Genomic DNA, 144,179 nt, shown 5'->3' with positions numbered 1-144,179 from the left:
TTCCTGGTACAGAAGTCTAATCTTGCGTCCTTCTCCTGTACAGTCTCTACTCCAAGGACAGAGTGGACTACTAATTTATCAACTACTAGGAATGTGCATGTTATTGCTGCATTTCCTATATTCAATTTTAGCATCGTCTGCATATTCATAGGTTGGGATCTCGTGCCAAACGCTCCTAGTATTTTGCAGTGTTGTGCAGGAAAAGTCGGTAATTGGGTCTTCTTCATTAATTTAGTAAATAGTTTCAGAGATACTGCATTTACAGATGTGATCGTATCCAAAACTATTGTCACTGGAATGCCATCTGTTATAACTTTAATTGCAGACATGGGTCGTGGTAAGCATTCTTCTGTACATTTGGTTGTGTTGGCACAAAGCTCCCCTTCTATTAACTTTCCCTCATTATATCTCATCATACGAACTTCCTACCCACAGCCCTTATGCCCTTCCTTGGCTGCTCCTCCAAAGCGCGATTCGGTCTGAATTATTTTTCCGAGTGCGACTGATTTGCATGAATCACACTCTTTCACTCTTTACAATAACTGGTGTCTGTTGTCTCCCGTCATTCATTGGCACAGAAGACTGCCTCTGTTACTGTTTTGCCAATTCGTAGTATTCGGATTTACATCATATCCTGGATTGTATCTTCTATCACGTCTATTATGTCTGTTTTTACCATAACGGAAATTATTTCCATTGCCGTTACGCTGGTTACGATGTTGGTCATAATTATCGAAATGCTGTGGGGCGTGACTCGCATTTGTTTTTTGAATCAGCTGATTCCCCTCATGGCTGCCATAGGCATTATTCGTCTGCAAGTGCAAGATGTGTCTATCTGCTCTTGCCTTAATATTTTCTTGGATCAAGTTAATGGAGTCCAAGACTGACATAAATTTTTCTAGATTGTCCTCTGATGCGTGTACTAATTTTTATCGCGTCTCATACAGAAGTTTCGCCTTCAAAATCCGCAAAATATCCTTATGCGTTATAGGCTCATTCCAGTATCTGGCTTTGTTTAAATACTTCTCAGAGTATCGCCATAGATTTCCAAATTTTGCACAGAAGTGTAATGGGATAAATACTTTTCTCCGTAATCGTTCTGGCACGCCACAGGACCAACACTCAGCGAGAAACACCTTCTCAAATTCCTCTAAGTTTCGCATGTATCCATCATATACGTGGCCCATAACGAGCTATTACCTTGGATATAATCTGAAACGTAGCTAATCTTTTGCGCTTCTGCCCGTACCCTTGGTAATGCTCTACGAAATCCTCGTATGAATACGACCAGGTTATTGATTTTCGGTCAGGTGAGAACGGCTGAAATTGCCGATGCTTCAACAATTCTTCTTCTATTAGTATTGCTGCATACATATTATTAGCTTGTGGCACTGCATGCATTCCGTTGCAATTTACTTTTCCCATAGGCGAAGCATGTCTGTTACCAAAACATGATTCGTGGCTTGAGGCCTGCGTTCGCTCTGCTTCAAATATCTCGTTTCTAGTCTTTTACTGCCGCTCGAATCTGTTCCACATCTTTAGAAATATTTTCGACAGAATGGACTATTTCGTCGTTCCATTGTGTGAAATTCGCTCCTAATTGTTCTTTTTCCTCCTTAATTTCTTCCTTAATATTCTCTGAAATTGGTAAGCTTGAGAGGTGGCATGCCTTTACGATGCACACAGTGACTTGCCCCCCTCTCATGTTTATATCTTACTCTGAGTAATTCGATTTGGGGAAGGATAGCCGAGTATCGTCATTACAAGGCTAGTATTGAGAAGTCAGAAGATATGAATATTTTCCTCTCTAATTGCTTGCGGTGAAAAGTTGCTATTCCTTCACACGTGGAATTCCCACGCAGCATCTCTTGTCACCTGGGTGGTGCAGTGACAGGCGGGTTCTGTTGATCTTGAAAGGGTTATGCTGACAGCTGTGAGGGAATCTAGTGGATGCTGTCCAGACGCCGACATTGTCGTAAGAGCGGGGGCGACACGCCCACAGGGGCCTGAAGGAGGGGCTGGGGTTCGAGATTCCGTTACTTCGCAGAAACTTAGTGAAAACACTTTCTGACGGGCTACCAGCGAGGCGTGGGAATGATTTGTGTTCCCAGGCAGTCTTGGTGGGCAAGTTCCCGCGTTTTCTGCAAAATCATAACTGTGATTGGCTTACCCAGGGGATAGCTCCTTGACGTACCAAAATTGGCGCAAAGTATTTCCATTGGTGGAATAGTAGTGCTTCGGCAATAGAATGAAATTTTCCCCCGGTTTTCGAGTTGATGATTGGGACGTTTAACTGTGGCCACTGTGGTGGGGGCAGTAATGTTCTGCGTTAGAGTTGTACGGATGCTCTTGGTAGAGTCGGCTTTTGCCTTTCAGTCAGAGTAGGTTACAAGACTGAGCTCTCGGTGCTCTGGACAGCCTGCCTTCCGTTGGCTGTCTAATATACTTTCATTTAATTGTAACTGTTTGACGAAGTTGCTGAAGTTTCGACTTCAACGTAACTTTCTGTGTACAGTTGGCAATTGAGCGTTCTGCATACAAGCGAGCTATGTTGTCCATCTTGAGCAGTTTTGGCTAAAGTTGACTCTATCGGAGTTACTGTGTGACTTCGCTTGTTAAAATCAATTACTGTACCATCAGTGATTGTGTGGCGAGCCTTCTTCGTCTCCCTCAGAGGCGCATTTGTGTTGCTAAGAAGTCTTTAGTCTGGAACAACCAGACCAGGATAATTTGTTTCGGGCTATACTCGTGACATTATCATCACCACGACGGGACGTCGAAGCAACCAGCCATCGCCTCCGGTACGCCAGATCGTGTCCTTGCAGTTAAGAAGATAGCTTGGTAATTTTTGTCCACAGCACATGCAGATTAGGGAAGTTTGCTATGTGATAATCCGAGCTCAGCAGAGCGCACCTGTTCTCGTCTTTTCTAACGTGGCTCTGTCTGCTGAGTTCTCACTACTGTAGCAGCAGTTAATGTTGGGTTGTCTGGGTGTTTCTCTTAAGATTTGTGTTGCTAGGAATTGGCTCCACATACCACTTAATCATAAATGTCACAAGCTACTTTGTGGACAACTTCACCTTCACAGCATTTATTTGAGTATCCAATTTGTAAATGTTTCATGTGTTTTGTTTATTATTTTGAGTTTAGTCGTAATAAATCAAATTGTTATTTTGGACAGAACTTTCATTCTGTAGATCGGTAGAGCAACCATTTCATTTCTGACTACGTTAATGAAACTTTCCTTTATCAAATTAATTTATATAAAATTAAATTATTGCAGGTGCCAAACTCTTTTCTACTCCACTTGCAGGGTCGATTACAGTCAGTTCGCATTTCTTCTTAATCCATGTGCAACAGCAAAAGTCGGAGTTAGAAAAGGAGGGGCTTAGAGCATCATTTGCATATGAAGATTCTAGAAGAATTTAGTGTTACATACACTGCTACCTCCGGCACCTCGCAAGCTGTCAATAAGCAAATCGCTTACCGCTTCTTTTATGTTTTCATCTATACATTGCGTCAACTGCTGTTCTTTAGCTGGATGCCCTATCATCTAGTATAGCTGAGAAATCTTGTTGGTGCTTTCTGAAATTTGCTTGCATTAACTGATCACACCCAGAAGCTATGCTAGACACAGTTTCTGTTAATTCTCCTACGGAAATTTCTACTTCCTCCTGCTTCGATCTAATGGTTTGCATTTCTTGGCTAATCTCTTGAATTTCTGGAGGAAACTGCTTTTGCGTATTTCGCAGTTCCGTTACCTCATTTGAGATTTATTGTTGCTGGATAACTGTTGCCTGAATTGCAGCTCACACGTCAATTTGTTTTCGGCACATATCTGCTTGCTTCAGTGATACAGTTTGTAACACCGCTGACATACCAGTTTGCTTTTGCGATAGTGTTTGTACCACCAGTGCGTTGACATATCAGCTTGTTTCTGTGACATGTCACCTTGTTTCTGTGACATGTCCTGCACCACTACTGCCGTATCCATTTGCTTTTGTAATATTGTCGCTACCGAGACAGACATGTCTCAGCTGATCCAAAACTAAAGTTAAAGGGTTTGTCTTCTGTTGAGACGAAGGTGCAATCTCCTCTGCACTAGGAATTTCACAGATTTCCTGCACCTCAGAAACTTTATCTTTGTTGTTGTTGTTGTGGTCTTCAGTCCTGAGACTGGTTTGATGCAGCTCTCCATGCTACTCTATCCTGTGCAAGCTTCTTCATCTCCCAGTACCTACTGCAACCTACATCCTTCTGAATCTGCTTAGTGTATTCATCTCTTGGTCTCCCCCTACGATTTTTACCCTCCACGCTGCCCTCCAATGCTAAATTTGTGATCCCTTGATGCCTCAGGACATGTCCTACCAACCGATCCCTTCTTCTAGTCAAGTTGTGCCACAAACCTCTCTTCTCCCCAATCCTATTCAGTACCTCCTCATTAGTTACGTGATCTACCCACCTTATCTTCAGCATTCTTCTGTAGCACCACATTTCGAAAGCTTCTATTCTCTTCTTGTCCAAACTATTTATCATCCATGTTTCACTTCCATACATGGCTACACTCCATACAAATACTTTCAGAAACAACTTCCTGACACTTAAATCTATACTAGATGTTAACAAATTTCTCTTCTTCAGAAACGATTTCCTTGCCATTGCCAGTCTACATTTTATATCCTCTCTACTTCGACCATCATCAGTTATTTTGCTCCCCAAATAGCAAAACTCCTTTACTACTTTAAGTGTCTCATTTCCTAATCTAATTCCCTCAGCATCACCCGACTTAATTAGACTACATTCCATTATCCTCGTTTTGCTTTTGTTGATGTTCATCTTATATCCTCCTTTCAAGACACTGTCCATTCCATTCAACTGCTCTTCCAAGTCCTTTGCTGTCTCTGACAGAATTACAATGTCATCGGCGAACCTCAAAGTTTTTATTTCTTCACCATGAATTCTTTATCTTTATCTTATCTTTATCTTATCTTATCTTTATCTTATCTTTATCTTATCTTTATCTTATCTTATCTTATCTTTATCTTATCTTTATCTTTATGCATTTTAATTTGTGATTGAGTCAAGGCTATAACCCAGTTAGGAATCAAAAAATCTATTTGCAGTTATGCACCTAATTATACTACACATAAAAAATTCTCCTGAAAAGAATGCACAGAATAATTGTCTATGACTACTTCTGAATAAAATACAGAAATGAACTGAAAATATAACTCTATTCTACAATGTACAAGTTGCGAATATTCAGATCACAGACCCAGAATGAGACAAGAATGTTGATCATTGTGTGTGCTTGCCTTATACAGTTTAGAGTGATGTGAAGTTCTGCAGTGGGTATTGGAACTGCTCAGTTCACACGACCAGACTCCACCAATATTAAGTATTGTACATGAAACACACACACACAATATATGGATTACCATATAATAGTGAAATACAATATATTCAACAATTGCTAATTGTTTGACTTTCTGTACCTGGACGCCAATTTAGTATATTACTATTAATCATTAGTTGATGAACATTATTTTTTATTTATTTGTTATTGTTAATAAATATTCTTTATGTGTGCTTTTATTTTAATTATTGATTTAGTTGGTTCAGCTTACTTCCTTATTTCCGTTTATCTTACTTTCCTGGAAACCTGGAAAACATAAATAATTTGTTTTAAATGCCACGGGAGAGCAAGAGGTGTATTGCCCAGTGGCTATCTTGTGGAAATTCCTCGTCATTATCTGCTCCACCCTGAAATCTCTAAAACCTTTAGTCACTACGCAGACCGTTAGGCACAACTATGTGCTGTGTTGTTTGACAAGTCTGTACAGTAGGTCCAGGAATTCAGCAAGTTAAAGTTTATTAATTCGGAGATAATCTCTCGACGAATTATGATTGTGGAAAATGCAGGTTCGCACTATTGTTGCAAACTTTACCTCTGAGCGATCTACATCTAGTGATATCTGTACTGTGATAATTATTTAATTTCGGTATGGATATATGCACACCTTCAGTACTTGATGTTAGTTATTGGATTTTTATTTTGTGCAAAAGACTATTTGAACATTTACTATATACCATAATGGCGTCCTACAACAACACAATCTCTCTCTTCCTCTCATATGTCTAATCCCTCCATTTCCTTCACAAATATTCCACAAAACAAATCTTTGGTTTGGCAAGACACACGGATGTGTTTGTAACACAGAACGTCCGATTCTCGCAATTGGTATATGCCATTCACTACAATATCAATTTGTCACATGCAAATTACATTTTTGCATACATTGATACACCATAACTTACATTTATTTTTCTGACAACACTGAATATTTTTCTAACATCATTTAAAATTTTTCTAACATCACTCTCCTTCATTATTTAACATCATTCTCATTTACTTTGTAACTGTGCCCTGAATTTGAGCTGTCTTTTTCTCTCTTCTTTACATTTATGCAGTGCATATTGTATTTTTGATTCACTTAATGTATAGATACACTTACCAATATCATTTTCTGACCAATCATGTAATGATGAAAATAAAGAATCATTTGGTTTCCAGGCTCTCTATTTTCTGCAGTAGCTTTCAGGAAATTGTCATCCAAACCTTGGATTCCTGGTTTTAATTATTTGATTGTGTCGATAACTGGTTGATCTTTTTTATATTTGTCATATTCTGTTCTTGGTTTTTTTCCCAAACTTGAATTATTCTTTCAAACTTCAACTTTCTTTGTATTTCGTTTAGTTTTTTAACAACCTCTGTGTCATTCTTTTCAAAGATTTAATACAGATAAAAAACATTAAAATTAGTCTTAAATGTCTAATGTTCTTGTTTAACATTTATGTTATGTTTAACCATCTTGTTCAAAGTTTATCAAATGTTTATGTTATTTCTGAATTTGCCTTCATTTGATTTTCCAGAGCTTCCGGCATTTGCTACATTTTTTTACCATCAAACTTCTTTAAATCACCTCCGATGAACTCACAGAAAGTATGATTTAAGTTGTGTCATCTTGCCTGAAAATATTTAAAAAATTAAGATTACCTTGGAGTAATTATTTTCATATTTTTCAATAAATTTGAACTAAGTAAAAACAATCTGTTGCTTTATGTCTACCTCTAGTGAAGTACTCTTTGACTATACCTTGATTCTAAAGAATGAAGTCGTCAATGACAACTGAATTATTTTGACAGTCATCTAATGAAATAATTTCCTCATTATTTCCAGTAAAAGTAGCAATTTTTTGTTATACTTATCTTCAGTTTCTTTTTCATACATTTTCATAAATTCCGAGTATTCTGGTTGATCTCAGCTCTTAGAATAAATGTACAAATGATCAATTTTATTCCAATTCAACCATCCAGATGGTAGAATGTAATTGTCAATCATTAAAGTCGTTTTTCCACAACCGCTTGGTCCCTACGATTGCACATTGAATGGAACTTTGAAAAAGTTTACCATGCTTGTATTTAGATTTCTTCTCAGGAATTATAATTTTCGGTTCCAAATCAGGTTTCATTTAATTAAATAAAATTGTATTACTGCAAATGGACTGAGGACAACAACAACAACAACCATACTGCAAATGGGTCGTCTATTTCAGTTGAGTGATAAATCATCTGTCCCTCCCCCCCCCCCCACCCCCACCCAAAAAAAGATTAACTGTACCTATATGAGAAAGTTAGAATATTGTGGCATTTGTTGGCTTTTATTCAAATTTTTTAACTGTGAATATTATGTTGAAAAATAATAAATTGTACTGTGACAGAATCAATTGAAATTCCTGTTGGTAAGTTTAGTTTAAAAAATTAGAAAACTTTATACACACAAGAAAGTGAAATATCCGCAATAAAGCAGACAAAATTTTAAACAGAGTAACTGTTGACAGCAATGTAAATTTATAGGAGGATATTAAGCATAGTAGTGGACAAATTTTAGGTTTTAATGATCAAGTTATTGAATCCAATAAAAAGACCATTGGTAATGATGTTCCTAAAATTATTCCATTTTAATTAATTAATATAATTTTTAATCTAGCTGATGGAATGTTTGTAAAACATATCATTTTCATCAAGAAACTATTTTTAAATTCAGTGTATCAATAATTTATGAACCAAATTTATCCGTAAATATTCCTTTTTTTGATCCTATTCAAGATTTAGAAATTACTATAACTGATGAATTTACAGTTTGATTTTAATGGTGCTTGTGTAACAGTTGTTTCAGAAACGTCTTAGTCCTTAGTTGCAGATTAAAGTCAGCTATTTGCTGATGTAAAAGTCTGTGATACCTGAAAGTAGGCTTGGGCTAGCTGAACAGAATAATGTGGAAGGTGGACCCCTCACATTTATCACCAGTTTTGTGCAACACACTTTATTACTTAATGACAACATTAATGTTGCAATTTACAAACTTATTAAAAGAATCAAAAATCTGATCAAAAGTTGAACAGGATCAAATGTTTAAAAAAATCTTTAACAATTATGCCATTAAAAGCACAGAGTTCCCAAAACAAGAAAAGCCACATCAACTAGGTGTGGGAGCAAGCTGGTTCAGTAAACAATTCTTTCAACACAATGAATTGCAATAAGAGCTGTTAAATGTACTAACAAGTTGCAAGCCTAACTGATCATTACACAGTTGGACAACATTCATCCAGATATCAGGTTGCTCACAAAATACGCCTCTGGTTGTAGTTGCTGTAAGGCCACTTAGCAATTCATAACCCTTAATAAAAATCCTGTGAACAGTACAACAGTATCTCAAACAGATCAACTGGAAAGGTATAAATTTTAAACAGAAATGTCCATCCATGTATTGCAACCAAACATTAACAACAACAACGCTTAGTAAATACAGGGTGGTCCATTGATCGTGACCAGGCCAAATATCTCACGAAATAAGCGTCCAACGAAAAAACTGCAAAGAACAAAACTTGTCTAACTTGAAGTGGGAAACCAGATGGCGCTATGGTTGGCCTGCTAGATGGCGCTGCCATAGGACAAACCGATATCAACTGCGTTTTTTAAATAAGTACCCCCATTTTTATTACATATTCGTGTAGTATGTAACGAAATATGAATGTTTTAGTTGGACCACTTTTTTCGCATTTTGATAGATGGCGCTGTAATATCCGTTTGACCTATGGCAGCGGCATCTAGCGGGCCAACCATAGCGCCATCTGGTTTCCCCCTTCAAGCTAGACGAGTTTCGTTCTTTGTAGTTTTTAGGTTTGATGCTTATTTCGTGAGATATTTGGCCCAGTCACTATCAATGGACCACCCTGTATACAATTGCCCTGATTTCAAGATGAGTTAATGGTTCAAATGGCTCTGAGCACTATCGGAGGTCATCAGTCGCCTAGAACTACTTAAACCTAACTAACCTAAGAACATCACACACATCCATGCCCGAGGCAGGATTCCAACCTGTGACCTTAGCGGTCGCTCGGCTCCAGACTGTAGCGCCTAGAACCGCACGGCCACTCCGGCCCGTGCAGAAACTTCGACACAATCCGTAGTAAGTATACTATTGCCCAAAATTGAAAGTAAGCTGAGAGCTATAGCAGATGGCTATCACAGCCCACAAGGAATGAGCAGACAAATTTCGCAGAAAATTTAGTATCTAATGACTGTGAGTCAAGGCAAGGGTCGACAGTTTATCTTTATAAGTAATATAGGATCTCAAAACTGCCTTCGGGTGAGAGCTGTTTTGTAACTGCTATCTGTATGAAACCTCACGGCTGACTGAGATAAAACTCAATGGTCGCAGCTCAAGCCCCTCAGCCAACTGCCTCACCAAACCCTGCCAAACCAGTAACATACTTCGACCATAGACCTTAGCTCGCGACACACGATCGACTCGACATTGGCAACCTAAGAAATTAGTGGCGCCAGTGGAATGCCGTACCGCCAACATTAGAGCCGCCACGGCTCAGATTTCTTTTGCTGACTCTTAATAAAAAATTTTCCTTAATAAACCATGAACAAAATCGAGAGTTACCAGTTTCACTCATTCCCTGTGAATGAGAAAAGTAAAATAATTTAAATGTACCCAGCACAAATGCAGAAATTAATATAAATATTGATGATGAACGGTACACCAAAACCATGCACATTTATACATGGGCTTCAGTAGAACTGGAGTTGATGTACAGATTATCCAACATACGATAGAAAATCCAATAAAAAATTAATCGATAATTACGTGGCACAACTGTTTAATTTTATAACCGTAAAGAAATGAAATTGTATTTTACTGAAAATCCTTTTATTTATTCACCACCTCTGTTAAATTTGACTTCGTTTGTTACTGGTAAGTATGGAAGGCTCTATTTTTAGTAATGAGAAAATAAAGAGTAAGAAAAATGAAGTACTTTATCCACTTGGATACTTGGCGGTTTTTTTTTAGATTGTAAGAAAATTACGTGGGAAGGTGATCTGACTGTAATTTTTACTTGGAGGTCAAGTACTGAACATGCTATTTTACGATGGCCTCATTTCAACCAAGCTAATGTTGAAATAAAAGAAACACTTCCAAAAGAATGTAAAATGGTTGTACAATCTATGGAGATTCATGTACCACTTGTTAAATATGAACCGAATTGAGAACAACGAGAAAATGTACTGAAAAATCCAATTATCCTAATGTCTGTAAATGAACTTCAACCTGTAAAGTTGCAGGATTAAGTTGTCACAAGACTTTTGAGTTGAATATTAAAAATTTCTATAAGCCTACAGAATCTGATATGTCTTATTTCATATTTGTTACATTTCAGACAAAATGTAAAAATACTCTGTTACATGAATCTTCATTATTCGAACACGTTAAGTTACAGAATTTATACCTGAAAATTTGAAGATACGAAATGTGGAATATTAATCCTCCAAATAATTTTCTGAAAGCTTACAGTGCATTTCTCGATTTTAGACGAGTTACACTATTTAAAGCAGGCACTGTCGTAACTCCATATAATTTAATAACTATCAATGTGATCAACATGACTCGTAGAAAAAATATTGTTACAAGTAGGAAATAACTATGGAACTTTGTGCAAGTTTAACTGATAAAATTCCGAATGAGACACTTGCGTATATAGTACTGTATGGTAAAAAGAATTTGACATATGACGCACAGCACAGAATTTTAACTGAGAATTTTTAATAGTTTATGACATAATTATGAATTTTTAAAATCGGTTGAAAAATAAACAAAAATCGATCTCTCAAAACTGCCTTCAGGCGAGAGCTGTTGTGTAACTCCTATCTGTATGAAACCTCGCGGCTGACTCACTGAGATAAAACTCAATGGTCGCAGATGGAGCAGTCTGCTCGTTATCAAACTGCAGCTTCTTATTCTAATCTTAGTCTCTCACGCGAATATGAACCTACCTCTCACTCATGTGTCATTTCTTTACTGAATAACAGATGGCTCTGATGTAAGTTCTACTGACTTTAATATGTGAACATACTTCATTTCAAACGTAACTAACAATAATATCTGCTTTGTCATTGATATTTTCATGTTGTTTAGGATTCGTCTCATCAAATAAATGTAATATTGTGAAGAAAACAATTTAATTTATTTCAAGTGTAAATTAAACAAGTGAAAATGAGTAAATTAGAGTCAACTTTGTTTCTCGAACACCAACTTTATATACAAACTGTCGACCTTCACTTTCTGTCAAACTGTGCATCAGTACGTCGATTAAAGGACTGTGTCCATAGTTCTGATGAAGTCTTTAAGTATGTTAAATGTGGGAAGAGGTAGCCATTTGACATAGCATTTTCTACCCTCACCTGTGTACTTAAAACGTATCGAAAAAAATGAAGCAGTTCAGTTAATTCTGAAGTTTGTCTTCGTGAAGTGTCGTGTAAATAGAGTCAGAGACCCGAGTGTTCGACCAAAACGTTTTACTGTTTTTGTTTTTTAAATCTTACATCTGATAAAGAAGAAAGAATTAGGAAAATTTTCGGTAAGGAATAGGACATATAAAAACCGTTTTCATTTATTTTCTTACGTTTACCTTTTTCGTAGAAGAGATAATTTTTATAGTAAGTGAATGTAGTGAGAAAAATATTCATTCCTCTTAATTTTCTATGTATCTTATTATAAAATATACGCTTTTAATGAAAATTAATGGGTTAGATTTGAAAATTGGACGACAGTAGAATCATTCAGCAGGTCCCGAGTAAATTTTTTCAAGAAAATGAGTGAGTGAGTGAAACGAACAAATGAGCTTTCTTTAAAAATTATGCTAGAAGCTGCTGATGATTCTACTCACATTTACTCTCCTCTTGAACAACTTCCAGTCGGAAGTTTTGTCTGCAAATTCTTTGCAGTTGCGTTTTTAGTAACCAGTTTCTGTTCTATTTCGTTTCTACTTGCCGTTCCGTCTTAATTCAAATCATTGTTGAATTCCTATAGATTTTTGACATTATTCTACACTTTTTAATTTTATCACATCATATTTTTCAGTTTGAGTATGTAATTTTTATGTAAGCATAGGCTTCCACAGCCGTTGTCGCAGTCATAAATTCTTCTGGGTATGTAACCACTCATGAAATTGTATAAAACTATTCGACGTTTCGGGCAATACGGCGTCCCTCAGGGTGTTTTGCTATCTTCTGATGAGAAAAGGTTTGGTTCTTATCTACTGGTGGAAGAGGCTATTACCGTAATGTTACTAGGTATTGAGAATGACGAAAACTAATGTTAGACGTCCTTTATTGCTGTTTGTGTTATTTCTTTTCGCAGGTGGAAACAGATGTTCTTGGTTGCTGTTTGCCAGCCGCTTTGGGCGAGCGGTTCTAGGCGCTTCAGTCTAGAGTCGCGCTACTGCTTCGGTCTCAGGTTCGAATCCTGCTTTGGGCATGGATGTGTGTGATGTCCTTAGGTTTAAGTAGTTCTAAGTTCTAGGGGACTGATGACCTCAGATGTTAAGTCCCATAGTGCTTCGCGCCATTTGAACCATTTTTGGTTGCGGTTTGCGTAATTGCTTGCCACTGGTAGAAACAGGCGAATGGGAAAACTGGCGGCGGTTGTGACGGAGCGCTGTTTACTTTCTGCCCCGTGCCGGGTGAGGCGTGCCAGTAGAACTCTGTGTACCTGTAGCCGCTATGGTGTGTCTCGCATCTGTGTGTGTTGTGTTACTAGACTGGCAATATCGTATACACTATTACTGATGTCGCTGAAGCCGCGGTTTAGAACTTCAATTTGGCGGCGAGCGCAAAGGATGTATAAACAGCTGTTTACGTACGGATAAAACAGTCGTAACGAATGGGAATAAACAGATACGACTACGTTACTTTTAAAGTTTTGACACAATGGTCAATGCATGCGTCGTGTTTGACTGTAATTTTTCGTACAACAGACGGAGGATACAAGATTCAAAAATGGTTCAAATGGCTCTGAGCACCATGGGACTTAACATCTAAGGTCGTCAGTACCCTAGAACTTAGAACGACTTACACCTAACTAACCTAAGGACATCACACACATCCATGCCTGAGGCAGGATTCGAACCTGCGACCGTAGCGGTCGCGCAGATCCAGACTGAAGAGCCTAGAACCGCTTGGTCACAGCGGCCGGCGAGGATACATGGAAAAGAACAAAACTTAACTAGAAACATCTAACGTATTTTTGATTTTGTACTTCTAACATTCTGCGTGGTGTCTGTTTGTTCTAAGTCGTGTCTCCCTACCACTTTCGCGCAACGACGCTCTGAGTGTGTTTTTTAGGGAATTGACTGGTTTGAACCTGGGACCTGTTGCTGGTAAGGAGACGCCAGACCACACATGAAATGTAGAGTTCAGAACAGTTCAGTGAGACTAGCGATGATATAATCAAATACTTAATGATTTCAGCGTCACGATTTATTCGGAGCTATGTGACATACTGCCGGATTTGCTTATCATGTCAGGGTTTTCATGGAAGGTGTTGGATTTGCCTGACACCTTACATACTGTATGGAAGCCTAAATAATTACATTACAGTTTGTCACATCCGAAATACCGGCAGTATTTAAATAGTTTGTGTATATTTAAGGGGTTTAATGAGTAGTATTAACAGACGTTATGATCAACTTTGGATTTTCTTCAAATAGTATGCTCGTTATGAAAGTGCTTCCGCAAGTAAAACGTGCTACTTATCGTTGATAAGAAGCGTCTTTATTCATTTGGGTTTTCTTACGCAAACTATAGTCTGCTTTAAGTGTGTATATATGTTACTTGATACTCTTCTCATAACACGACTCTACACTGTATGTCTTAACTCAACTCATACGCAAATATTTGATCAACTGCAGAAATTCTTTAAATCGCTTCGTAAAGCTTAAAAGGCTATTTCGTTTCAGAAAATCGTGTTAGTACCACACACAAACTTCTTGACGCCGCCATCTTACCTCACCAAACAGGCTTCAGTATAAGCTTCGTCTTTGCCAGTGTAGTAATGTATGTCTGTGATTGTTTCGCGTGAGCCGTGGCAGCCAAGACGCCGGAAGTCTGTACCTGTCCACTCTACTCATGTTGGCGGGTGCCTCGACTATTTCTTTCGCCTCTCCAGTGTTCCTCCTGAAGGTAAGACGCTGTTCCGCTAGTACGCGGGCTCCTCGGAATTCTATCTATTTATCTCATTTACCCTGTTTCCTGCCACCTCTGACTCGGTTGTCTTACTCGGATATATCTCTGTTGTTCTAATTTCCTTGTGCTGATCGCTCGCGCGTATCGCCTACTTACGCGAGTCCACATTCACGCCCGATTCCGTAAACTCACAGCAGCATGTAGCTTGTCAACTGCACCTTTCGTTAAGCCAAGAACATCTTCTGTTCTGTTGCTGCTTCGAAACATCGGATTGATACCTGCCCGGCAGAGAATTTTGTCAACAAGTTTAGTGACTACTTGAACATATACTAGTAGGTCGACGTTTTACGCTTACTCCTACACTTCCCTACTTCGTTCATCCTTCGCCATAGTTTTATCTATCGTCATCATGCCATAACCATTGGCTCCAAAAATGGACCTTTTGTCTTGTAGTTCAGCCTTCAGATGTCCCTCATCGCTAATCCTGTGGGCCCTCTTGGTTAAAACGTGCAAGCCGGCCTGTGTGGCCGAGCGGTTCTAGGCGCTACAGTCTGGAACCGCGTGACCGCTACGGTCGCAGGTTCGAATCCTGCCTCGGGCATGGATGTGTGTGATGTCCTTAGTTAGGTTTAAGTAGTTCTTAGTTCTAGGGGACTGACGACCTCAGATATTAACTCCTATAGTGCTCAGAGCCATTTGGACCATTTTTAAAATGTGCAGGGCGGATTTCTTCTGTATGGGGCGACAATGAGAGATGGCATGTAGGTTTCTATTCGTGCTGGTGGTTTTCTATATACTTTGTGGCCAAGTTTATCATCAGGCTTTCGGTAAACTTCCACGTCTATCTCCATAGAAAATTGGATTTCGCTGTGCTGATGATTGAAGTGTTAGTGGAAGTTCTCTAGCTCTGCAGTCCTACGCAACAAGATAACGAAGGTGCCATGCAAATGTCGGAGCCAGCATTCAGGGCGTAATGATGCAGACTGGAGTGCTGGTTCTTCAAGTGCTTCCATGAGGATACCTGCTACAATAGGCAAGAGAGGGGAAGCCATAGCTAAGCCCCTGCCTGTTCACAGAATTCCCCTTTCCACCCGAAATAAGTCGTAGAATATCCAGATTGACAATTCTGTCAAATACCAAGAAAATTTTTATTGATCTAAGTTTTAGTTTATCCTTCACTTTATAGCGGAGTGTTCCTGTTTTGAAACTTACTGCGTGCCACACTAGATCTTAAAACTGGAACCTTGTCTTCAATGCTCTTTACCGGCTAAGCTTCGCCGATCAACTTTTTTCCTTCTCTTCTCTTGTAGGTCTTTCTGCTTATCTCTCTCCTTCCACGCTTCCACTATACGAGAGCTACTCTGGCTTGTTAGAAGTGTGTGATGCCATGTTCTCCAGGGGGCTTTAAATTGTTATCGTCACATCAGATTTATGTTCGAGCTTAACAGGCTATCAATGATATTCCTGTATTACGAGTAAGTAATCAATTTTGACTATAACTTGATTCGTGAGTTAATATGTGTTGCAAAGGCAGACGAGAGTTACCAAATAAACGGCAGCGATATCCCAGTATACAAGTATTGTCCATAATTTTTGACAGTCGTCATTACTACTAATTCTGAAGTTATTCATTTTCGCCAAGATGGGGCTTTTCGTTCTATGGGAGTCTTTGTGTTACGTTTGGAAGGTCCTTCGCTCCTGGGTACGCCAGAGAGGTGCCAGAAAGTACATCTGGTCGTTAAAAGAAGCCAGTGAGTGGCAGTTTAACATGACAAAGCAGCCTGCCCACATTTGAGCTGATGAGCACAGATAGGTTGGCAGTGAAAAGTAGCACCTGAAACTAGGCCTGTCACGTCATGACGACAAACGCTTCATATGCAAGAACGGAGCCGGGATCCTTCCGTTCTCACACTATTCGCTCGAGACTGATTCCGGGTGTGAATGATTGTACACCATGTCAGCGTACTATTCGCTGTATTTACGCGTGCAAATTTTTAAAAAGTATTGTGCACTCGTTCTCTCTCTCTCTCTCTCTCTCTCTCTCTCTCTCTCTCTCTCTCTCTGTGTGTGTGTGTGTGTGTGTGTGTGTGTGTGTATGTGTTTGTTGTTGTTTCTTCTTCGCCGGCCGGAGTGGCCGAGCGGTTCTAGGCGCTACAGTCTGGAACTGCGCGACCGCTACGGTCGCAGGTTCGAATCCTGCCTCGGGCATGGATGTGTGTGATGTCCTTAGGTTAGTTAGGTTTAAGTAGTTCTAAGTTCTAGGGGACTGATGACCACAGATGTTAAGTCCCATAGTGCTCAGAGCCATTTGAACCATTTTTCTTCTTCACCTGACACTGCCAGTCCATCAAGCTTCCCTTGTACTGTGTATATAGAACACAATTAAAAATGAAAATGATTAAAAGTATAAATATTGTACATGGTTAAATGGGAAACATATTCTTTACGAGAAAGGAAATGTATATAGAAATAAATGTAGAATGATCTGTGTGGATTGAACCCGTGATCTAGAGGTAGCGTCTTTGATTAGTTATCAGCGTCATTGGTGATGGGTTCGATCCCAGCCACTGTTTACATTTCGAATAAAAATCGTGAGTAGTGGCGGCCGAAGACTTCTAGCATAAGAAACCACCCTCGCTCTGACAACGGCCTTGTCAGAGAGGACGGAGACGTGAACAGAGGGCCAGGCCACTATTTTGCACTTCGTCTGGGAAACTGCCTCTAAAAAGCCGGAGGAATCAGCAATGACCAACGGCGTGGGGATGAAGACAATGAGAACCACTGCATAAAGACACATAATGTCCATCCACTGGATATGGGGCCTGTAATTGAAAAAGTGTCATGATGATCTCTTCATAGGTAAAAGATACCGGACTAGTCTCCCTTTCTGCCGAAGTGAAGGTGATCGTGTGAAAGAGGGGATATAAGCAAAGACGGGATAACATTCTGCGAAACGAGGCGTGGAATGTCAGAAGTCTGAACGTAATGGGAAACCTAGAAAATCTGAAAAGGGAAATGCAACGTCACAGTCTAGGCATAGTGGATTGTCAGTGAAGTGAAATAAAAAAAAAAAGAGGCTACATTGCAGTAACCTGTTGTCCGTATTTGGTTGCGCGATGTTTCTGTATCTTTAAATTTACAACTAATATTTGATTATATTGTGTACCCCGGTAGCTGAGTGGTCAGCGTGACAGAATGTTAATCGTAAGGGCCTGGGTTCAATTCCCGGCTGGGTCGGAGATTTTCTCCGCTCAGGGACTGGGTGTTGTGTTGTCCCAATCATCATCATTTCAAGTCACCGACGTGGCGTCAAATTGAAAGACTTGCACCCGGCGAACGGTCTACCCGATGGGAAGCCCTAGTCACACATTTACATTTGATTATATTGCGTTGATCCTTGGCGACGTCGTCCGTGACTGATCGTTCAAGAACATGAATCAGCAGCCCCATCGCCGTAGCGGTTACGCAGTACCAACCGCGGGTGGATTTCTTCATCCAGGTTCCCAGGCCTATAATTTGGTTAATTATTTAGGTTCCAAATACTTCTTTAAATTATTAGTTTTATGTTCAAGACGCTGCTCAGGCGTTTCGCTGGGAAAATTCGCATGCTACATTACATCTTTTTGTACCTTATTATATCAACGAAGGCATGTTACAGACTGTTCGTTGTAACAATACAGGGTGATTAAAAAAGAATACCACAACTTTAGGAATTTAAAACTCTGCAACGACAAAAGGCAGAGCTAAGCACTATTGTCGGCGAATTAAGAGAGCTATAAAGTTTCATTTAGTTGTACATTTGTTCGCTTGAGGCGCTGTTGACTAGTCGTCAGCGTCAGTTGATGCTAAGATGGCGACCGCTCAACAGAAAGCTTTTTGTGTTATTGAGTACGGCAGAAGTGAATCGACGACAGTTGTTCAGCGTGCATTTCGAACGAAGTAAGGTGTTAAACCTCCTGATCGGTGGTGTATTAAACGTTTGGTATAAACAGTTTACAGAGAATGGGTGTTTGTGCAAAGGGAAAAGCTCTGGACGGCCGAGAACGAGTGATAAAAATGTAGCACGCATCCAGCAAGCATTTGTTCGCAGCCCAGGAAAATCGACTCGCAAAGCTAGCAGAGAGCTGCAAATTCCACAATCAACTGTATGGAGAGTCCTACGAAAAAGGTTAGTTATGAAACCTTATCGTCTGAAATTGGTTCAAGCACTGTCTGCAGCTGATAAGATTAAAAGCCGCCAGGCAGCCCGTGACAGAGCACTTCATCACTGGCCTCCAAGAAGCCCTGATCTTACCCCCTGCGATTTTTTCTTATGGGGGTATGTTAAGGATATGGTGTTTCGGCCACCTCTCCCAGCCACCATTGATGATTTGAAACGAGAAATAACAGCAGCTATCCAAACTGTTACGCCTGATATGCTACAGAGAGTGTGGAACGAGTTGGAGTATCGGGTTGATATTGCTCGAGTGTCTGGAGGGGGCCATATTGAACATCTCTGAACTTGTTTTTGAGTGAAAAAAAACCTTTTTAAATACTCTTTGTAATGATGTATAACAGAAGGTTATATTATGTTTCTTTCATTAAATACACATTTTTAAAGTTGTGGTATTCTATTTGAATCACCCTGTATTTCAGATCACTTGCAACAGGATACAGTGTATGTACGCGTGTTTATTCGAAAATTGATTGACTTTTTGTGGACTCAAACGAAAAATCACAAAAATATATTATTTCAGTGACGTCCCAGCTGCACAATATAAAAATTTTTGATAGTCGATGCAAAAAAAAAAAAAAATGCTATTTCAGCACATACGGAATGGCAAACTGTTGGTACCAGCCACGAAAAATCTCCGCGTGATGGGATTGGTGGCACAACCAAGCGACTGGGTACTCACGCAAGCCTATAAAGGCTATCAACAAATCAAACACTGACGCCGAAAGATCATTTCTACTTTTACGACCAGTACCAATTACAACTTATGTTCCAAAACAAGGAAGCGAAGAAAATAAAAGTTTCAAGAATTAAGATGGTGAGAAATCAGCATGTTTGCCGGTATGAGAGAAAATCGTCAATTTATACCACTTCTACATCTACATGTATACTCCGCAAGCCACCCAACGGTGTGTGGCGGAGGGCACCTTACGTGCCACTGCCATCACCTCCCTTTCATGTTCCAGTCGCGTATGGTTCGCGGGAAGAACGAATGCCGGAAAGCCTCCGTGCGTGCTCGAATCTCTCTAATTTTACATTCGTGATCTCCTCGGGAGGTATAAGTAGGGGGAAGCAATATATTCGATACCTCATCCACAAACGCACCCTCTCGAAACCTGGACAGCAAGCTACACCGCGATGCAGAGCGCCTCTCTTGCAGAGTCTGCCACTTGAGTTTGCTAAACATCTCCGTAACGCTATCACAGTTACCAAATAACCCTGTGACGAAACGTGCCGCTCTTCTTTGGATCTTCTCTATCTCCTCTGTCAACCCGACCTGGTACGGATCCCACACTGATGAGCAATATTCAAGTATAGGTCGAACGAGTGTTTTGTAAGCCACCTCCATTGTTGATGGACTACATTTTCTAAGGACTCTCCCAATGAATCTCAACCTGGTACCCGCCTTACCAACAATTAATTTTGTATGATCATTCCACTTCAAATCGTTCCGCACGCATACTCCCAGATATTTTACGGAAGTAACTGCTACCAGTGTTTATTCCGCTATCATATAATCTTTCTATGTATTCGCAATACATTACATTTGTATATGTTAAGGGTCAGTTGCCATTCCCTGCACCGAGTGCCTATCCGCTGCAGATCTTCCTGCATTTCGCTGCAATTTTCTAATGCTGCAACTTCTCTGTATACTACAGCATCACCCGCGAAAAGCCGCATGGAACTTCCGACACTATCTACTAGGTCTACTAGGTCTGTTTGTATCAGCAAAGTTTTCAATGGTACAACAACTTTTGTCGTTGAAGTTTCTAGCGCAGCCATGCTAAATCTGAAATTGATGGAGTTGTTACCTGGTCCTTAAGTCGCCTGTATGTATGATAAATAATAGTCAATTGGCAACATTAGTCACATATCAACGGGACAAAATGATACTCTGATAAAATTTATGTATCGTCAACGCCCGGCTCATTCACTTTATTGGTCCGAAAGACAGGATACTTCTTGGGTACCGGAACACCACCTCATCTCCTCCCACCGTTTTCCTTCTATACCATCATCTGGCCGACATTTCAAGAAAATGAACTGAAGAAAGTGACTCAAATATTTCGAAAAAAATTTAACTGCTATGTTGAGAAGTTTAAAATCAAAATTTATTTTACTTTTTGCTTGCCACGTATGTGAGATAATCCTACAGATTTGGAAAACGGCTTTCTAAGCAGACAGGTACCACCACAATGTTTTGAAATGTATATTAGGAAATAAAATTACAGGCTTTGAAACCTGGTTGAAGAAACCCGCTCATGGCTGATATTGCTTCACCACTATGGCGATGAGGTTGTGGTTCATGTCCCTGAACGGGTAGTGACAATATCACCATGGACTAACACAATATAGTGCGACACTACTTATCAGTTTAAAAATAGATACCACATGTAATCAAACACGGACAGCAGGTTGCTGCAATGTAGTCTGTTGCAGTGGTACTTTCCCTCAAATTTGTCCGTCATTTTCAGATACTGTTACCATACATTAGAAAATCAAAAATGATTTTCTGGATATCTGAAAACATGCTCTTTCCAACTACGATTAGTTTAAAATCAGTTATGGAAAACCAATTTTCTAAAAGCAAATTGAATGTGATCTATTTTTGTAATTTTTGTGGAAATCAGGATTGAACTGATTTTATGGAAATTTGGAAAGCAGTACGTGAATTATATTTTGTACTAGGAAACCTTACATTACTAAGTTGTGTGCAAAGTGTCATGTTTATCATGTCTTTAATCAACGAGATATAAGAAACCAAAGTTAAAAATTTATTCGCGATGCGATTTTTCCGGCTGCTTTGCCTCAGTTTATGTAGCTTTCTTAGTCAATGTTGGAAATGAAACCACTATTCTGTGGGGGCTGAAAATATTGTTTCGAATGAGACTGGTCTTGCAGATCTAATATAAAACGGTATTTGTAAAAGAAGTGTCACATATACCCTGTTTTCACTGTCTCACAAAAATCATCTACGTCTACAACTACATCTGTATCTAAAGAGATACTGTAAAGATCACACTTGAGTGCTTGGTAGAGGGTTCATCGAACCACTTTCAGAGTAATTGTAAGTTATTCCAATCTCGAACACCTGTACCTTACCGTGCGAGCTCTGATTTCCCTTATGTTATAACACTACTGGCCATTAAAATTGCTACACCAAGAAGAAATGCAGATGATAAACGGGTATTCATTGGACAAATATATTATACTAGAACTGACATGTGATTACATTTTCACGCAATTTGGGTGCATAGATCCTGAGAAATCAGTACCCAGAACAACCACCTCTGGCCGTGATAGGCTACAATCCGACCTTTAACAAAGTCGGAAACGTGATGGTACGCATTCTCCTCCTTACACGAGGCATCACAACAACGTTTCACCAGGCAACGCCTGTCAGCTGCTGTTTGTGTAAGAGAAATCGATTGGAAACTTCCCTCGTGTTAGCACGTTGTAGGTGTCACCACCGGCGCCAACCTTGTGTGAATGCTCTGAAAAGCTAATCATTTGCATATCACAGCATCTTCCTGTCGGTTAAATTTCGCGTCTGTAGCACGTCATTTTCGTAGTGTAGCAGTTTTAGTGGCCAGTAGTGTATTACGATCGTTTCTCCCTAAGTTGGTCGGCGTTAACAAAATATTTTCGGATTCGGAGGGGGAAGTTGGTGATTTAAATTTCGTGAGAAGAGTCTGCCGTAACGAAAAGAGTTTTTTTTTTTAATGATGTCCACCCCAAGTCTTGTATCATGTCAGTGACACTCTCTCCCTATTTCACGATAATACAAAACGTGTCGCTCTTCTTTGAACTTTCTCTATGTAATCCGTTAATCCAGTCTCGTAAGGATCCCAGATCGCATAGCAGTACTCCAAAAGAGAACGTACAAGCATAGTGGAGGGAGTCTCTTTAGTTGATCTGTTACATTTTCTAAGAGTTCTGCCAATAAAAAGGAGTCTTTGGTTTGCCTTCCTCACATTTTCTATACGTTCTTTCCTGTTTAAGTTATTCATAATTGCAATTCCTTATTTAGTTAAATTTACGGTCTTTAGATTTGACTGATTTTTCGTGTAGCCACAATTTAACGGTTTCCTTTTTTGCACTACGTGGATGAGCTCACACTTTTTATGTTTTCGGCGAATGTGTAGATTTCTGGAAAATACACACATGAAAAAAAGTTTTATATCACCTCGGTTCGCGATGTCGTTATCCTGAAGGAAGTCATTCACAAGATGTGGACGATGGGGGCGCGAGCTGTCGTCCATGAAGACGAATGCCTCGCCAATATGCTGCCGAAATGGCTCCACTGTCGGTCGGAGGATAGCACTCACTTTTAGTGCAGTCGTTACGGCGCCTTCCATGACCGCCAGCGGCGTACGTCAGCCCCACATAATGCCACCCCAAAACAGCAGGGAACCTCCACCTTGCTGTACTCGCTGGACAGTTTGTCTAAGGCGTACAGCATGACCGGGTTGCCTGGTTGAAGGCATATGGGACACACATCGGTGAAGAGAACGTGATGCCAATCCTGAGTGATCTATTCGGCATGCTGTTGGGCCCGTCTGTACCGGCCTGCATGGTGTCATGGTTGCAAAGATGAACCTCGCCATGGACGTCGGGGGTGAAGTTGCGCATTATGCAGCCTATTGCGCACAGTTTGAGTCGTAACACGACGACCTGTGGCTGCACGAAAAGCATTATTCAACATGGTGGCGTTGCTGTCAGGGTTCCTTCGAGCCATAATCCGTAGGTAGCGGTCATCCACTGCAGTAGTAGCCATTGAGTAGTTTGAGCGAGGCATGTTATCGACAGTTTCTGTGTCTCTGTATCTCCTCCATGCCCGAACAACATCGCTTTGGTTCACTCCGAGACGCCTGGACACTTCCCTTGTTGAGAGTCCTTCCTAGCACAAAGTAACAATGCGGACGCGATCGAACAGCGGTATTGACCGTCTAGGCATGGTTGAACTGCAGACAAAACGAACCGTGTACCTCCTTCCTTGACTGGAACTGATGGGCTGTCGGACCCCCTCCGTCTAATAGACGCTGCTCATGCATGGTTGTTTACATCTTTGGGCGGTTTTAGTGACATCTCTCAATAGTCAATGGGACTGTGTCTGTGATACAATATCCATAGTCAACGTCTATCTTCAGGAGTTCTGAGAAGCAGGGTGATCCAAAACTTTTTTTTGATGTGTGTAGCAGGTGAATGAAATTTTGTATTCCACATCCTTTTGCTACGAAGCTATTGCGCATTAAATTTCATGTAACCAATGCGTTTACTCAACGAGATATAAGTATCCAAAAATAACGTTTTCTTTGGGCCGCGATTTTTGCGCCAAAATTCGATTGAAATTATCTGGCATTGGTAGCCCGCGTTGGATAATCAAATACAATTTGTTTTCCGCTTCAGACCATGGTCTTTCTAATGAGCGCAGATTGGAGAGTTTTATAGAATATAGGTTTTTGCAAAGTCAAGTAGAAAATACTGAATTCATTACTTTTTTACAAATCTTCAAATCTGCACTTAATTTAATCAGTATTGGAAAGAGGGGCATAAATGAAACTTAATATTTGAGAGCCTTGTTTCGTTAGGTTACTACTTGCCAAGATTCTCTTTCGTCGTACCTTTAGTTCCTGAAATATAAAAAGCCGAACTTCGATGTATTTTCTGGAAACTTACCCGACGGTTTCCTAGCTGAATATCGCTGTTAAAAATCTTCTCATTATTATTATTAATGGAACGCATAAATCTTTACAAGATAGCTAAATTTCATTTCTTTTAACATAATTTTGTCCGAGATATAATAGCTCAAAGTAGCCGGATATTTACGGTCACTTTGCGTCACGTCACGAGTGGAATAAAATAAATGACTGTATCTCAGCCAGTATTGTTTCGACGAACGTAAAACCTTGCCAACGTTCATTGGGGACATGTGCGAATGTTCACATAAAATTTTAACGAATACTGAAGTGGCTGAGCAAGGAGGCCATGGTGAGATGACGTGGAATGACTGCTTTGCTAACAGCACGACATTGCCTTCAGCGCCTCTCCTTGTCTCGTGACCATATCGATTGGACCCTAGACGACTGGAAAACCATGATGTGGTCAGATGAGTCCCGATTTCGGTCGATAAGAAGTGATAGTAGGTTTCGAGTCTGGCGCAGAACTGACGAGGCAATGGATCAAGTTGTCAACAAGGCACTATTAAAGCTGGTGGTTGCTCCATAATGGTGTGGTTTGTGTTTACGTTGAATAGACTGGATTCTATGGTCCAACTCAACCGATCATTGACTGGAAATAGTTATGTTCAGCTACTTGGAGACCATTTGCGGCCATTCATGGAGTTCATCTTCCGAACGATGATGTCATGTCACTTGGCCACAGTTGTTCGCGATTGATTTGAAGAATATTCAGGACAGTTTGCATGAATGACGTCGTCACCCATATCGTCCGACACGAATCCCATGAACCTTTATGGAACATAATCTAGAGGTCAGTTTGTTGACAAAATCCTGCACTGGCAACACTTTTGCAGCTGTGGATAGTTACAGAGGCAGCTTGGCTAAATATTTCCACAGGGGACTCCCAACGACTTGAGTCCATGTGACGACGAGTTGCTGCATTACGCTGGGCAAAAAACATACAACATAATATTGGGAGGTATTCCATGACTTTTCTCACTTCAATGTAGGTGCGAGGAAGGTAATTCTGAAGTAACCTCGGGTAACAAAAGAAATACTGCAACTGATCGACGAAATTAGGAAGAACGAATATGTCCAGGAAAAGGCAGAAATACAGCAATATAATTCACATAGGAATTAAATAAATAGGAAGTGAAGGGAAGCCAAGGTCACATGGCTGCAGGAAAAACACGAAGAAAACGAAAAAGAAGTGACCTTCCGAAGGACTGACGCAGCATATAGAAAAGTCAAAGCCACCTTCGGTGAAATTAAAAGAAAGGTTGGTAACATTCAGAGTGCAATGGGAATTCCACTGTTAAATACAGAGGAAGAGCAGAATACGTGGAAGCAGTACACTGAAGGATTCTGTGAGGTGGTGGACTAGTCTGAGGACTTGATACAAGAATAAACTGGGTTCCAGTACTAGAAATTGAATTTAAAAGAGCTCTGGAAGACTTGTGATCAAATCAAGCAGAAGTAATTGATAACATTCCATCGGAATTTCTAAAATCACAGGGAAAAATGACAAAAAGGATTATTCACGTTGATGTATATAATCGTGTGAGTGGAGATGTACCATAAGACTTTCGGAAAAATGTCTCCACATTGTGCCGAAGATATCAAGTTCCGATAGGTGAGTAAACTGCCACACAATCACTTTTGCACTTATCTCCTGTTTTAGAATGTTGACGGAGTTCAGTGTATCCACTGAACAATTTTGTATGATTGATATAACACTGCCTTTGAAAATGACATGAAAGAATACCGAAACCCATAAGGTGATTTTGGGAATTATAGAAAACTGTGATCAAGACGTTCGAAAGTTATTAAATTGCATCCAAATGGTCAGTTTATCTCACAACGTTGTCATGCAAATTGCAGCTATCGCACAATCAGCTTAACATCTCATGCGTAGAATAATGTACGAAGAGTGGAAAAGAAAATTAAGGTTTTTTTATATGATTATTTGTTGACATTAGGAAAGGTAAAAGCCCCAGAGAGGCATATCTTATTTTGTGGTCGATAACGGAAGAAAGATAGAAGTAAAACCAAGATATAGGAAAAGACGAGGGTATACAATACGTACAAGAACCAAGAGGGAACAGTAAGGTTGGAATACCAAGAACTAAGTGAGCCTAGTGTTCTATCTATAGATCGCAGAAGCAACGACGGAAATTAAAGGAAGGTTCAAGAGTAGGATTAAAGTTCAAGGGAAAGGAGTCAATGATAAGATTCGTTGACGAGATTGATATCTTCTGTGGATTTGAAGACGAATTACAGGTTCTGTTGATTGGAATGAACAGTGCATGATTATAGGATATGGATTGAGGGTAAAGTGGAAAAAGGCAAGAGTGATGAGAAGTAGCAGAAATGAGAACAGCGAGAAGCGTAACATCAAATAGGTGGTCACTATGTAGACGAAGTTGAGGAATTCTGCTACTTTGGAAGCAAAATAACCCATGAAGAAAGCAAGCAGGACAGGAAAAGCACACTCCCACAGCCAAAGAGGGTGTTCCTGGCGAAGAGAAGTCTACTAGTGTCAAACTTATGCCTTAATTTGGAGAAGAAATTTCTGAGAATGTACGTTTGGAGCACAGCAGTACATAGTAGTGGATCATGGACTTTGGGAAAAGCAGAACAGAAGAGAATCAAAGCGTTCGAGGTGTGGAGCTACAGGAATTTCGTTCTCTCTGTTTCCTTCTAACTCCGCACATGTTCAGCCAAGATGCTGAGAACTAGAAACTGTTACATTGAATCTCAGGGCTCGAACTGCGAGGAATTTTTTTATCTCTGGTAGATTATTTTAGCCGAGTGAATCCATGGAATTTCTTCGTGACAAGTTAATTCATCTGAATAACACTAGAGACGTAGGAATTTGAAAATGACTGACAAGATGAGGGTGTTCGCCGCAGGATAGGCGGAGAACGTAACATATGGAAAACACTGTAAAGTAGAAGGGGTAGGATGACACGTCATTTGCTAAGGTATCAGGAATTAACCCCCTTCATCCTAGAGGGAACTGTAGAGTGTGAAAGCAGTAGGGAAAGGCAGAGACTGGAATACATCCAGCAGATAACAGAGAAAATAGGGCGAAAGTACGACTCTGAAGTGAGCAAGGAGGTGCAGGAGAGGAGTTAATGGCGCATCAAGATTGATGACTGAAAAAAAGTGGACCCCTCTGCAAAGTTGGCTATTTCCTTCATTTTCTTCGAAATCCAATGTTTAAAATCACCCCCCCCCCCCCCTCCCTCCGCAAGGCTGTATCTCACTGGGACCTAAGTTTCCGTGGCTGGTACAACAAGTCTCTCCACCAAATGGTCGTATTTAGGTGGCACCTCGAGATAGTTTAACAGAGTGCCCCGGGCACCAGAAGGCCAATGTAAGATTGACGGTTAGTCGAAGAAATAATGATCTTTTTGCTCTCTAGTTGCTAGAATCAGATCATCCGGAATTCCGAAGGGAACTTTAAATTAAGATTGAATCCGGTCCAACAAGGCTAGACGCAGCCGCTAAGATATTCTGCCACATATTACTACCATGTACTTCCCTCACCCTTAATTAGAAGTTTTATTTCTTCATTTTGTATGGTTTTTCTTCATTAACTGCCCGATAATATCTATTATCGAGGAATTTGTTTCACCCATTTCCGTGTATTATTTACCTTTTTCAATATTGTGTTCATTACTAATATATTTGTAGGTCTTTAGTCAAAATATACATATTTCAGTCTGTAGTAGACTCTTACTGAAACAGAGTTGTGCTACTCAAAAATGGTTCAAATGGCTCTGAGCACTATGGGACTTAACTACTGAGGTCATCAGTCCCCTAGAACTTAGAACTACTTAAACCTAACTAACCTAAGGACATCACACACATCCATGCCCGAGGCAGGATTCGAACCTGCGACCGTAGCGGTCGCGCGGTTCCAAACTGACGCGCTTAGAACCGCACGGCCACACCGGCCGGCAGTTGTGCTACTCCCTTCCGCCCTTAATATTTCATCACGCCTGATCTCTTCCATTGTGACTGAGAAGGTAAGGTCGAATCACATGTGTACTAACAGATGAGTTCGTTGCTTTAGGTAGGGTCAGGGCAGGGAGCAGTGTAGCGTGTACTTCTGTCCAAGCCACGCAGCCGGGAAACTTGTTTCACTTTTTTTCCACAGAAGCAAGCGTTACCCGTGACAGTGCAGAAATTCTGCCAGTGCGTTAATCGACGTAAGCTCAGTTATCAGTGTAGGAGTTCACCGTTCGAGATAAGGCTACGATTGGTGAGACTTGCGTGAGCTCCGCGCTGCTCCGCCAGTAGTCCAGCATGGCGACGGCAGGGGGCGGCGCGGAGGACACCCAGCGGCTGCTGACCGGTCCGCCACTGACTGAGGCGGAGGTGGCGGGGGCGGAGGTGCCCCTGGCGGCTTACCTCGTCCAGAAGCTGACCGCCCACGGGGACCGCCTTCTGCAGGTCTGTGCATGGGTGCACATGTGTATCCGGTATTTATAATGCATGTGTTACAGCAGACTGTTAGGTTTTTGGACAACATGGTTGTGGAGATGAAGCAGCGATTAGTATGATTAATCAATTATTCAAAAACAGTCTTAATCGCATTTATTACTATTATACCGACAACCGGTTTCAACTCTACGTAGGGGTCATCTTATGGGCGTTTACACCATTGGTCGACTGCTGGTGGTGTCACTCATGTCTATATAGTTTCCTGCCGTAATATAGACAGGAGTGACACCACCAGCAGTCGACCAATGGTGTAAACGCCCATAAGATGACCCCTACGTAGGGTTGAAACCGGTTGGCGGTATAATAATAATAAATGCGATTAAGACTGTTTTTGAATAATAGACTGCTAGGTGCTGTCCGAAATGTTCAGGACCATCCCAACCCCTTCTGTGGGATATGCAGTTAGTCGCTACGACCCTGAACCTGACAAGCAGTCTGCTTAGGAAGAAACGGGTTGACAGTCCAGCCTGTAAGTCCTTGAAATCGTACAAGGTGACTGCTGCGTTCATTCCTGCAAAAGTCGACTTTCTCAACGCCTGGTGCGGCTAAGCTTGTGCTCTGTCACTAACGACGTGGCGAAGTTGTAACGTACATTCCCCCCCCCCCCCCCCCCCCACACCAATTTATCTTTTCTTAACCTATTTCGTCACCGACGGGCCTTTCTTCGCCGCAGTTGTATGAACCTGAACAAAAGTAATTTTTAATCCAATTTAATTTCCTTCTTTGAGACTCACATGATAATACTGAGTTCGAAGTCAATTGAAACAAGTGTACACATTATACTTTGTTTCCCGTGATACAGGGGTTTAACCAACACCTGCAAGGCCACAGCTTCAAGCCACGGCCTCAATCAGCCATTGGTCCTCTGTGTTTCCTTCTAACTCCGCACATGTTCAGACAAGATGCTGAGAATTAGAAAATGTTATATTGAATCTCAGGGCTCGAACTGCGATGAATTTTTTTATCTCTGGGAGATTATTTTAGCCGAGTGTATTCATGGAATTTATTTGTGACAAGTTAATTCATCTGAATAACACTAGAGACGTAGAAAGCCACTGTGCATACCTGTTGGGGTTTAAGTATCCTGTAGCATAGCAAAAGGTATAAGGGCGAATGTCTAGATCGTTTCCCAAAATAACGTGAGGATATTTTACTACTATACCCACGTCCAATTCGCTATTGAGCTCCATACATTCTGAGTTCCTCACAGATGAGACACGAAACCAAAAGCTTACTTCTTTTCATTCGTCATAACAAAGAATTATTTATTATTATTTTGTAAGTTACAAATAATTAAAGCTTATGTACAAACACTTCCATGATGTCTTCAAAACGCGGAAACAGTGATATTTCGTTTGCCCATTTTTACATACCCTTTGTAAAGAAAACACGCTTATTCAGACCTCTAACTTAATTTATTAATGCATACTTTAAAGCAATAAAAAAACGACTCACCACAGTGGAATTTTCCGAATCAGACAGAAATCGAAGGATGTGATGTAAATGTAAGATAAACAAATTATTTCAGTTATATAAGCCAATCAAATTATTTCAGTTTAAGAAAAATTGTATTATTTATTCTTAAAGAAAGAGCTTCAAAAATTCAGCAAGTCAGTAACGGGTTGGTCCACCTCTGGCCCTCCTGCAACCAGTTATTCGGCTTGGTATTGGTTGACAGGGTCGTTGGACGTCCTCCTGAGGGGTACCGTGCCAAACCCTGTCCAACTGGTGCGTTATACCCGAACTGGTTGGAGGGTCCTGACCATAATGCTACAAACTTTGTCACTTGGGGAGGCATCCGACGACCTTGGAACATCCTGGCAGATTAAAACTGTGTGCCAGACCGAGACTCGAACTCGGTACCTTTGCCTTTCATAGGCAAGTGCTGTACCGACTGAGCTACCCACGCACGACTGACGACCCGTCCTCACAGCTTCAATTCTGCTAATACCTCGCCTCCTACCTTCCAAATTTCACAGAAGCTTTTCTGAGAAGCCTGTAGAACTAGCACACTTGGAAGTTAGGAGACGACGTACTGGTAGAATTGAAGGTGTGAGGATGGGGCAGGAGTCGTGCTTGGGTAGCCCAGTCGGTAGAAGCAAAGGTCCCTGTTGGCCAAGGTAGCGTTTGGCAAGCACGTAGACAAGGAAACTCTTGCCATGTGTGGGCGGGCATTATCTAGCTGAAATGTAAACTCAAGGTGGCTAGCCATGGAGGCCTACAAAACGATGCGCAGAATTTCGTCGACTTGACGCTGTGCTGTAAGTGTACTGCGAATGACAACCATAGTTGTCCGGCTATGAAAACAAATGGCACCCCAGACCGTCGCTCTCAGTTGTCGAGCCTTATGGTGGGAGACAATCAGATTAGTATCATGCCACTGTCTGGGGGTTCTCCAGACACGTTTCGGCTGAACCCTCATTGACTGGTGGATAATTGTCTTCAGTGATTAACCCCGATGGCCAGGGAAGACGTGTCTGGAGACGCTCCAGACAACAGTGGGATACCAAACAGATTGTCGCCCGCCATAAGCCCGACGACCAGGACTGATGGTCTGGGGTACCTTTACAGCATAACGGTACGTCGACGACATTGCCCTTCGTGGCAAGCCATCCTGGACTTACATCTCAGCAAAATAATGCCCACCCGCACATGTCACAAGTTTCTACTGCTTGTCTTCGTGGATACCTTCCTTGCCCAGAAAGGTCGCCGGATGTCTCGCCAATTGGCGAATTATGGTCGGGGCCCTCCAACCAGCTCGGGATAAGGACAGAATTTGGCACGGTATCCCTCAAGGAGGACGTCCAACAACTCTGTCAATCAACGCCAAGGCGATTAACTGCTTGCATCAAGGCCAAGGTGGCTCAGATTGTGATTTATTTCTCTTGACTAAATCTTCCAATTTTTCTGAAATTGTAATGATTTGTTTGTTTATAAATGTACACCGTATCCACCGAGTTTGGTCCCATTCCGATAACTCTGTGGTGCGTCGCTTTTTGGTCTTAGAGTGTGTCGATGTTTAAGGCACGATGACAAAAAATCAGCAAAGGATATAGAAACTAAAATATTTATGTTCACTACGGCACTGAAACTAAAAAAAATTGTGGACATTACTTACGTGCTTTTCTGCAAGTCATCATAATGTAAATTCATAGGATTGGAAATCCGCGGCCACACCCGTCAGTAGTTTTTAAACGCAATATTTAGCCGTTAAAACTGTATTACTGTAGCAGCTCTTTTACGTAAGATTTACATATGCGGGAACCTATGTTTTTATTCGTAAATATCTTTTCATTTCATAAACTTTTTATATCTTTCTAATAGCAAGACTGATTTGCTTTCTCAGTCTTGAGACTTCCTAATAGCAGACTTGCCTTCAGTTCAACATCTTATGACCTTCTCTTTCTGATTTGTCGGCAATGAGACATTTGGAGGGGGAATCAAAGATCACGGAGAAGAAATGAAAATTTGAAGTTTGCCAGAGGCATGTTAATTCAGAGACGGGAAGGAACCTGAGAGATCAGTTGAACGAAATAATACTATCTTGAAACATGTTATGAGATGAATGCCAACAAAAGTAAAACAGAGACAATGGAACATAGTCGAACTGAATCGGTGGATACTGAAGGAATTAGATTAGGAAAAGAGCACATGACTTTTGATATTTGGACAGTAAAATAAGTGAGCATAATCGTTACAGAGAGGATAACATTAAAATGGTTTCTGTAAAAGAGAAATATTAACATGGAAGTAGGAGTGCAATACCGTCTCAGGACCAAATATGCACACCGGCCGTTTGACGAACTATATCAAGAGGAAACCATGCTCCGTTCCTAAGTCACACCCCTTTCTTTCCCTCTGATAAGTGACATCCCTTGACCAATCAGAAAACTTTTAAGGGAACATTGTATGTCCTATGCCGCCAATGTTAAATTATCGAATTTTGTGACCCATTATCTAGGAAACTTTTTAAGACACCAACTTACAGTTTTCCATAATTATTGAATGCACCTTTCTATGTACACTGAACTAGAATTATTACTGAAATTGTATTGTGGGGCATGTTTTTTTTTTTTTTTTTCAAACACTCAATTTTTGACAGAATGTTGTAAATAACTGAACATAAAATCAAAACAACTCAGGATATTTTAATTATTCTAGTTCCATATGTGTTGAATCTCACACGTAGCATGCTGTGAAAATTTCATGTCTCTACCATCAGCCCTTTTTTAGAAAACTGGTCATTTACTGCAAAAAATGTAGTTCTGAGATACTAAGGTTTAAAACTTTTATATTACAAATTCTTATACAGACTTCCATTTCTGAGTCTTTTATGCGCTAGAATTGCTCTGGCCCATAGTCTGTGTCTTCTTCAGTGTCACAGCAGCCCAGTGCTTGCCTCCTCCTTTTCTTTCTTGCTTCTTTTGTCATTTGCTGAACGGCTAACCCTGCTTCACGTACACGAAGCTCATCCAGTTCCCGCAGTCCTTTAGCTGTGTTCTGTCCAAATCATACCCCTAACTTCTCCAGAACCTTAAGTCTTTCTTATTTCCCACCATTAAAAGTTATTACAGCATCAGACACTGCTGACTAAAGTCATAAGGACAACAAATACATTTTTAGGCACACAGCATCACACAACATTACTGAAGGACTCATTCACATTCTGGGTCTTCCCATGTAAATACTTCTTTAGTAGCTCGGGACCTGTCAAGTCTCTGTAAATAGGTTCGATTGCCTCCATTACTGCCAAAGGAAAAGAATGTTTATGTGTAAATTCATGCAGGGTGCCAGAAAATTCAGGTTGCCTATATTTACACCAAGTGTTTGGTGGAGGTGGACACAAAGCATGACATGGCTTTTCAGAAGAAAATGAAGGTCTCACATATCTGTTACCCGCAAGTTTGCGTTTCTTGAAGTTACTTTTACACTTAGTCATTTTATTTACGTATAAAAAGCAATAGAAGTTAGCTTACTACAAAAATAGCCCGTAATCACACCACTTTCAACGAAAACTAGTATCAGAAAAAAGGACTGATTTGTTTATTCGTAATGCCAACTTCTGAGACGTAGCAGTAGGCAGAAAACAAAGTAATCCACAGCCTTATAGACTGTGTAATTCCCAAGATACGAATGCTGATCTGTGGCACTATATGCATAGCCGCGAAATTTGACAGTCACACGTCAACATCCAAAATATTATTTGAAGGTCTCACAATTGTCTGATTTTAATGTATTATATACCAAAATGTACAGGAAATTTGTATTCCTGTAATGTGTCATAAAGCACAGATGGTGCGAAACTGTTTCAATTCGATGACACCATGGTGAAATATCGTAAACGACATACGCTAATGGTAGAATTCTCTTTATAAACCATTAGCTACTAGTAAAACATTTATCTGCCAAAACCTGAATTCTCGAAATCAAAGCATCTTGCCCAAATTGTGCACGTTTGAGTAGATATTTTGAGCCCGTGTACTATCGTCTGAGTTCGAGTGGAGACTCATTAGCTTCGACAAGAAGAACATTCGTATTGCTCACCGAAACAGCACCTGATCGCTTTGTACTGTCATCTGTCAAGCGTTAGTAGGGAAGAATCAACGGTCAAAACATAGCAGAAGCAGCTGTAGTCCATATATTCCAGGATTAGTGTACGATATAGAATCACACACTGAGGTGACGAAAGTCATGGGATATCTGTTAATATCGTGTGGGATCTTCTTTTGCCCAGTGCAGTATAGCAAGTAAACGTGGCGTGGACTCAACTAGTTGTTGGAAGTCCCCTGCAGAAATTTTGAGCCATGCTGCCTCTGTATCGGTCCATAATCGTGAAAGTGTTGCCGGTGCAGTGTTTTGTACATGAACTGACGTGACCACTAACACTTCAATCATCAGCACAGCGAAATCCAATTTTCTATGGAGATAGACGTGGAAGTTTACCGAAAACTTGATGATAAACTTGGCCACAAAGTATACAGAAAACCACCAGCACGAACAGAAACCTACATGCCATCTCTCATTGTCGCCCCATTCAGAAGAAATCCGCCCTGCACATTTTAACCAAGAGGGCCCACAGGATTAGCGATGAGGGACATCTGAAGGCCGGAAGTGGATGTTCTGAGTACTGATTTCTCAGGATCTATGCACCCAAATTGCGTGAAAGTGTAATGACATGTCAGTTCTAGTATAATACACTCCTGGAAATGGAAAAAAGAACACATTGACACCGGTGTGTCAGACCCACCATACTTGCTCCGGACACTGCGAGAGGGCTGTACAAGCAATGATCACACGCATGGCACAGTGGACACACCAGGAACCGCGGTGTTGGCCGTCGAACGGCGCTAGCTGTGCAGCATTTGTGCACCGCCGCCGTCAGTGTCAGCCAGTTTGCCGTGGCATACGGAGCTCCATAGCAGTCTTTAACACTGGTAGCATGCCGCGACAGCGTGGACGTGAACCGTATGTGCAGCTGACGGACTTTGAGCGAGGGCGTATAGTGGGCATGCAGGAGGACGGGTGGACGTACAGCCGAATTGCTCAACACGTGGGGCGTGAGGTCTCCACAGTACATCGATGTTGTCGCCAGTGGTCGGCGGAAGGTGCACGTGCCCGTCGACCTGGGACCGGACCGCAGCGACGCACGGATGTACGCCAAGACCGTAGGATCCTACGCAGTGCCGTAGGGGACCGCACCGCCACTTCCCGGCAAATTAGGGACACTGTTGCTCCTGGGGTATCGGCGAGGACCATTCGCAACCGTCTCCATGAAGTTGGGCTACGGTCCCGCACACCGTTAGGCCGTCTTCCGCTCACGCCCCAACATCGTGCAGCCCGCCTCCAGTGGTGTCGCGACAGGCGTGAATGGAGGGACGAATGGAGACGTGTCGTCTTCAGCGATGAGAGTCGCTTCTGCCTTGGTGCCAATAATGGTCGTATGCGTGTTTGGCGCCGTGCAGGTGAGCGCCACAATCAGGACTGCATACGACCGAGGCACACAGGGCCAACACCCGGCATCATGGTGTGGGGAGCGATCTCCTACACTGGCCGTACACCACTGGTGATCGTCGAGGGGACACTGAATAGTGCACGGTACATCCAAACCGTCATCGAACCCATCGTTCTACCATTCCTAGACCGGCAAGGGAACTTGCTGTTCCAACAGGACAATGCACGTCCGCATGTATCCCGTGCCACCCAACGTGCTCTAGAAGGTGTAAGTCAACTACCCTGGCCAGCAAGATCTCCGGATCTGTCCCCCATTGAGCATGTTTGGGACTGGATGAAGCGTCGTCTCACGCGGTCTGCACGTCCAGCACGAACGCTGGTCCAGCTGAGGCGCCAGGTGGAAATGGCATGGCAAGCCGTTCCACAGGACTACATCCAGCATCTCTACGATCGTCTCCATGGGAGAATAGCAGCCTGCATTGCTGCGAAAGGTGGATATACACTGTACTAGTGCCGACATTGTGCATGCTCTGTTGCCTGTGTCTATGTGCCTGTGGTTCTGTCAGTGTGATCATGTGATGTATCTGACCCCAGGAATGTGTCAATAAAGTTTCCCCTTCCTGGGACAATGAATTCACGGTGTTCTTATTTCAATTTCCAGGAGTGTATATTTGTCCAATGAATACCCGTTCATCATCTGCATTTCTTCTTGGTGTAGCAATTTTAATGGCCAGTAGTGTATTATTGTCTAGGCTAGAGGCGGTGTTGAACGCATTAGCGTGGCTTCTTCTATGTATAACTAAATTTGTTGTCCAGTGTGGTTGTTTATGAAGGATGTAACAATTGTAAGAGAGAGGCAGCGCTAGAGACATCTATACTGTGAGGCAGTCCCGCGTTGACACACCTCTTATCAGCATACCGAGCACCAGAGTATTACGTCTATTGCTTAGACATCTGTTTTTTACTTGAACAAAATCTTGTTATATCTTCCAAAATCGTTATTGTTATTATCGCCATTATTATTACTGTTATTATTATTATTATTGTTATTATTACTGGCAGCAGCAGCAGCAGTACTAGTAGATGTACTGCCATTATTAACTATATTAGTTCAAAGTCAGTACTATACACTCACATTGTCACTATACACACTCAAATAATTTTAATATTATTTTTCGTATTAAAACTATCATTTTTTGGGTACCTATGATGTAAAAAAGGTACTATATGTGTGAAGCCCTGGTACGATGTAAGAGAAGGCCTGATGTCGCTAATCAGATCCGGTTAAATGAATAAGTGAATTAAATAATTTTGAGAATGAAAACATGGTCCACATAGGCTGTATTCTTTTTATTATCTGTACAATCGTCCGGTTTCAACCTTGCGTCATTTTCAGACATCTGTGTTAAGCTTCCAGCTTACATTATAAAACCCAAGGATGAAAATGGACAATCGCACAGATAATACTCGTAAAAAGAATACAGCTTACTTGGACCCCTTTTAATTCTCAAAAAAATATTTTAAAAATAAATAAATAAATAGTTTCAGTAGGAATCCTATTCACTTGGATATCTGATTGCACATTTCAAGTTACTTTGCTAGCAGTGATACATAGTGGTTTCTGCAGCACGTCTGTAGATGGTGGTATGGAGAGCTCGGTCTCTTACATGACACCGTCCTACTTGGTTTCTTCTGCCATATGGTAGAGGTGTATTTCGTACAGGCTACTGAAGCATCCCTGCCGAATCTGAATAACAGTCACGAAGAGCAGTATTTATGGTCTGTGAGTCGTCTGCGGTATCATTCGTGGTAAGAGAAGTAGTCTATCAAAATGTTCGTTTGCATTAGGCAACTGCAACGGTAACAGAGACACTTGAAACAATACGAAGCATCGCACCCGTCTGCTAAACGTGAACAACTCTAGATTGCGTGGGGCGCACCGAGCTGTGTGCGCCCTGCTGTTGGTTGGTGACTGGGTGATACAGCTGATGAGACTGTGTGTGTGTGTTGTTGTGGTGCAGGTGGTGGTGGGCCAGGAGTCGCGGGCAGACTGGGTGCTGCGGCAAGCGGCGGCGGAGCTGTCGGCTCTGCAGAGGGCGGTCCCCAGCCTGCGGGAGGGAGACACCGTGGCCGTCTGCGTCGGCAGGTCGGCGCTCTTCGCCCCAGCCCTGCTGGCCACGCTCTGCTCGGGAGCCGTCTGCGCCGTCGTCAACGCGGCACTGCCTCACGGTATGGATCTCTCTAGCGCTGCCTCTCTCTTACCATTGTAACACCCTTCATAAACAACCACACTGGACAACAAATTTAGTTATACACAGAAGAAGCCATGCTAATGCGTTCAACACCGCCTCTAGCCTAGACAATAATACACTACTGGCCATTAAAATTGCTACACCAAGAAGAAATGCAGATGTTGAACGGGTATTCATTGGACAAATATATTATACTAGAACTGACATGTCATTAAACTTTCACGCAATTTGGGTGCATAGATCCTGAGATATTAGTACTCAGAACATCCGCTTCCGGCCGTAATAACGACATTGATACGCCTGGGCATTGAGTCAAACAGAGCTTGGATGGCGTGTACAGGTACAGCTGCCCATGCAACTTCAACACGATACCACAGTTCATCAAGAGTAGTGACTGGCGTATTGTGACGAGCCAGTTGCTCGGCCACCGTTGACCAGACGTTTCCGATTGGTGAGAGATCTGGAGAAAGTGCTTGCCAGGGCAGCACTCGAACATTTTCTGTATCCAGAAAGGCCCGTACAGGGCCTGTAACATGCGGCCGTGCATTATCCTGCAGAAATGGAGAGTTTCACAGGGATCGAATGAAGGGTAGAGCCATGGGTCGTAGTACATCTGAAATATAACGTCCACTGTTCAGTCAGTGCGAACAAGAGGTGACCGAGACGTGTAACCAACGGCACCCCATACCATCACGCTGGGTGAGACGCCAGTATGGCGATGACGAATACACGCTTCCAATGTGCGTTCACCGCGATGTCGCCAAACACGGATGCGACCATCATGATGCTGTAAACAGAACCTGGATTCATCTGAAAAAATGACGTTTTGCCGTTCGTGCACCCACGTTCGTCGTTGAGTACACCATCGCAGGCGCTCCTGCCTGTGATGCAGCGTCAAGGGTAACCGCAGCCATGGTCTCCAAGCTGATAGTCCATGCTGCTGCAAACGTCGTCTAACTGTTCGTGCAGATGGTCGTTTTCTTGCAAACGTTCCCATCTGTTGACTCAAGGTGGCTGCACGATCCGTTACAGCCATGTGGATAAGATGCCTGTCATCTCGACGGCTAGTGATACGAGGCCGTTGGGATCCAGCAGGGCGTTCCGTATTACCCTTCTGAATCCACCGATTCGATATTCTACTAACTGTCAGTGGATCTCGACCAACGCGAGCAGCAATGTCGCGATACGATAAACCGCAATCGCGATAGGCTACAACCCGACCTTTATCAAAGTCGGAAACGTGATGGTACGCATTGCTCCTCCTTACACGAGGCATCACAACAACGTTTCACCAGGCAACGCCGGTCAACTGCTGTTTGTGTATGAGAAATCGGTTGGAAACTTTCCTCGTGTCAGCAGGTTGTAGATGTCGCCACCGGCGCCAATCTTGTGTGAACGCTCTGAAAAGGTAATCATGTACACATCACAGCATCTTCTTCCTGTTGGTTAAATTGCGCGCCTGTAGTACGTCATCTTCGTGGTGTAGCAATTTTAATGGCCATTAGTGTAGTTCGCTAAGGAAGAGAGTCAACAAGTTTCTTCAGGTACACCATATCCAGTTGAAGCCTTTTCTTGTTCATCAGATCCCGTACAGCTACCAAACTGGGGAGATTGCTGTTTACTATGAGTCACCTGCTGTATCAAACAGACACAGAGAGATCTACTGGATTAGCATCCAGAGATTTTGTGGGCCAGTCGAAGAGCGATAGGTTTCTCGTCAAACAGGTATCGAATTGGTGTAGCCCTGTAACAGCGGATGCTACGATCCTGGAAGTTGGGAATGTTCACAGCGTGCGCATCGTGACGAACGATTAGAGAGAGCAACACTTACTCGTCGAAAATAATCAAATAAACACCCTGGATTAGGCTAACACTAACTGAGTGAGTCAACAGCCCCAAAGCGCCCTCCATACACATTGTGGTTCAAATGCCTTGCATCTTTTGACCAGAGGCCAAATCACGACTCACTGGTCTGCCACTGTCCGTCTCCATTGAAGATGTGTAGCATCGTGTGGCATTGTCAACAATGATATTTTGCACGGTACCCGATTCCAAATGTTCACTGCATGCTGTAGCCTTCAAAATGTTTGCTCAATAACTGGTTGAAATGGATCTGCTTTCACTGACCTAAGCAATTCCTCTCGTGTTTGGAACAGTCTATCATTGAAAGGCGTAACTCTCGTCCCCATTCCCTATCTGTTAGGACGTTTCTACGACCATTCCTTCTAGAGATGCTGGACAGCCCACATAGATACACTAACATATCCGGCAAGTTCATTCACTGTCATTCTGTGACGTCTTACAGCGCTGGCAGTATACAACCGACTGACACATGCACATCACCCCACTGCCATGACTTACGTAGTGGTGGAAAATAAGTGAGCCCCTGGTACCATCTACAGCACTCCAAAGGAGCCTAAATGCTTTCAATGGGGATCAGTAGTGTCTTTTCCTATGAACTAACCTTCCTCTGTTATTTTTTTATTTAGTTCATTTCATGTAATTCGTTATAATACGGTGTGAGAATTTTCACACAAAATTAAAGAAGATCTTCTAATAAATTCTCACGACTGATAATACAAAATGGTACAAGTTAAGATAATAATAAAAATTGACAGGATGATGCAGTTAATAATGGATGTGCACGCCAAAAACAATTAAATCGAATTAAAGAAACAACCAGTACGCAAATTTGTTTTACAAGGTTTTATACATTGGCTGTTGGAGAGGTGAGCTGGATTAATATCAAGTCTCAAAGAAGACAGCAGAACTGCTCTGAATCCGAACTTTTCAGACCACTAACTTATAAGAACTATTATAGGAAGACTACGATTTAAAACCCCAACTAAGTAGGAATTTGGGTTAGAATCTCGGTCTGGCACACAGTGTCTAGCAATTTCCCATGAACGGAATACAGGTAAGCATGTATGCCGACGTTTCTTTCTAAACCAATTCAGACACTGGTAACTGAAGGGGAATGATATTTTCAACTATAATGCTAAGGATAATTTATTTTTGCCGAGAAACACATCGTCAGTTCTGACGGATATCCTACAAAAGTTGTGAGCAGTGGCTGGCTCGCGTCATGCCTTGTTTTCTATCGTTGATTGCAGTCCAGTGGTGCCTTATTTCGTCTTCGGTTACCGCCATAACGTTGCTGTCTTCTCTCCGTGAGTGGCAGCAGCAGCGTGAATCGATACTAGTACTGATGTACTAGCTGGCTGCTGTGACCGAGCTGTTCTAGACACTTCTGTCCGGAACCGCATTGCTGCTACGGTTGCATGTTCGAATCCTGCCTCGGGCATGGATGTGTGTGGTGTCCTTAGGTTAGTTAGGTTTAAGTAGTTCTAAGTCTAGGGGACTGATGACCTCCGATGTTAAGTCCCATAGTGCTTAGAGCCACTGTTGTACTATCTTTGGTGTGGCGGGGATATTTTCTGGGTGTGCCGTGTGTGGCAGTTGGTCGGTTGGGGCAGAGCAACGAGGAAGTCTCCGTGGTGTGTTGTCAGGCCGGAGCTGCTGGCGGCGTGCACGCACGGTTGGAGTTGTGAGGCGCTTTTTGCGAGGGCTACGAAGTTCGTCGCCCACCGTTCCTGGACACTAATGTTGAATGCCCACTTAACCAACTATCAAGCCTCAACTGCTATCACATCTCTTCGTTTGATCCTGGTTGTCGCTTTCTGGGAAATTCTCACGAGCAACAACGAGTGTCCATTGAAGTGGGCTAGAATTGCAGCCATTTTCCTGTGTGGTGTTTAACTTAATTCTTTCCTTCATTAATCAAGTGTACCAGCGGTATCTTTTGCCTTGTGACCGTTGACGTTCCGGTTACCTGCCCTGGGCGTTGACCTAGTTTTCGGCAGTGTATTTTCCTCGTCGTGTTCATGCTGTCCAGCATGGCGTTTAGTTGGACAGCTAGGCGTTGTTGGTAGTTTTGGGCGTTTATTCTGACTTGGCTGGATTGGGCACCAGTATCCAGAACGTTGTGCTATTGATATCTAGTTGTCGTTTTGCTGGTCGTGTAGAGCAGAACTGTTCTTGTTGGTTGGATCGTCGGCTGGCTTTCGGTTGGGTTGCCTTCTGATTAAGAGGTTGCCGGTCTGACTGCCTGTCTCATCTAAACGTGCGTTAGTGTACATTCCTAGGTCGACCATTGGAACCTTCTGAGCGCCGCTCCTTGTGTTTTTATAGTGATTTCCTTTTTAGTCTTAAGTACTCTGTGTGGCCTTCAGCCGAGTTTTAGCTTATTAAAATTGCAACGCTTTTCTTCTTAGTCCTTAAGCCGTAAAAAAATTGTTTCTTGTTTGGTATGTGGCCTTCAGTCAAGTTTCAGCCTTTCAAAATTAAAATTGAAAATTCCTTCTGTCTAGGCCTTAAGCTGTAAATTTGTTTCAAGTTGGTATGTGGCCTTCAGCCGAGTTTTTAGCCTTTTCAAATCAAAAGTTGAAAAATTCTGTCTAGGCCTTAAGCCGTAAGAAATATTTTCTAGTTTGTAAGTGGCCTTCAGCAGAGTGTTCCAGCTTAAATTAAAAATTGGAAATTTCTTTGTCTGGGATTTAAGCTGTGAGATGTTTGGGTTTAATATGTGGCCTTAACCGAGTTTTATGTGAAGCATTTTAGGATAAAGCCTTAAGCCTATCTTAGTTGAAAATTAGAAGCTCTTCCCTTTAGGCCTTAACTCGTGAAATTGTTTTCTGCATGGTGTGTGGCCTTCAGCCAAGTTTTAATCTCTCTTAAATTCAAAATTCATAATCCTTGTCTTCCCGTAAGGTCATAAGATTGTTATGCCGTAGTATCAGGCCTGCAGCCAAGTTTTACACGAAATATTTTAAGATAAGGCCTTTAGCCTTTTCAAATTGAAAGCTCTTCTTCCTAGGCCTTAAGCCATTAAATTGTTTTGTTGATATGCGGCCTTCAGCCGAGTTTTCAGCCTATTTAGATTAAATACTGAAAATCTTTGTCTCGGCCTTAAGCCGTAACACTGTTCTTAATTAATGTGTGGCCTTCAGCCGAGTTCTGTAGAAAAAGTCTAAGCTAAGGCTTTCGGCCTATTTATATTGAAGATATTTTTTTTTTCTAAGGAAGTGAAACCTCCAGAAGAACTCCTGTACCTCAATTCCTTGCTTAGGCCTTGTGCCTTGGATTTTCGATGTGGACTTCAGCCGATCTAAATTAAATCAAAGGAGGTCTTTCGTTAAAACTATGAGAGTTTTGGTTCTTGCTTGTGTGATTGTAACTTCTAACAAATAAAGTTTGTATGTTGAGTACAACTGACAGTAACTTATTTTGTCCCCTTTCCACAAATATAACCTCATCCGCTCTGTCTTGCTAGCCCAGGGATTTCAAGTTGATATGGCGTAATTCCATTTTTTAATTCCGTCGCAGCTTCGAGCATCAAGATGTAGGGACAGAACGGTACCCAGCAAACTACGTAATTTTCGTCTGATTGCAATACTCAAACAGCTGTCAGTTACGTCAGGACTTAACCGTGATTAATGAGTGTTCTCTGAGTATAAGTTGATCTATCATCTGTTATCGATCTTTTCAGTCCGGAAATATTGCAAGTACATGTTTTCAGGTGAGAATGTAACGAGTTTCAGTGAAAATGAATAGAGCAACTCCTTGATTAATTGTTTGATGTCTTATTGTGTATAGTATAGCCCTAACTATTAGTCGATATCAATATCTCTTTCATTATCATGAAGTTGTAAGAGTGTTTCTTATTGAAACTATTGTATTGTCTTTCAGTTTTTTTCTGCCTTTGGGAGTTTCCAGCGGGGATCGTCCTTCACTTCCTGGGCATATTGTGTTCTGTTAGTTATCTTTAGGTCCCATCTGGGTTTATTGATGGATTTTGTAACTAGTATTTCAATAGTAATATTGTTTGTTGCGTGGTGGGGTTGCCGTTTTGGAAGGGATTAAGCAACGAAGGGGGAGAGGGGGGGGGAGGTGTTCGATTTTTGTGGCTGGTTGTCTCTCTTTTTTCATCTTCTGTTTCAAGAGCTTGTATATTACTTTAATGAATATTCAGAGTGTAGCCAAAAACCTGATACTCACAACTTACTTTCCCACACTTGTCCTGGATTGCTAGAAGTAAGGACAGAATGAGGATGCTTCACATACACGTATATTTTTATAAACCACGTCAGTTTGCAATAGTTTTCTCAGAACTAGACAGTTCATTATACGTAAATTATCATTCCGATAATAAGTGCTTAAATTACTTTTTTTTTGTTTATTGAATTTCGATTCTCCCCCAAGGGGGCGGGCTGGCAGCAGCTTAGTATGTTGCTCTTCAGCCTACAGACTTTGTTTTAAAAAGGTGATGACAATATATATTAAAAACAGGCGATAAAATCGGAGACTTAAATGGTAACATGGCGAAAAAATCGTGGAACATAGAACAAAGGGATGATGATGCTAATAAAATACATATGAAGCATACAGGTAAAATAATAGACAGACAATTAAAAAACACAGCGACAGTCTGGTTTCTGTTCGCAAAAGACATAAAATTCACACCCAGCGACAGCATGGTTTCTGTTCGCAACACTTGGAAAGACGAAACAACACTGAACATTCGCTGGAACACTGCACTAAAAGGTTAGCAAATATGACATACCACAGCTGAGAGCAGGTGGTGGGAAACTGGACAGATGATGGGAAAATAAAAAAGGGGGGAAGGAGAGGAAAAGCGAAGGGGGAGGGGGAAAAGGAGCCAATGGAGGATGAGGACCCATAAGAGGGGTGGGGGGTGCCTGGCAGACGCGACAGGGAGTGGGGAAGGCAGAGAAGGGAATACAAAAGGACTCGGGGGGGGGGGGGGAAGAAGGGAGGTAGGGAGAGGTTAGGCAGGGAGAAACACTGGATGGAAGGGGGAAGGAGGGAGCCCAGGGAAAGGACGGAGGAAAGGAGGGGGGGAGGATCAGAGTTGATAGGAGGGATAAATGGAGGGAGTGAGGGCATCATCCGGGAGGGGGAGTTGATGAAAGCCACATTGGGTGTAGAGATGGTGGGTAGGGAGGATTTAAATTACTAATTGTTTCTTTCCTAAAAGTAGTAAATTTCTATGCTCGCGGATTTATGGCACGATGGCAGCGCACAAATTATTTTAGACCGAAACGAAATATGCTTTTTGAATACTGAAATTCTCGCGGAAGTTCACTTTTACCAGTTCTTCGAGGGGTGCTGAGTAAGTAATGGAACACAGTTTTCTTTTCGGTCAATTTTGGTTGAAAAAATGCGGAATTTGTTGAGAGACATCATGGAATATTCTCGCTTCAGCTTCTGTAGTTTAGTGAAGTTCCAATAGGTGACGTCGCTATACGTAGCCTTCAAAATGGCGTCTGTAATGGACGTGTTTTCCAAGCAGACAGCTGTCACTGAGATTAGTTTGTGGGGAAGACAACACATTTCAGATATTCATAGGCGCTTATGGAATGTCTACGAAAACCTGGCAGGGAACAAAAGAATGATGAGTCGTTGGGCAAGGCATCTATCATCATCGCAACAAGTCGCACAAACCTGTCTGGAACTGTTATTCTGCTCCAAATTTCCGCATTATGTTTCCGTTCCTAGAAGAAGATAGGAAATTGAACACTGCTTCTCTCTTCTTCATCTTCTTTATTTTCTCACTTGTATCAATATTTGTGGTTGTTCTTCACGCCACTTCTTCTCTCCTTTTACATTAATATATAATAAATAAATTTAAATCTTACAGTAACAGGTTTCATTTATCATTCACTTACCCATTCTGTCCGATCTCCCGCATGCTGGCCAGGCCGCACACAGCTGCGACTCCTGCAATATTGGAACGTGCGGACACTCTCGTTCTAGATGATAGGCAGATAACAATTACCATGACAGCGCAAGGCCTGACACAAGACTGTGCAACCGAGTGGAGCTCACAAAACTTCATTGGAATGTTTGTCGTTGTCCACCCTACATTCAGGATCTCACACCTTCCGTGGAAAGCAGTACGTGGACGATGGAGAGGCCGCTGGTGCAGAAAGACGCTGACTCGGATATCGGGCGTACATGCCCTCCCAGTAAGGTGGTGTAAGGCTGTCGCATTAAACGGAATTTATGTTGAAAAATAAGATTTTGTAGCCAAAAGAGAGGGCAATTATGTGGTGTATTGGAATCGTGAATAAAACCAACTTGATTTCAGAAAAAAATGTGCTGCGTTACTTACTGAACGCCTGTTGTATAAATGCGCGATCTTAGTTTCTCGATATCACCTAAGTATCCATCCACAGCCATGCGACGACTCGCGTTCCCCGTTACACGTTACCTCACAACGCATTTCTACAGAGAGAGGCAGTTTCACGGATGCCTGCGGCGCTGTGTAGCCTACCGTAGCGGACCGCTGGCGGAACCCTCGCCTCTAAAACGCTAGCGCCCTTTCCTCTGTGTTCAAAAAGCATCCTCTCTGCGTATTGAATCATTAATAACTTCTTTAAATGCGAACTTATGGCCTCTGTTCGTACTGTAAATTTATGTTACAAAAACATTTCACCCTAATTTTAATGGCTCTGAGCACTATTGGACTTAACAGCCATGGTCATCAGTCCCCTAGAACTTAGAACTACTTAAACCTAACTAACCTAAGGACAGCACACAACACCCAGTCATCACGAGGCGGAGAAAATCCCTGACCCCGCCGGGAATCGAACCCGGGAACCCGGGCGTGGGAAGCGAGAGCGCTACCGCACGACCACGAGTTGCGGACACCCTATTTTTAATTTCCTTTCTTATTAATAATAACTATTACGATTTTTCCTATGGAGTCTTGAGTGACCTCTAGCAGCGGAACTTCACTTGTATTATTGACATGCCTTTGAAAAATCCATCAAATTAAATATTAAAGAAAATTTCACTAACGCAATCTACAGCATATTTTATGTCAAAATACACATATTCCGGAAATGCCAGGTTTTTAGCACTTTTCCGTTGTCCCTGGAAAGATAACGAAAAATATCGATTTCTCAAACTTAGTATTTCTTGCATCTACATCATCTACACTATCCTATGAACAAACTATCAAATGCTAACAATATTTAATTTCTGTGTTATGTAGTTGTGCAATGCATTGTCTGCCGTTAGGCGGCTAAGACGCGCTCAATATGACCTCGAGACAGGGTAGGCATATTAGGGAATTTTCTCTCTCTCTCTTCTCTCTCTCTCTCTCTCTCTCTCTCTCTCGGCACTGTTACTATCCAGCCAAAAGCACTTGCTTCTTCACATTAGGTGTTTTTTGCTTTTGTACTAAAATTTTTGAAAAAATTAAACCTTATTTTTTTGAAGCAATTGTAGCTTTAGATTAATTTTACATTTGAAATTCATCAAGATATTTCGTGACAAACAAGACAATCATTTTTGTTACACTTATTCAACAAACACTCTACCACTACCCTGTACAAGTTCACTTTCAAGTCACATTTAACAATTTAGCAAATTTACATACAAACATGAATAATATTTACAAACACAAGAAAAATTCTTCTTTTTTTAATCATCTTTTGCAACAGGAGAGACAGCTTTTTAGTTACCTTGTTGCTTCTGAAGTCTTTAGAAGCTGTAACAAAAACAAGAAAGTCTCTTGCTCCTTACACTGAGCACTTACATTTTTCTAAATGTAGGCACTATGGTTGGCGTCCTTATGATCCTTATGATCACATTTAAGGAACAGGGAAGGAGAACTTTATGGGTCATGTCCTTTTCTTCATCGGCAGTAACTATTCTAGGGGTATGGGAGGAATTATTAAGATTAGCGTCCTTCTCGCCATTCGTTGGTTTTGGAAGATAAACATGTAGAGACAACATCAGGCATCTCTTAATTTTGCAGCAGATAGTTGCACATATACTACTGGCCATTAAAATTGCTACACCACGAAGATGACGTGCTACAGAAGCGAAATTTAACCGACAGGAAGGAGATTGTATGATATGCAAAGGATTAGCTTTTCAGAGCAGTCACACAAGGTTGGCGCCGGTGGCGACACCACACCGTGCTGACATGAGGAAAGTTTCCAACCGATTTCTCATGCACAAACAGCAGTTGACCGGCGTTGCCTGGTGAAACGTTGTTGTGATGCATCGTGTATGGAGGAGCAATGCGCACCATCACGTTTCCGACTTTGATAAAGGTCGGATTGTAGCCTATCGCGATTGACGTTAATCGTAATGCGACATTACTGCTCGCGTTGGTCGAGATCCAATGACTGTTAGCGTAATATGGAATCGGTGGGTTCAAGAGGGTAATACGGAACTCCTTGCTGGAGCCCAACGGTCTCGTATCATCAGCAGTCGAGATGACAGGCATCTTATCCACATGGCTGCAACGGATCGTGCAGCCACGTCTCGATCCCTGAGTCAGCAGATGGGGACGTTTGCAAGACAACAACCATCTGCACGAACAGTTCGACGACGTTTGCAGCAGCATGGACTATCAGCTCGGAGACCATGGCTACAATTACGTTTAACGCTGCATCACAGACAGGAGCGCCTGCGATGGTGCACTCAACTCGAACTTGGGTGCACGAATGGCAAAACGACATTTTTTTCGGATGAATCCAGTTTCTGTTTACAGCATCATGATGGTCGCATCCGTGTTTGGCGACATCGCGGTGAACGCACATTGGAAGCTTGTATTCGTTATCGCCATAATGGCGTATCACCCGGCGTGATGGTATGGGGTGCCACTGGTTACACGTCTCGGTCACCTCTTGTTCTCATTGACGGCACTTTGAACAGTGGACGTTACATTTCAGATGTACTACGACCCATAGCTCTACCCTTCATTCGATCCCTGCGAAACCCTACATTTCAGCAGGATAATTCACGACCGCATGTTGCAGGTCCTGTACGGGCCTTTCTGGATACAGAAAATGTTCGACTGCTGCCCTGGCCAGCACATTCTCCAGATCTCTCACCAACTGAAAACGTCTGGTCAATGGTGGCTGAGCAACTGGCTCGCCACAATACGCCAGTCACTATTCTTCATGAACTGTGGTATCGTGTTGAAGCTGCATGGGCAACTGTACCTGTACACGCCATCCAAGCTCTGTTTGACTCAATGCCCAGGCGTATCAAGGCCGTTATTACGGCCAGAGGTGGTTGTTCTGGGTACTGATTTCTCAGGATCTATGCACACAAATTGCGTGAAAATGTAATCACATGACAGTTCTAGTATAATACACTTGTCCAATGAATACCCATTTATCATCTGCATTTCTTTTTGATGTAGCAATTTTAAAGGCCAGTAATGTACACGTATCTCCACTTGCGTCTTAATAAATAATACTAAGTCGACTTACGTTATATTCAAGAAAGGCAATTCACAACATTCACACTCCGTCTTCAGGTCACGAGTGGCCTACCGGGACCATCCCACCGCCGTGTCATCCTCGGTGGAGGATGCGGATAGGAGGGGCGTGGGGTCAGCACACTGCTCTCCCGCTCGTAAGATGGTATTCTTGACCGAAACCGCTACTATTCGGTCGAGTAGCTCCTCAACTGGCATCACGAGGCTGAGTGCACCCCAAAAAATGTCAACAGCGCATGCCGGCCTGGATGGTCACCCATCCAAGTGCCGACCACGCCCGACAGCGCTTAACTTCGGTGATCTCACGGGAACCGGTGTATCCACTGCGGCAAGGCCGTTACCCAATTCACAACATTCCTCCTTAATATTATAACTGAAGTAATACGAAAGGAGTTAACAGTCTGATTACATCAATGACTAACTTATTCACGTCCTAATTTTCCAATGCAATTAAATATCTCGTATTCAAAATACAGTATTAGTAAATAAAACAAAAACATTTTTGTATCCAAGGTTCTCGGGTGTCCAGCCGGATCCGATCGTCGAAGTTCCACGATATTTCGGCGAATAACCGTTCCGCCATCATCAGGTGGTGCTGATGGAATGATCTGTCTGCGCTGTGTCCGTCGTATTTATGTCCGCGGGGTCATCAAGAAAGGGTAGTTTTCCATCTTTCTCAGTCTCCATGGTGAACCGAATGTTACTGTGGACCGAATTTAGATGTTTTAGAAAAATCTGTAGCTGTTACTGCCCATGTGGCCAGATGACGAACGTGTCGTCCGCGTAGCGAAAGAAGCATACAGGTTTCAGTTCGGCGGCTTCCAGTGCTTCCTCTTCGAAACTCTCCATGAACAGGCTGGCCACCACTGGGGAGAGCGGGATCCCCATGGCTACTCCGTCGCTCTGCTCATAGTATTGACCATTGAAAACGTACGCTACGTGGACGACACGTTCGTCATCTGGTCACATGGACAGGAACAGCTGCAGATTTTTCTACAACATCTAAATTCGGACCACAGTAACATTCGATTCACCATGGAGACTGAGAAAGATGGAAAACTACCCTTTCTTGATGTCCTAGTGGAACGTAATTCTGATGGCTCACTGGGTCACAGTGTGTACCGTAAGCCTACACACACTGACTTGTACCTACATGCCTCCAGCTGCCACCATCCGGCGCAGCTTAATGGAATGCTCAAAACCTTGGTACATAGAGCACACTCGATCTCTGATGAACAGAACTTGCCAACGGAACTCAAACACCTGGAGACCGTGTTCCGCAAGAATGGGTATAGCAACCGCCAAATCCAAAGGGCCTTCCGACAACAGAACGGCAGCAAGAACCAAGATGAAGAAGGACCCGAAGAAGAGAAGCAAGCTCTGGCCTTTCTGCCGTTTTCTGGCAACGTGTCGTCAAAAATAGGGAGACTGTTAAGGCGACACAAGATTGACACAGTCTTCCGACCACCAGCAAAGATTTGTGACCTACCAGGAACGGCAAAAGGTGACGTAGGCCTTAAGAAAGCGGGCGTATGCAAAATCCCGTGCGACTGTGGCAAATCCTACATCGGTCAAACAGTTCGTACGGTCGAGGACCGATGCAAGGAACACGAACGTCACACCCGCTTATTCCACCTCAGCCATTCGGCCCTGGCAGAACACTCCACTGAAACCGGACACACAGCGAAATTCGAAGAGACAAAAATCCTGACGGCCACAAGTGCCTACTGGGACAGTATCTACAAGGAGGCCATAGAAGTTCGGGTAACAGATAACCTCATCAACAGGAACACCGGGTTTCAACTTAGCAAGGCCTGGAAACCATTATTAAACACCATCAAATAGCAACGGCGCGAGCGGACGCGAGATCCTTCCGCCACGGCGGACAGATATGGACTGCACCTACCACCGGGCGTGGCTGCAGCTACCCCATCCCTCCCACCACGCGGCGCCCCGCCGGCCGTCCGCGCTGGGGTACGACTCGGGACCCCGCGGACATAAATACCACGTACACAGCGCAGACAGATCATTCCATCAGCACCACCTGATGATGGCGGAATGGTTATTCGCCGAAATGTCGTTGAACCTCGACGATCGGATCCGGCTGGACATCCGAGAACCTTGGATACAGCACATTCGCCGGGAAAGCCTCAGATCACATAAAAACATTTTTATTTGTCTATTCATGATACTAGTACCTTTCAATTTTTACTCTGAAAATCCACCCTTCTACCAGCTAGGTATTGTACTATTTTCTGTTCTATACTACACTGTATTCAATACTCATTTGTTTCTTTCCAGCTTTCTAATGTCACAGTTGGTAAATTCTACCTCAGTATACTGTCTCTTTTGTATTTTGTTAGATGTTTCAGAGTGTTTCTTAAATTTTTCAAGCTCGAGTTGGTTCTGTGAATTTCTTCTCTTCACACCGGTATTTCACAGAAAACAGATTAGTTATTTACTAATACTGTTTCTTGTTAGTAGTTACATTGCATGATTAAGCTCTTAATCAACAGCTGTAATTACTACCTTTAAACATTGTTACTTGATATCTGCCTATCCCTTTTCATTCATCTCTGTTTTCATTTTTGCCTGTACCTGCTATCCTTCTTCAAATTTCTGCATTAAATTTTCTTTCCTCTAAGAAGATAGGGAATTAAACACTACCTCTCTCTGCTACATTTCCTTACTTTTCTCATTTTATCAATATTTGTAGCATGTTCCTGAAGCCACTTCTTCTCTCCTTTTACGCTAATACAAAACAAATAAATTTAACTATTATAGTAACAGACTTCATTTATCTTTCACTTGACTATTCCGCGGGTCTGTTCTATCCTAACCATAATTTTACGATGATAACTTCTTCCTCATGTAACGTACTTATTGACACATGTATTCAAACTATTTACTTAGTCCATGCATTATTCTCTTTGCTACAATAATCAAATAATTAATAATTAATAATTAATAACTGCGTTGCACTAAGGCCTCGGCCTTTACAAGACTGACTGTTTTCCTGGAGCACATACTATTCAAAATCCCTTCACTGGCCTTACTGCTAACTTTTTTTATTTGGAATGAAAACAAAAACTGCTTGGGATAAGCACTCGCTTCAATACTACCGTCGAGAAGATGCAAAACATCTGATACACTTCACTTTCTAATAGGGTGGCTTATCTTATCCTGTACACTTACTTCCAGATATTCATCTACTAAATACTGCTCCATCTGTCTCCAGACAAAATGACTTGTCTTAATAGCAATTACATTTATAGTAACAAGGTTCCAATCTTCATTCCTTCAGCTGCCTTTCATAACCTGTCAACTCACTTCAAGGCACAAGACTTGAAATTTCTCCACCATTTGTTTGCTTTTTTTGTTTTTTGTTTTTTGGGTCATCAGTCTTTTGACTGGTTTGATGCGAATTCCTCTCCTGTGCCAACCTTTTCATCTCCGAGTAGCACTTGCAACGTACGTCCTCAGTTATTTGCTGGATGCATCCCAATCCCTGCCTTCCTCAACAGTTTTTGACCTCTACAGCTCCCTATAGTACCATGGAAGTCATTGGCTGATGTCTTAACAGATGTTCTATCATTCTGTCCCTTCTCCTTGTAGTGTATTCTACATATTCCTTTCCTCTCCGATTCTGCATAGAACCTCCTATTCCTTACCTTACTAGTCCACCTAATTGTCAACATTCGTCTGTAGCAGTCTACCGTATCTTCCTTCGCCGTCGGCGTTATCGTGGTTACCGTGAGACACCGTTATACCAAGAGGAAAGGCGCGTCGATCTTAGAGCATGAGATATGATGACCTTAAGCCATAGACAACACACAACGGTCACGGTAGCACCTGATTCCAGAGTAGCTGCAGTAGTTAAGATCTACGAACTATCCCCTGTTGACCAGGTCCCCAAAACTTAACTCGTAACTAGATCCCTTCAAAGCAAATTGTCATAACGATCGTCTATAAAGGCTTCGTACAACGAGAGTACATGTTACGGTTTATGGAATAATAACAGATACGACCAAACTGTCTTGTCTCTTCTGCTTTATTTAACATAACTTCGTTCACAGTTTCATTTCGCATTCACCACTCATTCACCGAAACCCTTTGATGAACAGTTTTGGTTGCATAACACCAACAGTCAATGATAATGATATAGCTTTTCTCCTTTTTATAAATTGAAGCCCGCTCTCCGTGATATAATAAAAAAAAACCGGTCTCAATACCGCGTGCCTCGTGAGACGCGAATAGACTTATCCTGGAATTGACCGCCCTGTAGGTGTACTCAATTTAATGACCACACTTCACTGTCCGCTATTTCGCGTAACTGAATGTCCATTTGTTAGTCTGATTATACACTGTAGCTATTTAAAATTCGCCCCTATATTTTTCACAACGCACAATTAGCACTTCGTTACTTGTTTTCTTTTTTTTTTTCTTCTTCTAAGAGTAAACGGAAAAAAAAGACGCCGTATCATCGGCTTAGTCGATATAAAGCAAAACACCTTAATATGCCCAATTTCACCTCTTCTTATAGGATCGGCTACCTTAATCATTAATTTATTAGATATTATTTCCAATAACGCTAAACAGGTATCGCCGTTATATTTTAATTGTATTCAAAACCATGTTACTACTATTATGACCGACCAAATCGTAACAAATCGCGCGGCGTGCGTTTTTAACGATAACTTTACGCTATTCAAGTTCCGTTACAGCTGTCTTGACTCGTAATATTACACGGCCCCCCAGACTGTGATGTCTTGAAGAGGGTTCCAGACAGAACAGACCTTTTTTTTTGTGTACTGTGACAGGAGAGGGTATTTGTTTCGGCGAATACACTCACTCTCAGATTCACTCAACAAGTCAGTACATACATTCTACAATATTTAAGTTGAGTTAATGGGCCTAGACAAAATGCCCTTAACTAAATTCCACATTTGTTTATAGGTTGTCTTAGAAGCACTTCGCACTAATCACTTCATATTCACACCACATTTTTTTTCTTGGATGAAGCCCTCAGTTCTTCAACCGACTGTGCAAGGCAGGGATCACAGCCGGGTTCGACGATTGGCATCCTAGGCCAAAACCCTTATCAGGCCACTTGTTTAACCAGAGAGGATTTGGTCCTTTTCTTTTCCTTTTAATTCCACTTTAAAAATCATCCATCCTCGCTGTTCGTTGAGAGGATAAATCGTATTTCAGCGTCGTCATTGTTGCTGATACCAAGAAGGTATCTCATGGAAATCGTCGGTACATTCTTTAATTTTCTTTGTAAGTTAGTATAAGTACGTATTTATCCATTGGTGCTTTTATTTAGTCCACTGAGTGTAGTCTTGGTATCATTCAGTGTTTCTTGAATCTGTATTTTGCTCATTATTGATAATACTTCTTCAGGTCTATGTGAGGGAACAAGCCTTTCATTACATCAGTATCACAATCTGCCAGGAGGTAGCTCCCATCATGAGGTATTTTCATTATTTTATATGGACCTGTATATAAATATTGCCATTTCTTATTCAGTCTTTTCCTGGTTGATGCTTTTGGGTGATTTCTCAATAAAATTTCTTCCCCTACATCATATGTGACTACTTTCTTCACATTTTTATCAAAACGGGTTTTTCTCAATTGTGCTTGATGCTTCAGGTTTTCGTAGACCTTCTTCACCATATCTTCTTTCTTGGTAATCTTTTGTTCTATTGCAGGTAATTTCTTCATCCATTCTGGCACAATACTTTCACCAAATACTATTTGGTTAGGTGAATAACCTGTCGATAAGTGTGGTAAGTCATTATACACTTTCTCAAATTCATAAATCCAATCGATCCATTTATAATGTTGTTTGGGTATGTACGTCCGTAAAAATCGGTTCAACTCTCGGAAGATTCTTTCAACCGGATTTCCACAAGGGTAAAATCTTGAGATGTAAATGTGCTGGATTCCTTGTTCTTTCATAGTGTCTCTCCATACTTTGCTTGTATAATAAGCAGCGTTGTCTGTCAAGATCATTATAGGTTTGCCAAGCTCAGTTATATAGTTGTTGATAAATTTGCGTAACATGGGTCGAACGTGGAGATTTTTCAAAGGATATAATTTCACATATTTTGAAAATAGATCATAGAAAGCCAATACATATTTGAACAGTCTACGTGTCACGGGACATGGCCCACAGACATCACATGACACCAACATTAAAGGTTGTTGTGGGATGATAGGATGTAATTCTATCTTCCGACAATAGTTTATGGGTTTCGCCTTCTGACATATTTTGCACTTCTTAATAATATTTGTAGCTATACGTCCCAAATTTGGATGATAGCAGTATTGTGCTATTTTGGCTGTACATTTAGCGGCACCAAAATGACCCCAATTCAAGTGAGTGTACCATACTAATGATTCTAAATATTTATTTGGAACACAAACTTTCCAAACATCTTCTTCATCCTTCCTCCGATACAATATTCCGGATTTTAATTGATACTGTTCTTGAGAGTGACTTAGCGTTTTGCTTTCAACAGCATGCCTAATGGCTTTCCACAACTTATCATCTTCTTGCAGTTGTGGAAGACTTCGAGATAGCTGTGAAATCTGCCTCTCACAATATTGCCCTGATAAATTCATGACTTTAAAGTCAATAGTCCGTTCTTCACACTCGTCGTCATTCTTTCTTTTCGGTAGTCTTCAAAGATCATCGGCTATGATGTTGTCTTTCCCTCTGATGTATTTGAGCGTAATATCATATTTTTGCAGTAGCAAGGCCCACCGGGTTAAACGTGAATGGAACATCCTTCCTGTTAAAATAAAAGATAAAGCTTTGTGGTCGCAGAATACAATGATCTTCTTTCCATATACAAAATAGCGAAACTTTCTAAGTGACCAGACCACGGCCAGTACTTCCAATTCAGTAGTACAATATGCACGTTCACAGCTAGAGAGTGTTCTGCTGGCAAACCCAATTATTTTGATGGTACTGACATCTTCTGGATTATCCATCTGGAAAAGAGTGGCACCCAATCCTGTTTCAGAAGCATCCGCAGCAATATAAAAATCTTGATAAAGTCTTGGATGATGTAACAGTGGAGCATTAGTCAAAGCATTGCGAATGTTATCAAAAGCTTGCGTGCATTCGGAATTCCACTCCCACATGACATTTTTTCTTAACAGCCGTAACAAACAGTCTTGGCTTCCTAACTGATTGGGTAAAAATCGTCGAAAAAATGAAACTAAGCCGATAAATGACTTTAATTCCGTTCTATTCTTTGGATAAGCACATCTGTTAATCGCATCCATCTTTTTAGGATTTGGTTTTATCCCTTCAGGAGTGATTATATGTCCAAGAAATTTCAATTGGTTATGAGCAAACTTGGATTTGCTCAAATTTACAGTAACTCCGTATTCCAAAAATTTCGCAAAAACTCTTCTTAATAAGTCCAAATGTTCCTCCCAAGTTTCAGAAGCAATTAGCAAATCATCCACATATAAAGTAACTTCATTCAAAAGGTCTCTGCCCAGTACGGTATCTAATGCCGATATGAAAACACCACCGCTTATTTTCAATCCAAATGGCATGACAGTAAACTGGTAACTTCGGCCCAGAAAAACGAATGCAGTATATTTTCTAGATTCTTTCGATATTCTAGTTTGCCAATATGAACTACGCATATCCAAAGAAGTTAAGAAGCGGGCACCATAAAACTTTTATACTAACTCTTCTAGGTTCTCCGGTCGCGTTTGTACAGGTATAATGATCTTATTGATCTGTCTGGCATCCAACACCAATCTGATGTCACCATTGGGTTTAATTACCGCCACAAGAGGGTTACAATATTCAGAATCTGAGGGCTCAATAATACCCCACTCTAACATTTTATTGATTTCCTTTCTGACTACTTCTTTCTTTGTCCATGGGATAGAATAGGAAGTACGACAAAAGGGTTTATGTGCATACGTCTTTATATGGTATTCAAAGTCTTTTATTATACCCGGACGTTTACTAAAAATTGACTGATATGCTTCCAACAAGTAGTACAGTTCATCCCTTTGGATAACAGATAAATATTCTGATTCTAACACCTTTTCCTGCAATGACATTTTATCCATCATTTCTTCAGAACATTCAATAAGGCATATATCATACACATTTTCATCATCAATACTGACATATTTTACCATTAGATTCATACACAATTGATTTGGAATTACTCGGCCCTTTCTCAGGGTGGCTGTCAAAACATTACGATTGGAATTAAATATACATTCACCTTTCTCTAAATTAATGATTGCACCGGTCTCACATAAAAAAATCCAAACCCCAGATACATGGTACTGTCATTTTAGGAACAACCAGGAATGTAATTTCTATTTGAGCCCCCTGTATTGTAACGTCAACACGTACCTGTTTCACAACTTTTTGCATTTTTGCGCTGAACGCGCCAGACACGGTACATCCTGTGATAGGAAAAGTGGGCATTTTTACCCCTCGGCTTATCTGTTTTAAACAGTCCAACGTCATGACACTAATAGTTGCTCCAGTATCAATTAATATTTCAACATCAACATTATTTATACTTGTTGGAATTATTGCCCGTAAAATTTGTCCGCATTTATTAGAAACTTCAGGTTTTTCTTCAATTAACTCATTCCTTATATCCTGATCATTATTGTACCTTAATACTCTCAATTCAAATTGATGCCTGCCTTCCTTCTCCTTTCCAGTCATCCTAGGAAGGCATTTGGTGACTGGTATTAGTTTAATCTATCTCGTTGAGTCATCGGTGGGGGTTCATGAACTTCCACAATCCGTACAGTATGATCCGAGTTGTGGTATTCACCCCGTCGCACATTGGATTCACCCCGTCGCACATTGGAGGCTCCTTCGCCCATTGGTATAACTCCTTGTGCTGGATGAGGACTCGAGGCATTTGTTTCATCCTGCCGATGAACATTATGCTTCGAATTATCTTCCCAAGGTCGAATGCAATTGGGTTCATCACTTGGGTACCCGTTACTCTTATTAATATCACTACTATGCACATTCGCGTCACCACATCGAGGTTTACCTCTAGTACAGTAAGTATCTCTTCTATATTTATTATAATCATTGATTTTATTGCAACCATAGGATGAAGATTGTCCACACTCCTGTGATGCGGGTTTGACCTGGTTTTCGGTATTATTATTATCATACGTTAAATTATTATTATAATTATTCGTATTACTATGAGTGTGAGTCGACATTTGATTACTACTCATTTGTCTTGCGTCTTCCATAATCATATCTATAGAGTCAATCACCGACAAGAATTGTTCTACGTCGTGGTCAGGAACATTTATTAACTTTTCACGTATATTTATGGGCAACCTTCCCTTCAAAATTCTGATCACTTCCTTGTGAGAAATTGGATCACTCCAATAACGTGTCTTATTTATGTACTTTTCAAAATATTGTCTTAAAGTACTCCTTTTACTGTTAAAATACTCAGGTTGTTAAACCTCTTTTCTTAATTTCTCTTGTTTACTCGACGACCAGTATTTAGCCAAAAAAAGTTGTTCAAACTCAGCGCAAGTATGGCAACTTTCACTTACTTCGGCAGCCCATAATGCGGCTTCTCCGGTAATTTTGGATACTATAAATTGAAGTCGGTCGTGTTCTGACCAGCTACGCGGAAATATTCTTTTGAAATTATTGATAAAGATTTTCGGATGCAGGTTGTTCTTTTCAGTGGAGAATGTTGGCAATTGTCTACTTTTAAAATTGCTGTTCTCCACCTTTAAAGAAGACAAATATCCTCGCTGACCAAAAGAATCATCATCTTTACCAACCGAATCATCAACTTCCCAATGCAAATTTTCACCACAATTGTACTTCGTATTATCACATGTTCGGTTGTTTTTCGACCTATTCTCCGAACGTTCGTCCTCTGTCAACAAATTTTGTGATGACTTTCGTTCTAACTCCGCCAATTTATGATTGGTTTCCTTTTGCCATTTAGGTAACTCATCAACTATTTTGTCTTTTATTTTCTGAAATTCGCTAGTGAAGAGCTTAATTAATTCATCATTTCTACTTAGGTGCTCATTGATATTTTCATTTGGCTGGGATCCAATAGTAGTCTTAACCTTGTCTACAATTTCATTTCCTTTTATTTCTATCCATTCAGATAGATCTTCGTCAAGTCTTTTAGTTTGATCTACTAAATACTTGTCAATCCCCTTACGAGCATCAGACTCAAACTCGACTATTTGTTTCGAAAGCTCTTCTATCTGTGCGCTAGCATTGAAACAGCTGCTTTCACACTTAACCATCCTATTGGACAGGCCATCATAACTCTTCGAAACTACCTCATATTTCTTTTCTACGTTATGAAGTTTTCCCATTAAATTATTATATTGCCTTTCTAAGATGTTAGAAAACTCTACATCTAGTTCTCCAAATTTCGCATTTAATTGAGTCTCCCAGTCCGCCTTTAATTCTTTCTTAGTATTTTCCAGTTTATAATCAAAGGTGTTCAGTTTGCTTTCCAAAGAATCCATTTTAACTTCTAATGAACCAAATTTGGCCTCAAATTTTTCATTTAACTTTTGATTGTCCTCTTTTAATTGCTTATTATCTTTTTCTAGTGAACCAAGTCTTCCATTCATTACACCCATTTGAGTATTTATTGATACCAGCATATCAAACATTTTTTGATTAATATTTCCATTTTGAGGATAAACTTGCTGATCTACTTGCGAAACCTCAAGATCTTTATGTTCTCCCACGCTGCTTACCTTACTTATCATTGTATTTGAATCTCCTAACGGCTCTAAATCAATAACTGTATTATTATCTGTACATGTCTCCTGTCCCACATTGAGCTCATGGGATGCATCATACCTTTCCTCTTCACTTTCCTCTCTCTCTCTCTACTCATTACTCTACTCAACTGCATATTATCATGTATTCTTTTCGTTCGTTTTGACATGATTATTCACTACCAAGACATACACTTATTTTCACTATGTATTTATATATATATATATATCTTCCGAAATCAGAGTCTCAACTTCCTTTTTTTTAATAATTATACAGTTATTTTAATCATACCTGGTAGTATCGCTCACTTTTAGCGATTATTGAAGAATACCTCTTTCATTGGACAGACTCACTGGCTGCTACAATATTTTCCAACTCTAGGGTTCGTGAATCCGGATGACACTCGACTCGATGCAGCAATCCTCCTCGATCGAGCCGCACGTTGTGGCGCCTCTTCTACCGTATCTTCCTTCGCCGTCGGCGATATCGTGGTTACCGTGAGACACCGTTATACCAAGAGGAAAGGCGCGTCGATCTTAGAGCATGAGATATGATGACCTTAAGCCATAGACAACACACAACGGTCACGGTAGCACCTGATTCCAGAGTAGCTGCAGTAGTTAAGATCTACGAACTATCCCCTGTTGACCAGGTCCCCAAAACTTAACTCGTAACGAGATCCCTTCAAAGCAAATTGTCATAACGATCGTCTATAAAGGCTTCGTACAACGAGAGTACATGTTACGGTTTATGGAATAATAACAGATACGACCAAACTGTCTTGTCTCTTCTGCTTTATTTAACATAACTTCGTTCACAGTTTCATTTCGCATTCACCACTCATTCACCAAAACCCTTTGATGAACAGTTTTGGTTGCATAACACCAACAGTCAATGATAATGATACAGCTTTTCTTCTTTTTATAAATTGAAGCCCGCTCTCCGTGATATAATAAAAAAAACCGGTCTCAATACCGCGTACCTCGTGAGACGCGAATAGACTTATCCTGGAATTGACCGCCCTGTAGGTGTACTCAATTTAATGACCACACTTCACTGTCCGCTATTTCGCGTAACTGAATGTCCATTTGTTAGTCTGATTATACACTGTAGCTATTTAAAATTCGCCCCTATATTTTTCACAACGCACAATTAGCACTTCGTTACTTGTTTTCTTTTTTTTTTTTTCTTCTAAGAGTAAACGGAAAAAAAAGACGCCGTATCATCGGCTTAGTCGATATAAAGCAAAACACCTTAATATGCCCAATTTTACCTCTTCTTATAGGATCGGCTACCTTAATCATTAATTTATTAGATATTATTTCCAATAACACTAAACAGGTATCGCCGTTATATTTTAATTGTATTCAAAAGCATGTTACTACTATTATGACCGACCAAATCGTAACAAATCGCGCGGCGTGCGTTTTTAACGATAACTTTACGCTATTCAAGTTCCGTTACAGCTGTCTTGACTCGTAATGTTACAGCAGCACATCTCAAATGCTTCGATTCTCTTCTGTTCTGGTTTTCCCACAATTCATGTTTCATTATTCCATAACTTCATCTACTTCGTGAACATCAATCCTGAACATAAGTTACTCGCTGTTGTCATTTCTGCTACTTCTCATTACTTTCGTCTTCCTGCGATTTGATCCCAATCCATGTTCTGTACTCATTAGATTGTTTATACCGTTTAGCAGAATATGTAATTCTTCTTCACGTTCAGTCAGGATAGCAATGTCATCAGCAAATCGTGTCACTGACATCCTTTCACCTTGAATTTTAATTCCACTCCTGAACCTTTCTTTTATATTCATCATTGCTTCTTCGATGTTCAGATTAAACAGTAGGGGCGAAAGGCTGCATCCCTGTCTTACACTCTTTTTAATCCGAGCACTTTGTTCTTGGTCGTCCACTTTTATAATTCCCACTTGGATCTTGTACAATTCAACAAATCCTATGAACGTGTCTTGATTTTTCTTTCGTCTTGCTACCGTTACCAACCGCAACGCTAGAATTGCCTCTCTGATGTCTTTACCTTTTCTAAAGCCAAACTGATCGTCATCTAGCACATCCCCACTTTTCTTTTCAGTTCTGCTGTATATTATTCTTGTCAGCAACTTGGATGCATGAGCTGTTAAGCTGATTGTGCGATAATTCTCGCACATGTCAGCTCTTGCAGTCTTCGGAATTGTGTGGATGATATTTTTCCGAAGTCAGATGATATGCCGCCAGATTCATACATCCTACACGCCAAGGTTGTTTTGACTTGCCTGTATGCTGAGTCTGTCTTTCCGACAATCATTTCATTTTCGATTTCTTCACACTTTTCATGCAGCCATTTCGTCTTAGCTTCCCTGCACTTCCTATTTATTTCATTTCTCAGCGACTCGTATTTCTGTATTCCCGAGTTTCCCGGAACATTTTTGTATTTCCTTCTTTCACTGATCGACTGAAGTATATCTTCTGTTACCCATGCTTTCTTCGCCGTTATCTTCTTTGTAACTATGTTTTTCTTTCCAACTTCTGTGAGGTCTCTTTTAGAAATGACCGTTCTTCTTCAGTTTTTTTCTACGTAATGAGCTATTCCTTATTGCTTTATCTTAAGAGAGCGTCACGCGTATCTCGTCATTCCCTAGTACTGCCGTATTCCACTTCTTTGGATATTGATTCTTCCTGACTAATGTCTTAAACTTCAGTCTGCTCTTCATCACTGCTACATTGTGATCTCGGTCTATATCTGCTCCTGGGTACGCCTTACAATCCAGAATCTGATTTCGGAATCTCTGTCTGACCATGACGTAATCTAACTGACATCTTCCCGTATCACCTTGTCTTCTCCGAGTATACCTTCTCCTCTTGTGATTTTTGAACAGAGTGTTCGCCATTACTAGCTGAAATTTATTACAGAACTCAGGTAGTCTTTCTCCTGTCTCATTCCTTGTCCTGTAACCTTTTCTTCTACTCCCCCTACAATTGTATTCCAGTCCCCCATGAAAGATTTTCGTCTCCCTTTACGTAGTGTATTATCATTTCAATATCCTTATATACCTTCTCTATCTCTTCGTCTTGAGCTTGCAACGTCGGCATAGATACCTGAACTATCGTTGTCGGTATTGGTTTGCTGTCGATTTTGATAAGAACAACCAGAACAACCCTATCAGTGAACTGTTCACAGTAACCCACCCCTTGCCCTACCTTCCTATTCATAACGAATCCTACTCCCGTGATACCATTTTCTGCTGCAATTTAATGTTACCCTATACTTATCTGACCAGAAATCCTTGTCCTCTTTCCATTTCACTTCACTGACCGGTGCTGTATCTAGATTGAGCCTTTGCATTTCCCTTTTCAGATTTCCTAGTTTCCCTACCATGTTCAAGCGTCTGACATCCCATGCCCCGACTCGTTGATTATTGAATGTTTTCCTTATGATCACCTCCCCATGGCAGTCCCCTCCATGAGATCCGAATGGGGGACTATTCTGGAATCTTTTGCCACTGGAGAGATCATGACACTCTTTCAATTGCAGGGCACATTTTATGTGGATACACGTTACGTGTCTTTAATGCAGTGGTTTCCATTGCCTTTGCATCTTCATGCCGTTGTTCATTGCCGATTCTTCCGCCTTTAGGGAGTGTTTCCCACCCATAGGACAAGAGAACCTCTGTCCGCTCTTCCACCCTCATTGACAAGGCTGTTGGTAGAATGACAGTGACTTCTTATGTCGGAAGTTTTCGGCCGCCAATGCTGATTATTAATCAAAATTTAAGGAGGGGTGGGATTTTAACACGGGACCAAGGACGTTTTGATTACTAATCAAAGGCGCTACCCCTAGACCACGGGTAATAATTATTTCGCTTAGTATCAGCTAAAAATTTTCAACACTTCCAGTTACCTTAGAGCAATGGCGTTGCTTTGCCACATCCCATCAAAATAATCATCTGCCTGTACTTCTTCCGACAGATCCTTGCTGGTTACTGGTTCCTTGATCTCTTAACACTCAGTGGCCTTATTATCTACTAACTTTTCTTCATCAGAGTCTTTCCATACTGAATCTGCTTCTTCAAGAATACTTTAGCTAGCAGTTAGTGATTGTTATTAAATGTACAGGCATCTACTTCGTTCTCATCATGACCTATTTCAAACAAGCTTTCTGGAACGGGTACCACATTATTAGCATTATAATTGGTCAGGCGAACTGACGGACTGAGCTCCTGTGAACGTGCCGGCGCGGAGATCCGTACGCTACGGCTGCTCAGAGGGAACTGGGTTCGGTCGCGGCGGCGACCGATTTAAATACCCTCCGCCCGCGGCGCGCTCCCTTCGCTGTCCGCGCCCCGCGCCACGGTCGCGCGGTGGAACAGATTGCGACGGCGTCTGAGATGACGTCGGAGTGATGGCTCTGTCCGCCGTGGTCGTCACAACTATACGTTTGCTCGATTTACTCTTGATTAACCCAATCGTTGGTTCCCAAGCCTTGCTTAGATTATAGCCACAGTCACGGTTTATGAGGTCGTCATTGGTGCGAATTTCGATGGCCTTTCTAACAACACTGTCCCAGTATCTCGACGTCTGTACCAGAAACCTCGTGCGTTCATGCTCCATGGCGTGATTTTCCGACAAACAATGTTCAGCGACCGCAGACTTGCTCGCATGCATTGTTATTGTTACTATTATTTTATATATTGTTATTATATTACATAATATATATATATATATATATATAGTATTACTATATTAGTATTATATTACTATATTTACTATTGTTTACTATATATTACTATTGTATGTTGTTATTATTGAACTGATCTCATTTTTCTACAGTGCTTTATATAGAGTTAACAAAAAGTGAGTTGGTCAAGTAAATTCTTGATACGAGTCGACATTAATGACCTGTAACCATACTTTTCTCTTTTAATGTTGTGGTTAGTTAGTTCTGTTGAATCATTATTGGCTGTGCTCCTATCACCGTCTGGTCAGTAGCGGTTTCCTCACAGATGGGAATTATGAGGTAGTGCTGAAAAGTTGACACACTCTTGAAGCTTTTTAAATAAGGCAATCGTTATTAACATTCTGCATCTTTATTCTTCATGTCTACATATTTGCAGTCCTCTGTCGCTAAAGGCCTCCGAATTTCAGTGTTTACAGCACGCTGTAATCGAGTTTCGAATTATAAGAGTTCGTCCACATACAGAGCATCCTCTCCTTCCGCACGACAATGTCAGATCACACAAGCGTTGCGACATCTCCAACAATGCAGTGCCTTGGCTTCACTGTCATAGATTATGCTCCATACAGTCTCGACTGTTTCCAAAGTTTAAAGAACACCTTCGAGGACTTCAGTTTGATAGTGATGGGATGGTGCAAGCAGAGGTGAGGTCGTGACTCCGTCAACAAAGTCCAACAATCTATAGTGACAGTATCAACAAACTGGTCTCTCGTTGGGATAAATGTGTTCGTCGCCAGAGTGACTATGTTGAGAAATAAATATTTGCATACGAAGAACAAAGATGTAAAGTGTTAAAAACGTTTGTTTTATTTTGGAAGCTTTAAGAGTTTTTATGTAAAACTTCAGGGATAGGCTATTTTCTACATCTATACTCCGCGAGCCACCTTACGGTGTGTGGCGGAGGGTACTTATTGTACCACTATCTGATCCCCCCTTCCCTGTTCAATTCACGAATTGTGCGTGGAAAGAACGACTGCTTGTAAGTCTCCGTATTTGCTCTAATTTCTCGGATCTTTTCGTTGTGATCATTACGCGAGATATATGTGGGCGGTAGTAATATGTTGCCCATCTCTTCCCGGAATGTTCTCTCTCGTAATTTCGATAATAAACCTCTCCGTATTGCGTAACGCCTTTCTTGAAGTGTCCGCCACTGGAGCTTGTTCAGCATCTCCGTAACGCTCTCGCGCTGACTAAATGTCCCCATGACGAATCGCGCTGCTTTTCGCTGGATCATGTCTATCTCTTCTATTAATCCAACCTGGTAAGGGTCCCATACTGATGAGCAATACTCAAGAATCGGACGAACAAGCGTTTTGTAAGCTACTTCTTTCGTCGATGAGTCACATTTTCTTAGAATTCTTCCTATGAATCTCAACCTGGCGCCTGCTTTTCCCACTATTTGTTTTATGTGATCATTCCACTTCAGATCGCTCCGGATAGTAACTCCTAAGTATTTTACGGTCGTTACCGCTTCCAATGATTTACCACCTATGGCATAATCGTACTGGAATGGATTTCTGCCCCTATGTATGCGCATTATATTACATTTATCTACGTTTAGGGAAAGCTGCCAGCTGTCGCACCATGCATTAATCCTCTGCAGGTCCTCCTGGAGTACGTACGAGTCTTCTGATGTTGCTACTTTCTTGTAGACAACCGTGTCATCTGCAAATAGCCTCATGGAGCTACCGATGTTGTCAACTAAGTCATTTATGTATATTGTAAACAATAAAGGTCCTATCACGCTTCCCTGCGGTACACCCGAAATTACCTCTACATCTGCAGATTTTGAACCGTTAAGAATGACATGTTGTGTTCTTTCTTCTAGGAAATCCTGAATCCAATCACAAACCTGGTCCGATATTCCGTAAGCTCGTATTTTTTTCACTAAACGTAAGTGCGGAACCGTATCAAATGCCTTCCTGAAGTCCAGGAATACGGCATCAATCTGCTCGCCAGTGTCTACGGCACTGTGAATTTCTTGGGCAAATAGGGCGAGCTGAGTTTCACATGATCTCTGTTTGCGGAATTCATGTTGGTTATGATGAAGGAGATTTGTATTATCTAAGAACGTCATAATACGAGAACACAAAACATGTTCCATTATTCTACAACAGATTGACGTAAGCGAAATAGGCCTATAATTATTCGCATCTGATTTATGACCCTTCTTGAAAATGGGAACGACCTGCGCTTTCTTCCAGTCGCTAGGTACTTTACGTTCTTCCAGCGATCTACGATAAATTGCTGATAGAAAGGGGGCAGGTTCTTTAGCATAATCACTGTAGAATCTTAAGGGTATCTCGTCTGGTCCGGATGCTTTTCCGCTACTAAGTGATAGCAGTTGTTTTTCAATTCCGATATCGTTTATTTCAATATTTTCCATTTTGGCGTCCGTGCGACGGCTGAAGTCAGGGACCGTGTTACGATTTTCCGCAGTGAAACAGTTTCGGAACACTGAATTCAGTATTTCTGCCTTTCTTCGGTCGTCCTCTGTTTCGGTTCCATCGTGGTCAACGAGTGACTGAATAGGGGATTTAGATCCGCTTACCGATTTTACATATGACCAAAACTTTTTAGGGTTCTTGTTTAGATTGTTTGCCAATGTTTTATGTTCGAATTCGTTGAATGCTTCTCTCATTGCTCTCTTTACGCTCTTTTTCGCTTCGTTCAGCTTTTCCTTATCAGCTATGATTCGACTACTCTTAAACCTATGATGAAGCTTTCTTTGTTTCCGTAGTACCTTTCGTACATGATTGTTATACCACGGTGGATCTTTCCCCTCGCTTTGGACCTTAGTCGGTACGAACTTATCTAAGGCGTACTGGACGATGTTTCTGAATTTTTTCCATTTTTGTTCCACATCCTCTTCCTCAGAAATGAACGTTTGATGGTGGTCACTCAGATATTCTGCGATTTGTGCCCTATCACTCTTGTTAAGCAAATATATTTTCCTTCCTTTCTTGGCATTTCTTATTACACTTGTAGTCATTGATGCAACCACTGACTTATGATCACTGATACCCTCTTCTACATTCACGGAGTCGAAAAGTTCCGGTCTATTTGTTGCTATGAGGTCTAAAACGTTAGCTTCACGAGTTGGTTCTCTAACTATCTGCTCGAAGTAATTCTCGGACAAGGCAGTCAGGATAATGTCACAAGAGTCTCTGTCCCTGGCTCCAGTTCTGATTGTGTGACTATCCCATTCTATACCTGGTAGATTGAAGTCTCCCCCTATTACAATAGTATGATCACGAAACTTCTTCACGACGTTCTGCAGGTTCTCTCTGAGGCGCTCAACTACTACGGTTGCTGATGCAGGTGGTCTATAGAAGCATCCGACTATCATATCTGACCCACCTTTGATACTTAACTTAACCCAGATTATTTCACATTCGCATTCGCTAATAACTTCACTGGATATTATTGAATTCTTTACTGCTATAAATACTCCTCCACCATTGGCGTTTATCCTATCCTTGCGGTATATATTTCATTCTGTGTCTAGGATTTCGTTACTGTTCACTTCCGGTTTTAACCAACTTTCCGTTCCTAATACTATATGTATGTCCTCGTAGTTTGTCTCTCTCAGTGTACTATTTTCCATTATTATGAATCGCGTTGTGCTCTCCAGTTTGTCTAAAATGTACAGAATTACTATGCCTCTCTTCATTAAATTTCTTAAATCAAAGTGATGGTAGACCTCATCGTCTGCCGCCTCTACCGCGATAATTACCGTTCATTTTGCGAACTTCCAATTTCAAAACATTTACATAGATCTGACCAGTTGTTAACATTCTGGTCAGAGGGCATGTTAATGTGTATTTGGTTTTCACTCCTTCGACACATCCCAAATAGTCAATAAATTAATCTAGCTTATATGTATGCACTGAAACAATTCTTTTCGGCCACTATCACAGCAGTTCACCTTACATTCCCATTACATTCATTTCCAGTTTCCTCTTTCCTGTTAAATGCGATAGAAATGATGCCCACTTTCTTGTGAGTTCTTAAACTGACTTAATTCTGATATTTTATCTTATTAATTATGACTGTTGTGATTTTTCCCATGGAAGCTGGAATAGGCTCTAGCCTCTGAAATGTCTCTTATATTAATGCTGTATGTTCGAAAATTCCATTAACAACAATATAATTTGCTACATTGACATTAATTATTATATCAAATAATAAAGAGCAATTTTTTCTCCGTTGTAGGATGTAGTTAACTATAGGATAATCCATTAAATCTAATTTGTCTTTGGTTAAAATTTACATTTATTTAAAAATCTCGAAAAGTATTAAAGAAAATTTCACCAAACATTCTAAAGCATAGTTTTGTGTCAAAATACATATTTCTCCAAATTTTAGCATTTTATCTCTTTTCCCTGCGGCCTGTAAAGATTATGAAAACCATATACTTTTGTGAAACCTGTTTTTCTCGAACTTAGAATTTCTTGCTTCTACATCATTCTACGAGTCTCTCTTTTTCTCCCTTTCTCTCTCTCTTTTTCCCCCTGTCTCTCTCTCTGTTTCTCTCTGACTGTCTGTCTATCTGCCTGTTTCTCCCTCGCTCCCTCCCTCTCTCTCCATCTCTCCCTCTCTCTCCCTCGTCACTGTTACTACCCAGTCAAAAGCACATGTTTCCCCACGAAAGGTCCTTTTAGAGATATTATCAACGCGATTCCCTTGCCATTCGTTTGGCACCAGTCCTTGAACGTGGAGCTCACCTGGAGGCTCAAACATGTAACAGCAAATACGCTCTTATTTAGTGCTATATGATAAATAAATCAAATAAAAGTTTCAGTTAATGGATAAATTGCTTTTATCCCCACCTACCACAACTTTATGGTACAGCAGGAAATCATGAATTATGTCGAATGTAAAGTAATAACTGATATTCTGTTCAGCAGAAGATGTTCAATAATTAATTTCCAATTATCTTGTATTGCTAGATGTATTAGCTATATATTGAAGTGATATTGCGTGACACAGTCAGAGGGCACAGGAGAAGAGCACTGTGCATTATTCTCGCTTAGTTCGCCGTTTTTTCAGTTTCTTCTGCAGCTCGTATATCTTCAGAAGCACTAATTCACTATTGTATTTTGTCCTTATCCTAAGATGAATATGTGTCTATTTCTTGGTAATATTTCTTTCTTATTTAAGTATCTCTGTTTTGTCCTTTAAGATGTTGAGTTCGTTGCTAAAATAAGGGTACTTTTTGCCTCAGCTTTGTTGGCCATGCAGACCGATTGAAACGCATATACAGGTTTCTGCAGCAAAAAGCATTGTGGTTATCTTTTCGTTCCAGAGAGCCTGCACCGAGTGCTACAGGAGCTGAAGCCAGCAGCCGTGTTGTGTGAGCCACAGGCTACCAAGTCCGTTTCCGATGCCAGGCCGACTGGCTGCCCACTCCTGGTGCTGGGGACTGCCGAGGAGGTCCCTGATGCTCAACACCTGCTGATGAGCAGCGCCGAGGGGCTACAGCGAGACAACACGGCCCCCGCAGTCGCACTCTTGTCGTCTGGGACAACAGGTCACCCCAAAGTCATCCGGATACCTCGCCGCAACTTGGCCCTTGTGATGCACTTACTAACGTAAGGCGAATAACCACACCTATTTAGCGTTTTAATAGTTGACAAATGTCTTAATAAGCTTATCATATACCACTCTGAATACTAGATTTGTGCAATAAATTAGGGGATTTAGTTGCGACTTCATAAATTATTTACATATAAACTTCTAATTCATTCTGCTTCCCTAATTATAAAATACAGATCGTGAGTCTATCTCCACCCCATATGCCGCTGTAGGTGTTGATTTTAGCCTTTGACTATGCCTATTTAGGCAAGCTGTTTTATATTTGTTCTGAAGAAGGCGCGGTTATCCACGCTGAAACCTAGGTCAACACCAGGTAGTTTGTGCAATCGAGGCGGATTTTTCATAATTATCTCGTGATAATCGCAGTTACTTTTATTTTAATCTCAACAACTGTTGTTAATTTATACCATTATCTGTCACAACTGCTTCAGATTATTTTTCCTTGCGTTTATTGATGGCTGGACTGAACATGGTGAATCGTTATAATTTTGTTGTCAAATGTTCAAATGTGTGTGAAATCTTATGGGACATAACTGCTGAGGTCATCAGTCCCTAAGCTTACACACTACTTAACCTAAATTATCCTAGGGACAAACACACACACCCATGCCCGAGGGAGGACTCGAACCTCCGCCGGGATCAGCCGCACAGTCCATGACTGCACGCCTTAGACCGCTCGGCTGATCCTGCTCGGCAATTTTGTTGTCGGTCCAAAATATTTTCAACCGTTCAATAGCAATATTTTTTGTAATATCTTCTGTTTCCTACACGTATACCGTCTATGTCGCCATTTTTCGCAATTTGTATAAATATTTTCCGAAGTTTTGAAGAAGAGTGGACGTCATAAGTGGCACGTTAGTTATTTTTGGCTGTATTAACCAATAAATAACATAGTGGCTTGTCCTAATTGACAGTAATGTTGCTCCTGTGGTCACCAACACAGATGTAAATGTGGAACAGTACTAATGCTAGACGGAGTTTGAAACCGTGAAATTCGTCACACAGTTTTAATAAAATCATTTGTAACTGGTTACAGATGTCAATTCATTCCTTATACTCTCATTTATTACAATTAAAGTAGACTATGCTACAAACATCTGCTTCGAATCATAATATTATTTGTTGCACTGTAACTAGTACAAAGGTCATTGCACTCAGTATGCATGACTGTATATACTGGCACAAAAATTTTATGCAGGTGTTCAATGGTATGTGGAACTGCTTTGCAGCCATATGAATATGCATCAAAAAATTTAAACTTTTCGTCTATTAGCTGTCAGGCCATTCATTGAATTTTTCAGGTGCACTTTGAGAGAAATAAGTATAATGTAGCGGAATGCAGTGATCCAGGTGTTAAGCATTTGTTGTCTATGGGACTCAAGACATGAGACAAAAGTTATACCATTAGTGAAGTGATTCAGAATCATGCAAAGCGAAAATAATCAATGAACTCTAATACAAAGAAATAGACCATGGTGAACTCAACATAATGACCTTCCTAGTGCAATGGCCCAGGAAATAGGAGTTTGGTAACCTGTCACATGATTGCTGATGTTCAAGATTGTGATACTACCATTAATTCTAATTGTTTCCATTTACTTTATGGCTCGACTGACCTGAACTACCATACGTGTTCAATGGATGATGGCAGATTTGTCTTGCGTAAGCGATAGTGGCTGAGACGAATTTTATTCACTTTAATTATGTACACTGTGATGGTAAATGAAAAGCAACTGTCGGTTGTTGCGGTATACTGACATTATTTTAGTATCTCTTTTAAAAGTGCTAGTTTTTACAAAGAGAAAAAAAATTGTGTTGCTGCACTTCCAAATAGTTGGAATGACTAAGTTGGGGATTTATCAGTCGTCGTCTATGGTTTCAGTCGCAACGATGCCCCTTTCGGAGCAGTCGACACCCTGTTGTTCACAACTGGGTTCTTCTGGGTAAGTGGGACGATATTCACGCTCTGGAGCATGGACACTGGGATGAAATGCGTCGTGACGCCGGATTTTAGCCCTCAGACTGTACTTGACTACATCGAGAGATGCAAGGTTAGAAACCAACTGGTGAAACAGTTTCAAGTTCACATACAGTTACTAGTACATAATGTGTAACACAATTACACTTCAGATTCCTTTTGACTCTTCTAGGTATTCTAGATGAAACGTAAGTATTCGACTATGTTCCTATTTTATTTTAAGTCCATAACAAATTTCACACTGGTCTGGCTCAACTTCTGAGGGAAATAGTTTCTTAAAGAAATGAAATACATTCGCTTAGGTACTGCTCGTTATGTTACAAGCATGTTTGTTACTATGTGAACGCTTCCGATACGGCTCCCATGGATTCTTGTTATGTAACAGAAGAGATATGTTGGATGCATGTTATTGAGGTTTGAATAAAATACACTGCCTGGCGAAAATGAAGCACCCAGAATGGGTGGAGAAAACTAAATGAAACTTAACAGGTTGAGAGGGTATATGATTTTGCTTCGGTGATTAGGAAATCGAATGAAATTTATAAAGAACTTAGCGGTTTGAGCTCACTTATCAATATGACGTTATTTATTATTTATCGTATGTAGAAAAAAAACGTTCATAGTTGTTAATTATTGGCTTTATCCACCGTACAGCGGCAACGGCACGTTTTGCGTATGACTCCCAATCAGCCTTTTCAAAATTCCATCTTGGTTTTGGAGCTCATTTTATAAGAGGGACTTGTATTCCAATGTGGACAATGACAGGTCTATGCTGGCTGTGTGAGAAGTTAGTTAATACTTTCCTGCTTGATGGGTAACCTTTGCCCTTGTGGTCTCTACTAACAAAGCACAGATCTGGGTTGAAACCGCGTTGCCATCTAGCTGACCAGAAGGTGTGTTTCTCTTTAGCATCATATATTAGTTGCAGGTCTTCAATGTCTGCCCACTCCAGTAGGGCTTGACCATTATCATCATTTTCACTATAGCCCCATGAACTGTGGTGGCTATTGAAATCGCCCATTAAGAGGGTAGGGTATTTTGTTTCAGGGAGTGCTTCTTTTGGCCATTGGATGTTAGGAGGCTTATACACATTGACTATTGTGAGGTTACTTACTAGTGTTTCTATTAAAAATATGTTATCCAAAGAACTTATTTTTATTGTAGCCCAGTTATCAATGTCATTACGCACATATGTAGCAGATCCATAGTTTTCATGGTGAATAGCTCCAGCAACAGTGTATCCACTTATGAGACCTCTTTTCATGAGATCTGCCTCGTGGTTTACATGTGTTTCTTGGACCAGTATGATATGTATATTGTTATCCCGTGCTAGTCTTGAGAGGATATCACATTTAGTCTTACTTATACATTCTATGTCAATTTCAGTACTCGGACTGATGGGCCGAGGTGTCTTGTCATTGGGTTTTGAGAAGGCCCATTCATTTTATTGTTTGCTTCCATTTGCACTTTTAAGTCGCGAGATGAGTTCACACTCATAGTGCAGCGCCACGATAGTAGTAGACTTTTAGCTACCTTTCGGCATTGCCCGGGGTGTACCACTTGGAGGCAGTCTACTTTTACACCCCAATATGACGTTGCACCCTCTGGTCTGGATGAATGCAATGATTCGGTTGGAAACGGTATAGTAAAGCTGTCTTATGCTCCCCTGAGGCAATTTGGCTCACAGCTGTAGCAACTGGTCTTTGATATTCTGGAATGTGGCACTGGGATATAGTTGACACTAGAGGTGGTCTCACACATGTTCTGTCAGGGACAGATCTGAGAATCTTGCGAGCCGCAGGAGTATCACAACATCATTCTGTTCTTAGAGACACATAACATGTGTGGACGAATATTGTCCTTTTGAAAAAATGGCACCACAGTACTGCTGCTTAGAGGTGAGGAATCAGAATGCTCATGACTCACCTGAAGTCATACCCGATGGCTCTAGAGACTATGAGGTCAGTAGTACCGCCGTACCATTCCTAAACACCGGGAGAATGGGACCTCTGCCCAGGTCGACACAATACTCACCGACGATGGTCATCCTGAGGAGCGCAAATCCGCGATTCATCTCTCAACACAATGCGACGGCGTTCATCAGGAATCCATGCTTTCCAGTCGAGATACCACTTGAAACAGTGCCTAATGGATATTCTGCTGAGCAGAATCTCTAACCAGCATTCCGTACGAGGAAACCAATTGTGTCTTCACACGACATTGCTCGCACCTCAGTAATTAGGCTATGCACAGCTCTGTTTCAATGAACAGCTCGATAACGTCGTAGGTTCGTGCTTCACACTTCTGCTTCCATACCCAGCAGCTAACTCACTGCAAATAATGACCTACAGCCTGTGATTCTGCAGTCAAATAGTCCATGCGTCTGCTAGAATTACGAATTAATAAAATAAACAGAAATATTAATTAAAAATTAAATAAATAATTCATAAAAAGTTCTATTCTGACTTCTGAAATTGATGTAGACGACAGAGATTTATGTCGGATAGTGTTTATACAAATGGATAGTACTCCTTCTATAACCCCAGATCAAATAGTCATCCAAGACACACGAAAAACAGTCCATTTAGTGATCACAATACACGAAGTATTCGCCAGCTCACAATAATTCAGAGTTCAGCATGACGATTTGTACATTAACACACAAGAAACGGCGAGTAGGAACTCATACTCTGTCTATTCTCAATTCCGTAATGCAAGCAGGAGAGTTAAATTTCAGCACTGGAACACTGTCAGCCTCGGGATAGAGTCCTAGAGTCCATTCAAAAGTTAGTGTATTGTAGCGGTCATTCACTAACCGGAATCTATCACCTACATAATCGAACAACACAGATTACCACAGGCTTACCTGGATTTCACCAGATCTCAACCTAAAGTGTCCTGAATCGTTCCACTGAGCGCATCGTTTGAAGGGTGACTGTCTCTACTTGACTGCAACAATGCCTCGCCACTGTCTAACTCTCATTGGCTGAAGACTGTTCCCAAGAACGTTCTACAGACATGATTTTTAGTCAGCTTAACCACTTCTGCACCAAACTTATATATTACTATAGCATTTAAATAAAGAAATATTATAAAGCTCCAGTCACACTCAGGTCACTCACAATAAACATAAATAAAGGTTTCTTCATAAATAAATAAGCCAGCATTTTTGAGTAAGTGCTCTCAAGGTAAATGACAATAAAATGCATTAAATATGGTTTAAACATTTATTTATGTCTATTTATGCTTGATAGAAGAGTCTTTTGGTACTCTCTAACACATGTGGTTGACCGCTTCTTAAATTACCATGGTTTTTTAATATCGATTGACATCATATTTCAATAAAGCTTTCGGCAAAATAATATTCATTATAAAACCACACAAATAAGATTTGAGATACTCATGCTGCAATTAGTTGCTGTATTGTTGTGAAGAATAGCATATGCTGACAAACATTTGCATAATGAAAAGGATACAAATACATAATAGATCAGTGAATAAAATAGCAATATAGTGTGACGCTATCATCTGAGATATTGTTTGCTCAATTAAGTCTAATGTTCGTTGTGAAAATACTTAGTCACTGTAAAATATTAACTTTTGTAATTTTCGAGATACTGAAAATATTATTCTTTCATTGAATGTACCTCATTTTTCTTAGCTCGCAGCTGTATTCAGATTATGTAACTATGATTTACCATAGAATTTGTAAGAGTTGTGCCAAGAAGTCCGACTTACACTTCTGTACTTCTGAGGTATCGTCTATTCTTTGGATAAGCGAGCAACTGCTGTCAAAATTCCCTGTTCTGGGTTTTACCCATTTCCGGGCACATTTACTCTCCCTCGTACCTGGGCTGACTTTTACTGGTCACGACAGCTTGGACAGCCACACCGATATCCTTGGACCCTGAGGCTACTGACTGGGCACACAGCAAATTCACCTCACCTCTTTCTAGTTCTAGGCAGCTGAATAACTCGCCTGCATACGTGAAACGTTACACACTGCAAATCTATCCATTTGTCTTGTAGTGATACAGCAGCCTACACATGGGACGGTAATTGCCCAGTCCGGCTGCTGTGAGTCTTCTATCAACGGTGCTGTACAACACTGAATGGTACAGGTAGTCCATTACGTGTCCTCGGATTTCAGGCGCAGGTGTGGATGGGTTAAAATGCGCTTGGTGCACAACAAGATGATCCTCCCTTTCAATGGCCAGATATGGCCTATTCTAATCTTGACTTGACATTCCCATGCATTGGACACTGGGCCACTGATACACCCGAACGCCGCCAAATCTGGGTATTGCATGATTCGACCAGCTGGCCAGATGGAGACCAACAATGAGGCTCGTCTCAAGCTTTGTCAGTCACTGACAACACTTTCTCACATGATTATGAACATCACAGGGTCTTTCACCATGACAATTTAACGTTTGACGCTATTAACACCCCTTATATACCTATGCGGTCGTCGTTCTATCTGTCGCAGAGAACTGCTCATTTACAGTCCACCAACGATGTGTTAGTGTACGAAGTTACACCGACAATCAGTCTCGTGTCCTGCGTGCTTCACTTTTTTCCTGTCAGGCAGTGTATAATCAAAATGTGTCCGTTTCTTTTACGTACTAGATTCACAATTACAGTGTTGGCACCGTCCACATAAATATCGTGGCTTGATAAGAACGGCGTCCCCCGTTGTGTCAAGAGACGTGATTTTTGGCTCAAGTGCAGGGAAAGGGTCACGATCATGCAGTATGTCATTATTCACGCATTCCCAGCTCGCAGTATACTTCTGACACCTGTAACTTGCGATCCGAGACGAGAAGGAAATACTAAAAATCTTTCAGATTAGATAATGTACAAAATGGAGTGAGTCATTAGTGAATCGTGGTTTCAGATCACATAGAACATCCATCGATCGGCGAGAGAGAAAGCTATATTGACGTTTTCATGACAAAAGTTTGACTATAAAGTATTTTTCTCTGACGCTGTAACTTAGTAACGAGAACACGAAGTATTACCTTTGGAATTAACTGGCTTGAATAAAAGTTCTATGACCGCGAAATTTGAAATTAAAGGTGTGCCAAAATCTGTTCGCACTGGCCAATCGTACCTCGTCAAGATAAAACAAGCAGGTTCTATGTAATAAATATAAGTAATCATTATCTCAATTACATGCTCAGATCGCGACGAAGCGGCTAAAAACTAACGGCTTGATCCGTAAAATGAACCATTAAAACATCAGGCTGAGATTAAGATGAAGAAGCAAAATACAATGAATTTCTTTTTATTTACAGAAAGAAGCGAGAAGGAGGCCATAAGAGCGTCTAGCAAGAGAAAATGAAACATGGGACAATAAATAACAGATGTTCTCTCTTTTAGAGATAAAAATTAAACCAGCAGCACTATCACGATTCAAGTCTAAACACTACGCGAGTTCTTTTCTCGTCATAAAAGTATTCTTTTTTCCTCAATAAAACATGATTGTTTATTCAAGATGAGTTATACAGTCTAAGAAAGAATTAAATCACTGTGACGCTCCACACCCCAAATGATTTGCGATTCAGTTGATGTCATTGTTGTGTGTGTGTCTGCAAAGGGGATTTTTGTTGATGATTCACCTAAGAACTATTTAATAGTTCGCATTAATGCTGTACGTGAATAAAAACAATTACCAAAATTGTAATTCGATAGAAATAATAATTAATCTAAGAATTTCGAGTGCATAGAGGGCGCGTTAGGTCCGTGGTCATCTCATTAGCAACAAAATACCAATCATACTCTTACGTAACTCTTGGTTCTAAACTGATTTAATTTGAATTCGTGGTAGTTTGAAGCCCATTTATCTCCTGTCACGACGAATCAGCGAGTAATCGGAATCAAATTAAGGATAAAAATAACAGAAATTATAATTATGTTATTTAGCAGTTGAGGCATGCGTAACAGAAAGTGGTGCTTTTGCCACAACGAAAGAGCTACCCCATGCGTTGGTGTGTAGTAATCCAACCCTTTGTAGGGCAGGTTGCGAATTGCAGGATGCTGAAGTGGCAGTATTACAATGGCTGACATCGGAATTTCATGAGTGGCGACCCACTTGTACGACAGTCATGGCCCAAGTTTCGATTAGGATCAGCTGGAGTCGTTTCCAGCCGCTAGCTCACACTGCGCCAGCACAGCTCACACCGCATCAAACTGTAGAGATGGCAGTCACGGCGGAAGTTTCATGCTTTGAGAGATAAAAGTAATTAGTGACTCTGAACAGAAAACTTCGTACGGATATATGCTCTATTCGAAATTGTTTCCAAGATACAACGTGTTTAATGTACATTATTATCTATTCTTTTGTATTATTCAAGCACTGTAGTTGCTTACAACATATCGCAGTAATGAAGAGGAAGTTGAGGTGAACAATCTCACAGAGAATACTTGTGGGCTATCAAGATGGAAAACTACCTCAAATCAGCCTACAAAAACTTCCTAAGCTAGAGAAAAACGAATACTACATTTTTACAGGAAACTGAATGTAGTGTAATTACTGCGGCTCGATTTCGCTGGACGTTGAGGTTTTTGAGTTATTCAAGAGAGACGTACAATGGTGATATTAAAAGTGTGTTCTCTCGGAAACCATTCGGAGTAGGGTATATATCCATATTTACTATTTCGTGCAGAAACACTAATACTACCACCCTTGAAGCATGTACCTTTCCTCCTGGCTCACCCTGCGTATTACATGAGAAAGATCTTTGTAGAAGTATGGAAGGTCATTGTGGGCGGATGGGCTACAGTTCGTTTATCAATAGGTATCCCTCCTCCTCGGTTTATTTAGCACATTAGGATCGGCATGGAGCGCATGTTGTTCAGATCTATTCATATTTTTATCGATTAATCGTCTAATTGATATTACTATTATCGATTCTCTATGTTCGATTCAGATTTAGTCTCATTAATGGAAATCTTTTCCCTGAAGTTGTCAAATTTTTTCCTTTTTTCTTCTTTGAGATTGAAGGAGGAAAACCAGTCTTCCTTCCCTTCCACTTGTAATCTATATAGCTATATTTATATTGTGCACGTCATCAGGGTTGAATAACATTTTTCTCATTTTGCCAGAAATCGCACAGTATTTCTCCAGTTAACGTGCACCTCAAGTCTGTGTAAGTATTTTAGCTTCATCAGGTTTTCATTCATTTTGTGAGAGTCTTCCGGAACATTAGGTCTCAATCAGAAATATCCTGTTGCTAAATGCTAAGCAATGAAATTTTATCTTAATGTTATTTTTCGCAGTTCTGCTTCAGATAAACGCTCTTTCAATCAATTAATTGTATCAAAACTGTAGTCCATTGACTCCATAGCTTCAAATTTTTTGGTATACTGTTACTGTCGTCTGTAGATCCACATAAGTCAGTTGAAGGAATTACGTCATATCCTATATTCTTGGAACTATGGAGAAGGTATCTGTCTAACAGAACTGATATCGTCATTTGATCAGTGGATGAGGCAAATTGAAAGATTTTACTTAATAATGAACATTAAGCGTTAATATCAGTTGCTGTTAAATTCCACAACTCTTCAGAATCTACCATCTTCATCAATCACAAAAATTCGCTCTACTGAGATGCATCAGTGATAAAGACCTTCATGCAAGACAAGACTATAAGCCACTGTTTCGAAACTAGAATGGATTAGGCGAACCGATAAGAGGCAATTTGCCACTGCTCACAACTGAAATGATTAACTAGCTAAATTAATTTTTTATAAAAAACTGCCGAATCATGGAAAATAAATAGCAGTATACCTTGTTCGTTGTAGTCTTTAGAAATCATATATTAATACAAAACATATTAAACAGGTTACTAAGACTACGTTCCTTTATTCAACTATGTCTTCCTTTCAGGAAGTTGATATGAAACAAAAAAATTGGCAAATATAACAGAGCGGACTGTACAGTAAGTGGAACATTAAAAAACAAATGAGGGTTCAAATTGTACATAACAATGATAATTTCAGGGGGCATGTATGCAGCTGACACACCGTTCTTACTAAAAGTAAACTTCGTTCGGACGTGCCTTGAAGGCCCAACGGTTACCGACCGACCGCCGTGTCATCCTTAGACCACAGGCGTCACTGGATGCGGATATGGGGGGGACATGTCAATCAAACAGCTCCCCAATTGGCCTCACAAGAGCTGACTGCACCGCGCCTGCCAGCAGCGCTCGGCAGACCAGACGGTCACACATCCAAGTGCTAGCCCAGCCTGACAGTACTTGAACCTCGGTGATCTGACGGAAACCCGTGTTACCACTGCGGCAAGGCCGTTGGCACATGGGTTCTAACAGAGAAAATGTAGAAAACTGAATGAAGGTCTATGAGAACTGCTCAGCATCTAAGGCCTGAATGATAAAACCATGAAACATTTCTAGAAGTGGAGACTTCATGTAAAACGGTTGGCTGATGTACTCTACCAAAATCATTCTACTGCTGTCAGTCCAGGGGCTTCTCCAGATTGAGCGTAACACTAAAAATAAATTATACCTACACTACATGTGAGAAACTCTATCGCTTGTGTAGTGAAATCAGTTAAAGATTTCAACATTGAGAATCCAATTCAGCGATGACCTGACGATGTTCTCAGACACAAGACGGGATGACAAAAAAAAAAAAAAAAAAACACGAGAGGCCAATGGTCTACTCTGAGAACTCTTCGGCACTTCTCTCTGCATTCCGCGTGGCACAATCAACACTGCTAGGAAATTTCAAAATAGAAGAATCCTTGCCGGTGTCCACACAAGTCGGCTTGTTTATTTTTGCGCTCAATATTTGACCAATTGAACTAATCGTCTTCCTCAGGTGTCGTTATAACAATCAATACAAAATACTCGCTAGAGCCAGCCACTCAGACAGTTGATAAAATCTTGGGATGTGTGTATGTGCAAGCGCAATCTCTCTCTCCCTCCTCCCACTCCCCCCCCCCCCCCCGCCCATCTCCCTTTCACACACACACACTCACACACACACACACACACACACACACACACAGGTGCTCACCTTTATTGATTGGTGAAACGAATCACTTACGACAGGAGATGGGTACAGATAGGGCACAAATTTGTGTCCAGCCTCCATGATTTATTTTAGTCTTATGAAAACAGTCTTAATCGCGATTTTTATTTATTTCGTGCCGACCGGTTTCAGCCCATCGCAGGGACCATCTTAGGGGCGAACGTATGATCGACTGCTGGTGGCATCACGTCTACCAAGGAGTGGCAGGAGAAGTTAATTTATATCAATCGCTGTTACTCCACAACCATGTTGTCCAAATATCCCTGATTTATGTTTATTGTGATTTGCCTAAACTTATCGAGACGAATAGCACCACAGTTCTTTTCAAACCGACAAAGCAGAGTTCTTTTCTCAACCTCGTACTGTCAGAGTTTGTGTTCCGTCTTCAGCGGTATTTTAAAGCCTATTCATCTTGTTTACAAAATTATAGTAATCACGACTCGAAATATTCCTTAAATTAAAGGAAATACTTGTTGCTATTGCTTGTGCCTCTTCCTGTAGCTACGCAGGGTCAGCAGGGTTAATCGGATTTGGCAAGGTTTGTTTAAGGGGTGGCTGGACGCCCTACCGGCCGCCACCCCGTACCCCCCCCCCCTCCCCCCGCGGGACCGAATTAGTGTACCCCAACTGTCTATGACTAGTGTAATCCATGGAATAGTTCGAATGTGTTCAGATTTCTGAGAGCCGTGTAACTGAGGCGGAACGTGGGGATTAGCCCGGTATTCACCTAGTGGGATGTGGGAAACCGCCTAAAAACCACATCCAGGCTGGCCAGTACACCGGCCTCCGTCGTTAATCCTCCGGGTGGACTCTATCCGGAGGCAAGCACGCCTACACTAGTCCAGCGCTCTCAGCTAACCTGGCGGATGAAACTAAAGGCAATAGGAATGTAAAAGTATTAAAAAAATTTTGCCAACACATCTGTCTGGCTTAGTAGTGATACGAAAGAGCCGGCCGCGGTGGTCTAGCGGTTCTAGGCGCTCAGTCCGGAGCCGCGCGACTGCTACGGTCGCAGGTTCGAATCCTGCCTCGGGCATGGATGTGTGTGACGTCCTTAGGTTAGTTAGGTTTAAGTAGTTCTAAGTTCTAGGGGACTGATGACCACAGATGTTAAGTCCCATAGTGCTCAGAGCCATTTGAACCATTTGATACGAAAGACGGGAGGCTGCCGGTCGCTCTAGGTTTACATGTCCACTGTAACAACTTAAGGGAGAATTATAATAGTCCCAAAGTCCTACGTTATGCTTGTGCATTCATCACTTGAAGTAGAACACAAGTAGCTTATTGTAAGGATTAAGTTAAGGAAGGCATACTGGGAGAGCTGCATGCTGTGTGCCCCATACTATGAATCCCCTTGTGCCAATGTGGAAACCATATTTGAAGTCTGATGAAAGACAGTTCGTCACATGTCTTTCGCTGGAAAGACGTAGCCTCGGAAGCGTTCAAGGGCCGTAGCTTCTTACCTCCTGGATGCATCTAATCAGTCTCCCCTTGATACAGGACACAACTCGCTAATGCAACAGCATAATAGATAAAAAAATAGCGTCTAATTTCCGACCAATTTCGGTTTTGCCAGCATTCTCGAAAATTTTTAAGAAAATTTTTTAACCATCTGACAACATACAAAATATTGTTAAAGTCTCAATTAGGATTTCTAAAGTGCTCAAATATTGAGAAGGCTATCTACATATACAGCGAGAAATTAGTTAATTCATTGTACTTAAATTACAGGCTGCCCTTTAAAGTAAATAAGAATATTACCGTGTAGCAGGAAATCCTACAAAATGATTAAAATTTTGTATGTTTCACAGGAAGCAAAGGGTATCATTAGAAAAGAGACAAGTGTTAAGCTATCAGGGCACCACCTCACTGGGAACTAATTGCATGACGTGTCCCACAAGATTCAATCTTACAGCACTTACATTTTCTATTACATATCGATGGCCTTTCGTAAGTAACTCTGCCATATGCCAACACTGGGTTCGCATTCGGGAGGACGACGGTTCAAATCCGCGTCCGGCCATCGTGATTTAGGTTTTCCATTATTTCCCAAAATCGCTTCAGGCAAATGCTGGTATGGTTCCTTCGAAATGGCAGGCCGACTTCCTTCCCCATCCTTTCCTAATCCAATGGGACCGATGACCTCGCTGCTTCGTCCTCTCCTCCAGATCAACTAACCAGACGCCTTTTTTTTTTTTTTTTTTTTTTTTTTTTTTTTGCAGGTGATACCCTCATTGTAACAAATAGCAAATCAAGTATAATCTTAGAAAGGTCGGTTAATGAAAGTTTCCTTGCCAGTTCTTTGTCACCAAAGTTTGAAAGAATACACAAATGCTGTTTAGAACATGTAAGAGGTTTCCCTCGAGTATACGTCTAAAATGTGCAGACAAACAGATAGAACAGTTAACAGTGTCAAATTCTTGGGATTACAGCTTGATATAAAATTCAACTGAGAGGAGCACATAAAAGAACTGTTGAAGCGCCTGAACAGATATCTATTTGCAATACGAACGTTATTAGACATACATGATACAAAAATTAAAAAAGCTAGCATACTGTGCTTAATATCATTCCATAATGTCATACGGCATTTATATATGTGTGTGTGTACACTAGTGATCAAAAGTATGCGGACACCCCCAAAAACATACGTTTCTAATATTAGGTGCATTGTTCTGCCATCTACTGTGTGTGTGTGCGGTTTGAGGTTTTCGGGCGCTAAACAGCGTGGTCATCAGCGCCCAAACGCATAGAAACAGGAACACATGCGGTGAAGGGACGAAGACGGACAGCGAACAAGGAGAACGGCTAAGAGACACAGACCTGACGCAGTTCCAAATCCTCACATACAGAGGCAAAACAAGAGGGGAAGAAACACACTAAAAAAGGAAAGGAAATACAAGGAAAAGAGAACAGAAATCGAAGTGAAACAAGTAGGTAATCGTGACTGGCTGACCTCTTACCTAAAACCTGGGTGAGCCAGTCACCCAGCAGCGCATTGAAATCCTCTCCCTAAAATCCGAGGCAACAAATTGGACAGGACACAAAACCGTAAGACCTTAACCACAGTCGTTGCGTCGTCTTGCAAAATAGAGGGCAAATCCGGTGGCAAGGAAACCACCGCCCTCTGGTCAGAGAATAAAGGACAGTCAAGTAAAATGTGGCGGACTGTAATATGGACGCCACAAGCACTGCAGATTGGGGGTCCTCCCGCCGGAGTAAAAAACCATGCGTTAAGGGACTGTGCCCGATGCGGAGGCGAGTGAGGAGAATCTCATCCCGCCTGCATGACTGGTAGGACGTACACTATGGCCGCGTGGTGGCCTTGACCAGACGCAGCTTATTTTCACCGACTGCCAGCCACTCCTCTTCCCATTGACGCATAACACTGAAACGCAAAAGGGAGGTAACAGCATGGAGGGGGACGGCACATTCAACAACGTGAGGGAGGGAACATGCATCTCTGGCAGCCACATCCGCCAGTTCGTTTCCCCTAATACCCACGAGCCCGGCACCCAGCAGAAAGCAACCTCCTTCCCCTGCCGTTGCAGGTGGAGTAGGGCATCATGGATGTTCTGGACGACCGTATCTGCTGGGTACAAGTGTTGCATGGTCTGAAGGGCACTCAGGGAGTCAGAACAGATGAGAAACTTAAGACTGGGAACACATCTCATCTGATTCAATGCCCGCAAGATCGCAAACAATCCGGCATCAAAGATGGTAAACGCCGCAGGAAGCCGTAACTTGACGACTCGATCAGGGAAAACAACAGCACAACCAACAGAGTCCCCCTGTTTAGAACCATCCGTAAATACTGGTACATGGTCGGGATGCTGGTTTAAAATATCGTAAAATAAGGAGGTAAAAACAAACGCAGGAGTGTCAGAGTACCGGTACTCTGACAAGTCTAAAAGGACGCTGGGCCTCTGGAGCAACCAGGGAGGCAGGCGGGTAAAACCCTGGAGTTGGGTTGCCACACGCTCCACACCAAGGGACTCTAGCAAATGCTTGGCACGAATCCCAAATGGTCTCATTGCCCTGGGACGACTGGAAAAGAGACGTTCCATAGGCGTTCGGGCAACGGTAGGGTACGCAGGGGAGGTAGGACAGGCAAGGAATTGACACACCCGTCGCACCATGAGGAGTTTCCGCCGGATGGCGAGCGGCGGTTCCCCTGCCTCAGCACACAGGCTGGGGATGGGACTGGTACAGAATGCACCAGTGGCCAGCCTGATACCCTCATGGTGTACTGCGTCAAAAATCTTCAGATACGAAGGCCTCGCTGACCCATACACAGTGCATCCATAGTCAAGACGCGACCGGACAAAAGCCCTATAAAACTGCAGCAGACGCGCCCGATCTGCTCCTCAGGACCGACGGCTCAGACACTTCAAAATATTCAGTGCCTTCAGGGCCCGCACCTTGAGGTCTTTAAAGTGCGACAACCACGACAACTTGGAATCAAAAGTGAGGCCCAGGAACCTCACAGTGTCTCTAAAAGGAAGAATGGTGTCCCTCAGACGCAATTCAGGGGAGGTAAAAGGATGTCGAGAACGATTAAAATGAACACACACACATTTGTCTGCAGAAAAGGTAAAACCCGTCTTCGCAGTCCATGCCTCTAATCGCTTTATCGTAAGCTGCAGCTGCCGACTAGCAGTGACAAGACTGGAGGAAGAACAGAAAGAAGAGGCGGTAAGTAAACGGAACAGATTGTGAGCCTCCACCCCACAAGAAGGTCAACTGCAACTGCTTGCAAGTCCATAACGAGAGGTAGCTCAGATGAGTGGTGCATGTCACGGACAAAAACCGCAACACCACCCTTTGCCCTTTCCCCCATCAGATCGTCTTTTCGATACACGGTATAGCCCCGTAAAGAAGAAGCGTCAGTGGCCCGAAAATGTGTCTCTTGGAGACATAAGAACAAGAGGCGCTCTCGTACAAGGAGTTGTAATTCGGCCACATGCGTCCTGAACCCATTCAGGTTCCACTGTAATACGGGAGCCAGTGATAAGGGTGGCTGAACTTTCACCCTGCCTCTGTGCTTTGGAGGAGAGCCCGTACTGGCCGGAGATTTATTCCTGGGGCGAGAATATCGCCCCCGATCGACATCAATGTCCATCAGCTCCGATGGCGACCCAAGGGAGATGTCAGACAGTACGATGGCCTCGCCATCGGACCAACCCTGACTAGTCTCCTCAGGTGGCAAAACTTTCACCTTCGGCGTCTTTTTCTTGGGGGGTCTTAGAATGCAGAACCTTTTCAACAGTTGGAGCTTTACTCGCCTGCGCAGAAGGCGCCATATGGGGAGGGGCAAAAAGTACCTCAATGTCAGCAACCACGGCCTTGTTCGACGTTGTGGGGAGAGCTGTAGGTTGCAAAACAACCACAGCAGCACAAGTGCACTGGCAAACGCAGGTATTGTGCTGACACTAGCAGCCTCAGATTGTGTAGCAACAGTGGCCAACTGTACCGGTTTCTGCAGAGCGGAAGCGAAAGATGTTGTAAACACAGGAGGCTGCATGGCCTTAAAGAGCTTCTTGGCGTCACCATAGGGGATGCGCTTAGATGTTTTGATCTCCGGTACCCGTGGTCTAGGGGTAGCGTCTTTGATTCATAATGAAAACGTCTTCGGTCCCGGGTTCGATCCCCACCACTGCCTAAATTTTGATAAGTAATCAGCATTGGCGGCCGAAGACTTCCGGCATAAGAAGTCAGCCTCATTCTGCCAACGGCCTTGTCAAAGAGGGCGGAGGAGCGGATAGAGGTTCAGGGCACTCTCTTGTCCTAGGGGTGGGAAATTGCCCCTAAAGGCGGAAGAATCAGCAATGATCAACGACATGAGAATGCAGAAGGCAATGCAAACCACTGCATTAAAGACACGTAACGTGTATCCACAGGACATGTGGCCTGTAATTGAAGAAGTGTCACGATGACCTCTCCATTGGCAAAAGATTCCGCAATAGTCCCCCATTCGGATCTCCGGGAGGGGACTGCCAAGGGGGAGGTTACCATGAGAAAAAGATTGAATAATCAACGAAAGGATAACGTTCTACGAGTCGGGGCGTGGAATGTCAGAAGCTTGATCGTGGTAGGGAAACTAGAAAATCTGGAAGGGAAATGCAAAGGCTCAAATGGTTCAAATGGCCCTGAGCACTATGGGACTTAACATCTATGGTCATCAGTCCCCTAGAACTTAGAACTACTTAAACCTAACCAACCCAAGGACATCACACAACACCCAGTCATCACGAGGCAGAGAAAATCCCTGACCCCGCCGGGAATCGAACCCGGGAACCCGGGCGTGGGAAGCGAGAACGCTACCGCACGACCACGAGCTGCGGACTGCAAAGGCTCAATCTAGATATAGTAGGGGTCAGTGAAGTGAAGTGGAAGGAAGACAAGGATTTCTGGTCAGATGAGTATCGCGTAATATCAGCTGCAGCAGAAAATGGTATAACAGGTGTAGGATTCGTTATGAATAGGAAGGTAGGGCAGAGGGTTTGTTACTGTGAACAGTTCAGTGACTGGGTGGTTCTAATCAGAATCGACAGCAGATCAACACCGGCAACGATAGTTCAGGTATACACGCCGACGTCCCAAGCTGAAGATGAACAGATAGAGAAAGTGTATGAGGATACTGAAAGGGTAATTCAGTATGTAAAGGGGGACGAAAATCTAATAGTCATGGGCGACTGGAATGCAGTTGTAGGGGAAGGAGTAGAAGAGGAATGAAAGAGGAGAAAGACTAATTGAGTTCTGTAACAAGTTTCAGCTAGTAATAGCGAATACCCTGTTCAAGAATCACAAGAGGAGGAGGTATACTTGGAAAAGGCCGGGAGATACGGGAAGATTTCAATTAGATTACATCATGGTCAGACAGAGATTCCGAAATCAGATACTGGATTGTAAGGCGTATCCAGGAGCAGATACAGACTCAGATCACAATACAGTAGTGATGAAGAGTAGGCTGAAGTTCAAGACATTAGTCAGAAAGAATCAATACGCAAAGAAGTGGCATACGGAAGTACTACGGAATGACGAGATACGTTTGAAGTTCTCTAACGGTATAGATACAGCTATAAGGAATAGCGCAGTAGGCAGTACAGTTGAAGAGGAATGGACATCTCTAAAAAGGGCCATCACAGAAGTTGGAAAGGAAAACATAGGTACAAAGAAGGTAGCTGCGAAGAAACCATGGGTAACAGAAGAAATACTTCAGTTGATTGATGAAAGGAGGAAGTACAAACATGTTCCGGGAAAATCAGGAATACAGAAATACAAGTCGCTGAGGAATGAAATAAATAGGAAGTGCAGGGAAACTAAGACGAAATGGCTGCAGGAAAAATGTGAAGACATCGAAAAAGATATGATTGTCGGAAGGACAGACTCAGCATACAGGAAAGTCAAAACAACCTTTGGTGACATTAAAAGCAACGGTGGTAACATTAAGAGTGCAACGGGAATTCCACTGTTAAATGCAGAGGAGAGAGCAGATAGGTGGAAAGAATACATTGAAAGCCTCTATGAGGGTGAAGATTTGTCTGATGTGATAGAAGAAGAAACAGGAGTCGATTTAGAAGAGATAGGGGATCCAGTATTAGAATCGGAATTTAAAAGAGTTTTGTAGGACTCACGGTCAAATAAGGCAGAAGGGATAGATAAATTTCCATCAGAATTTCTAAAATCATTGGGGGAAGTGGCAACAAAACGACTATTCACGTTGGTGTGTAGAATATATGAGTCTGGCGATATACCATCTGACTTGCGGAAAAGCATCATCCACACAATTCCGAAGACGGCAAGAGCTGACAAGTGCGAGAATTATCGCACAATCAGCTTAACAGCTCATGCATCGAAGCTGCTTACAAGAATAGTATACAGAAGAATGGAAAAGAAAATTGAGAATGCGCTAGGTGACGATCAGTTTGGCTTTAGGAAAAGTAAAGGGACGAGAGAGGCAAATCTGACGTTGCGGCTAATAATGGAAGCAAGGCTAAAGATAAATCAAGACACTTTCATAGGATTTGTCGACCTGGAAAAAGCGTTCGACAATATAAAATGGTGCAAGCTGTTCGAGATTCCGAAAAAAGTAGGGGTAAGCTACAGGGAGAGACGGGTCATATTGAATATGTACAACAACCAAGAGGGAATAATAAGAGTGGACGATCAAGAACGAAGTGCTCGTATTAAGAAAGGTGTAAGACAAGGCTGTAGCCTTTCGCCCCTACTCTTCAATCTGTACATCGAGGAAGCAATGATGGAAATAAAAGAAAGGTTCAGGAATGGAATTAAAATACAAGGTGAAAGGATATCAATGATACGATTCGCTGATGACATTGCTATCCTGAGTGAAAGTGAAGAAGAATTAAATGATCTGCTGAACGGAATGAACAGTTAATGAGTACACAGTATGGTTTGAGAGTAAATCGGAGAAAGACGAAGGTAATGAGAAGTAGTAGAAATGAGAACAGCGAGAAACTTAATATCAGGATTGATGGTCACGAAGTCAATAAAGTTAAGGAATTCTGCTACCTAGGCAGTAAAATAACCAATGACGGACGGAGCAAGGAGGACATCAAAAGCAGACTCGCTATGGCAAAAAAGGCATATCTGGCCAAGAGAAGTCTACTAATATCAAATATCGGCCTTAATTTGAGGAAGAAATTTCTGTGGATGTACGTCTGGAGTACAGCATTGTGTGGTAGTGAAACATGGACTGTGGGAAAACCGGAACAGAAGAGAATCGAAGCATTTGAGATGTGGCGCTATTGACGAATGTTGAAAATTAGGTGGACTGATAAGGTAAGGAATGAGGAGTTTCTACGCAGAATCGGAGAGGAAAGGAATATGTGGAAAAACTGATAAGGAGAAGGGACAGGATGATAGGACATCTGCTAAGACATGAGGGAATGACTTCCATGGTACTAGAGGGAGCTGTAGGGGGCAAAAACTGTAGAGGAAGACAGAGAATGGAATAATTCAAGCAAATAATTGAGGACGTACGTTGCAAGTGCTACTCTGAGATGAAGAGGTTAGCACAGGAAAGGAATTCGTGGCGGGCCGCATCAAACCAGTCAGTAGACTGACGAAAAAAAAAAAAAAAAAAAAAAAAAAAAAAAAAAAAAAAAAAAAAAGTCTTCCGTTCCTCGAGATATATGGGGCAGACCCGGCTCCAGACAGGGTGACTCCCAGAGCAATTCACGCACTTCACAGGCGATGAACAATCGGCTCCTTCATGGGCAGGCTGACCACATTTACCACAAGTGGCTATCCCATTGCACCCCAGTGTAGTATGCCCAAAGCGCTGACATTTAAAACAGCGCATTGGGTTGGGGAAATATGGCCGTACTGGCAAACGTAAGAAAAAAATGGTTCAAATGGCTCTGAGCATTATGGGACTTAACAGCTGTGGTCATCAGTCCGCTAGAACTTAGAACTACTTAAACCTAACTAACCTAAGGACATCACACACATCCATGCCAGAGGCAGGATTCGAACCTGCGACCGTAGCAAACGTAAGAAACCCGCTTTAACGTGCTCTGGGAGTCTCGGGCAATTGAACGTGAGAATAAACGAGTCGGATTTGACTAGGTCCCCATCAACTCGTTTCATAATATGCTGCACGTCAACAATACCTTCGTCAGCCCACTCAGATTTCAACTCGTCCTTGGGGATATCCACCAAGTGCCTACATGTCACAACACCCTTACTATAGTTCAAAGTGGAGTGGAGCTCGGTCTCGATAGCGTACTCTCCGAGACAGGTTGCTTTCCGAAGAGAAGTGACTTGATGGGAACTAGAAGTTTCAACTAACAGAGTCCCATTGCGCAGTCGCTTCACAGATTTCAGTATTCCTGCAATTCCCTCAAGACCCTTGTGGATGTAAAAGGGAGGAACCCTCTCAAAGCTACCCTCCTTCCGTTTGACAATCAAAAACACATTCTGGTTATCAACATGTGCTCTGTTACTACAGTCTGATAAATCTCTAGTAACACCAGGCGCTGGAGGACTCACAGCACGAAGTCGCTTTTTCGATGGGGTGTGTTTTCCTACCAGTGGCCCACCCAATCCACTGGTAGGGGGAAATGTAGAGGTCGAAGGGTCCATTGTGGTCCCAAGAGCAGCTAGGGAACTAAAGGTCCGCTCAGACAGAGCCCCGCGTGCCTGAGTAAGCCTTATACAACTGGGGTGCGGCAGGTGCCCCAGAGGTTGCCCGCTTCCGACTGTTCCACCCCAACAGCCATGCATCTTATAGGCGCGCAGCACACCGCAAGATTGAGGGGTTTTTATAGAGGTTTACCTTCCTCGCAATCCAGGCGGTCAAGCCAAGATTACCATTCCCTGCAGCACACAACATTCCACCGCCGCGCCATACGGTGGTCGCTGAAGCATGTCCGGGGGCTACGGTGACGACTGGCGGCGCTGACCAGTCCCCAGCTCAGGACACCGGGGTCGCCAAGCCCGTACTCAGCAAATGAATGTTGACCCCCTGGGGGCTACCATCTACTGCCAGGTACTCCATATCAGCGACCTCAGTAGTCATTAGACATCGTGAGAGAGCAGAATGGGGCGCTCCGCGGGGCTTACGGTCTTCGAATGTGGTCAAGTGATTGAGTGTCATTTGTGTCGTACGCCTGTACGCGAGATTTCAGCACTCCTAAACATCCTAGGTCCACTGTTTCCGATGTGATAGTGTAGTGGAAACGTGGATGGACACGTACAGCACAAAAGCGTACAGGCCGACCTCGTCTGTTGACAGACAGAGACCGCCGGCAGTTGAAGAGGATCGTAATGTGTAATGGGCAGACATCTATCCAGACCATTACACAGGAATTCGAAACTGCATCAGGATCCGCTGAAAGTACTATGACAGTTAGGCGGGAGATGAGAAAACTTGGGATTTCATGGTCGAGCGGCTGCTCATAAGCCACACATCGTGCCAGTAAATGCCAAACGACGCCTCGCTTGGTGTAAGGAGCGTATACATTGGATGATTGAACAGTGGGGAAAAAGTTGTGTGGAGTGACGAATCACGGTACACAATATGGTGATCCGATGGCAGGGTGAGGGTATGGCGAATGCCAGGTGAACGGCATCTGCCAGCGTGTGTAGTACCAACAGTAAACTTCGGACGCGGTGGTGTTGCGGTGTGGTCGAGTTTTTCATGGAGGGGCTTGCACCCCTTGTTGTTTTGCGTGGCACTATCACAGCACAGGCCTACTTTGATATTTAAGCACCTTCTGGCTTCCCACTGTTGAAGAGCAATTCGGGGATGGAGATGGCACCTTTCAACACGATCGAGCACCTGTTGATAATACACGGCCTGTGGCGGAATGGTTAGACGACAATAACCTTCCTGTAATGACCTGGCCTGCACGGAGTCCTGACCTGAATCGTATAGAACACCTTTGGGATGTTTTGGAAGGCCGACTTCGTGCCAGACATCACCGACCGACATCGATACCTCTCCTAAGAGCAGCGCTCCGTTTAGAGTGGGCTGCCATTCCTCAAGAAATCTTCCAGCACCTGATTGAACGTATGCCTGCGAGAGTGGAATCTGTGATCAAGGCTATGGGTGGTTCAACACCATAATGAATTGCAGCATTACCGATGGAGGACGCCACGAACTTGTAAGTGATTTTCAGCCAGGTGTCCGGATACTTTTGATCACATAGTGTATAGTTCGATGACTCATCAAGCCAAGTTAAAATTTAATAAGGATGGCTTGTGTTGTGACCTCAAGAACATCCTACAGAGACCCATTTAGGGAACTAGGGATACTCACTATTGCTTCCCAATACAGTTCTTTCAAAACAGATTTGTCATTAAAAATATATCTCTTTTTCAAACTAACATCTTAGTTCATGCAATCAATATCAGAAATAAGAATAATCTTCACAAAGATTTAAAATCACTTACTTTGGTCCAGAAAGCTGTCCATTTTCAGTAACACTTGTTTTCAATAACTTGCCAGTATCCATAAAAAGTTAAACTTGAAGTAACGATCAGATTAAGAAGAATATAAAGGATTATTGGAGTCAGCTTCTTCTACTCCTTTACTAGAACCAATATGTAACTAATAACATCAAATAATACGCTTCTGTACAGATCCAGTGCGGTCATGCGATCATTGTAAACATGAATTGTAAATTGATTTTCCTATTTGATGATGCATGTCCACTATAGCCTAAGAATTGTCTTATGCACCTAAGTATATTGAAAATTTACATGTTTCGTGACAAGTTATTTACGACGTTTTAAATGAATTTTAACTTATTTCACATCCATGAGGGCCATTTCACTTGGGATCTGTAGAAGGTACATTAGCATATTTATTGTGCATTTTTTTTCTGACGTGCCCTGCATCCTGTAGTATCTTCCCACTTTGGAACATCTGCATCGAACAATACATATAATCTAATATGAGGGGTGTTCAATAAATCGTGCAACACATTTTTTTCTCGGCCAATGTCGGTTGAAAAATATGGAATTTGCTGTGGTGCATCGTGGAGTTTTCCCACTTTATGAAGTTCTAATAAGTGAGGGCGTTATACGTAGCCTTTAAAATGGTGTCCGTAATGGAGGTACGTTAAAAACCGAATGGTATCGCTGAGTTTCTTTTGGCGGAAAACCAGAGCATCGCAGACATTCGAAGGCGCTTGCAGAATGTCTTCCAAGTCCTGGCAGTGAATAAAAGTTCGGTGAGTCGTTGAGAGCGGCGTCTGTCATCACAATAAGGTCGGATAAACCTGCCTGATGTCATGCGTGCCAGCCGGCCGCACAGAGCTGTGACTCCTGCAATGCTGGAACGTGTGGACACTCTCATTCGTGGTGATCGACAAATCATATTCAAACACATGCCACCTAGCAAAAGGCGATATATATCAGTGAAGGACCATCTGTGTAGAATTGCTATCGCATATGAAGTTGATCATGACGGTTTTTGTCTAACATCGTCACAACCTATGAAACATGACTTCATTGCTTCGCACCAGAAACAAAACGGCAATCCATGGAGTTGTGCCACACCCTCAGCTGGTAATGTCATGGCGACGGTCTTCTGAGACTATGAAGAGGTTATTTTATTTTATGTTCTCCTTCACGGTGCAACGATCAACTTCGAAGTGTATTGTGCTACATCATGAAATTGGAGAAACGACTTCAGTGTGTTCGTTGCCACAAAAATGCAAACGAATTTCTTCTTATGCATCATAGCACAAGGCCTCACACAAGTCTGCGTACCTGAGAGGAGCTCACTAAATTTCACTGGACGGTTCTTCCTCGTCCAACCTACAGCCTGGATTTCGAACCTTTCGACTTCCGTCTGTTTGCCCTATTGAAGGATCCATGCAGTACGTGGTTGATGGAGAGGTTACTGATGCAGCAAGACGTTGGCTCTGACACCGACCAGAAGGTGGTACCAAGCGGGTCTACAGGTCCTTCCAGACGAAAGGCCTTTGTGTGGACCGAGCGAGGTGGCGCAGTGGTTAGCACACTGGACTCGCGTTCGGGAGGACGACGGTTCAATCCCGTCTCCGGCCATCCTGATTTAGGTTTTCCGTGATTTCCCTAAATCGCTTCAGGCAAATGCCGGGATGGTTCCTTTGAAATGGCACGGCCGATTTCCTTCCCCATCCTTCCCTAACCCGAGCTTGCGCTCCGTCTCTAATGACCTCGTTGTCGACGGGACGTCAAACACTAATCTCCTCCTCCTCCTTTGTGTGGAACGGAGAATACGTTGAAAAATATGGATTTGTAGTCAAAAAAGTGGGGAATAATAATATGTATTGGAATCCTGAATAGAAATGTGTTGGTTTAGTTATTGTACCACCCTCATAAGTAGGAGATGGGTGGCTCATTGAGTGGTGCAGTTACATGTGTCTCTAGGACAGTGGTAACTGCCAGTGTTTTCTTCCTGATTACAGAGTGGCCAGTTTCCTACTAGAAAGGCGCAATAGATTCCGGTCTTTGCAATAAAACAAAGGTGTCACGAATGTTTTGGTTTTATTTCTCCGTGCTTAATGACCCGAAATGCTCTCAGGGAAAATTAGCAGAAGAGAAATGTAGACACCTCATCATACTGTTACGGCATTGGGTCGAGCGAGCCACGACTGCTAGTTAGAACATTCCGTATCGGGTACTGCAGTACTGCAAACCTCACCATCCTACACTTTGCAAACTGCCATACAATGAGCCAGATTGGTACACACTGAGCCTGAAGCAGCTATTTTTACGCCCCACTCTTTGTCACAACAGCTTCCACCGGAGTAGTGTATCTGGGCTTTGAGCCCAGCGGAGGATCACTTTCACAAGGGACTCGCCTCTCATCACCTGGAGTTAGACCTGTCCGGTTTTGACGTCACACAGGGTGCTGGCACCATGCTGTGCTACTCGTCGGTCCTTTCTTGGATGCCGGTCTCGGCACTGATACAGCCTCTGCGCCATCCAGCGGTCCCCACGGTATGTATCTGCTATTAGACGCAGCCACAGGCCTGGTAGCGCCAGTCAGATGGGTCGATTGCCCCTACCTACAAGTTTTATGATAGGCACATAAGCTTCAAAAACCACAAGCGAGATTTTCATATCCTCTTGCTCGCTACACACAAGCTGTTATTCCTAGAGAAAAACGGAAAATGACCTTTTTACAAGATATTTAATGTAGTTCAATTTGGTACTAGGATACGTTTTCGCTGGAGCCCACGGTTTTCGAGTTTTTCAAGAAAAACGCGTTTAAAAATCACTTTTGTATGTTTTCCTTGAATAATTCGAAAACTACGGCATCTAACAAAAATGTACCCCAATACAATTTAGCTACATCAAATTTCCTACAAAAAGGACCTGTTCTTTTTTGTATGGCTAATACAAAAGTATAGTGAGTGAGAGAATATGAAAACCTCGCATGTGGCATTTGAAGGTGATGCAGATTGCATAAAACCCGTGGGTAAGGGCAGCAGAATCATCTTGTGTGTGTGTGTGTGTGTGTGTGTGTGTGTGTGTGTGTATGTGTGTGTGGATCAGAATCGACCTGCCAACTGCTTAGCTGGTATAGAGAAACAACATATGAAGCAAATCTGGAGGTCATGGATAGGATTTCAACCAACTACTCCAGAATACAAAACCAGTGTCTCATCATGGCATCACCTTGCTGATTGTCATTCTCAATAATGAGATCGACTGAGTTGCAGTAAACCTTTGTAGAGAGCACGGTATTTTATAAGCACGAGGGTTGACAGAGTAGCCTGTGGTGGTTGTTATGCTCTTCAGTCTGAAGACTGGTTTGATACAACTGCCCACGCTAGGCTATCCTGCGCAATTCATCTCTGCAGAACTACTGCAATGTACATCCACTTGAACCTGCTTACTGACGTCCAGCCCTGGTCTCCCTCTCCCTCGCACCTTGCTTCACTGCCAAACTGGCTATTTCTTGAGGCTTCTCAATATGTTCTCTCAACAGACCCTGCAACACTACATCAAATTATTCTTAAAGCTATGTGTATTTTGTATTATACATGCTATTAGGAACCTGTAATTGGATGACCTTATATGCACATGGCCAGAATAGGCAAGCTTAATATATATCAGTAATTACGATTAGAAATCAACAAAACGTTATCTGTAAATTTTTGTAATTTGTTCATTACTTGTTCTTATATACTTTCTTTTAATTCTTCTTCTTCTTCAGCCAGCCTACTTTCTCCTGCCTTGGCCATTGCTTACGTAAGAATGTGTAATTCATCGTTAATAATAGTTGCATTAACCCGCCAGGTTAGCCGAGAGCGCTAATGCGCTACTTCCTGGACTGGTAGGCGCGCCAACAACGTATCGATTCCGCCCGGCGGATTAACGACGAGGGCCGGTATGCCTGCCACCCTGGATGTGGTTTTTAGGCGGTTTTCCACATCCCCCTAGGTGAATACCGGGCTGATCCCCATGTCTGCCTCAGTTACACGACACGCAGAGATTTGAAACACGTTCGCACTATTTCATGATTTACACTAGATGCAGACAGTAGGGGTATACTGATTGCGTCCCCGGGGGTATGTGGTGGCGGAAGGAAGGGCATTCGGCCACCCCTTCAAACTAACCATGCAAAATCCGATTGTAACAACGCTGGCCCTGCCGAAATTGCGGACAAAGGCACAAGTGAACGAACAATTGAATTAATTGGAAATGGTGTATGAGTGTTTTTTTAAGAGTAATAGGCCTAATCACCATTTTCACAGCTGACAAACCAGAGGCTCTGTAATAGGATTACCGGGGCGGGTGACGTGGTCGGGTTTGTAGAGCGTGGCTGGGTAGTATTTTCTGTAACTACTTGTAATGGTTTCCAGAATCACTGCTTGCTACTGAGCAATCCTGAATCATTTTCTATACATCTGGAGATTACTAATCGTAGCAAACGTTTCCAGTGCCTGCAGCTATTATTTCACTACGAAGTCCGACATCCAAATTCGAATAAAACTGGCGGACATTTAATAATAAATATTCACGAGGTTGCAAATTAGAAACTGGGAGCCTGTTACCCCAGTAGCAGAGTATGAGTCTACATATCTTCATTTTCGAATAATTTCGTTTATCGACGTAATTCTTCTTCTCAATCAGAGAGGGAGAGTTATAACGCCTTCTTTTAGTCAAATTGGGTCATAAATTTCTTTTATCCGTAATAAGATGGTACTTCGTCTCTTTTCCATTTCTATTGAAAGTGTAACGTATCCGCTCGGCGTTTTTGTTGTTTCTATAAAACAATTTTTGTTTTTTAATTTTCTTTTAATGTGTATCATTAAGTTACATAATTTTTAGAATTACACATTTTACACACTGTTATAAGTAAAATACCTTGCGACTAAACTTAATCTCGTAGAGTACAGATTCCGATGTCCTGTTCAGCAAGTGTGTTCTGTCCTTAGTTTGGCCACACTTCGGCCAGTAACGCAGTGTGGCGACTCAGAGGATGGGTACAGGTGACGCGTGTCTTTCCGCAGCCCACCGTCATCTTCATGCCGCCGAACCAGTGGGTATCGCTGGCTCGCCATTCTCCGGAGGGCCGACTGCGCTCGGCCATGCAGCACGTGCGTGTGAGTGTGACAGGAGGCGCCGCTCTGAGCGCGGAGACGCAGGCGTGGGTGGAGGCGCGCACGGGCCGGACGATGACGCAGTGGTACGGCCAGACGGAGGCCTTCCCGCTGTGCAACGTGCTCCTCAGACCCCACGCGCCGCCACCTGGCTCCGTGGGTCGAATCAATGCCGGGCTGCAAGCCAAGGTACAGCGCTCAGTCGCCACGTTTCTTAGGACGTCGCTTAACATTACTTACACCGAGACCTCCAGACGTCAGACGTCAGGTCGGTACCAAACGCTATATATCGAGACATTAGCGACCAAAACTCCGATGTAGTTTGTGCCGTGCGCTGTCGTCCAGGAGAACGTGCCTAAAAGGTAAGTAATACACTACTGGCCGTTAAAATTGCTACACCACGAAGATGACGTGCTACAGACGCGAAATTTAACCGACAGGAAGAAGATGCTGTGATATGCAAATGATTAGAATTTCAGAGTATTCACACAAGGTTGGCGCCGGTGGCGACACCTACAACGTGCTGACACGAGGAAAGTTTCCAACCGACTTCTCATACACAAACAGCAGTTGACCGGCGTTGCCTGGTGAAAAGTTGTTGTGATGCATCGTGTAAGGAGGAGAAATGCGTACCATCACGTTTCCGACATTGATAAAGGTCGGATTGTAGCCTATCGCGATTGCGGTTTATCGTATCAAGACATCGCTGCTCGCGTTGGTCGAGATCCAATGACTGTTAGCAGAATTTGGAATCGGTGGGTTCAGGATGGTAATACGGAACGCCGTGCTGCATCTCAACGGCCTTGTATCACTAAGCAGTCGAGATGACAGGCATCTTATCCGCATTGCTGTAACGGATCGTGCAGCCACGTCTCGATCCCTGAGTCAACAGATGGGGACGTCTGCAAGAAAACAACCATCTGCACGAACAGGTCGACGACGATTGCAGCAGCATGGTCTATCAGCTCGGAGACCATGGCTGCGGTTACCCTTGACGCTGCATCACAGACAGGAGCGCCTGCGATGGTGTACTCAACAACGAACCTGCGTGCACGAATGGCAAACTGTCATTTTTTCGGATGAATCCAGGTTCTGTTTCCAGCATCATGATGGTCGCATCCGTGTTTGGCGACATCGCGGTGAACACTCATTGGAGGCGTGTATTCGCCATCGCCATACTGGCGTGTCACTCGGCGTGATGGTATGGGGTGCCATTGGTTACACGTCTCGGTCACCTCTTGTTCGCATTGACGGCACTTTGAACAGTGGACGTTAAATTTCAGCCCGTGGCTCTACCCTTCATTCGATCCCTGCGAAACCCTATATTTCAGCAGGATAGTGCACGACCGCATGTTAAAGGTCCTTTACGGGCCTTTCTGGATACAGAAAATGTTCGATTGCTTCCCTGGCCAGCACATTCCCCAGATCTCTCACCAATTGAAAACGTCTGGTCAGTGGTGACCGAGCTACTGGCTCGTCACTATACGCCAGTCACTACTCTTGATGAACTGTGGTATCGTGTTGAAGCTGCATGGGCAGCTGTACCTGTACACGCCATGCAAGCTCTGATTGAGTCAATGTCCAGGAATAACAAGACCGTTATTATGGTCAGAGGTGGTTGTTTTGGGTACTGATTTCTCAGGAACCGGCCGGAGTGACCGTGCGGTTCTAGGCGTAACAGTCTGGAACCGAGTGACCGCTACGGTCGCAGGTTCGAATCCTGCCTCGGGCATGGATGTGTGTGATGTCCTTAGGTTAGTTAGGTTTAATTAGTTCTCAGTTCTAGGCGACTGATGACCACAGAAGTTAAGTCGCATAGTGCTCAGAGCTATTTGAACCATTTCTCAGGATCTATGCACCGAAAAGGCGTGAAAATATAATCACATGTCAGTTCTAGTATATTTGCCCAATGAATACCCGTTTATCATTTCTTCTTGGTGTAGCAATTTTCACGGCCAGTAGTGTAGGTAACAAGCGATCTGCAGAGTACAGGAGAAGCATAACTGTGAACGTCTGTCGTGGAGAGCTCCCATTGGGTTCCCGGACGGTAGCTCAGGTTGTTCGGTCAGGGGGATGGCTGGTTTACATATTTATATATATAAACTGAATTATGTATTCAACTATGAACTTGAAGGGATGTCACGTGACGACCGTCCAGACCAAATTACGAGAACAATGACCAACAAAATGGAAAAACAAAATGAGGGAGCTGGTAAAGCATTAATTGTCGTACCAAGGATTTGGGTTCGAGCCCTAGTCTTTCCAGATTTTATATTGTAATACATGTGAAACTGTTGTATGGGACTACATGTTCCTGACATGTAAAAGGACTGTTTGGAGTTCATACGATCTTCTATTGGTAGTCCGCATTCGCCTCGTTCATTTGGAAGTAGCAAACGTATAGATTACTACCCAACCATGATATTAAAATGCTTGGCCTCCGTTGACCGTGATCGGGACACGTGGTGGTATTACAGAAAGCAGCTACAGTGGTGACTAAGAAATACGCAACGCATCGTGAATGATTTCAAAATGGTTCAAATGGCTCTGAGCACTGTGGGACTTAACATCTGAGGTCATCACTCTCCTAGACTTAGGACTACTTAAACCTAACTAACCTAAGGACATTACACACATCCATGCCCGAGGCAGGATTCGAACCTGCTGCGACCGTAGCAGCAGCGCGGCTCCAGACTGAAGCGCCTAGAACCGCTCGTCCACAACGGCCGACGCGAATGATTTCAGGACGGTTGTGCATATACTATCAAGTGTTACAGAGATAAAAATTCACGGTAAGCCGACTAAAGAGCCCTCATTACCGGGTGCAATAGTATTGTAAATAAATAAATTTCGTGACTAGCATAGAGTAAATATCTCTGGAGTGAGCATTCACATGCGCAGAACAGATTTTGTGTTGTCAACATACATCGCCGGCCTGGTCACGTGATCTCGGGACGTCGTCGTGTTTGTCCCTATAGCGTCCTGTATATTTACACTCCTGGAAATTGAAATAAGAACACCGTGAATTCATTGTCCCAGGAAGGGGAAACTTTATTGACACATTCCTGGGGTCAGATACATCACATGATCACACTGACAGAACCACAGGCACATAGACACAGGCAACAGAGCGTGCACAATGTCGGCACTAGTACAGTGTATATCCACCTTTCGCAGCAATGCAGGCTGCTATTCTCCCATGGAGACGATCGTAGAGATGCTGGATGTAGTCCTGTGGAACGGCTTGCCATGCCATTTCCACCTGGCGCCTCAGTTGGACCAGCGTTCGTGCTGGACGTGCAGACCGTGTGAGACGACGCTTCATCCAGTCCCAAACATGCTCAATGGGGGACAGATCCGGAGATCTTGCTGGCCAGGGTAGTTGACTTACACCTTCTAGAGCACGTTGGGTGGCACGGGATACATGCGGACGTGCATTGTCCTGTTGAAACAGCAAGTTCCCTTGCCGGTCTAGGAATGGTAGAACGATGGGTTCGATGACGGTTTGGATGTACCGTGCACTATTCAGTGTCCCCTCGACGATCACCAGTGGTGTACGGCCAGTGTAGGAGATCGCTCCCCACACCATGATGCCGGGTGTTGGCCCTGTGTGCCTCGGTCGTATGCAGTCCTGATTGTGGCGCTCACCTGCACGGCGCCAAACACGCATACGACCATCATTGGCACCAAGGCAGAAGCGACTCTCATCGCTGAAGACGACACGTCTCCATTCGTCCCTCCATTCACGCCTGTCGCGACACCACTGGAGGCGGGCTGCACGATGTTGGGGCGTGAGCGGAAGACGGCCTAACGGTGTGCGGGACCGTAGCCCAGCTTTATGGAGACGGTTGCGAATGGTCCTCGCCGATACCCCAGGAGCAACAGTGTCCCTAATTTGCTGAGAAGTGGCGGTGCGGTCCCCTACGGCACTGCGTAGGATCCTACGGTCTTGGCGTGCATCCGTGCGTCGCTGCGGTCCGGTCCCAGGTCGACGGGCACGTGCACCTTCCGCCGACCACTGGCGACAACATCGATGTACTGTGGAGACCTCACGCCCCACGTGTTGAGCAATTCGGCGGTACGTCCACCCGGCCTCCCGCATGCCCACTATACGCCCTCGCTCAAAGTCCGTCAACTGCACATACGGTTCACGTCCACGCTGTCGCGGCATGCTACCAGTGTTAAAGACTGGGATGGAGCTCCGTATGCCACGGCAAACTGGCTGACACTGACGGCGGCGGTGCACAAATGCTGCGCAGCTAGCGCCATACAACGGCCAACACCGCGGTTCCTGGTGTGTCCGCTGTGCCGTGCGTGTGATCATTGCTTGTACAGCCCTCTCGCAGTGTCTGGAGCAAGTATGGTGGGTCTGACACACCGGTGTCAATGTGTTCTTTTTTCCATTTCCAGGAGTGTAGAATGTCACTACATCCCCAGTACAGACGGATTCTTTTCGAACGTATCGTGGATTATTTATATATGTTGCGCAGACATTTTAACAATATCCATCTGATACCGGGAATAAACCAGCTACGTAACTTTTGAGGGCAAGTGATATTACATCCTGCTTCTTTGCGATTGGTGTCACAGTTCAGATGCACTCGATTTTTGGTAGTTTTCGGTATGATACGGCCTTTTATAGTATTACAGAGCCTGACGTACATTTTTCCAATGATAGTCTTGCAGAACGACTTGACAGTACGCTAGTACTTTTGCAAGTGTCCGAAAAACACCGAATTTGCCACACATTAGCGATTATATCCCTGCTACTCCGTCCTTTTTTCAGCTATTTCTGCGTATTTATTTTCTCGTTTTTGCGACCTAAAGCACAATTTTTCTTACTGGTGACACTTTTATGTATTTACGAGTATTTAAGGCATTTTACGTACTTGCTCCCAGTTTATTAAATAAATAGTAGACTGCGTGATCTATATACACAACCGACAAGTCACTGATAAATGCATGGAAGATAGTATTTGCTGAAACAACTAACCATTCTCTTTCCTGTTCCACTAGCAAATTAACGAAAGGAAGCGATTGTTTGTAAGCTTTTGTACGAGCCGTAATATCTATTATATAGGCATAAAATCGTAGAAAAATAGGTCTACAGAATCAAGCCTTAATTATAACGCGTCTCGAAATTTTTAAACATATACAGTGTCTCTTAATAATACGATAACTATAATTAGAGCTACATGGTATGTACCAATGAAAAGTTACTATCCTTCCTTTCACATATTTTTCTTTGTATCCGTAGCAACAACAGTAATTCATCATCGCTATTACACTATCAACAAACGGTGAAACACAACAAAAACTCTTGATATTATAAACTTCAAACGCTGCAGAAAGCACACAGGCACAGCGAAGTCCCGAAAACACGTGACAGTCCTGGTTTAATGTTGACAATACGCGCAGAACGCAATGCTCACTCCAGAGATATTTACTCTATGGTGACTAGCTCCGACTAACATATTCGTAGTTTCACAGAATAACTACAAACAACCGGAACAGAAGAATGAGGAAACAACTGCACAACGCTTGCGGAAGTGTTAATAGCAATAATAATGACAATAACGCTGCTAAGAATAATAAAGCAAGCGTAAATCATTTAATAAAATCAAGTCTCCGGTCCGTATTTTATACCAATTAGATCCCCTTCAGAGTGTGCTGGAAAAGTAGCTACATACATAGCAATTATATACAACCACTCGCTCGTCGAAAGATCCGTACCTAAAAACTGGAAAATTGCACAGGTCACATCAATACTCAAGAAAGGACATGGCAGTAATCCGCTGTATTATAGACCTACATCACTAACGCCTCTTTCCAGTAGGATTTTGAAACATATATTCTGTACGAACATTATGAATTATAAAAAAACTATTTATTGACAAATAGCATGGATCCAGAAAGTATCGTTCTTGTGAAACACAACTAGCTCTTTACTCATGTCGTAATGCTATCGACAGAGGATCTCAAATTAATTCCACATTTCTAGAGCCCCAGAAGGCTTTTTGGCACCGTTACTCATAAGTGACTTCTCATCAGATTGCGTGCTTACACAGTATCGTCTAATTTGTGCGACTAGATTCGTGTTTTCTTCTCAGGAAGGTCATGTAACTGACGACGGAAAGTCATCGAATCATACAAAATTGTTATCTGGGGCTCCCCAAGAAAATTTTATGGGTCATGTGCTGTCCCTAATCTATGCAAACTATTTGGGAGACAATCTGAGCAGCCCTCATTAGATGATCAGAACCAATTTCAAAATGATTTAGACACGATATCTGTATGGTGAGAAAAGTTGCAATTAACTCTAAACAACAGAAAGTGTTAAGTTATCCACATGAGTGCTCACAGGAATCCGCTAAATTTCGGTTACACAAATCTGAAGACTACGAATTCAACAAAATACTTAGGGATTTCAATTACGAATAACTTACATTGGAACGATCATATAGATAAGGTAACCAAAGTCTGTGACTTATTGCGAGAACAGTTAGAAGATGGAACAGGTCTGAAAAAGACTCTACCCACACTACGTTTGCCGTCATCTTCTGGATTATTGCTGCACAGTGTAGGTTAGATTAGATTAGATTAATACTAGTTCCATGGATCATGAATACGATATTTCGTAATGATGTGGAACGAGTCAAATTTTCCAATACATGACATAATTAAGTTAATTTAACAACATACTTAAGTTAATATAACAACTTTTTTATTTTTTTGTGTTTTTATTCTATTTTTTATTTATTTTTTAACATTTTTTGTTTTTTTGCTTTTTTTCTTAATTTACATCTAAAAATTCCTCTATGGAGTAGAAGGAGTTGTCATTCAGAAATTCTTTTAATTTCTTCTTAAATACTTGTTGGTTATCTGTCAGACTTTTGATACTATTTGGTAAGTGGCCAAAGACTTTAGTGCCAGTATAATTCACCTCTTTCTGTGCCAAAGTTAGATTTAATCTTGAATAGTGAAGATCATCCTTTCTCCTAGTATTGTAGTTATGCACACTGCTATTACTTTTGAATTGGGTTTGGTTGTTAATAACAAATTTCATAAGAGAGTATATATACTGAGAAGCTACTGTGAATATCCCTAGATCCTTAAATAAATGTCCGCAGGATGATCTTGGGTGGACTCCAGCTATTATTCTGATTACACGCTTTTGTGCAATAAATACTTTATTCCTCAGTGATGAATTACCCCAAAATATGATGCCATATGAAAGCAATGAGTGAAAATAGGCGTAGTAAGCTAATTTACTAAGATGTTTATCACCAAAATTTGCAATGACCCTTATTGCATAAGTAGCTGAACTCAAACGTTTCAGCAGATCATCAACGTGTTTCTTCCAATTTAATTGCTCATCAATGGACACACCTAAAAATTTGGAATATTCTACCTTAGCTATATGCTTCTGATTAAGGTCTATATTTATTAATGGCGTCATACCATTTACTGTGCGGGACTGTATGTACTGTGTCTTATCAAAATTCAGTGAGAGTCCATTTACAAGGAACCACTTAGTAATTTTCTGAAAGACAGTATTGACAATTTCATCAGTTAATTCTTGTTTGTCAAGTGTGATTACTATACTTGTATCATCAGCAAAGAGAACTAACTTTGCCTCTTCATGAATATAGAATGGCAAGTCATTAATATATATTAAGAACAACAAAGGACCTATAAAATAAATAAAATAAATAAAATAAAATAAAATATTAATTATTTTATCTGTATGATTGTCTCTCCTATGAGTCGTCAGGTTTTAATTATTCGGTATCAGACGCTTGGCAATGGCTTTTTCGTAAAGGCAATGTTACTCGTAGTTGACCGTGAAATAAAACTGAAATAATCGGACTTCGTAATTAAATCGTTTCCAAAGACTGCTGCGGTAGGTGCGGACTCATAATCTAAATCTCAATATTACAATAATTTGCCAGCCATGCCAAAACGTCGTACAGAGGTGATTGTCTACTAAACAAAAAAATTACACAGTTAGTTAAATCAGATATATTCAATGAATAAGCCTACAGTTCACAATCCTACTTACTTTTATAAATATAAATTCTTTTCAGAATCGAGTGCCTAGTATGGTTGCAACTCGCAGTAATTTTCTATAACATGAAATATGGCGGTGTGCCAGACAATAAACTAAAATACGTGCTTCTCGCACCACTTCAACCAGAGCTCTCCTTTCTTAATCAAACATACGAGTAACGTAATTGTGCTTTTGTTTTATCAGCGACACAGCGCTGCAGTTGTGTGCCATAGGCTTTATTTATTTGTCACTGATTACTTATTTAATTAATATCTCGCGTTTCCGAGGAAACTCACGCTCGGCATGCAAATGTGCCTTTATATTGCCCCCTGAATTGCGAGGCGAAAGGACACACCTGCAGGCGAGCAATTCACCTAAAGGCACAAGAAAATCTAAGTTATCTACAACTATTTACATGACCTACATTATACACATTATACACATTATATACAACTTTGAATGACGCGGGTGCGCCATAAAAGTTCTTATGTTGGCAGATAGAGTGCGCGCATGCGCAGAAGCGTCTGTGTGACTGCCGTTATGTCGTACAGTTAGATCACGCGGCACAGTATTGCAGTTCATATTGTTCGTGTGCGCGCGTTTCTCAGTCGTTGCACAAAGAAAATATTCAACCAAGATTATATATGAAGACTACATTCTATGACAGGTAACTTAGTTTTAAATTTACAATATTCGTTATAACACAATACAACTTAGATTGTTGAATGTTCTTAGTTACATAGTATTGTTTTGAAATACTTCAAAGAAAAATGTCCGTATTTTTCAGGTGCGTTGACCTATACACATCGTGTCGCTATCACAGTTCATATTCATCTGCTGCACAATAATTTTTTACAGGTTAGTATCGTCGTGGTAAAGTTTTTTTGATCACAGTAACATCGTTGTATAACAACGTGATTAATACATAAGCGTGTCCATTTCCCATTTCCATTATAGTCGTTGTGATGCAGTTCGTAGTGAGTAAAAGCATTGCTTATTACAGATCAGACGTGACCCGTCGAGTAATTGGTCCACGTGCAGTTCGTTTTTTACATTCCGTGGAAGCTTGGTTGCAGAACCTCGGACGGCACATAGCTGGCGTCGATCCTTGGACAGTCCAGGTAAGAGTGTCCGTCACATTTCGAGAACATTTCATTCCCTGAAGTTCCAACCAAAATTCTTCCACCCGTCGTGTTGTTTTCTGGACAGGCACTTTGTGTCCATTTAATCCAGTTAACATCTTGAAGTTAGGTACTGTAGTAATGTCACTAGACGATGCACGAATTATTCACTTCACATTTTCAGTTTTTTGCTGAATATAGCTCACCTAAATGTTCGTAGTTATTAATCAAGGAAATCGTTCATCGCGTTTACATAGGTACGATGCATAATGAATGGCATTAACCGTTTCCTTCACATAGGTTTCTGCGTAGTTGCAGAGTTAGTAATGTTCGTTAACGTCCGTGAACAGAGGTTCACTATGCAATGTCTTTTTGGCACTCGTTTTGTTCAAATCTTTACATGATACATCAGTTAAAAAAATAAGTAATTATACATACACACGTCACATATTTTCTTAGCATAAACATAATACAGTTGCACATAAACATGTTTACATCATCATTACATCGCTATAGGTTATTACATTGTGTCACATTTGATTACATGAATTGCAGATATTTACATCCTCTTTAGCGGTTTTGCTGGGATATTATCGATGTTTTTCGTGATGTCATCTGAAATTAAGATAGGTTAGACACAACATTCATTACATCAGTAGGCAAGACCAGGCGTTTTCACTACTCAATAAATATTCAAAATAGTAAGACAGAGAAAATGTTCGATTCCTCGCGTTTTGTGCGTGTGTGTAGAGTGTCTGTGTGGCCTTGACTACTGATAGATGCTTTTCGTGTTGAGAGATGTGCGTCTAATCTATTTCTCAAAGTAAAAGATCGCTTCACAGATGACGTCTGTCAGTTCGTCAGGTGTCATACCAAGTCAGTGGTACCTACAATAACAAATGTTCCGTGAAAAATTAATATGTCATTCACTGCTACGTAATCATAAATTTTACTTTAATATTCAGTCTTCTCGATGGAGCCGCGGCGTTGAAAGAAAAGTTCTTCTGTCTTCAACTGCGACTCTGGAACGCTGAAATGAAAATTTCTATACTACTTATTATCTGTGTTGTAGCAACAGAGTTTTTCGAGTTGCTTAGCAATATTTTGATGGGTATGACTTTGACATTATTCAGCATGAAATGCTCTAAGATCTCGGTGTGCGTATAGCCCAATAATTTTGTTAGTTCTACGATGTTGTAACAGATACGCACCAGGGTGCGGTATGTTAACAATTATATAAGGTCCTTCATATAGCAGACGCCACTTAGCGTTGCGTCGTTTGAGTGCAACAGATTTATGATGAGTACGAAGTAGTACAAGCATTCCTACCTCGAATTTTTGTTTTCTTTTTATTATGTTTCTGTGATGTTTGTTTCGTATTTGTGCGTGATGTGTCAATGTAGTCAATACTTCTTTTATTTTCTGTTCAGGTGTGATTTCCTTGTCTGACAACTTAGGTAATGGTTCTATCCACTGATCGTTCTGTTTGCAATTGAACATGATCTCGTTAGGTGTGTAATTTGTATCGTAAATATTTAAGTTATTGTGTACGTCTTCGAAAAGACTTAGGTAGGACACCCAATTAGTATGTTTTGATGAAATATAGGTCCTCATGAAACGGTTTAATTCTCGGAAAAGTCTCTCGGTCGCGTTACATTGTGGACTAAACCTCGAAATAAATATACTTTTAATGTTATTTTCCTTCAAGAAATTTCTCCATTTATACCCAGAGTAGTATGCTGCATTATCTGATAGAATTGCTTTAGGTTTTCCCACGTGCGTCAGGTAATCACTTGAGAATCTTCGTATTATAGCACTTGCAGTGGCGGATTTTAAAGCATAAAGTTTAACATGTTTAGAAAATATATCGTAAAAAGCTAAGATATATTTGACGCCTCCAGAGCTTGCTGGATGCGGTCCACTGATGTCAGTACACAGAATTTCCAGGGGTTTACTAGGTAAAATAGAATGTAAATCTGTTTTTGTGGACAAATTCTGAGGTTTTGATTTTTGACATATGACACATGTTTTCAGTTCCCTGTAAATTTTTCTTCTCATATTGCTAAAATAACAGTATGTACTGAGCTTCGCTAAACACTTTTTTGTCCCATAATGACCCCAAACTAAGTGTGTGTGCCAAATTAAATTACGTTCAGACTCTTTGGGAATGCATACACACCAGTTAGTAGCATTTGGATGTCGGCGGTAAAATAGCACATCATTGTGTAACTTGTAATACTTAGTCAAAGGATGATTGTGTTTTTCTACCAGTAATGTTATTATTTTATACCAGTGAGGATCAGGTTTTTGTAATTCAGCCATGTTTCTGCACATATCCATATAATATTGGTGATATTGCTTGTCTTGCATTAAGAGAATCCTGTAGTCATTTATATTTTCTAAGTCACTGTTGGTATCATTCATACCTTGTGGAAGTCTAGACAAAGTGTCTGCAATGGTGTTGTCCTTACCTCTTATGTACTTAATTTCAAAAGAGTAGTTCTGAAGTGTAACTGCCCATCGTGATAGTCTAGGATGTACAAGTTTACAAGTTAACAAAAATGTCAGGGGCTGGTGATCGGTGTAAATTACTGTATGTTTTCCAAATAAATAATAATTGAATTTCTTGAATGCCCATACTATGGAAAGTGTTTCTAACTCAGTAGTGGAGTATGTACGCTCACATTCAGTTAGAGTGCGACTCGCAAACCCAATAATTCTTATCTGTTCCTCCTCTTTATTCTTTACAACTTGAAATAAGCAACAGCCCAAGCCAGTACGTGAAGCGTCACAAGTCATACAAAAATCTAAATTGAAATCTGGATGGCTCAATATGTTAGCATTCACTAAAGCATGTTTAATTGTATTAAAGTCATTCTGGCACTGTTCCGACCAGATCCAAACTTGATTCTTTCTGAGTAGATTTAGCAGATGTTTACTGTTCAAAAGTGGTTGTGGCAAAAAACGTCTGAAAAATGAACATAGCCCAAGGAATGATTTTAACTGCTTTTTAGTTCGAGGGCTAGGAAAGTTTCTGATAGCATCTAATTTACTGGGATCCGGACGTATGCCCTGTGAATTAATGATATGTCCTAAATACTTTATCTCACTGCAACCAATTTTTGATTTTCTTAGGTTGGCTGTGACTCCAGCTTGTGCAAATTTTTCTAAAATTCTTTGAAGTGTGTCAACGTGTTCATTCCAGGATTGTGTAGCTATCAGTATATCATCTACATAGTGTGTGACTGTCTCAACTAAATCGTCGCCAAGCACGGTATCCAGGGCTGTAATGAATACCCCAGAGCTGACATTCAGTCCGAAGGGTAGAACACAAAACTGATAGGTTCGCCCCCCGAACATAAATGCAGTATATTTCCGAGAATCAGGAGTGATACCCACCTGCCAAAACGAATTAGCGAGATCTATTGTGGAAAAATATTTTGCATCTAGAAATTTCTGTAATTGCTCTTCTAAATTTTCAGGTTTTGTGTGAACCGGTAAAATTATTTCATTAATAGCTCGTGCGTCTAACACTAACCTAATGCTTCCATTTGATTTTTTGACAACAAGTAGAGGACTACAGTAAGGTGAGGTGGATGGTTCAATGACCTTCCAGTCTAACATTTGTTTTAATTCTTGCCACACAGCAGGTCGTTGAGATAACGGTACGTTATATGTCTTATGGTAGAAGATCTTGTGAGGCTTAACTTCAATCTTGTACACATACGTGTTGATAACACCTAATCGTTTGGTAAAAACTTGTAAATATTTGGATAACACTTCCTGTAGTTTTATACGTTCATGTACACTGAGAGCTGTAGCTTCACTTATCTTATGATCAAGCAATGTTTTCAAGTCCATTAGCTCTGCGTCAGATGAGCGTGTTTGCATGTCTTGAATGTCTTTGTCAAGTACTAACTGAACCTTGTACCCTGTACAGTGTTTGTCATGCTTTAGAGTTCTCCTGTCCAAATCAATAATAATTACCCTGCTTTTATCATTTAAAATACATTTACCTTTGGAGAAGTCTATAATGCAGTCCTTTTCGCTCATAATATCTATTCCTAATATGCAATTAGTCACAAGGTTTTGTACAACCAGGAATGGCCATTGTACGGTTCCATTACCTATTTTAACGTTTACAAAAACTTGCTTCGTAACCCTACATGACTTATTACCTAGTGCAGTAGTTATTTTACAGTTTTGGGCAGGAAACTCAGGCACAGGTTCCAATTCACACATCTTTTTATAAAAAATTAAAAGATAAAACGCTCACAGCTGCACCTGTATCTAGGATAATAGTAGTTGGAATCCCACCTACTACACCAGTAGTGGATGCTAAAACAATTTCATTTGTGTTTAAACGACATTGTGTACTGTCTTGTAAAAGTTCATCTGATATATTGTTATTGTGGTTGTATCTTATAAATAAAACAGGTAGTTTTTGTTTAGAATTACTCGGCATATCATTATTCTGTTGTTCAAGTGTGGTGTCAAATAACTGATTAACATTGAAGCCGCCCCCCAAGGATTCTTCAGCCACGACCTGGGGCAAAGTAGTGACTGTTTCTAGTTTGTTGGATTAGCATTTGTACTAGGTACTGACACAGATTGAGGTTGTGCATCAGGTGTCATTTCTATTATATTCACATTCGGATATTGCCTATTATGATCTCCAAACTTTTGCGGTTGTTGTTGCTGTTGCGCATTATAACTTACCTGTCGGTCGTAAGGTATGCTCCAATTTTGACCTGGTGGCTGTTGTGGTAAAGCAGAGTTTGAATGAAAGTACTGATCGTTACGAGTCCAACCTTGATGCTGTCTTGGCTCGTAGTTATTATTATTTCTATTTCTGTTTGTGTTTTTGTTATTACCTTTGTATCCGTTGTTACCGTTGTAGTTATTACCGCGGTGCCTTTTGTATGGATTGCCGCATGAAATGTTATTACTGTGGTAACTATTGTTTGTATTGGAATACGCGTGTTGATTTTGATTTCCGTACTGAGACGGCATGTGAGTTTGCTGTTTTTGTTGTACCGCGTATCCAACTGTGGGCGCGCCAGAATTGTGTTGGCAAGCCTGCATGTTTTGCTTACCACTAGTGTAAACATTGTGGCTGCTGTTTTGCCGCGCGAAGCGCTGATCTTCAAGTAAAATGTCAACCGAATCTAAAGCTGTTAAAAAATAATCTGAATCGTCATCCGGGATATGTAGGAGTTTTTCTTTAATGTTGAAAGGCAATTTGGCCTTCAACGCACGGAGTATATCTCGCGTTGCGACTGGTTCGTCTAAAAAGTGTCCCATGTACAAGTATTTTTCAAAATATCTGCGTAAGTTACCATTTTTACTGTTAAAAGTTTCAGGTTCTAAAATTTGTCTTCTGAGTCGCTCCTGAACGGATTGCGACCAGAATTTGTTCAGAAAAGCACGCTCAAACTCACTGTACGTGGTACATACGTCAGCTTGACTGTATGCCCAGACAGCTGCATCGCCTTGGATGTAACCGACAATATATGAAATCTTTTTCCGGTCACTCCAAGTGCGTGGAAATGCGTTACTAAAAGATTTAATAAAAATCACCGGATGAATGGTTCGTTTTTCTGAGATAAAAATCTGAAATTGCCTGTGTTTCATTAAGCTTTCATCTTCCTTCGCATTGTGATATGGATTTATTCCACTGTAATTACTGGTATGTTCAGCTGGCGAGTAATTACGATAATGTTGCTGTGGTTTACCATGATAGTAGCTTGTGTTTGTGTTTGCACATCGTGGTATGTGTTGTAGTTGTGGTGTGTTTTGTTCTTGTGTGTTTGTCGTGTGCGGTATGTGTGTGTCATACTCGAATGTATATTGGTTCCTGAACTGTGCATTTTGACTGATATTTTCGTTACATTCAGACTGTGGTCGATCGGTGAATTGTCCCATGGGTGCAGTGACGGATTGTACTGCGTCACTGATCAGCTGTTTGTTATTAGTAATGTATTGCGCTACGGAGTCGTGCACCATTGTTGGTAAATTTTCACGTAAGCATCTATCAAAATGTTTGTCTTTGTTGACTACCCAATCATGAAATTCTTTATTAATATTTTGAAAATGAGCTGTGGCATCAGATTGTAAGATGTGAGTCAGGTGTTGTTCAACATTGTCAAATTTATTCTGTACGTCAGTAATTCATTTTTCAAGGTTGTCATGTACTGAAGGTTATGTTTGAATTTGTTCAGTAAGAACTTCACACGTGACATTAAGGTTTTTTACTTGTGTCTGTAAAAGTGCTACGTCAGTTGTAGTCTTTTCTTGTCTCGTATTAAGCTGGGAAAATTTAGCACTGAGTTCAGTCATCTGTTTGGTCAGTGTGGCGTCTATAAGTTCCACACGCTTATATAAAGTGTCATTACCTGTCTTGAGTGCTATGAGATCAGATTTGATTCCGTCATTTTGTGTCTTTAACTGTTCATTTTGCGTCTGTAAGGTTGCCATGTTTTCGGCGTTTTGCTTCATTAGCATTTGTAACATGTCGGCAATGTTTACCGTTTGCAAGGTCTCTGCCCCCGCCGCGTCATTAGACGTGACGTCATGCATTAACATGGGCTCTGATTGAGACTTTGAAATTTTTGTGGTGGAAGGCCTATTGTCAAAATTTTCGTCAACACTTGCCTCAATGTTTGATGAATCGTCACTACCGGTTGCTGTCGTAAAGTCATTTTCTAACATTTGTCTCTCGTCCGAGTCGGATTGCGTCTGAATAGTACGTCTTTGCTGTTCCATTTTTGCGTATTGTTTTCTAGTTATTACCGTGCCACACGTGATATATGTTTCAAGAAAATATTTGACACTGATTTTAAAATAAAATACAGTTGAGCATGAATCGGTCGTAGCAACAATGGCTGTCTGTTAATTTAAAAATATAAACTGAATTTGAGATTATTGGTAATGGCTGCTGGCCATGTTACATGATATCGTACAGAAGTCGGCCATATTGTACACTCGTGTATTGGTATTGTTGTATACGTTATTGTTTAGGGAAAAATACTGAGAATGGAATTTATCACTGAAACTGTTATGCGGAAAAGAAACACTACAGAATCTACTGAAAAGCTAATACACTGAATTATACGTCTGGTCAAGCCTGGTAATGCAAAGATGTTGCGTCTTACCTTATTTTGCTGGAAGCTTCTTTGCGTCTTCCCGCAAAATTTTATAATTGGCAAATATCTTCTGATTTTTGTTATTTCTCATATAGTCAAGTCCAGATCCAGAAAGTTGATTTTTCACATGAAACAAAGAGAACAATGTAACAAATGACAAAATAACAAGTCCGACACGCAGTCGCCAATATAAAATAAATAAAATAAATAAAATAAAATAAAATAAAATATTAATTATTTTATATGTATGATTGTCTCTCCTATGAGTCGTCAGGTTTTAATTATTCGGTATCAGACGCTTGACAATGGCTTTTTCGTAAAGGCAATGTTACTCGTAGTTGACCGTGAAATAAAACTGAAATAATCGGACTTCGTAATTAAATCGTTTCCAAAGACTGCTGCGGTAGGTGCGGACTCATAATCTAAATCTCAATATTACAATAATTTGCCAGCCATGCCAAAACGTCGTACAGAGGTGATTGTCTACTAAACAAAAAAATTACACAGTTAGTTAAATCAGATATATTCAATGAATAAGCCTACAGTTCACAATCCTACTTACTTTTATAAATATAAATTCTTTTCAGAATCGAGTGCCTAGTATGGTTGCGACTCGCAGTAATTTTCTATAACATGAAATATGGCGGTGTGCCAGACAATAAACTAAAATACGTGCTTCTCGCACCACTTCAACCAGAGCTCTCCTTTCTTAATCAAACATACGAGTAACGTAATTGTGCTTTTGTTTTATCAGCGACACAGCGCTGCAGTTGTGTGCCATAGGCTTTATTTATTTGTCACTGATTATTTATTTAATTAATATCTCGCGTTTCCGAGGAAACTCACGCTCGGCATGCAAATGTGCCTTTATAGACCCAATACTGACCCTTGTGGAACCCCATTCTTGATAGTTCCCCAGTTTGAGGAATGTGCTGATCTTTCCATATTATGAGAACTACTTATTTCAACTTTCTGCTCTCTTCCAGTTAGGTACAAATTAAACCATTTGTGCACTGTCCCACTCATGCCACAATACTTGAGCTTGTCTAGCAGAATTTCATGATTTACACAATCAAAAGCCTTTGAGAGATCACAAAAAATCCCAATGGGTGGTGTTCGGTTATTCAGATCATTCAAAATTTGATTGGTGAAAGCATATATGGCATTTTCTGTTGAAAAACCTTTCTTGAAACCAAACTGACATTTTGTTAGTACTTCATTTTTACAGATATGTGAAGCTACTCTTGAATACATTAATTTCTCAAAAATTTTGGATAAAGCTGTTAGAAGGGAGATTGGACAGTAATTGTTGACATCAGATCTATCCCCCTTTTTATGCAAAGGTATAACAATAGCATATTTCAGTCTATCAGGGAAAATGCCCTGTTCCAGAGAGCTATTACACAGGTGGCTGAGAATCTTACTTATCTGTTGAGAACAAGCTTTTAGTGTTTTGCTGGAAATGCCATCAATTCCATGTGAGTTTTTGCTTTTAAGCAAGTTTATTATTTTCCTAATTTCAGAGGGAGAAGTGGGCGAGATTTCAGTTGTATCGAATTGCGTAGGTATGGCCTCTTCCATTAACAGCCTAGCATCTTCTAATAAACACCTGGATCCTACTATATCCACAACATTTAGAAAATGATTATTAAAAATATTTTCAACTTCTGACTTTTTGTTCGTAAAGTTTTCATTCAATTTGATGGTATTACTGTCTTCCTATGCGCCGGCCGGTGTGGCCGTGCAGTTAAAGGCGCTTCAGTCTGGAACCGCGTGACCGCTACGGTCGCAGGTTCGAATCCTGCCTCGGGCATGGATGTGTGTGATGTCCTTAGGTTAGTTAGGTTTAATTAGTTCTAAGTTCTAGGCGACTGATGACCTCAGAAGTTTAGTCGCATAGTGCTCAGAGCCATTTGAACCATTTTGTCTTCCTATGCTCTTGGTTGACCTGTTTCTCTTTTAATAATATTCCAAATTGTTTTAATTTTATTATCAGAGTTGTTGATTTCAGACATGATACACATACTTCTGGATTTTTTAATAACTTTTCTTAATGTAACACAGTAGTTTTTATAATGTTTGATAGTATCTGGATCACTAGTCTTTTTTGCTGTCAGATACATTTCCCTTTTCCGGTTACAAGTTATTTTTATACCCTTAGTAAGCCATGGTTTCTTACAAGGTTTCTTACAAGTAGATTTAACTATTTTCTTGGGGAAGCAGTTTTCAAATGCATTTACAAAAATGTCATGAAATAAATTATATTTTAAATTGGCATCAGGTTCACGGTACACCTCATCCCAGTCTAACTGCTGTAAGCTTTCCCTGAAATTTGCAATTGTTAAATCGTTGACTGAACGTACTACTTTGGAGGACTGTTTAGTATTGCTGACTGGAGCGATGTCATATATTGTAACTAGCTGTGCACCATGATCAGAAAGACCATTCTCAACATGCTGAGCATTTATCTGGTTAAACTTATCTTGATCTATAAAGAAGTTATCTATCAGTGAGCTGCTATCCTTTACCACCAGAGTAGGAAAATCAATAACGGGTGTCAAATTGAAAGAACCGAGTAATACTTCAAGGTCATTTTTCCTATTACCCTCTTTCAGAGAATCTACATTGAAGTCCCCACAAATAATAATTTGCTTCCCCCTGTCTGACAGATAGCACAACAAGGAGTCCAAATTTTTCAGAAATAGATGAAAATTTCCTGATGGGGACCTATATACAGTTACAATTATAATTGCGTCTTTATTTAATTTAAGCTCACAGGCACATGCTTCTATATGTTTCTGTACACAAAACTTTTTTGTTTCTATACTTTTTGCACAATGATAACTTTTGACATACACTCCTGGAAATTGAAATAAGAACACCGTGAATTCATTGTCCCAGGAAGGGGAAACTTTATTGACACATTCCTGGGGTCAGATACATCACATGATCACACTGACAGAACCACAGGCACATAGACACAGGCAACAGAGCATGCACAATGTCGGCACTAGTACAGTGTATATCCACCTTTCGCAGCAATGCAGGCTGCTATTCTCCCATGGAGACGATCGTAGAGATGCTGGATGTAGTCCTGTGGAACGGCCTGCCATGCCATTTCCACCTGGCGCGTCAGTTGGACCAGCGTTCGTGCTGGACGTGCAGACCGCGTGAGACGACGCTTCATCCAGTCCCAAACATGCTCAATGGGGGACAGATCCGGAGATCTTGCTGGCCAGGGTAGTTGACTTACACCTTCTAGAGCACGTTGGGTGGCACGGGATATATGCGGACGTGCATTGTCCTGTTGGAACAGCAAGTTCCCTTGCCGGTCTAGGAATGGTAGAACGATGGGTTCGATGACGGTTTGGATGTACCGTGCACTATTCAGTGTCCTCTCGACGATCACCAGTGGTGTACGGCCAGTGTAGGAGATCGCTCCCCACACCATGATGCCGGGTGTTGGCCCTGTGTGCCTCGGTCGTATGCAGTCCTGATTGTGGCGCTCACCTGCACGGCGCCAAACACGCATTCGACCATCATTGGCACCAAGGCAGAAGCGACTCTCATCGCTGAAGACGACACGTCTCCATTCGTCCCTCCATTCACGCCTGTCGCGACACCACTGGAGGCGGGCTGCACGATGTTGGGGCGTGAGCGGAAGACGGCCTAACGGTGTGCGGGACCGTAGCCCAGCTTCATGGAGACGGTTGCGAATGGTCCTCGCCGATACCCCAGGAGCAACAGTGTCCCTAATTTGCTGGGAAGTGGCGGTGCGGTCCCCTACGGCACTGCGTAGGATCCTACGGTCTTGGCGTGCATCCGTGCATCGCTGCGGTCCGGTCCCAGGTCGACGGGCACGTGCACCTTCCGCCGACCACTGGCGACAACATCGATGTACTGTGGAGACCTCACGCCCCACGTGTTGAGCAATTCGGCGGTACGTCCACCCGGCCTCCCGCATGCCCACTATACGCCCTCGCTCAAAGTCCGTCAACTGCACATACAGTTCACGTCCACGCTGTCGCGGCATGCTACCAGTGTTAAAGACTGCGATGGAGCTCCGTATGCCACGGCAAACTGGCTGACACTGACGGCGGCGGTGCACAAATGCTGCGCAGCTAGCGCCATTCGACGGCCAACACCGCGGTTCCTGGTGTGTCCGCTGTGCCGTGCGTGTGATCATTGCTTGTACAGCCCTCTCGCAGTGTCCGGAGCAAGTATGGTGGGTCTGACACACCGGTGTCAATGTGTTCTTTTTTCCATTTCCAGGAGTGTATATGGCAACTCCTCCTTTCTCCGTATTTTCTCTCATTACATGTGCAGAGAGCTTATACCGACTTACATTTACCTTATCCATATCAGTAACAATGTGATGCTCAGACAGGTATAATATATCTATTTCATCCTCAGCTTCTAAATCTTCTAAACAAACCAGAAGCTCATCTATTTTAATCTTTAAACTCCCAATATTTTGATGAAATATGCTTACATTATTTTTAATTATACTTTTATGAGAACCTTTCCTTATTCTAACATTTGCAGTACTCTCCTGTCTGAGTTTCTCATTGTGCTTAGGCCTAGTTCCTATACCAGTGGTCACATGGTGTTCAGAGAGGCAGATTATGTCAACTGGGTTGGGTGACTTTAATTCATCAATGCAATTACCTAGGACTGAGATACAACTTGGTGGAGATAAAATTTCTGGTGATTGGTGAAAATTTATAATTGACAGCTGTGATTGGTGATCCAATGTGCTAGAATTGTGCTGTTTAATTTCTTTCCTAAACTGAAGATTTGTTTCAATCCTGACCTCTCGTAGAACTTGACATCTTTTTGTCTTACCTATCCTAAAAAAGGTGCTGCTCCAACACCTGTAACCACTGGTATTTTACCATTCATGGCAGTTCCTCCCACCCTTAAATTTCCTGCTATTACCCCAGCCAGTTTCCCCTTCCCTTTCCTGTTGAGATGTAGGCCGTGCCTAGTATAGTCCCACCTACTGAGAGAATCAACAGGAACCACACCAATATGAGCCCCTGCACCCGACCCAAGCAGCCGTCCCAACTCCAAATTAACTCTCCCAACAGAAGAGTTCAAATGAGGCTGGTCATGGCGTCTCAGGACAGATACAAATTCAACATTGGTGTGTCTCGATGCCGACGCAATCTTTACCAGGTCACACTCTATACTGTACCCAGGATCTCTGTCGATGCTGTTCCCTGGCCCTCCCACAATAACCACGGTGTCTTCCCTGGTAAATCCTTTACAGAGTGAACCTAAATCCTCTGTCATCTGATCCAGACTAGCACTTGGTTTGAAAAAATTTGTGACCTGGTATTCTGGTCCTAATTCCTCCTGCAGAAGTTGGCCTACACCTCTGGCATGAGAACTGCCTAACAACAAAACTTTCTTCCTTTTCGATGACTTTCCTACATTCCTTTTCAATTTACTATTGAAAGTTTCTTGTGCCCTGTCTACACCTACCTCTGCCTGAGGCTCATCAGTTTCTAACTGAAGCAACAGGTCAAACTTATTTTTGACATTCACCACAAAACTGTCAGACTTAGTTCTAGGCCTGTTCCTTCTGCTACCTGTTGCCACTTCCCACCTCTCTTTGCCCTTCTCCCTCCTTAACCTTTCCAGATCTTCTCTAGCCTGATCTAGCTCAGCCTGAAGGGCAGCAATTTTCCCCTCCTGTTCCACTATCTTCCTATCTCTGCTGCAAATCCTACATAACCACTGATGAGCCTGATCCACTTTCCCGACACCCACGCCACTGCAGTCCCCCCAGTGAAAAAAACTACTGCATCCATCACACCAAACCCCGGCACTAACAATTCTACGGCAAGTCAGGCACTTCTCACTCATGGCAAAAATAATACTTTAGCTAGAATAAATCAATTAAATTACCGAAAATAAAAAAAGACGTTACAACAATTAAGCCTATTCACAAATGTATATAAGCAAGTTTCTGATTTAAAATTCCGCTGTTTTTCTGAGATCTGTATTAAAACAATGAAGGTATACGCTATTTATTATGTATTTCACTCGATGGAATGAAAAAAAGGACAATTAAACAACATACTTTAAATTTGATTCTCCAAAAACGTTACGAGAATTAGGCCTATAAACAAATGTATATAAGCAAGTTTCTGATATAAAGTTACGCTGTTTTTCTGAAATTTTATTAAAACAATGAAGTTATACGCTATTTACGGTAGTTTACTTATTTGTTACCGAGAAACTAGTTAAATTACCGTGAAACAAGAAACAAACACGTTTACAAAATTTAAGCCTAAGCGCGACTTCGCGAAGTTACGATCTTTTCGTGTTTTCTGAAAAAAATACGCAAAGAAAAGTCAAACCTTTAACGGCAAGACTAAACGATACACCAATGCACGTATTTAATTTGTTGTCGGCGTTAAAATAAATTATATTCCCGTCTAAATCACTTAACTTTCTGGAAATGGTTTCTGGCGTCACTCACTCGGCGGCCATCTTGGAACTCTTCGCACCAGATATGTTTGACGACGGACATCGGTAAAATTCAAAGAAGGCCTGCTCGTTTCGTATTAGAGCGAAACAGGGAAGAAAGTGTCACTGTTGTAATACGCGAGTCATTGAAGCAAAGGCGTTTTTCGTTGCTGCAGGATCTGTCTGCGAAATTTCAGTCAACAACTTTGTCCTCCGAATGCGTAAATATTTTGTTGGCGCCCACGTAAATAGGGAGTAACGATCATTTTAAGAAGAGAAATCAGAGCTCGCTCGGAAAGATTAAAGTGTTCGTTTCTCCCATGCGCTCTTCGAGAGAGGAACGGTAGAGAAATATCTCGAAGGTGGTTCGATGAACACTCTGCCAGTCATTTAACTGTGAACTGCAGAGTTGTAATCAGATGTCGATGTAGATACAGTACCTAAAATATTATTTTAGCTATCACAAAGACGTTATAACATAAACAGCTTTCGTGATTACTGGGTGTTGTGTGATGTCCTTAGGTTAGTTAGGTTTAAGTAGTTCTACGTTCTAGGGGACTGATGACCATAGATTTAAGTCCCATAGTGCTCAGAGCCATTTGAACCATAAACAGCTTTAGTGCCTACATTTCGGTTTCTCAACTTGCTAATTTTCGAAGAAGGGTTGAGGTGCGTAAGTCAGCTTTGATCCAGTTCTCCCACTAAAAATATCGCCTGTTTGCGACGTTTTCATCCAAAAAATAACGTAGTCGAAATACACAAAACACTTTTAAGATAGTTTATTTCATCACAACACAGATAAAAATGGTTATGGGTTTTAGCTTTACTGATAATGACAATGTCTCTGATATAGTTAGTAAGTCGAATTATCACCGTTTTCGTATCAAAATTTCGTGTAATATACATCTATATCAATACTGTAATTATTTCTGTTAATTAGAGTAGATTACAGTATAACTTTCGACATAGACATGAACCCCCCTGTCTTTACATTGGGCTGTACCGTAATTACAACTATTATTGTGTATTAAGTTTACAAAGGATGACTTCAGGGTGTGTTTACATTAGGTTTGACATATTTTTGGTTTGTGACACAATATTTTTATAACGTGACCAGAAGTGAATACTACTGGTTTAATTTCATCGTAAGTCAACTAGTTTGCATAGATATAGTAACCTAGCAAAGTTCAGTCTAAACTTCTCCACATATATAACTTCGTGTGGACATCGCGTGATAGTATCGCAATCACCAATACGTATGGAATGATACTCTGTATTTTATACTGCACTGGTCTGATAAACACAACGCGCATAAGAAAAAGAAGTTAATGTGCTAAATTCGTACTCGCAGATCAGAGACTATGTAATATTTAGTAAGAATAACTGGAGACATTGTTCGTGTTGTTTTCAGTTAAGCTGTTCGATTCAAATTCTATATTTTCAGGAATATTAATTGTCTTTTTTTCTTTGTGGCCGGAGCTAAAGTATGTTCTACGTACAAAAGATATACCTGGTCAGCTGTGTCTATGCAGAATAGATATGCCGAGATAATGCCCAGTTGTATGTTTCTTTAATTACTAATAATTTCACACATTATGAAAACTGAGAATGTAGACGTAAGCACTATTAAAAAGTAAAAAAGAAAAGCAATTATCGGGCTTTAGGTTGTTTCGAACACATCACAAAGCATAGTTTTCTCGAAGGCGCTAAGTTTCCACCTCCTCCGACCAGTGAATCGGTACATTCAACCATTTTTTAGAGTCTTCCAGTTTATGCTGTAATGGCGCTGAAGGTACCCATTTTTCACTTAGGCAGAGAATTGTTCGTGGGTATAATAGCGATGAGTGCCAAAGACAACAAATGAAATAAGAGATTGCTGCCTTTAACGAAAGATATCATTTTTTACATACAGGGTTGTGCACAATGTTTTGAGGATTTTAAATTTGAATAGCGCGCGCTAAAAGCAAAATACAGCGACGGTGGCACCGTAACAAGTTTCATCCCACTTACAGGTCAGTAATCATGTATTCTCGGTGGAGTGCTGTTTTCACTACGGTGATTCTGCCATGCAAGTGCAACATGCTTTTCGTAAGCATTTCAAGATTCAGCAGCGACGTCCAATTCCTGCTCGTGGAACAATATTGAACTGAGTAAGAAACTTCCGTGCGATCACCAGTGTATGGAATCGAATGTCAACCGGCCGAAGGAAAACGGTTAGAACTCCCGAGAACGCGCTTCACTCGCCCTATGTAACTGTGCTGGACTTTACCTGCGGGGTTGTTTGAAGGCAAGAGTGCACCCTGACCGGCCGAGAAGCTTGCAACAGTTAACAGATCGAACTGACGATGAAATTTCCAGAATTCCCCCAGCAGTTACGAAAGATGTATTCAAAAACTGGATGAAAAACCTCGAGTATTGTGTAGCCGCGAATGGTAGTCATTTGTCCGATGCAGTATTTCGTAAGTAAACCTGAATAAATGTTGCACCTTGTGGAATATGTTCAACTTTGTTTCTCGATTAGTTTGTGTTTTATTCAAATTTGAAATGTTCAAAATATTGTGAAGTACCCTATACGTTCTGGATTCAGTGTACGGGGTTAGTTGACAACGTAGACCATGTGTCCGTAAAATTTGTGACTGCTCTGTCTGCAGGTATTGGACTTGCAGACCGCAAAGTGTCTGGGTCCAGGGGTGGACGGTGAGCTGTGCTTCAAAGGACTGGCCGTAATACCGGAGTTTGTAGACAAGGAGGGCTGGATCCACACTGGAGACGTGGGCCACTACGACGCTGATGGCAACTTCTATGTCGTCGACAGAGTAAAGGAACTCGTCAAATACCGCGGTGTCCATGTGAGTTTAGGAGTTACGTCAGTATTCTTAGAAATAAAAATTATTTCCTATTCTGTTTTATGTACATTAAGTTTAGTTATAATGAGATTAAAAGGCTGTAGAGACCGTCACTTATTCTGATTTTTAAGCACAACAATCTTTACCAAGGTGACCCGCTTTGGAAAAATCTTTAATGCGGTGTATCAGTGAAACTACCTATTTTCCAAATAAAGATATATAAATACGAAAACCACCAAATACGGCATGTCAGTTTCGCAAAAAATGCAATCATCATGGTGGTTGCTCAATTTCATTCTGTTAGCCAATCACATTATAGGGCATATGATCTTGTCGGCCACTCACAGTACAAGACATGTAGCTGAGATTGCGTTTAGGAAGGAAGTAATAGCACAGCTTCAATTGCTACAAGCGAAAAACAAAATTTTTGGTAAACCCAAGCAGCCGCCAGATTAATTTCGGTGTCTGCAAAGCTAACATCCCAGATTTACTAGTACTTATATTTATGTTGCGTGTTACGGAAATATGAAGTGCCACTGATACACTGTCCTAAAGATCTCTCCAGTTTAGTACGTTTGTTCTACTAAAGCTATGGGAAATATGATGCCTTTATAGTGTAAGGTTACTATCTTGTGTTATTGTTGTACCTTTCTTCTGTCTTACAGTTAATAAAAATGTCTTCCCACTGCTAATCTTTCCTTAAGTATAAAACTGAATTAGAAAAGTAAGTAGTATGGGAAGGTACTATCTGTCCCACTTTTTGATGTTACACATGTGGGTTGCCTACATGTTGATGCAAACCGATGACATCAGAATACAAGATGGTGCAATCCGAGAATTCGGTGACGAAAAACTAAAATATCGAAGACGGCGGTGACAGAAATTAAAAAATTCAAAATGTTGGAAACAGCCCAGCTGTGCTAGCAGAAAATTAGAAAAATCCAGGATAGCGTAATTAGTCAGTTACGCTTTGCAACATCTTTGAAATCACCACAAGATGATGGAACTAGCCCAGCTGTACCTTGAAACACCGTTGTCACAAGCCAAGGTGGTAGAAGTAGTCAAGTTTTGCTTTGTAGACTCTCTGAGATTCCAAGATAGCACAATTAGACCACTTGACCTAGCAATCATTAAAATGAGACAACCAATCGGCATGTAGCCCCAGAGCTGACACACACACACACACACACACACACACACACACACACACACACACACACACACACACACACAGAGAGAGATTGATTGATAAATGATTGTCTACCGAAGCGTGGATTGGTCGTCAAGGAGCTGGCGACTTAGCATGGGCTCCACGGTCACCAGATTTGACACGCTCTGACTCCTTCGTTTGGGGTTTCATTAAAGACAACGTTTATGTACCACCACTCCCACAGAACCTGGAAGTTGAAGAATCAGATCCATACTGCCATAACATCAGTGGTGAAGGACATGCTTGCCCTAGTACGGAAGAAATTTGAGTATAGATGTAATATTGTTCGTGCCGCTGATGGAGGACACATTGAACATCTGTAACCTGAACTTGAGAGGTTCGTAAATACGTGTGTAAAGTTTCATATTCGTGTGTGTTAAAGTTTAATAAATATAAGCACTCGAAATACGTATATCCTTTTTGAAACACCCTGTATTTTTCCAAGGGCCAATATAGAAAACCACAGGGCGGAAGAGGAAGGTCTGTTTCCGTGTGATGATGATAATGTGATTTGGGTGCACGATGCTAGAGCCAAAATTCTATAAGAGGCAGTCTACTAAAACTTCAGCTACAATTAAAATGTAAAAAATGCCCCCTCCCCAAGTACATAAAGATGCACGAAAATCATTCATTCTGTCAATTCTAAAATTTACAATAAAAATAAAAAAAAAGGATTGGAAGAATGAAACTACAATAATATAGCATACTGAGTCTGGCTGATCATGGGTATAAAAACCATGAGCTAGCTGCTCCACAGCACACTAAAATCTCCAGCCTACGAGCTTACTCTGGAAGCCAGACAATATTCAAAATTTTAAAAGCTTAAGCACCCTCCTCTCCTCATCAGGTAAAATAGAGAGCAGATCTCCATCTAAATTTGATCTGCCCTCTCTTCACACTATAAAATGAGCTCAGTTAAAATACGTTGTATGCAATTTTAAACATGGCTGTGAAACAGCAATCATACAAGAATATGATAAGCATAAAACAGCCAATTTCAAAAAATCTGGTTGCAACCGGTTGGCTGTTTTATACTAATCATATATGTTGTATAGTAATTTCTGCACCACAAGTCTGGGGGAGGGGAAGAGGGGGTGGTGTCTTCTTGTTGCTGGAGTATGAAGCCATGTGTTATTGGACTGTACCCTATTCGATGGTGGGAGTCAGGTTTACTTCATCACATCGGAGTGACCTGTATGAGTTGTGCCACAGACGGATAGTTGGCTCCACTGACTGTAGTTTGTTGTCCCTCAGTGCTAGCTACTGCTACTCCTACAGCTGCATGGCTCTTTGACTCAACATCGAAATGGCAGCTTGCAGAGCAACGGAACATTATGTGAAGTCATGTTCCCTGCATCCCCATGAACCGAAGCTTCTGCTGAGGTGAGATGGCTTGCGCGCACTCATCGACAAAGGTAGCTGTACATAGCTCCAACCACAGCGCAGGTGTAACTGTGGAGACGCCAGACAAATGGGTGGTTCCTAAAAAGGGATGTAGTATGATCAAATAAAAGAAATTATTTACATAGTTAAGCGAGATGAAGACTTAATTGTGGTAGAGGATGGAAATACGATAACAGGAACAGGAAGGGAAAGAAAAAATGGACCCAGAGAAAGGAATGAAATAGGAAGCCTCCTAGTAGAGTTTTGCACAGAGCATAATTTAATCATCGCCAATACTTGATTTAAGGATCATTAATGACGAATTGATCCATGGAAGAGACCTGAAGATGACTATATAATTATAAGACATTTTTCTAATCGGCTGTAAAACTTATTCAGGAGCAGATGTGCTGACCACAATTTATTGGTTATAGACCATATATGAAAACTGAAGGATTTGCAAAAAGGAAGGAAATTAAGGTCGGGACCTGAATGCACTGAAAGAACCAGAGATTTTGAGATTTTCAAGGAGAGCACTGGGCGACGATTGACTGAAACAGATGAATCGAATAGGCTAGAAGACGAATGGATAGCTTAGAAAGATGAAATACTGAAAGCAATAGAGCATCAAAATGGTAAATAGACAATGCCTAGTGAGAAAATTTTGGATATAATAGGGGATATTGAATTTTGATGTTGAGAGAAGACAATATAATTATGCAGCAAAAGGAATTACAAACGTTAGGAAATTGAGTTTGACGGAAAGTACAAAATGGCTATGTAGGAATGGCTGAAGGACATAAAGAAGTGTATAGAAGCACGTATAAGTGAAGGAACGATAGATACAGCCTATGGGAAAATTAGAGAGAAATTTGGAGGAAACGGAAGTACCTGTATTAAATTCACGAGCTCAGACGGGAAAACAGTACCAAATAAAGAAGGGAAAGCTGAAAAGTGGAAAGAATGTACAGATGCTGTAGCTAAACCAAGATTACTCTGTAAATTAAACTTCTTGTCAGTAATGACCACGTTCGTAGAAAATATAGAATATCTAACAAAATTTGGATTCATCTGTTAAAATATGCATGAAATCAGTCGAAGAATGTTAAAATATGAGGAAGAAATATGATTTCTCACTAATGAAATAAGTAAAATGTCTGGCATATTTTGCCGGAATAACTAAAAATAATAAAATTTGATTCTTCCTAGAGTTTACCAAATAGAAGCGTCGCTGGTAGCAGAATAATCAACGCAAGGAAACAAGTACTCTCGTGGCTTTGGAACACTGAAGTATAGTAAGTCTTTTTAATGTAAACAAAGTTTTTTCAGTGGGAAACTATCAAGTTCACAGCTTGCCCGCAATCCTAACGCTTTACCATTAGAAATACATCTACAGTCTGCTATGACAAGACAAAAGTATCTCTCATAACGAAGGACACTTTACTGCGCGTGATTTCACTAACATTTTGAATGAAACTTTGTGTAAGACAGTACAAAATCTCACCAAACATACCAAAGAAAGAGCAACACGTAAAGATACTGCTAATGCCAATTTAAGTATAATAATAAAACAAAAGATAGAAAATTAAGCCGAATATTTGTTATTACTATAGGAAGTCAAGACACTGTAAAGCGTGCATGCAAGTGCTAAAATAATTTAACGTAGATAAATACCATTTGCATTAAAATCTTACTGCAAAAAGCATAACACAACGATTGAAGTTTTATGTCAGTGCTTCAAACTGCTGGAAGAAAATTATTTCAGTGGGTTTGTTACTGAGTTATATGACGTGCATAACAATAAGGAGGCATACGAGTGATTTCAGCAAAACGAACTGAGGTTTTATTTTACAAATGCTTATAAAAATGACAGCAAGACGAGAGTTACTTAACAACCATAAAGTTCGCAGATGGAAAACGCAGCTGTGCGATGTGGCGAGTGTTGTCCCACGTTGGCTGCACACAAACAATCTCTGTAATTGTAATTCTTGGTAAATAATGCCGTTGCAGCTTATCTAGAAAGTGATAGTATGTACACTACTGGCCATTAAAATTGCTACACCAAGAAGAAATGCAGATGATAAACGGGTATTTATTGGACAAATATACACTCCTGGAAATTCAAATAAGAACACCGTGAATTCATTGTCCCAGGAAGGGGAAACTTTATTGACACATTCCTGGGGTCAGATACATCACATGATCACACTGACAGAACCACAGGCACATAGACACAGGCAACAGAGCATGCACAATGTCGGCACTAGTACAGTGTATATCCACCTTTCGCAGCAATGCAGGCTCCTATTCTCCCATGGAGACGATCGTAGAGATGCTGGATGTAGTCCTGTGGAACGGCTTGCCATGCCATTTCCACCTGGCGCCTCAATTGGACCAGCGTTCGTGCTGGACGTGCAGACCGCGTGAGACGACGCTTCATCCAGTCCCAAACATGCTCAATGGGGGACAGATCCGGAGATCTTGCTGGCCAGGGTAGTTGACTTACACCTTGTAGAGCACGTTGGGTGGCACGGGATACATGCGGACGTGCATTGTCCTGTTGGAACAGCAAGTTCCCTTGCCGGTCTAGGAATGGTAGAACGATGGGTTCGATGACGGTTTGGATGTACCGTGCACTATTCAGTGTCCCCTCGACGATCACCAGTGGTGTACGGCCAGTGTAGGAGATCGCTCCCCACACCATGATGCCGGGTGTTGGCCCTGTGTGCCTCGGTCGTATGCAGTCCTGATTGTGGCGCTCACCTGCACGGCGCCAAACACGCATTCGACCATCATTGGCACCAAGGCAGAAGCGACTCTCATCGCTGAAGACGACACGTCTCCATTCGTCCCTCCATTCACGCCTGTCGCGACACCACTGGAGGCGGGCTGCACGATGTTGGGGCGTGAGCGGAAGACGGCCTAACGGTGTGCGGGATCGTAGCCCAGCTTCATGGAGACGGTTGCGAATGGTCCTCGCTGATACCCCAGGAGCAACAGTGTCCCTAATTTGCTGGGAAGTGGCGGTGCGGTCCCCTACGGCACTGCGTAGGATCCTACGGTCTTGGCGTGCATCCGTGCGTCGCTGCTTTCCAGTCCCAGGTCGACGGGCACGTGCACCTTCCGCCGACCACTGGCGACAACATCGATGTACTGTGGAGACCTCACGCCCCACGTGTTGAGCAATTCGGCGGTACGTCCACCCGGCCTCCCGCATGCCCACTATACGCCCTCGCTCAAAGTCCGTCAACTGCACATACGGTTCACGTCCACGCTGTCGCGGCATGCTACCAGTGTTAAAGACTGCGATGGAGCTCCGTATGCCACGGCAAACTGGCTGACACTGACGGTGGCGGTGCACAAATGCTGCGCAGCTAGCGCCATTCGACGGCCAACACCGCGGTTCCTGGTGTGTCCGCTGTGCCGTGCGTGTGATCATTGCTTGTACAGCCCTCTCGCAGTGTCCGGAGCAAGTATGGTGGGTCTGACACACCGGTGTCAATGTGTTCTTTTTTCCATTTCCAGGAGTGTATTATACTAGAACTGACATGTCATTACACTTTCACGCAATTTGGGTGAATAGATCCTGAGAAATCAGTACCCAGGACAACCACCTCTGGCCGCAATAACGGCCTTGATACGCCTGGGCATTGAGTCAAACAGAGCTTGGATGGCGTATACAGGTACAGCTGCCCACGCACCTTCAACGCGATACCACAGTTCATCAGCAGTAGTGACTGGCGTATTGTGACGAACCAGTAGCTTGGCCACCATTGACCAGACGTTTTCAACTGGTGAGAGATCTGGAGAATGTGCTGGCCGGGGTAGCAGTCGAACATTTTCTGTGTCCAGAAAGACCCGTAAAGGACCCGCAGCAAGCGGTCGTGCATTATCCTGCTGAAATGTAGCGTTTCGCAGGGATCGAATGAAGGGTAGAGCCACGGATCGTAACACATCTGAAATGTAAAGTCCACTGTTCAAAGCGCCGTCAATCCGAACAAGAGATGATGTGTAACCAGTGGCACCCCATACCATCACGCCAGGTGATACGCCAGTATGGCGATGGCGAATACACGCTTCCAATGTGCGTCCACCGCGATGTCGCCAAACACGGATGCGACCATCATGATGCTGTAAACAGAACCTGGATTCATCCGAAAAAATGTCGTTTTGCCATTCGTGCATCCAGGTTCGTCGTTGAGTACACCATCGCAGGCGCTCCTGTCTGTGATGCAGCGTCGAGGGTAACCGCAGCCATGGTCTCCGAGCTGATAGTCCATGCTCCTGCAAACGTCATAGAACTGTTCGTGCAGATGGTTGTTGTATTGCAAAGGTCCCCATCTGTTGCCTCAGGAATCGAGTCGTGGCTGCACGATCCGTAACAGCCATGCGGATAAGAGGCCTGTCATCTCGACGGCTAGTGATACGAGGCCATTGGGATTCAGCACGGCGTTCCGTATTACCCTCCTGTAGCCACCGATTCCATATTCTGCTAACAGTCATTGGATCTTGACCAACGCGAGCAGCAATGTCGCGATACGATAAACCGCAATCGCGATAGGCTACAACCCGACCTTTATCAAAGTCGGAAACGTGATGGTACGCATTTCTCCTCCTTACACGAGGCATCACAACAACGTTTCACTAGGCAACGCCGGTAAACAGCTGTTTGTATATGAGAAATCAGTTCGTGACTTTCCTCATGTCAGCACGTTGTAGGTGTCGCCACCGGTGCCAACCTTGTGTGAATTATCTGAAAAGCTCATAATTTGAATATCACAGCATCTTCTTCCTGTAGGTTAAATTTTTACGTCTGTGGCAAGTCATCTTCGTGCTGTAGCAATTTTAATGGGCAGTAATGTAGATGTAATAAAAGATGCATATTATCTTCTGGTTGGAATAAGGGTTTGTGGTTGATGATGCAACACGAATGTAATCCGTACTCAACAATGTAACGTGTACTAACTTCGCTAATTGTATAGGCACAGGCGACCATAGTTCGAGCTAAGTAGTTTTTGTATATAGTACGCAGTTCGGAGAATTGTGCTCATCACTGAAATCAGTGCCATACCGCAACTTCACTGCTTTCGTGGTTTCCCACGATATGTTAGTTCGCAGTAAGAAGCACAATGACACTGGTACACAGTTCAGAGTATGTGGTCAGTATTGAAATCAATTCACTCGTTAAACCTGTCTTTTCACTTTCACCACTTTTACATTTTTCCACGTTACTTCAGTTCAAGATAAAACACAAATGGACACACTGGAATTTTAACACGACAGCTCGCATTAGTGCTTTCTAAACCATCCCCATAATAAATGGGTTTCTGCACTATTTCCGTTCCGCAATCTTTATATCTTTACGTCATTAAGTGGAATATTAATCCAAGACATGTAACATATAAATACACCTTGTCAACTATTTTTTCAGTCCACAATACAACGGTAACAGGCTGTATTTCCGCGGTCATAAACCCGCTTCACATTTTCGCACACCGGTAAACAACCAATCCACCATAACTGCTGTCCATTCATTTTTATACCGAAAGTCGCTAGCTAACGATAATTCACACTCTCGCTCCCTCAAAATATAATCCACAATTAAATTTTATTAAACATTTTCAGTATGCAGATACGATTCTAACATAAACAAACAGTATTAAATAAAAAAAACAGTAAATACAGCAAAATAAAAACCAAACAGTCTCTGACAGTTACAGAAGATACGTAAACTGTGATGCACTACGTTTTACACAAATATTATTAAATATGTATACAAGAGTGTGCTGAAAAGTAATCCCTCCGAATTTTTTATGTGAAAACTCAAAGTTTTCCATATAAAACAAACGTTAATAACATCTTACATCTTTATTCTTCATGTTTACATATTTATTTCTTAACATTGTCACCTTGGTGACGAACACACAGTAGAATGTTTGACTTCGTTGATGGAGCCACGACCTCACCTCTGTTTGCACCGCTTCATCTTTATCAATGTGAAGTCCTCGAAGGTGTTCTTTAAGCCAGGTATTACACTATCAAATTTTCTTTGACAAATTTTTTGTGTCAAATAAAATCTGACTGTGTGATAAGGATCTTTGTCAAAGTAAGGACTTGGTCAAATTTTCTTTGATAAAATTTAGCGCATCGACTTAGATTTGATCAAAGAAAGCGTTCGTCTTCAGTTTGCTGCATGGAGAAATGTAGCCGCTTGGGGCGCTAGCATCGCTACAGCTATTAGGCATGTTTATCAACATGGTTTCGAAATTTACATGGTTCGTCGCATCCACAACGAAAGTGATGGAAATATTCGAGACAGTTAAAACACTGTATAACTTGCGGCATTCTGAATACAAAAATAGAGTAAAGGGAAAGAGCTACGAAAATATCACGGAGTCCACTAGTCGTGAAGATGTAACCTTAAGGATATAAAGGAGAAAACATACAACTTTTGTTGAAATAAAAATACGTTAAAGTATGTACTAAACAGTTATTCGCTTTAAGATGTTTCTCCTTCAGTGCTTTATAAATAGCTTTGCCCCGTTTCCGGTGCTACAAGTATTTTCGTCAATATGCACTGCGCTCTTCGAATACTTTGTTATGGTTTATGGTAGATGGCTATAAAAGACAAGAAATGATGTATTTATAAGTTTAATTAAACTCAAAACATTTTAGATGTGAAAAACATCGGAGATGATAATAGTTTTTAAGTAATAAAAATGTAAACAAAGTTCAGAGATATGATTTGCAGATATTAACACTCGAGTCCGCCAAGCTGTAAACTAGAGTAGCTTTCTCCTGTTGCAAGAAACAGAAGTATTACGGTTGCAGATATGGCAGTTCTGAGGTGTGTCCTGCTTCGTAATATGAGGAGCCACCTCCTGAGCACATACCGAAATGTACTCTCGTCCACTCACACGTAATTTTGATACGGCTTTACGTCCTCGTCTTGCAGCTCCAGTTACAGATTTTGTTGTACGCCTTTCTTGTCTCGCTGTGAAACCAACGGCTTCACCCAAGTGCGTTTCCTTTTCCTTGTCTCCTGTTCCTTTTCGAAATATGACAATGGAACTGCTGTACACGAAGCTGCAGAGCAAGTAACAAGTTTTCGTCGGCCATTCTAAAGGAACTTCGACGAAATATTTGATGACACTTTAATAGTTCCTTCGGTGCCACGTCACAGATCTTAGTCAGAGAAAATTTGATCACATTTCTTTGTGAAAGAAAATTTGATAGTGCAGTACAAACCTAAGTTTTAGATACATATTAAAACTGGATGGGGCCAAGTCGGGACTGTATGGAGAATGATCGATTACAGTGAATCCAAGGCTTCGGATTGTCGTACATATCGCAGCGCTCGTGTGTGGTCTGGCATTGTGATGTTGAAGGAGAGGGTGCGCCGTGAGTGGATGGACTCTTCGAATATGGGCTTTCAGTCCTTAAGGGTCTCCCACGCACCCACATAGTTACCGCACCGTTGCACGCTATAATTTAGAGCTCTCTAGCGCCAGAGATTTGTAACTTGCGTCAGCGAAGCAGGATAGTCGACCGTGTAACATGCATGACATATAACACCTCAACCAATGTCGAGAACAGAATAAAAAATTTGGAGGCATTAGTTTTCAGTACACCTCCGTAGATATTTGTGTTTATAGTGTTATCTTCACAAAGGGCTACACAAATAAAATGAATTCGAAGACAATAATATTGAAAGTGAAGAGGTGGTATATGTAGATGAAATGAGAGACAGATCTTGAGTCGAAACAAGTCTCCTGTAGTAGACGACGTTGCCTCCGGACTTCTGATTGGGAGAGCCAGCCATTACAAAACTATTCCATCTGGAGAGCAAGCTGTATGAGATAGACGACATAGCTGCAGACTTCAAGAACAAAGTAATAATTCCATTTCTAAAGAAAGAAGGTGCTGGAAAGTGTGAAGGTTACCGAAATGTCAGATTAATAGTTTATTGTTACAAAATGAGGAATACACTATTTGAAATTCTGGAGGTAGGAGGAGTAAAATGCAGGGAGCGAAAGGTTAGCTGCAACTTTTACAGAAACCAGACGGCAGTTAAAAGAGTCAAAAGGCAAGAAAGAGAAGGGAGTGAAATCGGATTGTAGCCTGCTCCTAATGTTATTCAGCCTCTGCATTGAGCAAGCAATTAAGGAAACGAATGAAAAATTTGAAGGAGAAATTGAAATTCAGGGAGAATCCATAAGAACATTGAAGGTTGGTTGATGACATTGTAATTCTGTCAGAGAAAGCAAAAGACCTGGGAGAGCAGTTGAAGGTAATAGACAGTCCCTTGAAAGAAAGATATAAATGAATATCAAAAGTAAAACAAAGGCAATTGAATGTAGTCGAACTAAGTCAGATGATGCCGAAGAAATTAGATAACAGAGCACTAAAATAGTAGCTGAATTTTGTTGTTTGGGCAGAAAAATAACTGATGTTGGCAAAATTAGAAAGTATATAAAATGTGGACTTGCAATGGCAAGAAAGGCGTTTCCGAAGAAGAGAAATACGTTAAGAACGAATTTAAATATAACTGTTACGAAGTCTTTTCTTGAGGTAATTGCCTGGAGTGTATCTTTGAACGTGGACAATGAATGTTTCATACAAGGAGAGAATTGAAGCCTTTGAAATGTGGTGCTACAGAACAGTGCTAAAGATTAGATGGGTGGATAGCGAAACTAATGACGAAGTAATGAATAGAAATGGGCGGAAAAGAAATTTATGGAATAACTTGATTAAAAGAAGGGATCGATTGATACAGTACATCCTGATGCATCATGGTATCGTCAGTTTGATAATGGAGGGTGTGGGGTGGCGGGTGGATTTCTTGTTTTATATAATGTTTTGTGATGTAGAAAAGAAGCATTTCCCTGCCGATGCACCATATGTGGGGCGGCGGTTGGAATTATTTTAAATGCTGTTATTTAAAAGTAGAATGTTATGTAGAAAAGAGAAAAGATGCAATTCCCTGCCATTTAACCGTATGTGGGGCGGCAGGTGCAATTAATTGTTATATTAATGTTTGAATGTTATTTATGCTGTCTTTTGCCGTTCTCAACACTGGCTCTCTAACTACAATATTGGCAACCAGAAAGTGATTAGCAAAACATGAAGCCTGTAATTAGAATTCCTAGTGCCCACTTCATCTGAGAAACACACTTATAGCCGCAGCTTATAGCTCTGAGAAATTAGGAGATTGTCTGGGATTCATAATCAAAAACGATTTTCTAAAAATTCGCTGTATTCTGAAAGTCACAGATGAAAAGAAAAAGAAAAAATCCAAACAATCTAACAGAGCCGTTCAGAGTCTAATGCGCTGATGCAACTATAACTGTCCAAATTAAATGTTTAAATGAATGCTCGCCATAATTTGATGATAATGCTCATCAAACGCCACGCTAAATAATGGTAGAATGTCTGTCCCGCGGCAGCACGTGGAAATACGACATACGCAAACTGAAGATCGATAATTAAAGTCATCCCAGAATCAACACTTCACTCGTAAATAATTTCATGGTTACACGTATCCCGAGTAACTTAATACGGCATCCGAGGCTGTTTATAGCAATGATACCCACGCGACGCGACGCGACTCCCGACACAGATGGTGTGTTATTCAACGTCTGGAGAGAACTGGGGCCTTCCTTCCTCGCGCAGCGTTCTTATATATAAAGCCGCGGTGCGGACGGCTAAGGGAACGCCTATCAAATCGGCTCTCCCAACTAGCCGCTGGGCTAGTAATGCACCACTTTAAGTCACCGAATAAATCATAGCTTCTTTTGCTGATGGCCGATGAAGCTCTTAATTTAAATGTGCATTCAGCACACAGGTAAGTAATCATAATAAAAGTTTGACGTGGCTAAGTTAAATATTTTGGGTGAGAGAATTAATTTAATTACACTGCACGCAGTAGACGAGCTCTGAACTTGCCCTTTGGAGATACGCTATCGCTATAGTTTTATAGTTATTCAAATGAAACTTCTCACATCTTTATGATTATAGCCGATCTCCAATCTACTTAAATATAAACATCCTAGCCTTATTTATTAGCCTACTTAATCTATCTTGCTTCCTTAATTTTTAAGACAAAAACCAGAAAATCATGAATTTCAACTAAAATCTTAATTTGTGAGATCCAGAAGACTGTTTCTATTATATAATTATGAAAAAGGAATCTAAATATAAATTTTTAAGTCTCTAGCTCTTTTCCTTTGCGCCAATGATTTTTACAGAAAAACGTCCAAATTTCGAAAATGGTTAAAGTTATCGAACTGATATTCAACACATATTAATTTAGTATTACTCCTGACATGCTAGAAACATTTTAGGTTATTTACTTGATTTTTAAAGTATTGCGCAACATTTATGACGTCAGAGCTAGTTACAGCGGACTGGCTGGCACACAATGGAAAGACTGATGTGAATTTACTATGGCGTGAGTAGGCTGCTTCCCTACAAGGGGCGTGTGGAGTTAAAATTGGGGAGGGAGACGAAGAGGCGAATACAGTAAGCAGATTCATACACTACAAATGATTTGGCATCTAGCACATTATTTACTTGAAAAGATTGCACTGTCACGACCTGGAGCGTTCCATTACGTGGCCTTTCGATAGAGTTCAGTTATCCTGCATATCCGTCGAGAGATTTATTTATGTAGAAAGTCACAAATTTTTCAAACGAACATCCCACACCTTTAATAACAATGAACGCATTATTTATCACGGAGTGTGGTCTGTTACAATTACGGATGTCTCTTATCTTGGCAGACGTCTGACATGGTTAGCTATACGAGGCTACTTCCGGGTTCGGGTGTTAATAATGCCGAACACACCACCCGAACAGCTGAAAGTGTTTGATATAGGCTTCCTGGTCGTCCCACGAAGAGCTACTGAAATAGAGGTCCACCCACAAAAAGCCCTGCTTGCCTGGGTAAAGATTTTCAATGGCGGTAGGCTCCTCAGAAACTGCCCGCTAACGGCAGCCATCCATCTAGCTGGAGTGCAGCACACCTTGAGATCGAGGAATTTTTGTTTTTTAATACATTTTTCTGCTATTCTCTCCGGCCATGTAGTTAAGCCAACATCTCTGCTCCCTATGACACATGTCGTTTTCCTGCTTCACCACAGGGTGGCCGCTAAAGTACGACCAGAGCTTACGGTTGGAGCGGACTGGCAGTGATTACCAGACGCCAGCTAGAGATCCGGTTCGCCAAACCTGTACCCAGACTTCATAGACTGCGCCCCCTGAGGTGCTCGCCATTTGGCACGACATATGGAGGCACGTGTGACTCATCCAGTGCCGCTGGAACGGCGAGCATAGCGACCCCCCCCCCCTCCCCCCCTCCCTTCTCAAGCCACCCCACATTCACTGTTTACTTGCTTTCCATCTTAACCTCGCAAGTATTCTTTTGCTTCAAATGGCTCTGAGCACTATGGGACTTAACATCTGATGTCATCAGTCCCTTAGAACTTAGAACTACTTACACCTAACTAACCTAAGGACATCACACACATCCATGCCCGAGGCAGCATTCGAACCTGCGACCGCAGCGGTAGAGCGGTTCCAGACTGAAGCGCCTAGAACCGCTCGGCCTCAGCGCACACAATATGTATTTTGCGGTGGTGCACAGAGGAGTTTCTGGTCTTTCAGGTGTCGCCGTCAGAGATGGAGGCGTGGCTGCTGGCACACCCGCAGGTGTCTGAGGCGGTGGTGGTGGGCCTGCCACACGACGAGGACCAAGAGCACCCAGCCGCCTTCGTCGTGCTGACCCAGGGCGCCACCGTCACTCCAGAGCAGCTGAAGCAACTGGTCAAAGGTCAGGCCGCAACTTCGGATCGCTTACGATACGCATTTAGCATTCACTGCTGTTGAAAAATTATTGCATATCTGTAAATTTGTGTGTGTATGTGGGGGCGGGGGATGAGCTGCTGGCTTAGATTCGCAGAGTGCAGGGTATGAAATAATAAGCCTTATGAAGTTTAAAATTAAATAACTTTGCTACGAAATAATACTAAATAATAAGAAATAGAATTTCTAGAACCCAAATATTGGCGAAAGAACCTCTTACCTTCAGGAGGAAGATAGAAAGGTGACAGAAACAGCCAAGCAACCAACCTACATGAATAGAGAGGACGGGTGCTGACTTCAGGCGTCTTGGTTGCCAGCACTAACAGCGCTACGGGACAGCAGCTCACGCGAAACAACACACAGGCGCGCTGGAGACCCCAGTGGCTGCAACTACGCAGTGTACTTGCACGCCTCAGCTGGCACTAGGTGGCAAGTAAACAACACTACGTAACAACTGCCAACAGTTTCCCACTCGCCTATTTCCACCAGTGGCAAGCAAAACAGCGAACAGCTATCTAGAACGTCAACAAAAAGAAATAACGCGAACATAAATAAAGGACGTCTAACAACTCTTCTTCATTCCCAACAGAATCTTCAGCCAGTAAAATAACAACCACACCTTTCACGTTTAGCAGTTAGAAGACAAAAAAGAAGAATAAAAACACAATGAGGAAGGCCAATGCCAATATTGCCCGAAACGTGGGAATTTTTAACACGTTGACAATGTAGTCACAGAGCCATAACAATTTTATTGACTGAAAATATAAGCGGTCTGTACAAAAGTGTAGAAGTTCCAGGTAAATAAAAAATATTGTTTTCTTATGGGCGCTTTTGTATGCGTATCTTTGGTTGGAGTAAGAATGCCCCAGCGAGCACGCACAAATGCCACAACACGATGTGGAACGGACTCGACTAATGCCTGAAGTAGTGCTGGAGGGAATTGACACCACGAATCCTGCAGGGCTGTCCATAAATCCGTAAGAGTACGAGGGAGTGGATATCTCTTCTGAACTGCACGTTGCAAGGCATCCCAGATATGCTCAATAATGTTCATATCTGGGGAGTTTGGCGGCCAGCGGAAGTGTTTAAACTCAGAAGAGTGTTCCTGGAGCAATTCTGGACGGGTGGTGTGTCGCATAACCCTGCTGGAATTGCTCAAGTCCGTCGGAATGCACCGTGACGTGAATGGATGCACGTGATCAGACAGCATGGTTACGTACGTATCATCTGTCGGAGACGTAACTACATGTATCATAGGCCTCATATCACTACAACTGCACACGTCCCACACCATTACAGAGCCTCAACCAACTTGAACAGTCCCCTTCTGACAAGCAGGGTCCACGGATTCATGAGGATGTCTCCGTACCCGTACACATCCATCCGCTCGATACAACTTGAAACGAGACTCGTCCTACCAGGCAACATGTTTCCTGTCATCAACAGTCCAATGTCGGTATTGACGGGTCCAGGCGAGGCGTGCACGAGTCAAGGGTACACGAGTGGGCCTTCGGCTCCGAAAGCCTATGTTAGTGACGTTTCGTTGAATGGTTCGCACGCTGACGCTTGGTGATGTACATTGAAATCTGCAGCAGTTTTCGGAAGGGTTGCACTTCTGTCACTTTGAACGATCCTCTTCAGTCGTCGTTGGTCCCGTTCTTTCAGGATCCTTTTCCGGCTGCAGCGATGTCGCACATTTGATGCCTTACAGGATTCAGGAAATTCACGGCGCACTCGTGAAACGGTTGTACGGGAAAATCCCGACTTCGTCGCTTCCTCGGAGATACTGTATCCCACTGCTCGTGCGCCGACAATACTACGTTCAAACTCACTTAAATCTTGATGACCTGCCATTGCAGCAGCAGTAACCGATCTAACAACTGTGACAGACACTTGTCTTGTATAGGCGTATTCTGCCTGTTTATGTGTCTCTGTATTTGAACACGCATGTCTATCCCAGATTCTTTGGCGCTTAAGTGTACGTCCTGCAAGAAAACCGACGCTCGCAGGTATCAGGGGCATCTCTTCCTTTGCCACTCATCTGAGCCGGCCACGGTGGCCGAGTGGTTCTAGGCGCTGCAGTCCGGAACCGCGCGACTGCTACGGTCCCAGGTTCGAACCCTGCCTCGGGCATGGATATGTGTGTGATGTCTTTACGTTAGTTAGGTGTAAGTAGTTCTCAGTTCTAGGAGACTGATGACCTCAGATGTTATGTCCCATAGTACTCAGAGCCATTTGAACCACTCACCTATTTGTAGACATAGTCACGTCAAAATGGTTCAAATGGCTCTGAGCACTATGGGACCTAATTGCTGAGGTCATCAGCCCTCTAGAACTTAGAACTACTTAAACCTAACTAACCTAAGGACATCACACACATCCCTGCCCGAGGCAGTATTCGAACCTGCGACCGTAGCGGTAGGGCGTTCCAGACTGTAGCGACAAGAACCGCTCGGTCACTCTGGCCGGCTAGTCACGTCAAAGATTCTAAATAACTGTTTTTTCGTGCTTGATCTGGAGCTTTAATCGTCATTAACAGTGAAGGCTTAGAAACAGAACAAAAATTTTTGAGTTTGCTTCCTTGACAAATGCGGTTCGTTCATTTGAATAATTCATGGTTTGGTTAAAAATTGTGTTTTTTGTGTCTGTTGTTTCATCCTTCAAATTAATGTCAGTGAGATACAGAAATATGCTGAGGTAGTTAGTTTCACAGATCGTTAGAGCTTCACAAATTTCTAAGACAAGTATGATGCTATTACAAAATCAATTTTCGTGCTTTTCTTCCCCAACAGCAAATGCTTTTTGGAAAGGAGAAATCTGCTGCGTCAGGATCTGCGATCTCGTACCTACTAGTTACATACACTGCAGGCGTTCTCTGGAATAAAGCTTGTAATACCATGACCAACCTCGAACATACCGCCATGTCTCCTGCTCAGAGCACCGTAGCGCGTGAATTCGGCTTACCGTAATGTCGGCAGCAAAACATATAACCTAAGTAACTTTACAGTGTCAGATTATTGGTCACCATACTAAAAAATGTAAGCAATATACGGAAAAGATAGGCCGATGAGGTTGTTGACATTTGGACCAAATACGATGCTTCATCATGACGACCCTCACGAGAGTGTTTGAACTACCAGTGGACTCATTTTTCGCGGCTGACAACTTCTGATGTGTACATTTTACGTCAGCGTTTCATCTGTCTCTGTCGCTTTCCTGGCAAACTTCAACAAAGAGCGTTGTTTCAACGGTGCTCCATTGTTGGATGTGAGGTCCGCCAGTTATGCAAAACACTGTTTTTTCTCAGTACCCAAACATGTTTCGGCACCACTGTGCCATCATCAGTGGCTTTTCGTGTTTATTTATTCTGCAATCTGAACATTTTTGTTAGATGATTATAAAATTATGTGCAAATTTAGTTCAAACAACAGGTCGTTTCTTTTTGTAAATACCTTTACATTTGGTGTGCATGAATTTTCTGGATCACTTGTGTGTTAATTACTACAGATAGCATGTCATCTGCAATCAAACGATGTTGATGAGAAAGTTTTTTGCTGGGAGTTAACCTATCTTCTAGGATGTAATTTAGTTTGTCGCGATGTTTTCGCGCCTATATTCGTTTTTACTTACGTTTTAGTGAGTCAAGCACTTCCATTCTCCGCATCATGCCGAGGTGTTGTGATGCACACGTAACTATAACAAGTATTTCCCACTAGTACTGAGAAAAAACGGTGTTTTGCGTAACTGGCAGACCTCACATCCAACAGTTTTAACTGCAAACACGGCCAACACAAGGAGCTGCAAATTAAAATGATGAATAGTGCTCCATTGGCTGTAAGATGGCTGTTCACGCTCACTGTGCGTCAGCTCGCGTGAATAAGCATGCATGCATTTCTCAGACCACTTGTCATTTGATTGTTAGTCTGTCCCCTGAGAACTTCTTAGATGCACACGTAAGTGTTAATAAAAGTGATTTACCGTATATATGTACGATGATGTTCATTTTACAACTATTACCGAGAGATATTATTAAAGTGCAAACTCCTGACAGAGCTTCAGTGTAGGCTGTAAGTATCATACGGAAGCGTAACTTTATAGACATTCTAATGCGTTAATGCGGAGCCGATTTACGCTGAAAAAAAAAACTTAGTTCCAATTCAATTATTGCTACCAAGTGCAGAGCTGGCTCTTTGAAGACGTATAGAAATGTTTCTGTATGTAATGGATTTGGAACGGCGCGTGGGCAGAAAAGATCAAACAACTGACAAAGGTTTAATCTTGATTTTATTACTAACTGCTGCTTACACAGTTTGTTGAATGTGAGCAGCGGCTATGTCGATTAGATGCCGTACAGCGCCAGATTTGCACCTTGTGGCCAAAGTGGGAACTAATTTTTTTCCAGCGTAAATCTGTTCCATATTAAGACATTGGCATATTTACCAAGTTTCGCTGCCATACGATAATTACAGACCGCACTCGACCTCCATGAGCAGCTGCACTTTAATTACAACTATCCGGTCCTTTATACTATTACGAGCATATAAAATGTTTTCATTTGCTCCAGCAATGCTGTTTGTGCTACAGTCTTACATCTGTTTAACGTAGGTTAACCCACACTGCCTATCTCAGTGAAGTAAAAACTCGTCACCTGCTGCGTTTCAGAGAGAGCATGCGGCAGCGAGGAGAAGCTGTTGCATGGGGGCGTCTTCCTGGTGGAGTCCATCCCTCGCCTCGCCACGGGGAAGGTCAGCAGGGGACAGCTGCGGCGTGCTCTCCTGGAAAGAACCACGGGAAAGGTGTAGCCATTCTCCAGGAACAGCAGCTGCCGTCTTCTGGAGACCGCTGCGGTCTCACAGAAGGGCGGGTACTACACGCGGCACCTTCCATACATACATCAGGAGGCTACCCCATCAACTCACTGCATATCCTATCTACATCTTTGTTAACTGGTGTAACATTACCTCCGTAATAAAGTGAACAAACCTTCCTTAATAAGAACTGTGGCAAAATGAATTAACCACTTGACAAACATGCAATAGGAAGAAGTTCTCCAGTATGGGTAATTCGTACAAAATGTTTAATAATATGAACTGGTCTTAACAATTAATGAATCAACCGATGCAACCCGACAAGTCCAAGGAAGAAGTGTTTAGAACAAAGTGAATTACAGTCTGTCAGCACATGACAGGTCTTAGCATTTCTTTATCTCTTTTCCTGCACCGATCCAGTTTTGGTTATCTTATGGACGTCATCGTTTTATTTGCGTTATGCCCAGTTGTCTAGGCTGTTGTGTACAAGTGGCTACATAAGGTTC

General features: G+C 41.9%; 1 protein-coding gene across 1 annotated transcript; it reads left to right on the top strand.

Annotated features, from left to right (window-relative positions):
- Positions 1-28,800: 28,800 nt before the first annotated feature.
- LOC126413119 (uncharacterized) lies at positions 28,801-143,792 on the top strand. The gene is made up of 8 exons (XM_050083011.1): positions 28,801-28,947; positions 37,971-38,178; positions 70,372-70,657; positions 72,544-72,712; positions 98,682-98,960; positions 124,216-124,413; positions 138,668-138,833; positions 143,528-143,792. Exons 1-8 carry the CDS (start codon positions 28,801-28,803, stop codon positions 143,665-143,667), a joined length of 1,593 nt encoding a protein of 530 aa, XP_049938968.1. The 3' UTR covers positions 143,668-143,792.
- Positions 143,793-144,179: the final 387 nt, after the last annotated feature.

Source organism: Schistocerca serialis, chromosome 7 (assembly GCF_023864345.2).
Source record: "Schistocerca serialis cubense isolate TAMUIC-IGC-003099 chromosome 7, iqSchSeri2.2, whole genome shotgun sequence".
NCBI lineage: Eukaryota > Metazoa > Arthropoda > Insecta > Orthoptera > Acrididae > Schistocerca > Schistocerca serialis.
This window is presented reverse-complemented; position numbering and strand designations above follow the sequence as displayed.

Bases quoted from the DNA above. Each gene is read 5' to 3' on its own strand.
- LOC126413119 (XM_050083011.1), top strand. From the start codon at position 28,801: ATGGCGACGGCAGGGGGCGGCGCGGAGGACACCCAGCGGCTGCTGACC. The intron at 124,414-138,667 runs GTGAGTTTAGGA...CTGGTCTTTCAG, and splicing joins TCAAATACCGCGGTGTCCAT to GTGTCGCCGTCAGAGATGGA. The intron at 138,834-143,527 runs GTCAGGCCGCAA...GCTGCGTTTCAG, and splicing joins GCTGAAGCAACTGGTCAAAG to AGAGAGCATGCGGCAGCGAG.